At 40.2% G+C, this 144,179-nt stretch overlaps 2 protein-coding genes across 2 annotated transcripts; one reads left to right on the top strand and one right to left on the bottom strand.

Moving 5' to 3' along the window:
* Nucleotides 1–67,008: 67,008 nt before the first annotated feature.
* On the bottom strand, nucleotides 67,009–94,220 carry Qrsl1 (glutaminyl-tRNA amidotransferase subunit QRSL1). The gene is made up of 11 exons (XM_042682382.1): nucleotides 94,066–94,220; nucleotides 83,496–83,655; nucleotides 83,032–83,130; nucleotides 81,624–81,720; nucleotides 78,214–78,390; nucleotides 73,461–73,636; nucleotides 73,265–73,377; nucleotides 71,829–72,021; nucleotides 70,747–70,864; nucleotides 69,657–69,862; nucleotides 67,009–67,261 (listed from the first exon to the last, which is right to left on the bottom strand). Exons 1-11 carry the CDS (start codon nucleotides 94,087–94,089, stop codon nucleotides 67,050–67,052), a joined length of 1,575 nt encoding a protein of 524 aa, XP_042538316.1. The 5' UTR covers nucleotides 94,090–94,220; the 3' UTR covers nucleotides 67,009–67,049.
* A 122-nt stretch (nucleotides 94,221–94,342) lies between these two features.
* Nucleotides 94,343–141,499, top strand: Rtn4ip1 (reticulon 4 interacting protein 1). Its single transcript, XM_042682461.1, has 9 exons — nucleotides 94,343–94,970; nucleotides 102,586–102,737; nucleotides 104,173–104,241; nucleotides 105,576–105,700; nucleotides 116,707–116,755; nucleotides 120,787–120,923; nucleotides 126,509–126,692; nucleotides 129,505–129,597; nucleotides 141,366–141,499. The coding sequence occupies exons 1-9, from the start codon at nucleotides 94,697–94,699 to the stop codon at nucleotides 141,471–141,473; spliced, it is 1,191 nt and encodes a 396-aa protein (XP_042538395.1). The 5' UTR covers nucleotides 94,343–94,696; the 3' UTR covers nucleotides 141,474–141,499.
* Nucleotides 141,500–144,179: the final 2,680 nt, after the last annotated feature.

Below are 144,179 nucleotides of genomic sequence, written 5' to 3'. Positions count from 1 at the left end.
GAAACTTTGAGTCACATAATTTTGTGGCGGGGGGTGGGGGGAGGAGGTGTGGGGGCAAGGGTACTGTGCTAGGGATTCCGGCATGGGAGGAAAGGGCTCCACCCTTGGGCTATATCCCCAGCCTTGAATATTCTTATATTCCTTAAATTCATTTGAGAATATAGATCACTACATTGGCTCAAATTGATTGCTAATTTCAAATTCCCTTTCCCTGCTCATCCTGTAGGACTGGCCTATTTTCTTTCTTCTCTTCTATTACTATTAACATATTTGTGTGATGTAAATGCTTTGAAAGCTAGGCCATATGAACATGTAACAATTTCTTGGCTGCTCAACCTCCATCTCTACTTTCTGATGGTAGTTGATTCCTTTTAGGAAGTTCTTCTCTCAGATACACAGACTTCACATGGTCAGTCTATCTCAAACAAACAACAAACAAAAAGTTCCAACCAAACCAAAGAAGATATAATTGCTTTGCAGATATGTTTGGCAGTTTTTAATAAAGCTCAATACTAAGAGTACTATGCAGCATTATAAAGGGAGAGGTTACTCGTACATGCCATATGTTTGCATCTCAAAAGAATTATATTGAATTCAAGGAGCCAAGACTCTGAATGACTCCATTTATATGGAATTTAAGAATAGATAAAATTCATCCGTGGTCATGTAAGTCAGAAAAGTGGTTATTCTTGGAGGAATATAGACTCAAAGAGGTACAGGGTGGTCATGGGGTGTTGGAAATACATTTAATAGGTAGTTATAGGAGCAATCACAGGATGTGTGCTATACAAGTAAGACTTTTTAAAAATATTTTTATTTTTTATATTTTATTATATATTTTATTCTTTTTAATATTTTTGGTGGAAAATATAAAAAGAAAGGAACAAAATGGACATCAAAATTCCTTTAATTTAAATAAAGTTAATTCTGTACCCAGTCAAAATTAGATTTGTACTCCAATCATAGCAGAAGAGTTTAAAAACCTTTTTGAGCTTTTCCCTTCCATCCTTCATTTGCATTAAGGCATTGGGAAGCCACAGGATTTTCCCTCCCAGGAGTATTTTTATGTTCAAAGAAAGATCATTAGGAGAAAGTAATGATTAACATAAAGAAATGACTAGCTTAAAGGGTGGGCTTTTAAGTACCAGTAGAGGAGGTAGTTCAGGTCAAAGAAGGGTCAAAAGAAGCTTCCAGAGTATTTCACACTCAATGGGTAGAAATGAGTAATAAACTCTCCAGTGGGCATTTCTGTTCTTACACCAGTGTAGACAACCTTCGGTGTTCTGCTCCTGTGATGGAAAAAAAAAATCAACCTCTTTGTTTCCAACAGACAAGAGAAAGGATTCCTCTTCTGGTTTCAGTCCTCCCTTCCCCCACCCCCCCAAAAAAATGGTAGTGAGGGAATTCTCTGGGGCAGCTTTCCCTCCCTATTGCAAACCAAAGCAGAAATCAGGAAAAGGTCATGGTACCAAAGAGAGGGTGACAGTGGAAAAGCACATGGGAAGCACTCACGAGGGAACACACAGAAGATACACAAAGGCAAAGCAAGGAAAGCTAGGAGAAAGTAAAACTATCAGAAATGCAAGCGGAAGAGACTAGAAACTGGGACCACTGCACGCTTGGCACAAACAGCCTGTGAATCTCTCTGCCCCTTACTTTTGTCATCTATTGCGATAACAGTGCATCTAAGTCTGGGTCATTCATAAACAACAGAAATCTGTTTGGCTTATATTTTTGGAGACTGAGAACTCCAAGAACAAGGAGATGGCATATGGTTAGAGTCCTTGTGTGGCATCATCCCATGGTAGAAGGCAGAAGGGAAAGAATGCAGGAAGTGCAAACTCGCTTTTGTAATAAGCCTACTCTCAAGATAACTAACCTACTCTCATGATGACAACATGAAACTGCTCACAAGGGTAAAGCCCTCATGACCTAATCCTAGTTCCTATCACTGTTGAGAATTAAGTTTTCTATTGAGGAACACATTAACGATAACATCCTTCCTGAAGCAATTAGCCTGCTGGCTCTTTTTATACTCCCACCCCTCCACTCCTTCCTCTATGCTTACAACAATGTAGTAGGCTTCCCAGCCTCATCGGATCACATTATCCTCCAGCTTATCCTCCAGTTGTTCGATAGCTCAACATTATCTATTTTAAAGTCCAAGGCCCTTAGCTGGACGTGGTGATGCACACATATGTAATTCAGGACTTAGGAGGCTGAGGTAGGAGAATCAAGAATTCAAGAATAGTAAGTTCTAGGTTAGCCTGTCTACATAAAACAAAAACAAAACAACCCATTTAAACCCATTCATTTAAAAATGAAAAAAGGGCTGGGAAGGTGGTAGAGTGCTTACCTTGCATGCATGAGGCATAAGCAGAAAAAGCCAGAAGGGGTGCTGCGGATCAAGTGGTAGAGTGCTAGCCTTGAGCTGAAGAGCTGAGGGACAGCGCCCAGGCCCAGAGTTCAGACCCCACAACCGACAAAAAAAAAAAGAAAAAATGAAACAGAACTGGTCTCTGCTTACTCCCCCTGTCTCAGTTATTTTGCAAATAATGAGTATGTTTAGTAAATTTTAGTTTTAATCTCTTTCATTTTAAGAGCTCTAGATGGTTATTGGTGATATTTACACAACCCAAGTCCAAGAGGACTCTGGGAATAAAAGTACGGCAGGGCAACAGGTAGCCTAGCAGGAGCTGATTCTTTCAACCAGAACATCCGGCATCTTCCCTTGCTGAATGAGTCACCTGCCACCACCCTGGGACTCTCTTGAAGGATCTTGATTTTGACAGAGAACAATCTTTTCTCTAAATCCTGGATGCCCTTCAGAATCCATGTCAAATGCTACCTATATCTATCATGGACCATTTGGGCTCAGGAATAAGAGTTTTGGTGTTGTAGTTATTATTGTTTGGTAATTTGGAAGCCTCTTTGGTCTGTGGGGAATGAAGAAGAATATGATACTAGAAGCTACAAGAATCATGGCTAGTGCTCCAAGATCCAGTCTTCAGAAGCCCACACAAACTTAGGTAACAGTCCATCAGTAACCCAGAGGACCCAACCTCCTGCTGGAACATGGAAATGGACAAGTTTCTTTTTTTGCCATGGACAATGGCTGAAATTAAGTGGGAAAAAAATCCTATTCAGGTGGTTTTGAGTAACTAGTTCCTTTAGAGCAAGAAGTCACCTGGGGGTATGAAACTGTGGACTTAGGTGCCTAACGGAACACACAAGCAAGAATAAGGCAGGGTGTTGGGGCCCTGGCCTGGAATAGGGAAGTGAACCAGATTCCAGTCATGCAGGTTAAACCTACCAAAGAGGTCTCCTGGGAGGTAGAAATTCTGTGTGTCTCCAAGTGTGAAAGGAAGGCTCAGTGGATGCTGTATCCGTGAACAATCAACAAACTTGATTCTGCCTGGCCAGGTGTGAGATTGATGGTGCTAGTATCATCCAGGCAGAGCTCACACAGGAGGCGTGGTTAGACTGGAAGGTGAAGGGGGCTGTGGGCGGTAGTTACTCCAGTCTGCAGGGAGGGAGGGATTGTACTACTTCTAGAAATTCTTTCTTGCCTTCCTCCTTCTCTCACTGTATTTGTTGAGACATCTCCTTTGTCTGTAGTCTCCTACTGTAAATAAGTTCTGCAGCAGGTGGCACCAGGCTAGGCACATATAGCAAATAAAAATTAAGCTAGAGCCAATTGCACATAGCTGCTTAGCAGGACAAGGCCTTGGTGCATGCTGTGTTCCCTAACCCAGCTCTTTCCTGTGTTTCTCATACACCAATCGTGACTCTTCGTATTCCAGTGGGATGTTGCCCGGGGCCCCGTCAAGAAATGGAAGCCAGTACTTTATACCTCCTATCTACCTTCCTCTGCCATCTCAGAGCCCCAGCTCCTCAGCAAAAACCATCTCTTCCTTCGCCTTTCTTTGTGCCCCAACATCAGTGGAAAAACTTAATCTGGTTGCTATGGAGACCAGCCACTGACTTCAGAGAGCCTGTTTATTAAAGATGAAAGTAATGTATGCCTGGCTGATCTGAGCAGCTGTCAGAGAGAGAGAGAGAGTATCTGCTGTTAGTAGAGGAAGTCACTAATTTCAAGGCATGATCACTCATTTAAGAGAGTGAGAGACAGGCCCTTTTTCCTCTGCTGAGCTGAGCTGGGCAGTGTAGCTAAGGTCTGCCTGAGGTGAGCCTTTCTTGTTTAGGTTTTTCTTATTTTATGATTAGTACTTCTTCCTGCTTTTGTTTCCTTTTGAAATTATATAGCCTTTCAGTGGTGTGATAGATTAATTAGGCTTTGTAGGCAGACCAGGAAGCCAAAAGCCTCTTATGACGTCCTTTCCTTTGGAAAATATATCCTGGCATCTAAACCACCTACTTGCAAATGGGATTGTCTGTTTAGTCATTCCACAGTCTCCATCCACCAGGTGTGCGTGAAGAGAGGTGATGTGCAGCAACACAGAGAAAGAGCTTGCACAGGCAAGAGAGAAACTATCACCTTTTTTTTTTTTAAAGGCCATCTGTTAGGAGGGAGATGGCTGTGAATTGTGTGATCTTCAGAAAACTGGTCCATTCAATTTCTCTTTTTGTTCCTCTCATGGGTTCAATTGAAAGTCAGAGAGGAGAATTGAGTTCTGAGATTTGTTATTTCGACTCAGTAAGTATTTTCTCAAATCAGCTAAGGGACCTGGGTTCATCCCTGATGAGTTGTGAAGGCGATTGTGTTCCTCACCCAGCAGATCTTCAACAGGAACAAACCAGCCAGGGAGCTGGGTAGTTCAGGAAGAGGCTGCTGGCAGTTGGCGTTCAGGTACAGAAGTGAGGGTCCACTTCCAGCCATCTTGGCATAGTCTAGTCAAGTCTCCCTTTCTGGCTTACCTCAGTGTCTTCATGAAAATGAAGTAAGGTGTAAGATCATCCTTCTCAATTCAATCTATTCCTTTATTCTTGATAGAGATTGTCAGTGCAGATTACCATAGCCAGAAAGAGCTGCTGACCTTGAGCAGCTAAGGAAGGATGAACTCTGGGTCCAAGTCAGTGTTAAGTAAGTACAACTAGTGCTTCTGGCTCAGAAATGTCTCAGGCCAGAGCAGGGTGTATCTCCCCTCAGTCTTTCTCTGACAGAGGGCACATTAATGTCCAGGCATTCATGTGATGGTCTGGGCAAGAACCACTACCTTGCTTTTTCTGAATGGCCTACTATTTGAAAATGAAGGTGGAGAGTGAAGCTAAGGAATGAAAGAATGTGATACTTCCAGATCAGGCCTGAGGCTCCAAGGAGAAAACTCTGTGGCACAGTTCCTTAGAACGTCCCCTAGTTATCCCCTGTAGCATTTATTTCTCGCCTCCCCTGAGCCTACAGCAAGCAAAGTTGCTACCTCACATTTCAAGTCAGTGTAATTCCTCCTCTTTTTCTTAAGTTCCCCATCCTGCAGCCATTTTTCCCTAGATAAGATGTGGGCAGATCTCAGGTTTTCAAGTTTCAATGAAAAAAGAAAATTGAATCCTATTCATGCCACAGTAGCTTCTTCCCATATATATATATATATATATATATATATATATATATATATATATATATATGTATGTATGTATATATATATATAGTGATGAGTCAGAAATAAGAATCTCAGAGTTTTCTGCCCAGGCAGTCCTGAGATCTCAGTCTCCTGAGTAGCTAGAATGTTTCAGCACACAGTCTATAAGTGGACTGAATGGTCAAAGGAAAAGCTTTTCTTCTCTGGATTCTCCTTCTCCTTCAAACAGAATGATATTAAGGAATGGTGTTGGTCTAGGTTCTCTAGAAAAACAGGACCAAGAAGATATGTATAGTAGAGAATTATCCTATGTATGAAAGACATTAAGAATAGGCTCACACTCTATGGAGGCTGAGAAGTCCCATGAACTGTAGTGTTTAACTGTTTAAGTCTGAATCTGAAGACCCCCAAATCAGGGGGACTGATGTCCAAGGAGAGGAAATGGAGGCCGTGCCAGCTCAAATAGAGTGCAGATTCACCCTTTCTCCATCTTTTTGGGTCTTGGCCACACCAAGAAGAAACGTCTTACCATCTCATAGCACTCCTTACCTGAGTCAAACAGACACATAAAGGGAACCTGACACAGAAAGGGGACCATCACAAAACCTCATTTCAGTTTTGATAAAACATTGAAGAAAAACCCTAGTCTTCCTAGGTGGTACCATTGAGGCAAAGAAGGTCTAGGCAGCAGACCAGCCACTGTTTTGCAGCCTGTATAGAAGGAAACCCATATGGCTACTCTTAAAAGAGTCTCTGACAGAAAAAAGAAACTCAATATTGAATCCTGTAAGGAATATCTTTCTTTTTAGAATTCACAATCTAACACTGAAAAGCCCATTCCTGCGTCATCCTCACAGAAGTTTGAAGTAAGTCACTCTTCTGCCACTTCAACAAAATACACGAGGCAATCAGCTTGTAAAGAGAAACGCTTTGTTGTGGCTCACAGTTTGAGAGATTTCATGATTAAGCAGACCCATTGCTTCTAGGCCTTCCGTGGGAGTGCTGCAAGGCAATGATAGGAAATGTGTGGAAGAGCACACTGCTTACCTTGTGGCCAGGAATGAAAAGGAAGAAGGAAGAGAAGAGACTGAGTTTGGAGGCACAGTTATTGTTGAGGGCACAAGAGCAATGACCCAATAACTTAAGGATTCCCTGCAAGGTCCCATTTCCCAAAGTACCTCACAATGGCATCACTCTGGGGACAAGGCCTTGAATGCCTGGATCTTTGGAGGAACAGTCACATCAAAATGATAGCAAGGGTTCAGTAGATGGATAGGACCCAGGCCAGGCTTTTTTCTTTGTTCTTTTTGACAAATAAAGAACTGAATCGTAGCTCCTCTTTCCCAAAGACAGGTATCATTTTCTCCCATCTCAACAAGAATTTAAGCAACGTGATTTCATCTACTATATGTCATTAGTCAGCTCACCATACTCTCAAGTAGGACTATTCTTAAAGATATGTGTTTAAGCCTGGCACCAGTGGCTCAGGCCTATAATCCTAGCTACTCAGGAGGCTGAGATCTGATGATCGTGGTTCAAAGCCAGCCTGGGCAGAGACTCTTATCTTTAATTAACCAGCAAAAAGCCAGAAGTGGAAATGTGACTCAAGTGGTAGAGTACCAGCCTTGAGTAAAAAGCTAAGCCAAGTGCTCTGAGTTCAAGTTCCAGTATTGACATGATTGCGTGTGTGCACACACAATATACACACTCTATATCTGTGCGTCTATTTATATTTGTCTATATTTGTAGCTCTCTATAGATATCTATCTGTATTTATTTGGATATGTGTATATCTAGATAAAGATCTATAGGTATCTATATCTATCTAGATGTAGATATCTATAGATCAATAGATAGATAGATAGATAGATAGATAGATAGATAGATAGATAGATAGATAGATAGATAGATATTTGTGTTTAAAATGTGCCTCTCCAGTGGGGTATGGTTAAATGCTAGAGAGCTTGCCTTGGGGTGAATCTCTATTGCTACCAAAAAAATTAAAACTCTCTAAGAGGCACTAGACTAGCTATATTAAAAACTGTAAATTGTGGGTATCATCTTATCTAGTTGGGAAAACCTCAATATTTTATGTTTCATTCTTTCTTTGTTCTCCTTTAGGCTGACATGGATAGCCAGGCCTTTTGTTTGTTAGCTTCTAAGGGAACTTCAAAAATATTTTTGCTTTCATTATAACATAAGTCACATTCTTCCTGTACCCTCCCTGTATTTTCCAAAAGAGTTCTCGCAAGGGAAATTCGATACCTACTCCTCTCCAAATTTGCTCTGAAGCTTGCTCACTCATCAAAACACCAGAGCTATTTGATACTTCAAGATTATTTCCCCGTAGGTGATGTGGAAGGCAAGGGGAGCTGGCCACAGCTCAGGTGACTGGGTTCTGTTCCCATTTCTACCACTGACTCTGTAAATGTCCTTGGGCAAGTCACTGAGCTTCTCCATGCTTCAGTCTCTGGGGATGAAATCTGCCAACTGCACTGTGTGGATCTGAACCTCATAGCCCTCTGGGATAAAAATAGGTGGGGGTGGGGAGCAGATATCCACGTGGTCCCAAAGTGATGGGCAAAGGATAACCAGGGGACCTCAAAGACACCCTTGAGCTGCAAATTCTGTAATAAGATCATGGGACACCAGTGGCCTGTAGGATAAATTCCAGCACTTAAAGTTTCCTAGCGACAACAGGGAATTATATTAACCTTCTACTCCCGGAAATACTGCCTATCACTGCAGCAACTTCTCTGCATTTCCCCTGCCATATTATTAATGCTGCTTGGTCACTAACCTCCTAGACTAGAAGCTTCTTGAAGGAGAGGCTCAGGTCTGCCTTATGCAACATCAACTCAATATCAAGTACACAAAGAATAGAATTTGTGCCAAAAAAAAGGACAAGTGAATGAATGCTACCTAACCTCCATAGAGCAATCTAGTTTAGTGTCATCAGGGTCATCTATTCCTGGCCACAATGCACTGGGATCATGTTGTAACAAAAGCAGGTCATATCTCCCCAACAGCATCACATATACATATTTACCAGTATGAAGATCCAAAAGTATGCATTCATCTGGTTCTGTACCGTCAGCAAAGTTCAGACTCTTTAACTTTCAGGTACCTTGTCTGTATGACATAGGAAAGATCCTCTTCAGAGAGACGAAAGAATATTCTGAAGACCACATGATGATGAGCACTAATGAGAATTGTCTGGATGATGGCTGAACACAGGACACATTTAGAATCACACTTCTGGTGTCATTCTAAAAGGTGATAACTAAAGGGCTGGCTTATGTAAGAATCAGGTGGCCTTAGAGTTTCAGCCAGTCTACTTGACTTGAACACCATTAGATTCCATAATGGAAGCCTTCTTTTATTATGAACAAATACAAAGCCTTTGCTATCAATTGCTTGGCTCATTATCTGAGCTTCTGCTGCTATAAATTATAGATAAAGCTAGTTAAAGTAGTTAGGGCAACTATGTAAGTAAAACTTTCACAGTAGCTGGGTGCTAGTGATCATACCTACAGTCCTAGCTACTCAGGAGGCTGAGAGCTGAGGATCACAGTTCAAAGCCAGCCTGGGCAGAAAAGTCTGTGAGACTCTTATCTCCAATTAACCACCAGAAAAGTGGAAGTGGTGCTGTGGCTCAAAGTGGTACAGAGCTAGCCTTGAACTGAAAAGCTCAGGGACAGTGCTCAGGTCTTGAGGTCAAGCCTCGTGACATTAAAAAAAGAAAGAAAAGAAAAGAAAAGAAAGGAGGAAATGTAGTCATTATCCAACTTATGTGACTGTAACACCTCTGTATATCAATAATAAAAATAAAAAATAAAAATAAAATAATATAAATAAATAATAAAAATAAAAAATAAATTCAATAATTTTTTTAAAAACCATTGCATTTAATGTTACCTAAAATGTTAAGCTTGTCATGGTAATGGTAGTAATAGAACTTGCATATCGTCTATACAACTGTTAGTGTCTGCAGACTAGATTTCAGCATTAGGGAAAACAAAAGTCTGATATGTCTTTGGGAGTGTAAGAAGAGGCACAGAAATGGGGGGACAAAGGCGAACAAATGCAGCAATGGTACCATTGGACACTGTGTTGAAAATGAACTATCCAACGTGTGGGAGGGAAAAACTGAGCAAGAATAAGTTATAAACTTAATGTTTATAACTGTACTTTACTTAACGGTATGTTACTTACAGTTACTTAACATTAACGTTAACTTTACTTAACGTTTATAACTGTAACTCCTCTGTAAATCACCTTTATAATCCCAATAAAAATTTTTTTTAAAGAAAAACTCTGTTAAGGAGTGGCTCAAAGAATTAAACAAATAAAGATAATATAACTACAGTAAGGAAGGTAAAGAAAATGAGACATAAAGAAATAATAGCTGGGGGCGGGGGTAGGAGGATGGGGGTAGCGGGGAGATGGGAAGGGATGGGAAGGGGAAACAAAGGAGGAGGCAGCAATGCTTGCTAAGAAATGTACTCATTATCTTGGCCATGTAATTGTAAACCCTCTGTACAATATTTTCACAATAAAAAAAAAGAGAAATAATAGCTGGCTGGAGATGTAGCTCAGTGGCAGAGTACCTGCTTAGCGTGTACAAGGCCCTGGGTTTAAGTCTGAGCAGTGCACTGCCCCTGCCCCACAACCCCCCCCCCCAAATTTCAGCATCTTTCTTCCCTTGCATGTGAATTAGTGGCAGACAACCTTACCATGTCATAGCTCACTCTGGCTCTGAGTGTGAACAAGAACTTTGAGAGAAGTCTGGAATAATCCCCCTGGGACAATGACCCTGCTCACACAGCTCTTCTGGATCAGGAAAGCTGCACTGTGGAATGAAAGAAGCTCTTTGGGACAGCTCTCCATTTCCAGAATGATGTTACTTCTGCAGGCACTTAGCACGCGGGGGCTTGCCTAGGTTCCCAGAGTGCCTTTGTGATACCTTGCCACAAAGATGATTATGGCATGCTTTTTAAATATCCTGGGTTGTTTTCCCAGCATGCAGGTAGATCAGAAAGCAGCAGCCCTACTCCTACAGCCATGTTCTCATCTTCTGATTAGCAAGAATAGGTTTTACATTATCATTGACTGAAAGGAAATAAAAATGCTGAGCCTGGTGGCATATGTCTGTAATCCTAGCACTTAGTGAGGTAGGAAGATCTTGATTTCCAGACCCACCTAGTCTAACTAGTGAGAGTGTTATCTCAAATAGTTAAAAAAAAAAAGGGGGGGTAGAGAAAAATACTTGAGGAACACATGAACTATATATAAAATTCATATATTTTTATGTTTATAAAGTTTTATTGGAACATAGACATGCTTGTTCATTTACATTGCTTCTGACTATTTTTGCCTGAAGTATTTACTGTCTGGTCCTTTACAATGGCAGGTTTTGGCCCATCTGATCCAGGCTGACCCCTCCATGTCCTGGCTGTCATGTATTGCTTCTCCAGCTCACAGTATGGAGAAGGGTGGATGTAGTAACTTCTACCAGCAGGCCAGTAACCACCTGAGTTGGACCACTGCCTTTAAACATTCATGTAGTTCATTCTCCTCGAGTTTCTCTTTTCCCGTAGTCTGAAATTCTTCCCTATCACTTCTGCTTGCTTAAAGTTTCCGTATTTTGCAATTTTGAGGCTTGTTCTGATCCAACTGTAACCCTAACGCCTGTATTTTTTCTAAGTATCCTATCAAGTCTCTTTTCCTTTACTTTTTACTGCTGAAAATTTCAAGAACTTTCCAGCTTTTATGTGTATATGTGCCAGGTTATAAAATCAGTTGCTGACCAACCAATTGACTGGGTGGTATTGAAGCAATCTATGTTAGAGGTACAGTCACACAGAGCAAAGTGTGAAAACTAAAAGCTTCTCCCTTGCAAGGGATAGATAATGAGAATAACTTGTTTATTGTGGGGAAAGACTCATAAAATTATCCTGATGTCATGGTAACACTGAGTCAAATTCACTGTGCAACTTGGAAGCAGAGATGGTAGAAGACCCCTTGCCCTCCAGGAGTGGCCAGGAGGGAATTATCCTAGGATTACGCAAGCATTAGCAGCACCAAGCTGTGTATTATATCCAGAGTTTTATGGAAGCTAGTCGTGCTGGCGACAGTTTCTAGTCTACAGATCAAAGCAACTACAGCTAAGGAGGGTCTTCCAAATGCCTGAAATGCAGAGAAAACCATGAATTCCAATGAAGAACTAGAAGGCTAAGCAGGTACACAAGATAGAAGAGAGAGAGAGAGAGAGAGAGAGAGAGAGAGAGTGTAGGAGAACATTGATACAATTCTGGGAACACATTAATGATAATATCACAGAGTATCAGTAGATCAGTAGTGATGCAAATAAGACTACTACCCGCAACAAGGCACATGTTCCTGACCTGTATGTGGTGAGTTATCAGCACAGGCCAACAGTGGCCACAGCTAAGAGTCAAGAAGGTTGAGTAAGAACATGGGGAATCAAATCTTCAACTGACTACTAAGTGATTTTTTTGTTTATATGTTCTTCCTCCTGTGGTATATCCCTATTGTCACTGTATTTGATTTTGGTACCCTGCATCTTGTATAAATGTTTATCTAATTTGGGGAGGGAAAGGGAAATAACAAAATGCTGAAACAAGGATACAGGATGACCCATTGCAACAATGAGACTCACAAGACGCTATGTTGGAAATGAACTTGACAATTTTTGGAGGGGAGGGAATGGGGAAAGATGGGGGGAAAAGAATAGTAGAAGAAAAACAAAGGAGGGGGTAACAATTCTTGACAAGAAATGTACTCACTACTTTACTGATGTAACTGTAACCCCTCTGTACGGCATCTTTACAAGAAAATAAAATTTTTAAAAAATTCTTTAAAAAAAAATCTTCAACTGGGGCTGGGAAGGTGGCTCAGTGGTAGAGCGCTTGCCTTGCATGCATGAGGCCCTGGGTTCGATTCCTCAGCACCACATAAGCAGAGAAAAGAAAAAAGCCAGCAGTGGCGCTGTGGCTCAAGTGGTAGAGCGCTAGCCTTGAGCTGAAGAGCTGAGGGACAGCGCCCAGGCCCAGAGTTCAGGCCCCATGACCGGACCCAAAAAAAAAAAAAAAAAAATCTTCAACTGACCTTCCTTCCCGTAGTATTTATCTGGAACAAAAAGAGGAAAGAGATACACAAATCTAAAATATTCTCTTTCTATTAGATCTCTCTTTCTTCTACCAGCAATTAGATACATGGAGAAGGAGGTTGTAAGGAAACTCATAAGTGCTCCAGGTTACATCCTCTGCACAGAGGTTCACCTTGGAAAGCCAGCTAGCTAACAAGCCACAGCTACGGTACCCAGCTAAATTTCTTTTCTCTTTTTCTTTCTTTCTTTTTTTTGTCGGTCATTGGGCCTGAACTCTGGGCCTGGGCGCTGTCCCTCAGCTCTTCAGCTCAAGGCTAGTGCTTGACCACTGAGCCACAGTGCCACTTCCAGCTTTTTCTGCTATGTGGTGCTGAGGAATCGAACCCAGGGCCTCATGCATGCAAGCTAAGCACTGTACCACTGAGCCACCTGCCCAGCCCCTTCTTTTTTCAAATATAATTTTGAGACAATGTTGCAATGGTTTTTATTTCCACAGAATTGAACCTATCGATAAATGTTGCAATGGTTTTTATTTCCACAAAATTGAAGATTCAGGCCAATTTTGACCCCTTCATCACCTGTGTCAGCTTCTGGATTTGGCTCTCTGGGTCTTCACTCTGGAAGCCACTGCGCTCTCGGCCCTGCTGAGATGGCAGCACCCAGTTATTGGTGAGAGGCAGTTTCTGGTTCATCATTGTCCTCTGCCTGCCACTGGTATTGACTCAGCCGAAACTTGGCATGTGATGTGCTCGCAGTTCTTTGCTGGCAGCTACATTCATCTCCCACGTGGGCCTCCAGTCACCAGGCCCATGTATTCTCTTGATCTCAGGCTTCACTGCTTGTGGCTCTGACCTCTAGTGCTGCTGGGTTCTTGTTTGCACATGCGTGACTGCTTCTCTACCCTACCTGCCAGGGAGTGGGTCGTGTCTGAGACACTCACCTCCTTCCACCCCTGCTGTTGACTTGTCAGATGAAGGTTCTTTTATAGGCTTGCTGAGTCTCTGGCCCAATCCCAGGGTTCGTGAACCATGGCCTGAGTCCTCCTCGCTCAACGTGGGTGTGGTTGCTCCACCTGCTTGGACTCAAACAAAGCAGCCAGCACATTGGATGTTTGCAGTCCTCCTTTCAAAGACATTAATAATGTCTATGTCAATTTCTTCCTACAAATTTTCTCTGCTCAGATGTACAGTTCTCGATTACATGGCTTAAATAACAAAGATGTCAAAGACTCCCAAATTTAAAACAATGCAGTTTCAATCAAACATCTAACTATGGCCCAAGCATGGCAATTCACATGTGTAATCCCAGCATTTAAAAGGCAGAGATCATAAATTTGAGATTAGTCTGGGCTACATTACAAGATCCTGTCTTCAAAAGTAAAAAAAGAAAGTGCCTACCTATAATTTATTTTAGGAGAAATTTGATATGCTTATTCTAAAACGTGTAGAGAGAAATCAGTTCCACAGGTAGTTAAATCTTGAAATGGTAGAATTAAAGAGAGCAAACTTTCTCCCAGATCTTGAAACATCCTATTCCCTTGCCTTTAATGGGGCATTAGAGTAGAAGAGGGCAATAAGCCATCTCGTTTCTCAGTTGCTATAGTTAAAATTGTTTGTTTTTTGTGGCAGAGGTCTCACTATGTAGCCCAAGCTGGCCTCAAACTCTTAATTTCCTTGCTCAGCCTCTCAAGTGCTAGGATTACAGGTGAGTAGCACCTATAGATTGAGTCTTGAATGTCTCCCAAAGGCTACAGGCTTAAAGCAAAGGGCCAAATGAGCAGGGACTAAAATTCCTGAAATAAAATAAGCTTGCTTTTCCTTTCCTTTCCATTTCTTTTCTTTTTCTTTCAATTTATACCACATGAATTGACTTTAAGAAATGGAAGGCCGATTGGGATGTGTGAATGTGTGAATGTGATTGGTAAGTATGATATACAAAAAACAATTTCATATAGTCAATAAGAAAAGACAATATACCCTTCCCCCAAAATAAAGCAGTTTATAAGAACAGCATAAAAGTGACACAAAAGTAACTTCAAATTAGTAATGAAGGAAAGACATGTCAAAGTATATGCTGAAGTCATATAAAGCTGGAAGACTCTGACAGCATTTACTGAGGAAGTCAGAAAGCTGAGCAAAGCCAGTACTGATGAATGCCTCTTCTCAATTCAGTCAGTAATAAATTGGCTTAACTAATTAAATTAATTTGCTTGGATACCATATGGTCCAGCAGTTCTACTCTGGTAAAGGACTCAGCAATTCTCACATAAGTCCATTAAAGGGTGACATAGGACCAGAGATCAACCCAGGATTTGTGGAGCTTAGACAGAATATAATACAAGGAACTGATTGTTTTATTGTGATATACTAACAAATGAATATCTGGTCTTTGCTGCTAGTTTTTGGCACACGGCTCCTAAAACCCTTTACATCTCCTTAATGATAAGTTTGGTTTTGTGAGTGAATGAAATGGCAGGTGGCTGAGAGCCCTCAGGTAAGGCTCTGGGTGGGAGCTGACCACTGGAAAGATTAAGGCAGGGTTAGAGGTCCACCTGTCCCTCCTTCCTCCATGCTGTCCTAGCTTCCTAAGATAGACCGAAAGTTGAGCCAATGATTTAATCAATTATGACTACATAATGAAGCCTCTAAGACAGAGGGGGGGAGGAAGGGAGGGAGAGAGAGACAGAGAGAGAGAGAGAAATTTCCAATGAGCTTCTGGGTTGCAAAACAGGTAAAGGTACCTGAGAAGGTATACCCAGAGAAGGCCTGGAGGCTCCTTGCCTCCCATATACCTTGTCCTGGGTACCAATTCCCCTTGGTGTTCATCTATATCATTGGTAATTTCCTTTGGGATAAGTGAGTAATTCTATGCTTTTTTTTCCCCCTTCTTCTGTGATCCATTTTGGCAAATTCATTGACCTCAAAGAGTGGGTCATGGGAGCCCCAATTTATGTCCAGCTGATCAATCTGAACTTGAGGTTGACATCTGAAATGAGAGACAGTCTATAAGACTTGCACGTCTAACCTGTGGGCTCTGAGGCTATCCCAAAGGAGGCAGTGTCAGGACCAAATTAAATTAGAGCACACACAGCTGGTATTTGCTAGAAAATTTCTGGGTGTGTGAGGAACAATTACCACAGACTTGGTCAAAGAAGGGTTTTGTGTAGTGAGAGGAGGAGGAGGAGGAAAGAGTTGTTGCTGTTGGAACTGTGTCCTGAGAGACAGAATACAAATGACAAGGGTAAAATTAGGCACAGAACTTTGAATGGAACTTATGCAAGAGGCAGCCCTGAAGCTTACACTCTACTGGTCTCTTAGTGCTTTTGCCTGAGCCAAGCATTGAACCCCATGAGGGAAACTACAAGGCCTACATGGCTGTCACAGCTCTTTTAGCATTTGGGGAGATAACAGGTAATGTTATCTCAGTGCTGTCTTTATTGCTGAGATAATGCTATAAAACACTTGCTTAAACTCAAAATATATAAGTCCTGGGCTGGGAAGGTGGCTCAGTGGTAGAGCGCTTACCTTGCATGCCTGAGGCCCTGGGTTCGATTCCTCAGCACCACATCAGCAAAAAGAAAACACCCGGAAGTGGCGCTGTGACTCAACTGATAGAGCACTAGCCTTGAGCTGAAGAGCTGAGGGACAGCGCCCAGGTCCAGAGTTCAGACCCCACAACTGGACCCCCCAAAAAAATAAATAAAAAATAAGTCCTACCACAATACTGTGAAATATGTGAAATTTATGTAATCACCTCTCTCAATTTTAAAAAAAAGTGAGAGATGGGTGATACTCATCTGTTTTGTAGAATGGGAACTTCTTTGTACAACTGCTTAAAGATATAATTATAAAAATTGGGGAGTGAGCGATGGGAAGGGATGGGAAGGCGAAACAAAGGAGGAGGCTACAATGCTTGATAAGAAATGTACTCATTATCTTGCCCATGTAATTGTAACCCCCTATATGGTATTTTCACAATAAAAAAAGATTTATAACTCAAAAAATGTAAAAATTATATAATTTTTACTTTCTCTCTCTCTATATGACACACACACACACACACACACACATATATATATATATGTCCTAGTGCTTCAGGAAGATCTATTCAGGTCCTCAGATCACATTTTGAAGCCAGACTAGGCAGGACAGTCTATGAGACTTTATTTCCAATTGAGTGTACATGCATGCTCTCTCTCTCTTTCTCTCTCTCTCTCTCTCTCTCTCTCTCTCACACACACACACACACACACACACACACACACATACAGAGCAGAAGTGGAGCTATGGCTCAAGTGGTAGAGCACCAACCTTGAATGAAAAAGCTCAGGTACAGTGCCCAGGCCCTGAGTTCAACCCCCAGGACTAGTAAAAAAGTAAAATAAAATGAAATAAAGTAAAAGCTAGAGATGTGTGAAACACTTTCTTAGCATGTGCAATGCCCTGGAATCAATCACTAACACACAGAAAGAAAGAAAGAAAAAAGAAAGAAAGAAAAGAAAGAGAGAGAAAAGAAAAGCTGTGTTATGACGCAAGTAATCCCAGCTCTTTAGGAGGCTGCAGGATTGTGAAGCCAGCCTGAGTTACAGTACTAGACCTTCCTTCAAAAAAAAAAAAAAAAAAGGAGAGGGGGATGGGGGAGCAATCTCCAATAATGGGAATAACATGGCTCAAATGTCTCCTATCTCTCAGGCTGAAGACTGACTGCATGTAAAAACCTGCAGACAGACCATATAGATAAAGTCAGGAAGTCCCCCTGCCTCTGGCATGGCTGGGACTGGTTAGAGAGTATTTTGCAATACTTCCTGGTGTGTTTGTTTATTTTTAGACATGCCTGTCTGCTAGGGAGACTGCTTGAACTAAGAGGCTCCTTGAGATTTGCTAGTATGTGCTGAGGCTTGCCCTGCTCTGGGCGGAGGTTGAGGGTGTGCTCCTGGGGCAGTTACTAATTTTCCCTGGCCCAGCCAGTTTTCTGGGAGGAGAATGCCAAACTGTTCCTAGTGAGGTGGTAGAAGCCGGTAGCAGTGGACAGCCCCCAGGAGGAACACCTAGTCTCTCTTAAGTAGCACTCACCATAGCAACGGCACTGCAGGAGACCAGGAGATGCCACCTTACAGTATTGCGCTTTGGTATGGTGGTTCTTTGGATGGGAGACAAGGAAGAAATAACAGACTCCACAGAAAGCTCTCTCCCTCCTTCCCCACCATTTGCCTAAAAGCAGGCTTAGACTCTTAATCACCAGGCTCTTTGATCAGCCCAGAGGAAGAATGAGAGGAATCTATACAACAAACATGAAAACAACCCTTTCCTTCCATCCGGTTTCCCCATGTATTTACCTTCCCACAGCTTACTGCTTTGGGAAGCCCCAGACCCTTTCTTTCTCTTCCTTTCCAAACAAATTCATTGTCCTTTGTTAAAAATGCCATCTAGGCCTCAAGTTCAAACATTCCTTTTTGAATTATTTCTCCCTGAACTTCTCTTGTCTATATATGGGCTATACCTGTTAATAAAGTCTCTCTCTCTCTCTTCTCCCTCTCCCTCTGCTGCCCACCCCCACCTACTTCCTCTGGCTGTCTTTAGTTAGTCTAATTGGCAAAGCCCCAGGTGAGGAACCAAAGAGACAAAGGTAAAAGCTTTCTACTTACCCAGATATAAAAAAACAAAAGCTGGCAGCACAGGTATGTGAGAATGCCAGCTGTGACCCGTGTACCTGGTTCATTTGATGCCAAGAATAGATTTTTTTAAATTTTTTACTAAAAAACTTTTACTAGTTTTTACTTTTACTAGTCTTCTTCCATGCAACAAAATTATCATTGGTAATTCCAATAAAATGGAATAGATGATAATAGTGTACAAAAAAGAAATAGCAGGATTTTTGTTTGTCTGTTTGTTTTTGGCCAGTCCTGGGCTTGAACTCAGGGCCTGGGCACACTGTCTATAAGCTTCTTGGCTCTACCACTTGAGCCCCAGCACCACTTCCAGCTTTTTCTGTGTATGTGGTACAGAGGAATCAAACCCAGGGCTTCATGCATGCTAGGCAAGCACTCTACCACTGAACCACATTCCCAGCCCCGAAATAGCAGGTTTTATTGTTGTTTAGTTCTATTGTTTTGGTCTGAAATTCTTGACATCAAATGATCTTTCTCTCTAGCCTCCCAAGTGCTAGGATTCCAGAAGTGAACCAACACGCTTAGCTCAATAGTTTTGAGACAGGATAGACAAACGAAAAGATGTGAAAATTATATATATATATATGTGTGTGTGTGTGTATATATATGTATACATATATATATATATATATATATATATATATATATATATATATATATATATAAAACATATCAAAAGGGTCAGACTCAGAAGCAATGGAAAGGAAGATTGAGCATTCTTTGCACTATACCTCCTTTTAGATGCTAAGTTACCCAAAGAGAAGGAAATCTAAGAGGGGCTGTCTAAATCCGCCCTCTCCTTTAAATTGGTTAAAACCTGCCAAATCTCTATAAATGGGTAGAGACAGAAATGTGGAAAGCATATCTGTAAAGAAGTGCTAAAACTCAGCGATTGTCTGAATGTTTTAGAATAATATTGAAGAACCATCTTCAATATTTTAGAATAATAATCCATGTTTGGTTGGGGATTGACCATGTCTATCCCCAGCTCAAAAAGAATAATGGCAGCAGATTATTCCTGACATTTTGAGTCTTTCACTCCCCTTTCCTGCATAGGGAGTTATTCTCTTTCGTCTCCATTTCTTCCTGCTTTAACATGTTATACTGTAATAAGATCTTGCTTAGACAAATTTCTCCTTTTTCAAAAGTTACTCTGTAAAAAAAAAAACCTTTTAAATTTTTATTGTAATATTTATGTCAATTTTTTATTGTAATATTTATTTCTTGGTAGCATGATTGTATACATGAAGTTGGGTTTAAAAAACTGTCACCAGGGCTGGGAAGGTGGCTCAGTGGCAGAGTGCTTGCCTTGCATGCATGAGGCCCTGGGTTCGATTCCTCAGCACCACATAAGCAAAAAGAAAAAAAAAAGCTGGAAGTGGTGCTGTGGCTCAAGTGGTAGAGCGCTAGCCTTAAGCTGAAGAGCTGAGGGACATCGCCCAGGCCCGGAGTTCAGGCCCCATGACCGGACCCCCAAAAAAACAAAACAAAAAAAAAAAACTGCCACCATGCCAGGCGATGGTGGCTTACACCTGTAATCTAGCTATTCAGGAGGCTGAGATCTGAGGATTGTGGTTCAAAACCCAACCCAGGCAGAAAAGTCCCCATGAGACTCTAATCTCCAACTAACCATTCAAACAAACAAACAAAAACATCAAGAAACCAGAAGTGGCACTGTGATTCATGTGGTAGAGTACTAGTCTTGAGTACAAAGAGACTCGGGGACAGTGTTCCTGAGTTCAAGCCTTACAACTAATGAAGGAAAAGGAAGAAAGAAAGAAAGGAAGAAGAAAGAAAGAAAGAAAGAAAGAAAGAAAGAAAGAAAGAAGGAAGGAAGGAAGGAAGGAAGGAAGGAAGGGAAGGAAAGGAAAGAAGGAAGGGATGAAAGAGAAAGAGGAAAAATAGAAAAAGGAAGAAAGGAAAGAAAGAAAGAAAGAGAAAGAAAGAAAGAAGGAAAGGAGAAAGAGAGAAAGAAAGAGAGAGGGGGGAGGGATGGAGGGAGGGAAAAAACTGCCACCAGAGAATGGATGAAGGGTGAGGGGCTCCCTCAATTTTCCAGTTTCCACACAAAAGATACACGCATAAAGGGTCTCATAAGATGAGAGTTTAGTGAAGGTGTATTTTAGTTTAACAGGACTAAAGGAAATTGCCTCTGCCACATATTGCCACTATGTTATTCTTCCTCATGATTGTTCCAGAAGCAAGCAACTCTGTTTCAGCAGAAGCAAGAACTCTGAACTGGGACCTCTGAAACCAGGAAAGCAAATAAATCCTTTCTCCCTTAAATCACCAGGCATTTAACCATGGCAATGCAAAGCCTAACTAAACAACGAAGGACTAGGTAGTGAAAGCCATTGTTGACTTTGGTGAGGCACAAATGAGAATCTTACTGAACATGATGGTCTGGAATATCGTAGACATGTACCTAAGCTGCACTTTGAAGGGTGATTTGGAAGGAGCCAGGCAGGAGAGCTGAGCAGAAGGCAGCAAGCAGAGAGGGAATAGCATGTACAGAGGTACAGAGGCCCATGACAATAGGCAAGGGATTTGTCATGCATCACTGCGGAGTGGAGTGTGAGTAAGGCAGACACACATAGGACTTAGAATGCCTCAGTGACTATTTTGCTGAGGGCAGGAAGGAGCCATTGGAGGTAGAGATAGAAATACAAATCTGAAACAGACTAGCCGCGTTGGAGCAGACTAGAGGATCATTGAAAATAGGCAATGATGAAAATAGGCAAGGATCATTGAAAATAGGCATCCTTCCCCCTCCCCCACAACCCACCCCAGACTTCCTTCTCTGCCTTAATCTTTGAATTGTAGTTTATGCTGCAATCAACTTAGTAATACGTTTTCCCCAATATCTGGATAATGGATTTTGCTAGCAGGAAATTAACTACTTGGGCAAAACAACCTTCAATCTTGGTTTCTGCCCTGGAAGCTTCCAGGCCTATAGCATCTTCACAAGAGGTCCTGAATTCAGCTTGAAACTGAGTTCCTGCGGGGCTCAGAAACTGAGAGTGCGGAAGGAGCCAGCTCCTGCCCACTCCTCTTAAGAGAGGCTCGGGGTAACACTGTAGCTTAGTGCTCTGTGGCTTGCTCAGAGGGCAAAGGGTCCTGCGGGGGACAGATATGCTAAGGAAATTCAAACTGTGAGGAAAGGGAGGCACAGAGCTCCTTTGCCGCCAGTTCTGCAGTAATGGCATTATGCTTAGGCGATGGAAAAAATGTCTTTTCTAACCCAGAGGAAACTCAAACTTACTGAAGGGAGGAAACAACTTGGCATCACTTCAGCAAAATTCAAGTCGACTCTACATTCTACTGGAACAATCTAGAATGCCTGTGCTAGTTTTGTCTGTATTGCAGGTCACACTGTGACAGGCCAACCACTCTTGGCAATAAAACATGTAAGGAAACACTACTTTGCCTCCAAGTTCTATGCCCTAGGCTTGAAATTTACAAAAAAGAAGAAGAAAATCATGGTAAGATCTGAACATGTGTTCACACATCTGAACGTGTGTGTGTGTGTGTGTGTGTGTGTGTGTGTGTGTACGCGCGCTTGAACTCAGGGTCTGGGCACTATCCCTGGGTTTTTTGTGTTTAAGGCTAGTGCTATATCACTTGAGTCATAGCTCCACTTCTGACTTTTTGGTGTTTAATTGGAAACAAAAATCTTCCCTGGGTTTCGAACCATTATCCTCAAATCTCAGCCTCCTGAGTTGCTAGGATTATAAATGTGACCCACCAGCGCCTGGCTGATGGTTTTTTTTAATGTTAAAATTGTTGGTTTAGTTCATGCTTGCTGTTCTGTACTCACCAATCACAGCTGGGGACCTCACTATGTCTGTCTACTACTATCCTTCAGATTTGGTTAGACAAAGGCCCTTTGTTCATCAGGGATCTCCTGGATCTCTCTTCAGCCTTTTATCATGAGCCCATAAATGTACTCAAGTATTCTAGAGCAGGCCTTAATTTTTCTGGGACTCTGGAGGCCAAGCACTGAGATTGTTTCAGTTTTTCCATGCTGTTAACTTGTGTCTTTTGCAACATAAAGATGGTAAAACCAACATAGTGAATTTCAATTGACTTATTTATTTGGCGGTATTGGGGTTTGAACTCAAAGCCTCATACTTGCCAAGTAGGTGCTCTGCCACTTGAGCCATGCTCTCAACCCTTTTTTTGCATGTTTCCAGTCATAGTCACCCAATAGATGCTCTATGAATGCTGTCGACTTGACTTTGTGGACCTCAGGGAAGGGACAAGGAAAGGGGTGGTGGCTTTTGTGACATCCATCAACAAAGTCCACAGACATTCTAGTTTTTCTTAATTTGATCTGTAGGCTCAAGGGTGTGTATAGGTTTATAGTGGAACATAATCTTAGTGTTTAAGATGGGGGTTAAAAATAAGAAATATCACTTGGGCAAGGCAAGAAGGAAGAAGTCTTCAGATGCTGAAACCACCCTGCCATTTCATGCAGGTGACAACAGAGATTTGGTATCAAACAGAACTGCCTGCTTTCAAATGTAAAGCATCAGAAGCTAAGTACAAAACTAGGGGCTGGAAAGGAAGCTCTGTCCGTCCCAGTGCAAAATATGCACACCACCACTAGTGTCCACCACTTCCCATTTTGTCGTTATCATGGGCATATGACCACATATTACCTTCCTGACAGATGAGCAAGTAATATATCTCCTAAAGCTACACCCTTGACATATTTATTGGTCAGGGTTCTCTGTAAGAAAATCAATATGAGATCGCTCTGTCTCTCCCTGTTCCTGCCTATCTCTCTCCCTCTCTCAATCTCTCTATCATCTATCTCAGCCTATGCTCTCTGATGTGTGTAGAAAGAGAGAGAGGCAAAGTCATACAGATTTGTTGTGAAGAAGTAGATTTATTATGAAGAATTAGAATTATTATGAAGAATTAATTGTGTCATCAACAAGCTGGAGACCCAGGAAAACTTGTGGTAGAATTCACTCCAAGTCCAAAAGCCTGAGATCCAAGGTAGCCTATGGTGTGTTGTTAGGCCAAAGGCAGGGGCAGATGAGAGGATGGGTTTCACTTTCAGAAGACAGAAACATCACCACGGATCTTCTTGGCGCACTTCAGTTTTGGATATTGCCCCTGGGATTTCTACTACTAATATGAGAATGGTGGTCTTTAAATGACCATTGTCATAAAGTCCCTTTATTAAAAATATTAAATTCTAGAGCTGGCCTGAACTGTTAAAAATATTGTTATTATGAATACAATAAGAATGATGATGATGATGATGATGATGATGATGATAATGCTGGATGTTTTTGATTAAAAGAAAGCAAAAAGGGTGACAAGCAAATGTCATGTATAATCTGTTTTATTTTGTTTTTTAATTGTAGCTCAGTAAGCACTTGCCTAGCCTGCATAAGGCCTTAGGTTCAAATCCTAGCAACACACAGGTGTGCATTTATGCACACACATATACACAAACACACACACTCACACAAAAGAAAAGGAAAAAAACAGTAAAGAAGAATGCTATTTACATTTTGTAGTTTGGCTATCAGTTTGATATCTTGCCATCAACTGCAGTTCTGTATATGTATTTATCCAATCAATAAAAGTTAACAATGAATGGAAAAGGTAGGAGGAAATAAAAGGAGCAAATAAATCTCTCCTTCCTCCACCCTTTGTTCTGTCTCTGCTTCAAAGACTAAGAGGATGCCACCCCCAAGTATAGCGGAAGGCCATCTATTTTCTTGAGTCCAGGAATTCAAATGTTAATCTCACCTGGAGGGCACATTCTCTGAGATTAAATAACTAGCTGAGACCACTTAAAGGAGGAAAGATTTATTTTACTCGTGATGTCAGCTTTAGTCCATCATGGTGAGTGGGCAAGGTAGAGTAGAGAATAGCTCCCATTATGACTGTCAGGAAGGGGGGAAGAGAGAGAGAGAAGGAGAAAGAGAGGGAGAGAGATGGAGAGAGAGTAAGAGTGAGCATATATCTCAAATACCTATGCAAGCTGGCTTCTCCTTTTGTCCTTCTATTCTACTCCAGCTTATTATAGTGCTACCCACATGTAAGATGGGGCTTCTCCTTGATTTATCTTCTCTGGAAATAGCCTCACAGACATATCTGGAGGTATTCTCCTAGGTGCCTCTTCATTGACACTCAAGATTAACCATCCTGCCTTTGCAGACACATCTAGATAGCATTTATTTGTCATGTCCGTAATCTTATTTAATCTAAAACACCTAGCAATTATGCATTATTGTTACTGTTTGGACCTTTCCAAGAGTAGTCCTACAATCAAGGAAATTTTTAGAAGCTGCTTCTCTGTTCACACGCTTGCTGGTAACCCCCGGCTCCTTGTGGTTACAGGACTAAGAACTTCATTTGGTATTGATAAGTTCAGAGACCACCTTCAGTATCCAGAAGATACCCACAATGCCTTGTCACTTAGCCTACTCAACATGCCATTTGCTTCCTCACCATTAGCAAGGGGAAGAAAGAGTCTAGCATGATGACTTATGTGGGACTTAATCACATAATGGTGTACACATGATCTCACACATTTGCTACCTCTGTTCCATTCTGTCTGCATCCAGTAGGTCACAGAAGATTGAGAGCCAACTGTCTACCACTCAAGGTAGGCTATAGGTGTTTCTATTCACAGAAACAGGCAAGACACGATCACAGCCCAGTGTGTGTCTCTATCCTAAACCTCTTATGAATTTCAGACTTGTATATACCACAGGCTATGACACATCTTTTCTCAGACAGCTCAACTGACCTCTCTCTCTCTCTCTCATCAGTTGTGGGGCTTGAACTCAGGGCCTCAGCGCTGTCCTTGAGTTTTTCCATACAAGGCTAGCACTCTACCACTTTGAGCCACAGAGACATTTCCAATTTTCTGGTGGTTAATTGGAGCTAAGAGTCTCATGGACTTTTCTGCCTGGGCTGGCTTCCAACCATAATCCTCAGATCTCAGCCTCCTAAGAAGCTAGGATTATAGGCATGAGCCATGGGTACCCAGCTCAACATCTCTCTCTTTTTTCTTTTTTTGCCAGTCCTGGGGCTTGAACTCAGGGCCTGTCCCTGAGCTTCTTTTGCTCAAGAATAGCACTCTACCATTTGAGTCACAGTGCCACTTCTAGTTGTGTTTTTTTTTTTCTGTGTATGTGGTACTGAGGAATCGAACCCAGGACTTCATGCATGCTAGGCAAGCACTCTACCACTAAGCCACATTCCCAGTCTAACATCTCATTTTTAACATGTCCCAAGGTACATGTACATTGTTGCTCTTTTCCAAGAGGAAGTAGGTTCCATGAGGTTAAGGACTTCCATTCACTTTTATACAGTCTAGAATGATATTTCTCATGTAGAAGATGTTCTATAAGTAAATGTTAAAAGAATGATTTGCTATTTCCCCAATGTGACCTTAAAGGTCATCTGGTCTGGTCTCAATTCAGAGAGGGGTTCAGGCTGCTACACATTTAGTGAGCAGTAAGGCTGGGACAAGAACCTGGGTCTCTTTTCTCTGATCCATCAGTCTTCTCAGTCCACTGCTTTCTGTGTAGAGATGAAGGTTCTACATCATCAACTGATGGTTAAGTAAAATAATAAGAAATAATGGCTAAACCTAAAGGTTTAGCCAAGTGAAACTATGTGACTTTTAAAAATCTATTAGCTTATCATCCAAAGCAAATGTCAACAGTGAACAGAATGGATCAAAACATGAGTTATTATAACAGTAAAGTAGAGGATTATTGATCAAGTGAGTCACTGTCCCACCCAGGGAACAATGGCCTGACTTGTCTACAAAGGAAAATGATTGGTCAAAACTTACATTAGAGAAAAAAAATATTAGACACAGTAAGAGATTAATAACAATAACTAGTAGTGAGAGAATAATTCTTAAAAGAAAAAGGGAAGTCAGTCTGTTCCTTTAATGTACACATAAACAATGGGTCTTGCTCTGACAAACAGCCCCTTTCATTCTGTTCTTTACCTCAATTGTGGCTCCATAAACTATTTTTCAGACTCAATGTCTCACCTGAAAAGCTCAGGAAGGGATTCTGTTGCCTTCTAACGGCTTGGCTTCTTCTGCATAAAGGATTCTGTACAGAGCTATGCCCATCTCTTCCCTTGTCCAGTCCCTTGCATTCTTCTTTTGCAAACTCTGCTTTGTTGGTATAATTTCATTAAGCTAAAAACAACTTCCCAGATCTCTCAGCAGCTTCTTTCTCCTTGTTTTGATGTGCTTTCCTTTCTCTGCACTCTGTTCATTTTCTTTCTCTTCCTTTCTTTTTGTCAGTCATGGGGCTTGAACTCAGGACCTAGGCACTGTCCTTGAGCTTACCATGATCCCCAGATCTCAGCCTCCTGAATAACAAGGATTATAGGCATAAGCCATTGGCACCCAGCTCATTTATTTTCTGTAGTGCTCAGACACTGAGGTGGGATGAAAACTCAAAAAGAATAATATAATACTTAATTTGCCCATTTCTTAATACTTAATACTTAATTTACATATTTCTATAATTATCCTATAATACATCATGTGAGAGTTGTACAGTGGTTTAAGGAGTCAGTTTTTTTAATGCTTTATTTTCTTAATACTTAGCTTATGTGCAATTTGCTAGCTTGAAGTTATAAATACTGTGATGTACATATATGTAAATTTGCTCCAATACTCACTCTGAGTCAAGGATACTATTTGAAAGAATCTACTCAGAAAACTATCATCTAGAAATGGTTATATAAACATTGTTAGTATTATTATAAAGCCAGCAAGGTGTTGCACACCTGTAACCTCATCATTTAGGAGACTAAAGCAAGAGGATTGAAAGATTAAGGCCAGTTTGGGCTACATAATGAGATCCTGTGTCAAAAAGCAAAAATAAAACAAAAGGTAACAGTACATAATAGTATTCTGTTCTATACAATAGAATCTTCACAATTATTTAGTCTAGTGTCCTCTCTTGAAAGATGAAGGAATTAGCAAAAAGAAAATTGATAGTTATTTAAAGTTACATAGTTTGTCAGTGGCAAAGATTTATCAACAGCCCCAAATCTCATGAACATGAATTGCCACAATTACCTGTTTTACAAATAAATGCTATCATCAGATAGTGGTGGGCACTGTGATAAAGAGAATTTTGAATTGGTAGTATTAGGCATTTTTGGTTGTATATGAAACTTCTGCTTAGCCAATCAGATCACTTAAACTCTATCTTATAGAATGAAGTATTGTTTGATTCTACAAGTTAATAAGCTCTTTGCAATTGTAGTTTTTCTTCTGTTAAGAGTTATGTTGTGGGCTGGGAAGGTGGCTCAGTGGTAGAGTGCTTGCCTTGCATGCATGAGGCCCTGGGGTTCGATTCCTCAGCACCACATAAGCAGAAAAAAAAGCCGGAAGTGGCACTGTGGCTCAAGCGGTAGAGCGCTAGCCTTGAGCTGAAGAGCTGAAGGACAGCACCCAGGCCCAGAGTTCAGGCCCATGACCAGACCCCCCTACCCCCAAGAAAAAAGAGTTACATTGCAAATTTATCTTCTGCTAAGAGTTGCATTGAAAATGTGGACATGTTAGCAAATTTGGGTTTTAATGTTACTACTCTGGTGTTAGATCCCATTCTATCCTGTTAATTTGATCATTCCTGAAACAATGCTTATGCCCTCATGGTTGACACATCAGTCTGGCTGAGAGCATCTAGTGAAGTGAACACAATGTGTAAGTAGAGTGAGGCCTGTGGACCCTCCAGTCTGTTTTGTTCAGGCTATTCCTACTCTATTTGCTAGACTGTTTCACCATATACTTGTAGTATATAGTGTATAGTATAAAGGTTATAGGCTTGGACCTCAGATCCAATTTCTAAGCTCACATCATTATTTCCTAGATGAGGACAAGGTATTTTTATTTTATTTTATTTTATTTTTTTGTTGGATGTGGGGCCTGAACAAGGTATTTTTAATAATACCAAGTCAAAGCTTTCTCATTTTTAATAAGAGAGTGATAATACCATACATTTTGCAGGGCTGTTTTAATCATTAAATACAATGTGTAATGCCCTTGGGACAGTGATTGGTATGCAGTTGTCAAAGAAGGATGACCTTTTCCTGATACTACAAATTTGAAGAGAAAAAGGAGATGAAAGTCTGGAGGAAGAAAGTGCAAACGTTTCTTCTTCATCCTTGAATGAAGGAGGAGTGAGGAAGAGTAGGGATGTTTGGTAGGAATGAGTTGGGCCAGGAGAAGGATGCATGGAGAAGGGGAAAGGCAGGAGAAGGTGGAAGAGTAAACAAGCAGCTCCTCCAGAAAGAAAAAGAAGGAATGGCCATGAGCAGGGATGGGTGGTGGTTCTGAAGCAACTCATTGTGTTCCATGGACAAGCAGAAGAGTTGCCTCTGAGCTAGTTAGAAATGCACAACACCTACAGATCCTCAGAATTGTAATCTGCATTTTAACAAAATTCCTAAATGATTTCTGTACTCTTTAATAAAATCTGTTGACTTGACCATGTTTTTCTCTGCTAGATGTGGAGCAGATTCAAATCAACAGGAAAGCCTCCAGCTATTTGTTAACTTAAATTTATCAGGAGATCTTCTAACTCAATGGGTGGCATCTGGAATGTGTCACTTCCCTTGATATTTTTATCTAGGCAGAGGTAGTAGTCTTCCAAGTCAGACCGGCTCTGAAAGAATTCTTAGAATTTCTCTTTTAGTTCCAAAGTAATAGGTGTGGAAGAACCAGGAAGTGGAGTGGATGTCTTTCTCTATCCAGGAAACAGAAAGATTAGGGTTGTCCTTCCAGACATATCTGGTAAGTGAAGCAGACACCCTTCTACCTATCCCTTCAGCTCCTGATGCCCTACTTCACCTCTGAACAAGAAGGACTTTTGTGCCCTCCACTTAGGTCCTTCATTGTGAGTTCAGTAGAAAGAACAATGTAATAATGGCCTTGAGCAAGCTACTTTCTCTCCCTGTCCCAATTCCTTGACATAAAATGAAAGCTTTAAACCCTGCAGTGCAGTGCAGTGCCCAGGGTTTCCCAGTGCAGTGGGGTCTGTAACTGTGGCTTTTTGGTAATGATTTGTACTCTGCATTGCATTTCTGTAGCTAGTCAGGTGGAGCAAATGAGAGAAGTTGTTAGGTGTAAAATAAGAAAGCCAGGGAGCATAAGAGAACACTTGCCCTGGGAGATGGAGACAATTACTGCTCAGTCCTGCCTGTAGACAGTATGTAACAATTTCAGCCCATGGTAGCCAGACAATCTTTTTTTTTTCCCAAGAAAAGTTAAAATTTCAGACTTTTAGGCTACTTAAAATTTTTTAATGCTAATAGTGAATTTATTTTAAAAAAGCAAAACAAAACATACAAAACAAATTTGAGGGCTGATAGAGGTGGCCAGTGTGTGACTTTTGTCAAATGTCTCACAAATGATTGACATTTTCATCAAACAGGATGAAGATTTGTGAATTTACTGCCTGTCCCAGTGTAGCAGGCCCTGGTGATTCCTCCTTGGGTTTGAACTCAGGGCCTTGTATTTTCCTACTAGACAGGCTCCTTACCACTTGTAACACACACACACACACACACACACACACACACACACACCTTTTTGCTTTAGCTATTTTTGGATAGGGTTTCATTGTTTGTGGCTGCTGTTGGCTTAAACTTAGGGCCTCATGCTCATTTGGCTTTCTTGCTTATGTCTGGTACTCTACCACTTGAGCCTTATCTCCAGTCCGTCATTTTGCTGGTTAATTGGAGATGGAATCTCAGGGACTTTCCTGCCTGGGATGGCTTTGAACTTTGATCCTCCAGATCTAGCCTCCTGATTAGCTAGGATTATAGGTGTAAGCCACCAGCACCTAGGATTTGCTCTTCTTGATGAATATTTTGTTGTCAAAGCATTTTCATTGCAACCCAATCTAAAAACACAAAAACATTCAACTAGTCATGTACTATGGAATGAAGAAATCCCTTCATAATGAGTTGATTAATCATTGTCAGTCTCTTGTCGTGTCCTGATACATGAGTAATATATGTTCAGAGTATTGATTGCAGCTAAGCTAGAATTCCTTTCTGGCCATCACCTGAAGGACACAGTGACCACAGAGGTCCACCTCAAGTTACTGCCTTTTGCAAAGTGATAATGGAGTGCACAGCCAGATGTAATTCAAGCACATCTTCCTACAGGCAGTGGGTGGTTTTTGCTGCACCGCTGTAGCTGTATTGCTTTCAGCCTTAATGGGAATCTTTATTGAAAGAGAAACCTAATTCCATTTAGGTTAATAATATGCCCACTCAATCTTCCTCTCCAGAACCAGCCTGATCTTTATATTTTCTGAGGGGAGCTGGCAGTGATTCTTTCTTTGCAGGTGGATAGCTCACCAGATAAAACAGGATTCAGAAAGACTTGCTTTTTGCTCTAAGACATTCTGATTCCTTTTCTCATAGGGAAATTGCCATTCTTCTCTCTTATCTCTCATGCTATGGTGCTAAAAATGTGAAGGACCATGGAAGTTAGCACATTTGTCTCCTCAATGCATTAGCCTGAAGCTTGGGATGGGAAGAGCTTGTTTTCAGGATGGGAATCAGGACTATAGTTATTTGCTCCAACTTGACTCTTTCTATCAAGACTCCTCTGCCTGCTCAATGGCTGTGGAAATCATTTACAGGGGACAGAAGTGGGGTTCTAGGAATTTGACAACCAAGATGTGACCCATCTTTCTCAAGTTCTTCCCTGTTGTCAAACAGTCACTATTTCCAGAGGTGGTGTGATGCAAGCGGAGCCTTGGGCTTTGGGGGTGTGTTAGTCAGCTTAACATTGCTGGAATGAAATGTCTAAGATCATCAAGTTAAAGAAAGCAAAGTTTCTTTTGGTTCACAGTTTTCCAGGCCTTGATCAGTTGGCCCCATGTGATAAGCCCCATGTGGTAGGAATGTGTAGCACAAGAAACTGCTCATCTCCTTGTGTCCAGGAAGCAAAAAAAGAAGGAAGGGTCAGGGTCTCACTTTTCCCCTCAAGGTCCTGTCCCACATGACTTGACTTCCTTCTGCTGGGCCCCACGTCTTTAGGATCCTGCCTCCTCCTAATAATGACAGAGGAAGGATCAAGTGCTCAAAACACAGGCTGTTGTGGGAACAGTCTAGTTCTAAACTATAGTAGGTGAGTTCCAGGCAGTCAGAATGGTGAGGTTCTTTCTCCTACTTCCTACACAATAATGCCAAAAGGAACACATGGAAAGCAGTCAATCCTGAGAAGAATTGGGCTATTACAGATCTAAGTGTCCCTATGCTGAGTTTTCTTACCAAGGCCAAGAAAAAGCTGAGGTGATGACCGGGTTCTCTACCCTGAAGCTAGAGTGGCATAAAAAGTCTGGGAGATGAGAGGGAGGCGTTCTGCAGGTACTAAGCAGGGAACCAGAAGTTTCTTCAATTCAGCTTGTGAAATCTCAGCGTTCTTCACCTCCCACCATGTGTTCAGCTTTTACCACTTAAAGCACCATTCCCAGAAGCCTAAAGAGCCACTTAGAAGAATACCATGTACTTACAAAGAGCCTGCAGACAGAGAGGCTAATCAGGAAAAGCAAAACCCATCCCAGCCCGGTAGTGCTGAGTGCAGGAGGGGTGGGAGTGGGGGTGACAGTGTAAATGAAAATCTAGCCGTACTTCTTATGGAGATAAACAAGATTTCAAGTGGGGGGGGAGGGCGGAGAAAGTGCAGGTAAAGTGATTCTAAGGTTGGATTCCTTGTTGAGTCAAGGGAATCAGGAGATAGCTGAAGGTATCTTCTCAGAGGGGCCATGCAACTTACTGGTGACAATTGTTCAGGTTGAATATCCTTTATCAAAAATGCTTGGGACAATAAGACTTGACATTCCCCCCACCCCAAATTTTGGGACATTTGTTTGTATGGCGTGAAATGTCTTAGTGATGAGTCTATAAATGCAACGTTTACCGGGTGAGACACTATCTTAGAAATCACTAATGCCAAAATAGGAGTGTGGTTCTAGTTGGTAACGTACCTGCCTAGAAAGCACAATGATGGGGCTGGGAAGGTGGCTCAGAGGTAAAGCACTTGCCCTGCATGCATGAGGCCCTGGGTTCGATTCCTCAGCACCACATAAGCAAAAAGAAAAAAGCCAGAAGTGGCGCTGTGGCTCAAGTGGTAGAGTGCTAGCCTTGAGCTGAAGAGCTGAGGGACAGCGCCCAGGCCCAGAGTTCAGGCCCCACAACCGGACCCAAAAAAGAAAAGAAAAGAAAAGAAAACTCAATGGTCTGAGTTCAGTCCCCATACTAAAGGAGGAGGAGGAGGAGGAGGAGGAAAAAAAGGAAGGAAGAAGGAAGGAAAGGAGGAAAAGAAAATTGGAAATGAAGGAAATGAAAGCAAAACTACAAGAAAGGAGACAGGTATGGTAGTTTGTGCCTGTATTCTCTCAGCTACTCAGGAGGAGGCAGGAGAATTGCTAGAGCTCAGAGACCAGCTTGGGCAACACAGTAAGACAATGAGTAAACAAATAAATAAAAAATATTATCATTGAATATAGTGGAGTATTTAGAGGAAAAGTACTACTGAGAGATTATTGTGCAATGATTCCAAAGGTGCAAATAACATAGAAGTCAAATCTAAGGCAACAAAACAACAACAACAAAATCCCCCAGAAATTCAAGAGACACCCACTCCATGCCAAATACAATGATGGTGGGACACTCATGGAAATTAAAGATGGAGGAAATGATCAATATGATCAATATAATTGATTTAATGACTATGTATAGACATTCTGTGCCTCAAAAAGAGAGCATAGTTTGTTGTTATTGTTGTTGTTATGTCAATTAAACCCTAAAAAATATCAAACAAGAAATTCTGCACTTGGTGATAAAGAATATACCTTTTTTTGTTGTACCAGGGCTTTAACTCAGGGGTCTTATGCTTGCTCAGCTTGTGTGTTTGCTCAGTGTTTTGTTCACAGCTACTGTTCTACCAGTTGAGCCATGCCTCTAGCCTGACTTTTTTGGGCCAATCCTGGGGCTTGTATTCAGGCCTGAGCTTTTATACCCAAGCTTTCTGTCCAGGCTGACTTTGAACCTTGATCTTCTAGGTCTTAGCCTCCTAAAAGTCATGATTACAACCATGAGACTGTATTACTGTTCTCTTCTCCCAACCCCTCACCAAATGACAAAACGACTAGAAAAGCAGAGCTTGACAAATCAAAAAAGAACAGAAGAGACAGAGTTGGGTATGGAAGTCAGTGAAAGTTTGTGTTTAGCTTGCTTAAGTTAGAGAGAAGGAGAAAAAAAGAGAGAAAATAAGGAAGGAAGAGAAACCTGTGACTTGAGGCCAGCTTACACCATGTTTGAGACCCTATCTAAAGAAGAAAGAAAGGGGGGCTGGGAAGGTGGCTCAGTGGTAGAGCACTTGCCTTGCATGCATGAGGCCCTGGGTTCGATTCCCCAGTACCACATAAGCAAAAAGAAAAAAAAAAGCCGGAAGTGGCACTGTGGCTCAAGTGGTAGAGTGGTAGCCTTGAGCTGAAAAGCTGAGGGACAGTGCCCATGCCCAGAGTTCAGGCCCCACAACTGGACCCATAAAAAAAAAAAAAGAAGAAGAAAGAAAGGGAAAGGAAAGAAAAGGAGAGGACGGTGGGAAGGGAGGAGAGGAGGAAGGAAGGAATGAAAGAAGGGAAGGAAGAAAGGAAGGGAGGAAGGAGGAGAGGAAGGGAAGAATGTGAAGGGAAAGAAGGTAAGCATAGGTTTAGGAGAAAAAGGACAAAATAAAATTAAAAATTCTAAAAGATAACATTTTAACAATATACCCAAAGAATAGCATCCTAGATTATTCCAAGATGAGCTGATATATTTTTAAATCTTTTAATATACTCTATTATATCAATAAGGTAAATTTTGTTAAAAGAAAGTATTACTGAAAATAAACTTTATCAGAACTTGCTAATAAATTTTCTAAGTAAATAAACTTTCTAATAAAAATAAACTTCCTAAAAATTTTCCTAAGTAAATTAGAAACAGCAGAAAATTTATGAAACATCAAAAGTCTACCAAAGTAAACATTATTTCTGAATATCTGAAAGGAAAGCCTCATCCTAGCAGCACTAGTTTTAAAGTTTCAAATGAAACTCCAAGGTAATTTTATCTTGGGTGAACTTAGAGAAAGGCTGTTTAGGCCAATAAAAAGCATGAGCGGATCCAATCAAGGCTAACAGAATCAGATTTCCAGAGGTCTCCTCCCTCCTTTCACTGTGTCCAACCCATCCTTCCCCACCCGTAAGTCACCTGGCAGCCTTTCCTATGGAAAAATTATGTCACTTGCTTTCTTGCTGCCAGAGTAGTTACTAAATGCAGCCTTGGTTCCTGGAGCATCGTGTATTATCTGATTCACAGTAAACAGCAAGATAACATCTTCTGGGAAGAATAAATACTGAGTCTTTTCCAAAAATTTCAAACTGCTCTATCTTGGCTTTGAAAGTTTTTTTTTCTTTTTAAATTCCATAATAACAAACTTAAAATAGCTCTTGGAGATAGTGCAAACTTGGGAGGAAGTATCAAGGGGAAGGGAAGTCTTCTATACCAGTTTAGGAGCCCTGCTGGAGCTGTTTGCATTCAGACTTGGGTGACATGAGCCTGGGGAGACAGATGGTCTATGGAGAGCCTGGGGAGGAGCCTGGGGACATCTCAGGAAACTTCAACCAACAACAACAAACTGTTCTCCAAGCATGGCTCTACTGAGAGCAAAGGAAATGACCTAGTCAGACCTTCTCTAGTCTGGCTAGGGGACTTTTCTGAGCAAAAACTCTCTCTCTTTTTTTATAATTTTAAAACATATTAGTACTTTTAAAATTTTTATTTTGTGGTACAGATGCTGTACAGAGGGGTTACAGTTACATAAGTAAGGTAATGAGTACATTTCTTGTCGAACATTGTTACCTACTCCTTCATTTTTCTCCCACTATCTCCCCTTGCCAAACTCTCTTGAAGTAAGCCTTAAAGTTTACACACACCAGAATCCCTGGAGGGCTATTTCAACACCATTGCTGAGTTCGGAGCCAAAGTTGCTGATTCTGGAGACTTGTATTGAGATTAACCATTTTCATTTCTAACAAGTTTCCAGGAACTACTGCTACTGCTGCTCTGAGCTACACTTAAAGGACTACAGCCCTGTGGTCAGCAAAGGAAATCCTCCCATCCACATTGTTCTGCTTGGACAGTGACCTTAGGACCCTCTGAGGAAGAAAAGCTAGAAATGCTATTGAGTTGGATACTGGGGTCACCTTAGAGCTACAACTAAAATATCTGTGTGTGTGTCTGTGTGTGTGTGTTACTGGAGATTGCACTTAAGGTTCCATACTGATCAAATGTTCTAAATTAAAGATATGCCCCCTTAGCTTTCTTGTTTGTATTTTGTTTCTGAGAGAGGGTCCAGATACCTTTGCTTAGCTAGGTTGGCCTAGAACTCACAATCTTTCTGCCCTTACATTGCTAAGCATTCCTCTACCTACCTGATTTTGGACCCCTTAGTCTGGTATGCAGGCACCCACCTGTTTCACTAAATCTTCAGACACCTGACAAATGACTATCCATCAGCTGCTGTGACTCGAGTGTTGTTTGCTTCTGAACTCAGCCAGAGTCTATCCCCCAAAGTTAGATGTTAATGATGTTGGGGGAGGGACTTAATTCAAGGAAAATATTTACAGATGTGAGAGTGATTCATAGTAGAAAAGGTCGTTAAAGTAAAGCCTCCATGATTGTATCCTGCTTTATAAGAAGAAGAGAGCTCAGACACAGACCCCGTACACTCTGCCTTTTATCCTGTGATGGGCTGTGCCAACTTGATAGTTTGCTAGCAAGTTGCCATTGCCAGCAAGAAGACCATCACCAGATGTGGCCCTGAGACCTTTATACCCTGAAAACCATGAACCCCAATGTAAAGTAGCCTGACCCAGTATTTTGTTATGATAACAAAAAGCTGATTGACACACTACTATTTATTAAATGCTACCTTGTGCTGGGTACTTTATGCACATCAAACCTGCACTGTGGTCCTGCTATTTCCTCTATTCTAACCTTCCTAGATATATTTTTACCCATAGACTGTCCTTTTAATCTATGTAGGGGAAAATAGCTTTCCTTCTTAGGTTCATGCCTGAGTTCTTTATAAGAAGAGGGAATAACAATGACAAAGCATCAAAATTATTTAGTGTAAATTTTACATGACACCGGGAGCCGTTACCAGAAAATGAACATGTAAAGAAGGAGGCAAACCTTGGTATTTTTTTCATGCTGGGCTTGATGAGGAAGTAGATAGTTGTGGTGATAACATACAATTAGGCAACATGAGCATGATTCAAAGGACTAGACTGAAGATCACCAAGCAAAGCGTCCTTGTTTAGATTATTCTCAAAGTCTCCCTGTCCTCACAGATGAGGACATAACTTTCCTGTGGGTATGAAGAAGGCCTTCTAGAATGAGGAAAAGTCCAAAGTTTCTTCTAGGTTTTCAGACCTGCATGAGGTCTGAAGTGGTGTGTGGTGGTGGTAGTGGTGGTGGTAGTGTGTGTTCTGCGTGCTTCTGTTATTTGTTTGAATGTCAAGGTGTTGTGTGTGACATGTCTTGAATCTTATCACTCAGATATGCTTCTCCTACCCAACTATCGCATACTTTCCATTAAAAGACTTTATACAAAGACCCATTGATCAGAGAACCCTTCCTAGCACCCACCTAGGATCTCAGCACAATCAGTTCCCGGGCCTGCCTATGCCCCCTCCCCTGCGTTATTCTCTCTCCATTCAGTTGTTGCGAACATTCTACAGACTGTGCCTGTTTTATTTAACCATCTGGGAAGCACAAGGAAGAGGGGTATGTCATTGTTATGACCTACTCAGGTACAGCCAGAACTTTCTGGTAGAGTCAATACTTAACAGGCACAGTGAACAAAGGAAATCTTCAGAGAGCCAGGCCTCTTTTGTAGAGGCTTGCAGAATTTAGTGACATGGTAATTAGAGCTCTTGTGGCATTTCATTGGTTGGAATAGTTCAAATGTACAGTAAGAAAATAAAACGAAAACAGAAGATTTGTGGATTGGGATAAGCAGGGCACAGGCTGGGCAGAGAGGAAGCTTGGGCCCTGGCACTACTTACATTGGCCCTGGGGGTGTTTCTCCATCAGATCTGAGTCAGTGGGTGTCTCAATGGTTCTTACTGGGGGCAGAATCAAGGCACTCTAGTCAGCAAACCTGAAAATCCCTGTCCAGCCCTAGTGCAGGAAAGCAGGATTCCTTTTTCAAATGACAAAGGCTCAAAGAGTGTCTTTCAAGTAGCCCCAAACCCAGCCTATTTTGGAGGGAACTAGAACGAGGTTGCCACCTAGAAGTAGCAACTGGACAAGCAGCGGGTGGCATTGATCAGGTAGGGTCAAACAGAGGTGTCTGTGTAGGAGTCATTTGCAGTCAGCTACTAGACAGATCCTGAGGCAATAAGGAAGAACTTAGACCTATAATTTAGCTGCATAAACAGACCTAGTTTGGTTGGAGTGTTGTCTGACAGTGTCCTTGCCCAGTGGAAAAATTAAGCGTTTCCTCTTGGCACCTGTTTCTAACGGAAAGACTAGTGGTGACTATTTTGCAGCCATATAGAAATTAAGTTCCTTATTGAGCTCCAAGGAGAGACCGCAAGTTCAGGCCAGTAGGGCTTATCTCTTATTTGAACACGAGAAAAGGGGTGGAGGGTGAGGGGAGACTGCATGGTTGAGTTCATAGTGCTGTGTTCACACCGGCAGGTGTTCCCGCCACGCTTCACAGCCCAGCACCCACGTGAGGAAAAATGAAAAGAAATATAAAATGATGTTAAAAACAAATAAGCAAACCTTACCCACAACGAGTAACCAACCAGCCACTGCATTCAATACAGCTCAGTTCCACAAACAGCAGGGGCAGAGATCAACTTCCAACAGGAAATCCTCCCTAAAAAAAGAGCTGGAGAGAGAGTATGATGGTTGGGCCTTCCACATTGCAGGTCCTCATGCTGTCAAGTAGGTAATTTAGAAAACTTTGTTGCTATCTCCATCAGGAAATTGGTGAGAATCTACCATGTGCTGCTGAGTATAGGCTGTATTTTTGACACAGTCCTAAGAGGAGGGGGCCACAGGGAAGAGACAGCAGCTGAAAGCTGGGTTCAGGGACTGTTTAATAAAGAAAGGGCTTTAAGCCCTTGGGAACCTCTGAGTTGAATAAAGTTAATTCTGTCTGTTGCTGATGATCTTTTATAGGCTAATGTGCGTGGCAAATTTACAAGAGACTACAACAGAACAATGTTTCTCAAGTATTTGACCATAGAAAAACTCCACATTCATGTTCCCACTTGCAAACAATGTTGGGACCTGTTGGGAAGAAGGCTGGGTCTAAGTATACTGTTGATAAGCAGATTCCATTTGATTGGATTCAGTTTGATTAATAGGAAAAGGTTTAGTCACTAATAGATTAGTGGATGAGGTTTTCTTCCTTCCTTCAATTCATTCTTCCTTCCATTCATCCTTCCTTCCTTACTTTCTGTCCTTCCTTCGTTCCTTTGTTCCTTTCTTTCTTCTTTGTTTTCTTGTTCTGATCTTCCTGTTTCAGCCTCTGGTGTGCTGATTACAGGTGAGTATCATCACATCTAGCTGGATTAGTGAGTCCTAGAAATGGAATTTACATGTAAGTTCCTCTCCAGACAGAACTCAAGGATGACCTTTCCTGGGTACATCTTCTACCACAAAGCTTCTGACCAGACCTATTGTCAGGGTCTAGTATTTTATTTGTTTATGTGTTTGTGCATTTAAAGTACTGTTAGCAATCTACCAAGCTGATTTTTACTGGCCTGTAGAGGATTACAGTCTGCAGTTTGAAAACCACTAAATTCTATCTAAAATAAGTCCATTAAAATCTTCTTTCCTGGAAGAAGTCATGGCTTATTATTTTATTAGGTAAGAGAAGAGTAAAGGGGAGCTCTGGGCTATGTCTTTCTTTCAGGAAAGGTCAGTATGTATATAGTATTGTTCCTGCTTCCCACAGTACCCAGTCTGGACTAGACTTACAGTTTTGAAAGAGATCAGGGAGAACTGTAGTTAAAACTGTTGTCAACATATTACTTTCAAATTGTAAGTGTATTTCCACACTCTAATCTTATTCTTCTATAAATACCTCACCTCTGTGCCCAATATTAGATCTAATGGAACTTACACGCTTGCTCCTTGCCTTCTGGTATACCAAAGGCATGCCTAAAGATTTTTCTTAAACTAGTAATCAAATGTGCTATTTTACAAAGCACTGTGATCTTTTTCTAAACCTTCAATTCAAGAGGTCTAGAAATTTTTGTGTCAGTTTTCCTTTTTGCCCTTTCTTCTTTTCTTATTCACTTGTTTTCCTTTTGAGAAGTTTGGCTATGGATTTCCTTACTGCTGTTCCTTGCAGTAATATCTGACATATAAAATGTCTTATTCACAAAATTAAAGGGATTATGTGAAGGACAAGTAAAGGAGCTTGAGGAGCAGCCTCGAAGAATGGAAGCAGTAGGGGTGCTGGAAGAACTAAGAACTAAGAACTAAGAATGGCAAAGCATTCCATTGTAATTTCAAGACAAAAACAAGAGTGGGTTTTAGCGTCCTAAGTCAATTTGACTTTTCAAATGATTATTGCTCCTCCGGTATTTGTAAAAACATGACATGAAAGGAGACAAATGAATCAAGATTCAGAGGTTTCAGAAATCATTAAGCCCATGAAGTCCAATGGACTTTTTGCTTGGTGTTATAAAGCCTAACCTACCAATTGCGGTGTCTGCATGAGCTTGGGTCAGGAGGGTGCCTCTGAATATTGTCCCTAGCCTTGTCTCTGGGTGACCACAGGCAAGTCACTTCACCTTACCAGGCCTCAGTTTCTCCCTTTGACAATGGGAATCTTTCACAAATGTACTTAACGCATAAGGCTATTGTCAGGATTTAGCAAGCTAATGTGTGAAAGCACTTACTAAAAAGCCCATCATGTGAATACTCAATGTATTCTGTTAGGAAACTACGTGAAGAGAGTTGCTACAAGATTCAGATTGTGGCAGAGAGCTCCACAAAAGTCATGCAAATGTCACCAGCCTGGAAGGCTCCTTACTTCCCACCCTAAGCACCGCAGATTTCCCTCTGAAGCAATTTGCTCTTCCAGGGCACATTGGCAATGTTCAGAGACATTGTTGCCTATCATATGACAGATCCCTTTTGACTTATGATGGAATCATGTCCATGAAACCCATTATAAGTTGGAAATATTGTAAGTTTGAAATGCATTTAATACACTTAACCAATGGAAGATCCTGGTACACTGTAGAGTCTGAGCAACTGTGGTTGTTACTGCTGCGCAGCAACTTAGAAAAGCATCAATACTGTACATCACCAGCCCCAGGAAAAACCTGAAGTCAAAATCCAACATGCAGTTGCTACTGAGTGCATATCAATTTTGTACTATCATACAGACAAGAAGTCATAAAGATCATCCGAAATTAGAACTGTTTGTAGTGTGTCTAGGGGTAGAAAGGAGGGGAGTGTTAATGGCATCTAATGTACAGAGGCCAGGAATGCTGTTCAACACCCCGCACTGGGCAGGATATGCCCATCACCACACAACAAACTGTTATCTATCCTAAAATGTCAGTTGTGCTGAGGTTAAAAAAAAAAACCTGACCAAGTCACTTCAATGTCTTAGACATCAAGATAAAAAAGAAAGAAATGAAGAAGGAAAGAAAAACAAAAAAATTCTCAGCAAAAATCTTACAAGAATTCCCAAAGAGTCAAACTGTATAGAGGAAGAAATGGGAAATTCCGAAATACGGACTGTTCAGCCACATGCTCTTCTAGTCCGAGGGTTTAGTTTGGTAGGAAAAGAAAATTTTGATGCTAAGGTGGATCCTGAGATGAAAGCGCAGATGTACTGATTCTATGAGCTAGACTCATTTTAAAGGAAGTATAGATCAAGGTGGATCCTTCCTGGCGTGCTTGTTTTGCTTCAAACAAATATATTAAATTGTTTTGGTGGTTCTTCTAGACTTGTGCAATTCCAAAAACTTTCTGGATCCCTATTGACAAAGAAGAAAACTACCTTCAGGTCTTGATAACATCCTGTCTGCAATTTAAGATCAAAGCATAATAAGACACAACAGGAATCAGACTGGGAAATGGCACTGTCAGGGTTTAACCATTTTCCCCCAACCATCCCCTAAGAAGCAGTAATGTGGTTCTCAGTGAATGGATGATAGAGTCTTCTGTGTTTATGACAGAAATCTATATAGTTAGGAACCAGCTTTGGCTTTTATCTAGTGAAGAGAAGACAGGACAGCAATTGAACCTATAGAGTATAGAATGGCAGTCTAGTAGCTCTTCTCCTTACAGCCTCTTGGATATTCTTGGGCATTCTACCTGAACAGTGTAAGAGCCAGTTCTGTGGTTGATATAGGGAGGCTGGAGGAGGGTATAGCTAATGGAAAAGCCATGAAGAAAACCCTTGGAAAATGGTATATGACCTTCATGTCAAACCTAGAAGGTCGATGTGCAGCTCCCCTACCCTCTCATATGGCTACTGAATCCAAGGTCCCCAAAACAAGCATTCTGCTGCTTTTTTTATTCTTTTATTTTGAGACAAAACATTACTAAGTTGCCAGAGTTGAACTCGAACTTCATATTCTGCCTCAGCCTCCAGAGTAGCTAGCCTGACAGGCCTGTGTTTCCACACCTGTCTCAATGTACCACTTGAACTTCCATCCGTTAGGACTTACTTCAATTTAAGAAATCTTCTTGAAAAGTGAGAGCCAGTCAATTGGGCCTTTAATCCTAGCTACTTAGGAGGCTGAGATCCAAGAATTGAAATTTGAAGCCAGCCTGGACAAGAAAGTCCATGAGATTCTTATCTCTAATGAACTATTTAGAAAAAGCTGGAAGTGGTGCTGTGGCCCAAGTGGTAGAGCGCTAGCCTTGAGCACAAAGAAGCTCAGGGACAGTGCCTAGGCCCTGAGTTCAAGCCCCAGGACTGACAAGGACAACAGTGACAACAGAAAGAAAGGAAAGAAAGAAAGAAAGAAAAGCAATCCTCTTTCATTTTTTCTAAAATTTAAATTTCTGTTGGAGTTTAACCCATTATATTATTCCTCCAATGGCAATTTAAATTTGAAAACATTTCAAAAGAATACAACATTTCAAAAAGAATAAGCCTCTTGATTTGGGAGCAGTCAAGCATACTTACCTACTACTTTCTGATCAGGAGGCAGGTGTGAGCATATAATGTTATACTTCAGATCATCCACAGGAAGTGAGTACAGATTACCCAGCTGTCTCACTTGAATGTTGTGCTATAGTGAAACTCTTCAAAAAGCATATATGGGCACTTTTATGGCAGAAAAGGAGTTCAAGTGGTCCTCATAAAGTCAGGAGAAGTGGGTTCAGTAAAACATTTCAAAGCCAGAATGCTCTTCGGAGCACAGAAGGAAACATCTGCACACAAATAACTAATAATAAGCACTAACTATATTTTGACCACAATGTAATAATGCCCTCTCTCTTCAAAATACTTGGCCCTGGAGAGGCTCTTGTGGACCCCAGAAATCAGTATGAGCAAAAATAGCAGCAAAGGGGAATACCAGTGATTGATGGAGCCCTGGCCCTGGAACCCAAAGGGCAAGCCAGATTTCTACTGCCTATGTGACCTCTGACAGTCTCACCCTTAGAGTCCCATCAGTAAATGAAGATGAATGATGGCAGCTGCTGTGTATTTGCCACTGGGCTGTGAACATCAGAGGAAGACTCATAAACTGTTGACCAAATCAACAGTGTCTTATTGCTGTCATCAAAAGGTGATGAGAGTTAGAATCAAATTGTATTCTATTAAGGAAATATGTTTATAACCAGATTACTTCCTGAGAACTTTGTGTTTCCTGGCATGGTTTTTCATTTCTCTCCTAATATAAAATCTGTCAGGAAACCTGAAATAGAAAATTGCATAGCCAGTATGTATATATATTTTTTTGGGTGGGGTCCGGTCGGGGGGCCTGAACTCTGGGCCTGAGCGCTGTCCCTCAGCTCTTCAGCCCCCAGTACGTATATTTTTAAACATTAATTTTATGATCATCTCCTTTGGTCATCTCTTTGATCTTTTGGAGATCTTAGACAATTTGTTTTTATGACAAGGGACAGAAACTCATCTAAGTTAGTACAAATAAGAGAGAGCTGGTTACAAAAACACAAACAAAAAATTTAAAGCCAGCAAGTCTTCCTATATGCATCACAATTGAAGTAGACCACTCTACTGGCAAACCTCGCTGTAAGCCCATGAGCTACAACCTCAGCCAGATGGTGTGTCCAAATCCATAGGACCTTACTGCTCTCATTCTGTCATGCATGACTACAGTTTCTGTGTCTCAGTTTTTTCTCTTTCGTTCTTCCTTATTTGTCTTACCTGGAATGCAGATGTGATATTGTTTGATCCACGTTTGCTGACTTTGTAGCACTTAACACTCAGAGCATACTAAAAGAATAATTCAATAAAGCAATAAGGTGAAATATTCAATACGGTAATAATGTGAAAGTGCATTTGCTAATGTACTTCCTCAGCACCGCCTTTGGACAATTGTTCAATTCTTTTGTGCCACAATTTCTTCATCTGCAAAACAGGAATACCATCTACAGTGCCTGGTCCACAACTCTCAATATTTACCATTATCATTAAGCATGTCAGGGAGAAGTTAATTTATGAACCCACATAATCCAAATTCTTAATTAAATTCTAAAATAAGATGATCTGCCTTGATTGTCAGGCAAACTCCCAAAGAAGATGATTTGGCGTAGGTCTTGAAGGACATGATTGAAATGATTGAGAAATAGATTTTGGTTTTCAAATGCTATGTAACAAACCATATAAAACCTTAGTGGTTTAAACTATAACAATTCATTATTTACTCATAATTCTAAAAGTTGTGTGGGGTTTGGCATCTCTGGTATCTACTGGCTAGACCATCCAAGATAGCCTATTTCCATGATTGACATATGAGGCAGGGGCTGGCAGGAATATGTTTGTGTGGCCTCTGATTTGGGCTTCCTATCATAATGATTGTCTCAGGGTAGTCAGTCTTTTTTTTTTTTTTGTGAAAATACTGTACAGAGGGGTTACAATTACATGGGCAAGATAATGAGTACATTTTTATCCAGCATTGTAGCCTCCTCCTTTGTTTCCCCTTCCAATCCCATCCTCCCTCCACCCCCCCACCTAATCCTCCTCCCCCCCACTACCAAAGTTGTAAAGTTTGTTTTCGCATAATGACTTGTACGTCTCATTGTTGCAATGGGTCCACCTGTATCCCTATTGAAAAGATTTGTCTTTTCCCTTTCCCTCCACAAATTATAACAACATCAAATACAGTGAGAAGATCATACAAAGCAACAAAGAAATACTCTTATAAATGTGTTAGAAATAATCGCATGAAAGAAAAAAACATTTGAATACATATCTTAGGTTTCATTTCCCTAACATCAACTTATCTGACCTTTTCTGCTTGACTCAGACATATACTAGTTATTGCAAATAAGGGAAACCATGGGACCTATGTTTCTTTGGGCCTGGCTTACTTCACTTAATATAATTTTTTTCCAAGTCTTTCCATTTCCTAACAAATGGGGCAATGTCATTTTTTCTGATGGAGGCATAGAATTCCATTGTGTTTGTATACCACATTTTCTTGATTCATTCATCTACTGATGGGCATCTGGGTTGGTTCCATATCTTAGCTAGCTGCAATAAACATAGTCGTGCTGGTAGCTTTAGTGTGGTCTTGTTTGTGAACATTTGTGTAAATGCCCAAAAGTGGGATTGCTGGGTCATAGGGGAGCTCTATGTGGAGTCTTTTGAGGAACCTCCATACTACTTTCCAAAATGGTTGAACAAGTTTACACTCCCACCAACAATGCAGTAAGGTTCCCTTCTGTCCACATCCTCTGCAGCAACTGTTGTTATTAAAGTTCTTGATTATAGCCATTCTAACTGGGGTGAGGTGGTGTCTCAATGTTGTTTTGATTTGCATTTCTTTTCTGGCTAGAGATGTTGAGCATTTCTTCATATGTCTATTGACCAGCCTTCTTTCCTCTTCAGAGAAGTTTCTCTTTAAGTCTTTCGCCCACTTATTTATTGGGCAGTTGTTTCTTTGAAGATTTGTTGTAGGGGGATTTAATTTTTTGAGTTCCAGGTATATTTTAAGGGTAGTCAGTCTTACAACATGGATCTTTCAAATACGAAGATAGAAGTCCCAGAATGTGATTTCTGGTCAAAGCAATCAATCACAAGGCTGGTTGTAGGAGGAAGAGTGTGTTAGCTTTCCATCACTACATTTTAAAAAAGCTTGCAAAGGGAAAAGGTCAATTTTGACTCACAGTTTCTGAGATTGAGGTATAATCAATTGGACCCATTGGATTTAGGCTTATGGCAAGCAGCAGCACATTATGGTGGGAATACATGATGGCCCTAAGCTGCTCACTTCATGGCCAGGGAGCAAAGAGGAAGGCAAAAGAAGGGGCCATCATCTCACTATTCCCCACAAGAGCACAGTAGGTCTCACTTTATGAAGATTCCACCATCTCTTAATAGTACCACCCAGGCCTTTAACATGTGTGCACTTTGGAGACATTTAAGATCGAAGCTAGAGCACAGGTCTTCTCCCTACTCTGTTTCTTGTCTGCCACAAGAAGCCACAAGAAGAGTCGTCTCTGCAACATGCACCTGCTGCCATGGTATTCTGCTTCAGCAGGGGCTTGCAGTCAGTGGGGGAAAAGATCTCAGTTCACAGCTGGTAAATGATGCATGAATGTCACCCTGCCACGAATCACACCCTGCTTGGCAGTTCATATTTTGTTCCCCAAGTTTGTCCTGTAGGACTCTTCTCCCTGCACACACTGTATCCAGGGAAAACAAGAAATGAGTTTCTTAGAAACAGCTCTGTCAACAGCTACCCCCAATTTCCCAACTCTGCCAGGAGTAGTGAAACTGTAAACAGCTTGTATCTTAAAACTGGCACTTGAAAAATATAAAACCAATTAGGGAGCTGTGAAATGGCTCAGGAGACAATTATCAGAGAGCTACAAGGGAGAGCTACACGCGCGCACACGTATTGGACACAACCTTTAAGATGTAACCTTTTGGAAGACAGCATTAATTGTAAATAGTCAAGCTCTAAGTTTAATCTTTCAGTGCTTACCGAACTTTTAGATGACAACTTTTTGTGCTTTGTAAGATGCTGGACTGAGAGGTTTTATTAAGGGAGAATGTCTAGATGTTTTTCTCTGGGAGATGTTTTATGTGATATTCTTTTGTCTTGTATATTAATTTACCCAGGCAGCCATCATAAAATACCATGAACTGAATGGCTCAAACAACAGAATTCCTTTTTTTTTTTTTTGTAGTTCTTGAAACTAGAAGTTCAAGATCAAGGTGTCAGCAGGTCGGGCTCTTCTAAGACTTATCTCGTTGGCTTGCAAATCCCCCCCCTGCCCCCGTCCTCCTGCCTTTTCAATTGGCTGCTCCTTCCATGTGCACCTCCAGGATCTCTTCTTGTAAGGACACCAGACACTTAGGTTTACCTCTCCAAGGGCCCTTTGACATAGGAATTTCGAAGCTCCACAGTTCGCTGCATTATGAGCTGTTGCTTAGGGGAATTGAGAAATAGCTTTTCTTTTCTGTGTCACTCGTTCTGCCAGTTTCTAGGATTGTTGAAATCTCCTGTACACAGCCCAGGGGATTTTATCAAGGGAACTTCAGGAGGGCATGCAGGAATATGAGTGCTGTTCCACCTGTCCTTCAGTCCAGTCTCAGCTGCACCTCTGTATCTCTTGAGAAGATCATTCAGTTCTTCCCTTTTCTGTTTGTCTGAAAACAAAGGGAATAAGAAACTATTTTCTTTCTTTCCTTCCTTCTTTCCTCCCTCCTTCCTTCCCTCCTTCCCATCTTCCTCCTTCCTTCCTTCCTTCCTTCTTTCTTTCTTTCTTTCTTTCTTTCTTTCTTTCTTTCTTTCTTTCTTTCTTTCTTTCTTTCTTTCTTTCTTTCTTTCTTTTTCTTTCTCTTTCTTCCTTCCTTTCTTCCCTTCTTCCTTTTTCTCATTTCTTCTTTCTCTCTATTTCTCTCTGTCTCTCTCTGTCTTTCTCTGTCTCTGTCTGTCTGTCTTTCTGTTTCTCCCCTTCCCCCCGCCCTCCCTCCCCCCCCCAGGCCTGGGCCTTAAACTTGGAGCCTGAGCACTGTCCCTAAGCTCTTTTTTGCTTAAGACTAGCACTCTACCACTTGAGCACCACTTCTGGCTTTTTCTGTGATACATTGGAGCTAAGAGTCTCATGGACTTTCTTGCCCAGGCTAGCTTTGAACTGTAATCCTCAGATCTTAGTTTTCTGAGTAGCTAGGATTACAGGTGGGAGCTACTGGTGCCTGGCTTTTTTTCTTAATTATTAACATCCTTCTCTGAAGTCTTACCTGTTTACTAGTGTGGAAACACCATAGGAGGTAATATGATGATATTTTCATCTGCGTATAGGATAAGGAATTGGCTTGCAAGCTTTAGGTTCCCCTTTGTCTAGGGTTGCATAGCATTTCTAGTCTTTGGTGTTTTTTTTTTCTTTTTTCTTTTATGGCAGCATTAGTGTTTAAATTCAGGTTCTTTCTCTTGCTAGAAGAGCACTCTACCACTTGAGCCACACCTTAATGCCCATCTTTTCCTTTTAACTTATTTTTCAGGTCAAGTTTCCAAGAGCTTTTGCCCATTATTACCCTCAGACTTTGATTCTCCTACATCTGTTTTCCACACAGCTGGGATTATGCACATGCGCTACCACTTCTAGATAGAAGACTTAGGTTCAATGTGTTAGCGTATGTCTGCCATCTTAGCTATTCAGGAGGCAGGAAGATCTTGAGTTTGAGGATAGACACGATCAATTTAGTGAGATCTTATATGAGATGGATGTACTTAATAATAATAAAAGTTCCCTTTGTTAAAGGATGGGAACATTTTCAATTTGCTATCTTAGCCTCTAGCACTTAATAAGGTAGACATATTATCTTTATTCACTGATTTTTTCCATTATTGCCATAGACTAGAATTTAATGAGCTATGTCCCAGATGAAAGTTAGCAGAAAGTTGGCCCAGGTGTGGGAGGCATATTTTTGGTGTCACTGGCTTATGGGAGTTCCATGTTTCATTTTCATGTCGTAACTAGATTTTTGTCATCTCTCAGCAGAATGAAATTTCCTAAGCTTTGCACCAGTGGTTCATGCTTGTAATCCTAGCAACTCAGTAGGCTGAGATCTGAGGACTGAAGTTTGAGGCTAGCCCAGGCAGGAAAATCCATGAGAGTCTTATCTCAAAAAAGATGGTTGAAATTAAAAAAAAATAATTATCAGTCTTTATAGAAGATAATTAAGATTTTAGTGCAGGAAATTTGGCAACTCTCCCTGTCCTCTCCCATACATTATTGTTTAAACTCTTCATACCTGTCTCACTGTTTGTTCTAGTCAGTGGAGTTTGTGTAATTAGAGCTGGATTGCATAGGCCTCATATTTATTCTGCATCTTAACACAGGAGCCTAGTAAGCCACCAGTAAAGAAGATTTTTAAGTAGTTGAGTCTAAGAATATAGAGAAGAACCCTGTAGTCTGTATTCAGAGACTCCACTTCTTGCATAGGGAGAATCCTTTATTCTCTAGGTTTACATGTGACATGCAATGTGCTATGTGGTCTTTTGTTGGGAATTATTGATAACATCTTACTGTTGTCATATAGAGCTTTATATCCTGTCACCACCCAGTATTATATGCATTGCTCAAGATTTAACACTCACATAAACTCCTTGACACGTTAAGAATCCCACTTTTTGTTTAAATGGAATCAAAAGTCTCACTAGACTTTCAGAAGTCTAGTGAGAAATTGTTCCAGCTTGGGGAATGTAGCTCTGAGGTAGAGAATGTACTTAGCATGTGTGAAGCCTGGGGTCAATTTCTGGGACACACACACACACACAAAGAGGAAGAATAAGAAAAAAAGATATGTGGGAGAAAACTGCTTTCAAAACATGTGGTTTTATCATTGTTACTTTTCCAATGTACTTTGGGAAATTAGTACATTGCCTATGAAGAAAAAAAATCAAAAGAAAAGAATCAATCACTGTAGTAACAAGAATGACTACAAAGAGAGAGAGAGAGAAAGAAAGAAAGAAAGAAAGAAAGAAAGAAAGAAAGAAAGAAAGAAAGAAAGAAAGAAAGAAAGAAAGAAAGAAAGAAAGAAAGAAGAAGGAAGGAAGGAAGGAAGGAAAGGAAGAAGTAGAGCTCCAATTCTGGCTTTTCAAACTATCAGAAGAAATTTCCTGATAGATTGAAAACTGATTGAATCTTAGCCAACCAATATCCTTTATTTGAAATGCTGTTGTTTTTCTTTTCTTTATGAGAATGCATTTGAAATTGTATCACTGAGAAATTATGTGGTATGTTTTGGCCTTCACTTTTACGTCAAGAGCTACTTAAACTAATTTAAGTTTTATAGTCATTTTGTGTATATTAGAAATAATAACTGAAGCTTTCATTTCCTTTTAAGGCTGCCTAAATACTTTTCTCACCAAATAGTAGCAAATGGAATGATTTACATAATTAGAGCAATTATTTTATACTGAATATGCAAATTCATATGGTTTCACTTATTAAGGTCTTTGTCTTGCATTTTTGTGGAGATTTTCCATAGACAAGTATGCATTTGTAAATGTTAACACAGTATATAGGTAATTTTCAACCAGACAACTTTTATACAGGATATATTTCAAAATTCTGATTAAGAATTTAAAATCTTATTGGCTAAAAATAAAAACAAAGCTTGTCTTAAAATTAGAAAAGACACTGTAAGATGGGGAGAACAATGACAGGGGACATTGATCAAGACATGTAATATTTATAAACTGATACATTGAATTGAAATCTCTTTGTGTATGTGTGTGTGCATATATAAATAAACACATAGAGAGAGATACATACATGTATTTAAAACGAGGAAAGTTTAGAAAAATCACCTTTAGAATGCATTTACAAATTGCTTTTTACAGCTTAATTTTTAACCTGCATTTTGCATATTTGATTCCATAATATTTCATCCTGCTTACCTTGCATACCTCTGCATGTCATTCTTGTTACGATAGTAACAAGATTGATTCTTTTCTTTTGATTTTTTTTTTTTACTTCATAGGCAATGTACTAATTTCCCAAAGTACATTGGAAAAGTAACAATGATAAAACCACATGTTTTGAAAGCAGTTTCTCCCACATATCTTTTATTCTTATTCTTCCTCTTCTTCTGTGTGTGTGTGTGTATGTGTGTGTTTATCCCAGAAACTGACTCCAGGCTTCACACATGCTAAGTACATTCTCTACCTCAGAGCTACATTCCCCAAGCTGGAACAATTTCTCACTAGACTTCTGAAAGTCTAGTGAGACTTTTGATTCCATTTAAACAAAAAGTGGGATTCTTAACGTGTCAAGGAGTTTATGTGAGTGTTAAATCTTGAACAATGCGGGCTGGGAAGGTGGCTCAGTGGTAGAGCGCTTGCCTTGCATGCATAAGGCCCTGGGTTCGATTCCTCAGCACTACATAAGAAAAAAGCCGGAAGTGGTGCTATGGCTCAAGTGGTAGAGCGCTAGCTGGGGGACAGTGCCCAGGCTCAGAGTTCAGGACCCAAAAATAAAAAAATAAAAAAATAATAAATCTTAAATAATGCATATAATATTGGGTGGTGACAGGATATAAAGCTCTATTGACAACAGTAAGCTGTTATCAATAATTCCCAAGAAAAGACCACATAGCACATTGCATGTCAAGTGTGAACCTTGAGAATAAAGAATTCTCCCTATGCAAGAAGTGGAGTCTCTGAATACAGACTACAGGGTTCTTCTCTATATTCTTAGACTCAACTACTTAAAAATCTTCTTTACTCATGACTTACTGGGCTCCTGTGTTAAGATGCAGAATAAAAAAAAATTTTTTTAAGAGTCTCATGGACTTTCCTGCCTGGGCTGGCTTCAAACCGGGATCCTCAGATCTCAGCCTCTTGAGTAACTAGGATTACAGGTATGAGCCACCTGTGCCCTGCTAGCCATAGTTATTTCTATCTATAGCTCTTATTTCTTCATTTTCATTATATACTGCTTGTCTTCAGAACCACTGAATACAGTGTTTCAAAAGATACCAAGTCCACTTCTAGCTGGTTCCACATATATTTGGATTTATTCTTTGGTTGACACATTTTTCCACTTTCTAAACACTTGTCTATCAGAAGGGAACTAAAATACTCTCAACAAATATACATTCAAATGTTATCATGTGAGTTCTGGTTAGATGTGCCAATTATATGACATTGTTTATTATCACTCCCTTTAGAAACTTCCAATTTTAAGTGAAGCTTCCCTTCCAGAACTGGATTTCTAAATACCATACTCCCTTGGGAGGCAAGAGGACAGAGAAACTGGAAAATAAAGAAATGTTCAGTGGATAATAAGAACATGGAAAAAGACACCGGACTTGAGTGTGCATTTCCTAGACAAACAGTATAATTTGAGCATAAAAATAAAGAGAATGCCAAGTGCCAGTGGCTCACGCCTGTAATCTTAGCTACTCAGGGGACTGAGATCTGAGGATCACAGTTTGAAGCCAGCAAAGCAGGAAAGTCTGTGAGAGTCATCTTCAATTAAGCACCAAAATACCTAGAAGTAGAACTGTGGCTTAAGTAGTAGAGTTCTAGACTTGAGCAGAAAAGCTCAGAGACAACCCCTCATGCCCTGAGTTATACTTAACAACCCCTAGGACTGGCACACATATAGAAGAATGAGAATGTAATATTGTAAAGTCTTGATTAAAATAGGAATCCATAAGTCCATGTGTCATAAACAATTTAGGCAAAGGGGGAGTTCTTCCTTTTAGTAGGAAGGTCAGGTGAAAATTACAGAAGGAATCAGAGAAAAAGTAAATAACCATTTGGCAATCTCATCTATGGTAGCTTATTGTTCTGGTTTGAGTATGAAATGTTCCCACAGGGTCAGGTGTTGAGGTATGGTCCCTAGTTCTTGGTACTATTTTAGGGTATGTTGGAAACTTTAGGAGATGGGGGCTTAACTGGAGGTAGAAGGTCACTGAAGGTGTGGCTTTGAAAATTATAGTTGATCACTTTTCTGTCTCTCTGCTCCCTGGCTGCCTGGAGTGAGCTGCTCAGCCACACTATCCCCATCATAACACATGACACATCACACACTATAAACTAAAAATAAATAATTTCTCCTGTCAGGTATTTCCTTCACCCCCCCTCCCCCAGTCCTGGGTCTTGAACTCAGGGCATGGGCACTGTCCCTGAGCTTCTTTGTGCTCAAGGTTAGCTATTGCTCCACCACTTGTGCCACAGTGCCACTTTTGGTGTTTGCTGAGTAGTTTATTGGAGATAAGAGTGTCACAGACTTTCTTGCCTGGGCTGGCTTTGAACTGTGATCCTCAGATCTCAACCTCCTGAGTATGTAGGTAGCATGAGCCACCAGACCAGCTTGATATTTCTTTACAGTGATGTAAAAGTAGCACACCCATAGAGAAGTAGTCATCAATGGATGCTAAGGTCAGTAGAATTTGTTTTGGCTACTCATCTGTCTTTCTCATGAACCATCTCCATAATTCTCTGTAATTTCCAGCCCAAGTCTATTACTCATTACAATAATCACATCCATCTGGTTCCTCATGGTTAAATACTAAACCTGGCTTCTATTGTATTGAAGAGGGTGAGTGGGGTTTAAGTGGAAAGGAGATATCCTATGATCTTCGTTGCTATCATTAGCGCAGTTCCGTAAAGCCCTGGCCTATGGAGAGAAGTTACCACTAAATTCTTAGAGATTTTGGTGCCTGTCTCCCTGACATATTATTTACTACTACGGTGTCTACTCTGGACCCTTCTACAGGACATATTTATCTGTGACTTGCACAGAATATCCACTCCAGCATGCCTGCTTCTCTGAGCCTCTTCTTACACCTGCCAAGTCAATTTTGTCATTTCACCCTCATGTAGCGTGGACCATTGCTTTTCCCTGGATGCTTGCAGCCATACTAGAAGTGTGTTTGCACCATTTTCTGGGGGCCTTGCTGGAGTGTTGCATTCCATGACAACACTTCCAATAAACATTGAAAGTCATGGTTAGCTTGTCTTTATCCAACATTCTCAGAAATTTTGTCCCATGGATTATGTTCTGGCTTCTGCTTGTGTCTGCTAGACCTTGCAATGGTTCCTTTCTGGTCCAGCTGAGCTACCTTATGATGTAAACCTAGTAATTGGCCAGGAGAGAAGGTTGAAGACACACATTGCATTGTCCTCAAGAAGACAGTAGTAGCCCATACAAAGGGAAGCTGATGGGCCAGCTCGGTTCTGTAGGGACCTTAACTCAAATGCCCTCATCTATCAGTTTTCTTTTATTCTCTCCAGTTGGAGAGATTAACTTGTTTGAATCTATCTTCATAACAAATTCTGAGCCTGTCTCTAGCTTTCTCTGTACATTTGCTACAAGAGAGAAGACATTCCTTCAGTGAAACCAAGGAGGTCTTTTGGCTTTATACACTTCGCTTTGAAAAATCAAAGAATCACAGACTTTCCCAAAGTGCCAATTAAGCATGGCAATGGCCACCTGTATTGTCCTCTAAGTTATTCATGTTCCTGCATTGTTGAAACCACAGATAGCCTGGTGCAGTGAGTGCACTGCAGCCGCCAGCGCAAGTTGCAGCAGTGGCTGTTGCCTGTGCTCTCTGTGCGCAACAGTGTCTCATTGCCAACCAGATGGCCCAGGATGCAGCTCCAAATCCCATCCCATTTTTGGAACCAGATTCTTTTGAGTTAAGTTCCTCAGCAAGCACACTACTCAAAAGACAGAGACCAGAAGGCAGAGTCCTCCCAGGATCTGTGGGAGAGAAGAAAGGCAAAGAAGCAGGGTGGGGAGCAAAGGGAAAATAGGGCTGGACAGAAGCTTTTGGTGATTATGTGAGTTGCTGAAAAGCTGGGCCGGCCCAGCAGCCAGGAGCCTTTCTGTTCCTGGTGTTCAACATTGAAGAGCACCTGTTCCAGCTAGGACTACAAGCATGAAGCACCCGCACTAGGCTGGCACTATGTCTTGACAGTGACTGAGGCAACTCTGAAGCTGAAGTAATTCCCAAACAGGTAGGCAGTGGAGAACTACTGCCAGCAGACTTCGGCAGTTGTCGGACAACTTTTAAATTGCTTTCACATTTTCAATTCTCATAGTAGCTCATAGAGCAGGTGACATTATTTCCACATGATAGATGAAGAAACTGGGCCAGATTTTACAGGTGACATTTGTGTCTAAGTATTGGATAATAAATTTAATGAACAATTACCTTTCTGTAGTCTAGAACTCTAAAACAACTGCTGCTAAAAAGAAATGGTTTAAATACTGCATTGTGTCATGTGGCAGGTATCTTTTCTACACAAGGGCTTTGTAGGATCCTTTGACAGATAATAAGGCTGTTCTAGAATAATTTCCCCAGGGTTCAAGAACATCACATTAATACTCAGAAAAAACTCACTCTGCTGTTTGAAGACCTCCATCGTCTGAACTGTGAAATAGCAAATGGTGGGTGCCATTCTTTATGGCAATTGTGGTATGATTTGTGCTAGAAATAGTTGGGTGTAAGGTGAGACACTTTAAAGCAAGACAAGTGGAGGAGGGGCCATCAGCTTAGCAGAAGATTTAAACAAGAGAGTTGCCAATAGTGCCGTCTATAAATAACCCTTCGAATCTGTGAGGGATTGATCTTAGGACCCTCTGTGGATACCAAAATCATGCTCCCATAAAATTTAAATCATACCCAGATGCCAGTGGCTCATGCCTGTAATCCTAGCTACTCAGGAAGCTGAGATCATGGTTTGAAGCCAGCCTGGGCAGGAAAGCCTGTGTGACTCTTATTTCCAATAAACTACTAGCCAGAAATGGTGCTGTGGCTCAAGTAGTAGAGTGCTACCCTTGAGCAGAAAGAGGCTCAGGAACAGTGCCCATACCCAGGGTTCAAGTGCCAGGACTAGCAAAAAAAATCGAATCATTAGATTGCTTCTGCCAAATGTGGTGTAAATGCAAATCTTTATACTGCACTTGATAAGAACAAAGATCTGTACCATTTCCTTACATATGACAGTTTTGGTGAAAAAAATTTAAAATGTTTTATTATTAAGGTGTTGTACATTTCGTAAGTCAGGTCATGAGTACATTTTTTGGGGAGAGCAATGTCACCGTTTCTTTTCCTTTTCCCATCCAGTTCCTGCCCCCAATATTTTCGATTTGTGGTTGCTTGCATCTGTGGATGAAGAAGCCCTGAAAACAGAGGGTCAACTGTACTCTAAGTGGGGGAAGAAGTGTTGGAGAATATCTTAGTTCCACTCCAAGAAGCACTATAATTAGAATTTCCTGAACTCATTCATTCAGTATTTCATCCGCTCTTATTTTTACACTGTGGGATTACTATAGATAACTTTGACCTATCGCTTATGCTATCAAAAAATGCTCATTTTTGCTTACTTGCTTTTTTGTCAAATAATATAAAAACATGTCTGACCCAATACTAAGTGCAGTAATATCAGGTCTCCATTACTTGCCAAACACTTCTCAAGCAGAGTGTGAATTCTGACCTTCCAGACAAATTTATTGCACTAAAATCTGAATTTGCTACCAATAGACTCTTGGCAGCTCTTACATAAAAAAATCACAATATACCTGTAATCCTAGCTACTCAGAAGGCTGAGATCTAAGGACCACAGTTCAAAGCCTGCCCAGGAAGGAAAGTCTACTACACTCTTAATCTTCAATTAGCTACCCAAACCTGGAAGTGGAGCTGTGGCTCAAGTGGTATAGCACTAGCCTTGAGCAAAAGCTTAGGGACAATGCCCAGGCCCTGAGTTCAAACAACAGAACTGGTACAAGAACAAAAACAAAAATGAAAAGAAAAAAAATCACAATACTTAAGGCAAGTATGAAAATAAAGTAGGAGACATGTGACACATATACACACATATTTATGTATATATATGCATGCATGCATATATATGTTTAAAAAGAAACTTAACAGATTTAACATGGACAGGAACTGGATCAGTTGATATGTTTTGAAAGAACTTAGAGCCCTTCCTCATATCATTTACTGATATATATATTACGGACAAATATACACCAAAGGCAAAAGGTACAAATACAAAAATAGATAAACTGGACTTTATCAAAATAAAAGCTTTACTGATTTTAAGAAAATCATTAAGAAAGTGAACATCATAGTTTGAAACCAGGTAATTTATACTACTGCTGCCCAGCATAGGAAGGAGGAGAGAGAATGAAAGAATTGTGTGTATACCACTAGCTTGGGAAAAGATGAAACTCTGTATGGTCTGTACTAAATGTATATTGCATTCATATTATCACAAAGTTGAAAATAATTATATCAAACCATTTGTTTTTAAAAGTCCTTTAAACTCAACAATAAAGAGATAAGTCCAATTAAAAAGGAAAAACGTAAGCAACAAATAGATATTTCCTCAATAGACATTTCTATAAAGCATACATAAATGGCTAGCTAGTAAGCACATGAAAAGATACTGAGCATCATTAGTCATCAGAGAAGTGAAAATCAGACTACAATGGGATACCAGTTCATGTCTCCTGGGATGGGCACAATCATGAAGGCAGACAACAAAAAGGTCTGAAGGATGTTAAAAACAAAACAAAAAACCATGGAATTGCTAGGTGTTGTTAGTGGAAACGTATTGGTATAACCAGCTTGGAAAATAATTGGGCAGTTTCTCAGAAAAGTTAAATTTGTGTGGCTGAGGATGTAGCTCAGGGATAAAGTGTTTAGCATGCATAGATTTGATCCCCAGTACAGTAAAAATTATATATAGGCAGAGTTGCCATATGGCCCAGCAATCCCATGCCTAAGTACATATCCAAGCAAAATGAAAATATGTTCATAGAAACACTTATCCATGAATGTTTGGAACAGCAGTATTCTTTATAGCAAAAATGTGGGAACAACACCAAAGTCTATCCACTGATAAAAAACAAAATGTAATGTATCTACACAATGGGATATTACTCAGTCAGAAGAGGAAATGAAAAACTGATACATTTGCTACAGTGTGGATGGACTTTGAACACATGGTATGCAAAGAAGCCAGACACAGTAGCACACTATATGACTTCATTTGTATAAAATGTCAAAATAGGCAAATTTATAGAGGCAGGAAATAAATTAGCCGTTGCCTGGAGGTGCATGTGGAATGATTGTGAACAAGAATGGCAGTCCTTTGAAGGATAATGAAAAAGTGCTGGAATCTAGTTGAGATGGCTGAATAACTATGTGAAATTTGAGACCAGACTTATTTATTAATAAAATGCATATAACTGCATGCGTACTTGCATGCATATATATTGCTAAAACAAAATAAGGCCATTGTCCTGGGGTGGTTGTAACCCAGCCCTGTTAGATAACCACATAAAACCTTAATTTGGGAATGTGACTTAGTTGTGGAGTACTTGCCTAACATGCATGAGGCTCTGGGTTCAATCCCCCTTTACCACATAAATAAAATAAATTTTTAAAAAGGTAAAGAAAAAACAACAACAATAAAAACCCAAAACCTTAATTTGGGAACATTTCTAGTAACTGACTTGATTTTAAAAAAACAATCTTGCTAATATAGGCAGCCAGCCAATTAGTTGTATAAATTGGGATCTGCTATCAGGCTATACTGCTATAAGGCAGATACCTAGCTATAGGAAACTAGGTGATTTCTCAACTTGGCTTCTTTGTTCAGCCTCCACCAGGCCACCTCTTGTGATGTGTGGGCTTCTCTGAGTCTTGTCTTGTTCCAAATGCTGCCTGATTCATGAATTATTCTCAAAACAACTGTTTTTATTTTTTTTCTAAAATTGTAGTAGTGTATGCACTACATGAAGAGATACCAAGTGATTTTTACCTTTTAAAAAGTTTGAAAAGACGATTTCAAATTAAGCAGACCTCTTAAAACCTAAGTTATTTTAGATACAGAGACATATCCTTATGAACTATGAACTACTACTTTCTACCACTGACTTCTAAGGGTTGCAGCAGGCACAGACTTTTTTTTTTCTCTTTTCTTTTGTCAGTCCTGGGGCTTGAACTCTAGGCCTAGGCACTGTCCCTGAGCTCTTCAGCTACTTAAAGCCACAATGCAACTTCCAGTTTTCTGGTGGCTGATTGTAGATAAGAGTCTCACAAACTTTCCTGCCTGGACTGGCTTTGAACCATGCATGGTACTCAGATCTCAGCCTCCTGAATAGATAAGATTACAAGCATGAGCCACTGGCACCAGGCTGTTTTTCATCTTCTTTTACTCTGTTTATTCTTTCTTTTCCCTCTCAGAGTAAATATTACCTTTGCAATTAATAAAAAAAAATCCAATTTAACACAATGCAAAAGTCAAGATCTTACATTTTCTAATCATTTAGGTGACCTAAATGATTAGGTTATTTTCATGAAATTCTAGAATTAAAAAATTGTACTGGAACAATAATTAGAAGAGTAGTTTCTGTTGGGGGGGGAGGGGCAGATTGCTGGAGAAGGTAGGAGTAAGTGCTGGAATGCATAACAATGCCCTGTATGCTGATGGAGGTTTTGGATTGACAGGAGTGTATTTGCTGAAGCCCAGGGAATGAAGATACTACAATTTTTGTCTTTTATCGTGTGTAAATTACACATAAAAGAACCCACAAACAAATACTGGATTCAAGATAGTGATATGCATATTATATTAGATAGAGGAAATTTTATTTTAAAACATATTTTAAAACAAGGTGAATTAGACCTATAGCCACTTACTCTTTGATAAGAAAGCCAAAAATGCAGGATGGAAGAAAGCCTCTTCAACAAATGCTGCTGGCAGAATTGGCTACATGCTTGCAGAAAACTAAAGTTAGACCCTATATATCAACCTGCATCAGAATCAATTCCAATTGGATCAAAGACTGAAAATATTAGAGGAAGGGATAGAGGAAATGCTAGGGTGCTCCTTGGCACAGTTCAAAATTTTCTAAGTAAAGACTCAAAAAGACAAGCCAATGAAAGGTTGGATAAATTAGACTGCAAACTGAAGGGTTTCTGCATGGCAAAGGACATAGCTAGCAAGATAAATAGAAAGCCCACAGAGAAGATCTTTACTAACTTTGCATCAGACAAGGGTCTCATAAAATTAAACCTCCTCAAAACAAATCCTCAAAGAACAGCAACCCTATTAATAAGTGGGCTAAAGACTTAAAGAGAGACTTCTCCAAAGAAGAAATAAGAGTGGACAATAGATACATGAAGAAATGTTCAACATCACTGACCATAAAAGAAATGCAAATCAGAACAACCTTACAATTTCACCTCATCCCAGTTAGAATGGCTGTTCCCAAGAAAACTAACACTGACAGATACTGGTGGGGATGTAGCCAAAAGAGAATGCTACTACACTGTTGCTGGGAATGTAAGCTTGTTCAACCACTCTGGAAAGCAGTATAGAGGTTCCTCAAAAGATTAAACATGGAGCTTCTCTATTACCCAGCAATCCCACTCCTGGACACTTAACACAAATAACAATAAACCAGGCCACACTAAAGCCACCAGCACAATCAAGTTCATTGCAGAATTATTTACCAAAGGTAAGATATGGAATCAATCCAGCTGCCCCTCAGTGGACTAATGGATCAAGAAAATGTGATACACACACACACACACACACACACACACACACACACACACACACACACACACACACACACACACACCTTGGAATTCTAAGCTTGCATTAGAAATAATGACATTGCCTCATTTCTAAGGAAATGGAAAGACTTGGAAAAAATTATGTTAAGTGGAGTAAGTCAGATCCAAAGAAACATGGGCTGCATGGTTTCCCTCATTTGTAATAACTAGAATATGCCTAGGATATTCTTAGGAGAGGACCACAATAGCTCAATAGATATGTGTATATGACCATATAAAATAATGTTTACTGAGATGACTCCAAGAAATGGAAACAAGAGGGTTTTTTGTTTTTTTATTGTACTGTTTGCAGTTATTTCTTTATTCTTTCTTTATTCCCCTTTGGTTTATTCCTTGATGTTTTTTATTTCTGTATCCTTTGTCTTGTATATAAGTTTATCTGATTTGGAGAAGGGAAGGGGATTCACAGAAACTGTGGGTCAAAGGGTGAGCTAATGCAACCGTGTTAATAGATATTATGTTGGAAATGAACTTCACAACTTTGGGGTAAGGGAAATTAGGAGGGGGAAAAAGTGGGAGAAAATGAGGAAGGGAGTAGCACTGTTCAAAAAGAAACATTCTGATTACCTGACTTATGTAACTGTAACCCCTCTGTATACCTTTACAATAAAATTTAAATAAAAAATAAGATTGAATTTATGAGGAGAGGCAAAAGATGTACAGTAAAGCAGATATTGTAAGGTTTCAGTGTTAGAGTATTGGTCATGGATATTGGGTGTTAGCTGCCTCATATTTGGAATTTTTGAATAAAACATGAGGAAATGAGGAACCCAATATAAAGATTTTATTATCTCTGAAATTTTGAATCCCAAAACACCATCTTGTCTCTTTTTCCTGTTAGATATTTCCATTGGTAATAGAGTTCATCTTCAACTCCAACAAATTACTGCAGTTTTTCCTTTTTATTAATGGTAACTCCATTCATCTAGTTGCGAACATTTCTCAGGAAAAGAATAATTGTTCTCTCCCTTCCTTTTATTCTAGTCCAATTAAGTTCTAAATTCTTTCATTTTCACTGTATAGTAGCCCACTATTTGCATAGCACCACAATTCTACATAAAGCAGCATCCTAAGACAATAATGTGCATGTAATTAAAAAAATCATATTACAAGTTGTCTAGTGAATAGTTCTAACAGAATTCTGTATTAGAATATCCTGTTAAGTCTCCAAACTCTGAATGCCAGCCTTTCTTCCTCATTGTATGGTGATGACTTGAAAACAATTTTGATTGATTTAAATGGATACACCGTATCACAAAAAACAAAGAGAAGTCAGTACTCGGGTTGGCCTTTATAAATAGCCCTGCTAAGTGAACTATGACAAAATAGTCATTTTGGTAGATATTGTCACCAATTGATCATATTATTTGCTTATCTAAGGTCCATTTACAATTATTTTATTCCATGGAATGAAATTGCCACAGTTAAGATGAATTAACTTCTTTTCCCTGATAGTTGTACCAGTGGGCTGTTGGTAACATCTACTTAAAATGTTCATTTAAGTGATTACAACTAAGATTCAGGATTTTTGAGCCTTAATTATCTGTCTATGTGTTGGAATGGAACTAATTTTAATGGGAAGATTTTGTTTCTGTCAAAACCTTTTTCACAAGCCAGGAGCCAGGGGATCACACTTATAATCTTAGCTATTTAGGAGGATGAAATCTGAGGATCCTGAATTGAAGCCATCTGGGGCAGGGAAGTGTGAGATTCTTTTCTCCAGTTAATTATCAAAAAAGCTGCCAATGGAGCTGTGGCTCGAGTGGTAGAGCACGAGCCCTGAGTGAAAAAGCTAAGGGGCAATGCCCAGGCCCTGAGTTCAAACCCCAGTACTGGCACAAAAATAAAAAACAAACTTTTTCACAAAAATATGGTGGCCTTGGAGGTGTACGGGGAGGGACAGAAATTGTGCGACAAAGGGTGAACACATGCAGCAGTGGTACTCACTAGACACTATATGTAAAATTCACTATACAACTTGGAGATGGGAGGAAAGGGGTGACATTGTCCAGAAAGAAATGTATTCATTACTTGATTTATGTAGCAATAAAAGTTAAAAAAAAAAAAAAAAGAAAGATGGATGGCTGTTTCTGTAGAGACTTTTTTTTTTTTTTTCTAATTACTGAGTGCCTCTTTTGTTAGGTACTATACTGGATACTTTCAGTGTATCATTTAATTTTAATGTCTCATTATCCTTATTTTAGAGATAGGATACTGAAGTTCAAACAAGTTATACAGCTAATAAATGGCAGTAATAGGTTTCAAAGTGAGGTTGATTTGATTTTTAAATTTGGTGACTTTACTAGGCAATTCTCCATTCTATCATCCATTATATAGCCTTTGACACACGGAGGTAGATTCTTGACAAATAATTGTGTCTTTAATCTTATTTGTAGCTTTAACTTTCTTTGTCACTTCACTATTGCTTCAATGATTTTCTATTTACCTTTACACCTTTGTAATAATATATTTTTTCTTTCATGCATTTTTAGAGTTATTATAAAGGTGATGTACAGAGGGTTACAGTTACATAAGTAAGGTAATGAGTGCATTTCTTTTCGAGCAGCATTACCCTCTCCCGTGTGTTCTCCCACTAACCACCCCTGAAGTCCTTTCCCCCTCAAGTTGTTCATTTCCAACATAGTGTTTCGTGAGGATCTCTGTGGCATTGGGTCACCCTTTGTCCCACTGTTTCTGTGGATTCCCCTTCCCTTTCCCAAGTCAGATAAACTTATAGATAAAGGGTACTGGAATCAGAAACAGTGATCATGAGGAATAAACCAGAGGAGAAAAAAAAAAGGAAAGACAAAAGAAATAATCGCAAACAACACACACACATAGACACATAAAAGGAAAAAAAACGAAACAACCACAAAAAAACCTTGTTTCCATACTGTGGATATTATTTTGATAATAGTTGGTGGTTGGCTATTTAATTTTATGTGGTCATATGTACACAGCTATTGTGAACCTCTTCTAGGACTATCCTAGGCATATACTAATTATTACAAATGAGGGAAACATGGAGCCTGTTTCTTTGGGTCTGGCTTACTTAACATGATTTTTTCTAAGTCTTTCCATTTCCTGATAAATGAGGCAATGCCATTCTTTCTGATGGAAGTATATATATATATATGATATATATAATATATATATATATATCATATATATATATATACCACATACAGTCATATATATATGTGTGTATATATATATATACCATAGTGTCAGCCCTTCCCTCACTCTCTCCCACTTTTTCCTTCCCGTCTTCATCCACACGTTGTATAGGTCATTTCAACAGTGTCCAGTAAGTACCATTGCTGCATTTGTTCATCCTTTGTCCTTCCATTTTTGTGCCTCCCCTTACCCTCCCAAATACAGATAAACAAACAAGATAAAAAGAAAACAAAAATAGCAACAAAGAAAAAACACCTCGTTTCTATTTTCTGGCATTTATTGGTTATTCATTTTTGTCAGTTGTAGGGCTTGAACTCAGAACCTGGGTGCTATCCTTGAGATTTTTTGCTCAAGGCTAGTTTCCTATCATTTGAACCACAGCTCCACTTGTAGTTTTTAGTGTAATGTTTCTAATTAACTGCCTAAAATCCTTTTGGATTTATATTCCATTCAGGCATAAGGAAAAAGGAAATAGCCCTCCAATAGTTACTTTCACTTAATGTTGATTGAGTCTTCTCATCTTAGTTATTAAAAATTTAGGTTTCTGTTCTAGTGTATACACTGCTTATGTTATAAAAGAGCTGAGGATTTATGGTATTTTAAACTGCCTCTGCTGCTTGTAAACAGTGAATAAACTGTACCATAGGCTTCCATGACAGCATATATTTAGTCTTTGTGTAGATAATCATGTCTGAGGAAAGGGGCTAATGAATGAATGTTCATAATAAAAGCTAATGGAATAATCATTTGCCCCTTGCTTGGGTGGAGCAGGATCTGGCACACAGCTTGCTGAGGTCTACTGATTGCTATCCTGGACACATCTCACCACTGTCTTTGGTCTGCTCTTAAAATCCTGAAGGTGCTGGTTGCCATTAGGAAGTACAGGTTATCTCCTACTAGAAACTGCTTTTTGTCATTTTTGGAAGCTGTTCTGTACAAGCTGTCTTTTTTTAGATGGCCCAAGTTCATTGTCATAACACAGGACTTGATGTCAGAGAGCCATTCAGAGGGAACATTCTGCTTCTTTGGTTTCAAGTGAGTTTCTTGGTAACACCAAGTATGGGGGAACACAGAGCACTGGTTTGCCACTTGCTCCTTTGCAAGAGGAGCATGCCTGCCTGGGGATTGTTGTGTAGAATTGCATCATTTAAAAACAAAACAAAAACACTTTCATGCTTTTGCTGTTGATTCAGACCATTTCTCCTTTTTTGTATGGTGGTTTTGGTCTTGCTGGATCTTATCAAAACACTCATCTTATTCTTGTAGCCACTTCTTTTAAAAGTAGCTTCTGATAATCTTAGGAATCAATCACCGACAGCATCTGTGACTTCAGTTCTCAGTGATTTGGCAAGTGAAATGCCCTAGGTTTGGAGTAGAGATAGAGAGGAGAAACATTAAGTAGGCATTCTTTCATGATAGTTGGCTATTAATAGTGGGGAGCAGTACATGTTATGTCTGTTTCCAGTGTCAAGTAATTAGTGCATCTAGTTGGGACACGGGGACAGAAGTATACTTAGAAAAAAAATTCATTCAAATTGATACGTTAAAAAGGGTTCAACAAGAATTTTATTTTTGCCTGCTTTTAATATTCTGTGGTTGCTTGCACCTATAGATATTGAAGGAGACTGGATCTAAGCAAAAGGCATTAATAATAGAGGACATTCTCACGTCTACAAATGTGTTTTGAGTTGGTAAGTTCCAGAAAAGTCTTATTCTTAAATAGTTTCTGATTGTTCCCTGATCATGTGCACATTTGATTTGTTTTGGTTTTTATTTAACACTTTTGTTAGATTTAAATACGCACTGGTTTTTTATTTACTTTGTGTTCACAGCTGATTTGATTTCTATGCTGTTAAGATTGATTTCCTGCACCTTGTATGGTTTGGGTTTTAGCAGCCGTGTGTTAGTTGTATGCAGGGCAGTAGGGCTTTGTGGAGTCTCCCTGCAGCCCACTAGTGCTCCAATGAAGTCTCCAGATTCGGCCTTTTAAGTGGTGGCTTCTTTGTTCTCGTAACTGGATCTACCATACAACATTATGGAATCCCAATGTTGGTAGAAGGCCAAATGTAATCCAAGTTTCCTGTTAATGTATTGCTTCTCTCAGGGATTCAGGGTAGAAAGTTGCAATATTAGTGATCTTGGCGCACAAAGCTTGTTTGAGTATCTGGGAGTGGGCAGATCCCAGTGAAGAGGAAAAACTAGTAATGAAAGTAACAGGCAGCTTAAATTCCTTTGGTAAAACATTCCAGTGGAGTTCTGGCATATTATTGCTTTTTCATGTACTTTGTATTTACAGAAGATTTTCAAATCAAGGTGATTTGACTATGAAGTAATTTAGCTTCTTGTTGACACTTCTTAATATAGATGTGCAAAGTTAGAATGACTGATGAACATGAAGTGAATAGTGTCCTAGTAAAGACAAAAGGAATCAATGATAATGCCTAATTGGAGTGAGCAGGAGAGATGGCCAAATACTAACATTACCTTCTCTTTGGCTCCAGGGCACAAATAGAGAATGTTAGCTGAAAGAAGTCACCAAGTGGGAACCTCAAAGAAGAGAGCCTCTGGGAAAGGGAAGGTCTTGTTTGGGCCTTATCTCTTTGGCCATCAAATTTCTGGATTACCTGGGTTTTTTTTTTTCTTTTTCTTTTTTTGGTGCTAGTACTGGGGCTTGAACTCAGGGCCTTGTGCTCTCGCTTGGTTTATACACTCAAGGCTGGTGATCCATCAGTTGAAACACACTTCCACTTCCAGTTTTTTGCTGGTTAGCTGGAGATGATTGTTTTGGATTTATCTGCCTGGGCTGGCTTTAAACTGTGATCCTCAGATCTCAACCTTCTAGGACTACAGGGGTGAGCCACCGGTGCTTAGCAATCTGCAAGTTTTGTCAGTTGCATGTTACCTATACATTGTGAATCTAAGACAATATAATAATATAATCCAATATAATCTCAAATATATGAATGTTTCTAAGACGTCTTGGAGCGCATCTGTAATCGGTAAATAAGAGAATGAACACAGTTAACACTGTAATTTTAACTGTAAAAAAGAAAGGAAAACAAGTTAGAACATTTAGCTCTATTTTTAGAGAACTAATAGATGTCTGCTTCTTGGGCTCAGCCCCAGAGATTTTGCAGATTTTGGGTCCTAGCAGAGTACTGCCTCCTTTGCTCAGAGCTTCTCTCAAAAGACAGTACTGTGCTAGACCGTGAATTTTTAATATTCTCTGAGGCATCCTCTACCATATGGTAAGTGGCCTTCCTGAATTCCACAGGTTATCTCTGGAGGTACAATTATTGCTTTTGTTGGTGCTCTAGTTATAAATACATGTAGGTTTTGACATGTTTTTTTTTCCCCTAAGCTTACTATAAGTTCTGTTCTTTTAATAGACATGTTCTAAACTGTGTTCAGTTTGTTAATTACATGTATTTTATATCATAGAAGAAATTCTGTACTTTGCACTTAGAGATGTTTAATAGGCATGAAAGATTATTTTAATTAGCTGCATCACAAGAATTATAAAAAGTGACTCCAAGGAATGACTATGTTGACAATGATCCTAATTACAAGAATTAAGGAAGATCATGTAACTAGACTACAGAATCTCTAAAAGCAATTTTTATTTTCATGAACCATTTATCACTACTGCTATAGAGAAACAGAAGGTAACTTTTCATTATTGAGAACTGATGAATGATCTTCCATGAGTTCCAGCTGAATAACTGGAAACTGTACTTGTTTTTCAAACCATTTGGCAACTGTGAGAACCTGCTTGTCACAAAACGCAGGTCCAATAAACTGCAGTCCTACTGGCAGCCCTTGGTGTGAGAGGGCTACAGGGATGTTCACTGCTGGCAGCCCTGAGGAAAAGAAGGAAATCATTAGTTGGTAAATTCTCCAGCAAAAGATGCAAAGACCTCTTCCATTATCTAGTGCTAGGAAGTATAGGCAGAAAGACTGAAAAACTGTCCTGTTACATACATGTTTTTGTACCATGCTTTGTTCACTTAATAGACCTTGGAAATCATGCTGTCTCAGTTCACAGAGATCTTCTTTCCCTGGTTATAGCTGTACAATGCTCCATTATGTGGGTTTTTTTTTTTTTTTTTGCCATAATTTATCCACTAGTCTTCTATAATTGAGCATTGGGGGTTTTCAATATTTAGCTATTTTATTCAATATCTTGTATGTCATTTTTTGTTGATTTTTTTTGAAACTTTTCATAGATGAAGAGGGTTTCATCAAGGGTGAATGAATTTGTGATTAGTAATTCCCCTTCAAAGATATGCTTCTTTTCCTATATTCTTGCCAACAGAATGTGTGCTTTTGGGCCAATCCATTAGATAAGAAATTAACTCAGGATAGACTGAATCCCAGATTTTAACTACATTAGCTTCAATGTAGTTTTAATTCTACATGTGGGAGAGGGAAAGTACAAGATTCTAGATATCTTATTATGCCATAGAAGCAAGAAAATTTTCAAAAATTTAAATAGAAACAAGTCTAAAGGATATATACAACTTGAAAATTAGGATAATTTCAATATCAAAAATAATGACAATAATTTCTTATGAAGAATTAGAAAAAGAGAAGAAATCCACATGTGATTTTTATATGCCTATAATCTCAGTATTTGGGAGGCTAAGGCAGAAAGATCATGAGTTCCAGACCAGACTGTGCTACACAGTGAAATCCTTCCTAAATAAACAGCTCTTACTTACAGAAGTCTGATTCTAACAAATATAGAAGAGACGACACAATTAGAGCAGTCAGCATTTTGTAATTCTCTAGGTAATAAGTAATTCAGGAAGAATTATCAATGGATACTAAAACTGGGTTCAAGATATTGAGGAAATAATATAATCATGTCTCTATTGCTCTATAAATTGCTTATCAATGATCAAGAAAACTATACCTTTATAAGGGCAATGTGGCAGTTACCTCTGTGAGTGATCAACTTAGTTTCCAAAAATGGGACAAAATAATACCAACTACTGTGTGAGGTGAAAAGTATATAGTATTTCTGTCAAAAATGTTTAAATCAACCCAACTATGAGGGGACAATTAGACAAATCCAGAGGACATCCTCCAGAGGACATCATCCAGAGGACCAGTAGATTAAACATTGCAATGGTGGTACATGTCTATAATCCCAGCACCCAGGAGGCTGCAGTAGGAGGATCATGAGTTTCAGGCCATAGCAATTCAAGGCCTAAACTATGTAGTAAAACCCTATTTAAAAAAAAAAAAATCAAGTGTTGGAGATATAGCTTAGTGACAGAGCATTTGCCAAATGTGTGTAAAGTCCTGAGCTTGATTATAGCACCATGGATATGGGGAGGTATCACTGAAGAGAAAAAAAATAAATAAAGATGGGAGGCTTCTGATTGGAAAGTTAAATGGAACAAAACTAGGTGGCACAACATATTTCATATATCAGAGATAAGAACTACTGAACCAGAATACTATATCCAACAAAAATAACCTTTAAAAGTGAAAGGGAGAAGCTGAGTATGCAGTGCAGTGGCAGAGTATCTGCAAACACTCATGAGGCCCTAGGTTCAATCACAATAGAGCATCTAAACAAAAGAGAAGGGTACAGACTGATTTGTTTTTTCCTCTTGAGTGATTTACATTATGTTTGATGACTGAGACAAAAAATTATAACATGCTTGATATGGTTGTTTAAAAAAAAAAAACAAAAACACCTGAGACACTTCAGTGACTGCTATAAATTCTTAAAAGATATCATAAACAAATGTAATATGCTTAGGGGAAAGGCAATTTAAAAAAATTTTGGTACAATTGAGAAAACTGAAATATGGACTATGTTCATATTATTCTTGAATACAAGTTTTTAGATGCGATCATGTGGTTATGTGGGAGAACACCTTTTTCATGTATGAAGTGTCCTGTCTAAAACCTTTTAAATGATTATGCTAAAAACAAGGGATGCTGTGTGTGTGTGTGTGTGTGTGTGTGTGTAGAATGAAGAAAGAAAATGAAGCATACTGTTAACAATGATGAATTCAGATGAAAGGCCTATCAGTATTCATTATACTACTTTACATCTTTTCTGCACATCTCATTATTTTCAAATTAAAACTTTAAAAGTGTTAAGTGTATGAGTTCAATTGTATACATATGTGTATAGAAGAATAGGCTTTTGCTTCTAGTCACCTAGAACCTAGCTGAAGATAAGGATATCTATACAAAAATTTGAAGGAAATCAGAACATTTGTGAGGGATCCTCACCTGCCATATTTACAGCCTGAGTAAAAATATCATCCTGGGCACTTCGTGTTCTGTTGTCTTCTTTGATGAACTCCAAGTATGGCACTGCCTCACTCAAGGTAGTGGGGGTCAGCAGGACATCCACTCCAGAGTTAAAAACATTCACAAAATCGTTTGCAATGAGGCGTCTCACCTTCTGTGCTTTGATGAAGTAATTCTCATAGTTCCTGTGGGAAAAAAAACAGATGACACTTTAAGGACATCAAAAAGATGTTTACATTAATGTTTGTTAAAGAATCAATGGATACTCAGGGTAAAGGGATACATAAAGCAAAGGAAAATTAAGTTGGGTCATTGAATTTTTTTGAGACAATAACAAAACTCCCTGCTTAAAGGTCTAACAACAATAAGCCAAGGTGGCAATAACATTCAAATAATAGTTTTTGAATATAATCAAATATTATTTGGTTATATTCCACACTAAAAGACCTGTTTCCATATTGACTAGATGCTTATAGTGACTCAGGCGTAGGAAAAAATGAAATACCTTCAGGAAGTTTTCTATGCTAAGAATTCTTAAGCTGAAGATGCTACATTTGCTGAATACAATGGAGAAGAATCACTATAATAATAGGACAATTAGTAAGACTAAAATCCTTTAGGGCCTACTACTTAGATTGTACTTCTTATTTGCTTAGAACAACAATTAAAATTATTAAAAATAAAATTAAAATTATTTTTTTTGAATAAGTAGGAATCAAAAGTACCATATAAATAGGCCTTTCCTAGTCTAATCATAAGGATTTTACTTAATAAATATTTCAACCTGATAGATGTGCTACTGTTTTATATTTGAGATTTTTTTTTTGGGGGAGTCCGGTCGTGGGGCCCGAACTCTGGGCCTGGACGCTGTCCCTCAGCTCTTCAGCTCAAGGCTAGTGCTCTATGGCTTGAACCACAGTCCCACTTCTGGCGTTTTTCTTTTTGCTTATGTGGTGCTGAGGAATTGAACCCAGGGCCTCATGCATGCAAAGCAAGCGCTCTACCACTGAGCTACCTTCCCAGCCCATTGAGATTATTTTGGAGAAAATTCTTTAACAAACTATCTTACTCTTTTAATAAGAAAAAGTTTCCTGAAAGAATTCTTCCTCTCACCACATCATTGAATCCTTCTCTTCTGGTTGTGGCATACATGGCTTCAGTAGACACATTAGTATTACACCTGTGACCTGAACACAAAATAGTAAAATTTTGGTTGAAAATTAGGCCTATATTGAAATTTTGAGAAATTGTACTTAGTAGTTCCTCTTCTCTATCATCCTTGTGACTGACCATGGAAAGAAAAGAACAGAGTCAAAAAAAGAAACTTCATCCATTTACCCATCCATCTGTTCACCGCCCCCCCCCCCCCCCCCAACTATCCAACCTCCCATCCATCTATCCATCCAGGCATTTATTGAGTTGTACCTTGTGTCAGGTACTACATTAGATGGGCTGATCCTATAAAATCATTATCTCTTTTCAGATATTCACAGTCTAGAGAACTAAATTGAACAAAGACATGAGGAAAAGCTTATGTACATAAAATGATAAAATGACAAAAGTAAAATGTTAATTTACTTTTCTGTATCATTAACATTATCTTAGGTTTTGTGTGTGTGTGAGAGAGAAAGAGAGAAGAGAGAAAGAGAGAGAGATTGTGTACAAGTACAGGGATTTGAACCCAGGGTCTTGTACTCTAGGCTTTTCTTAGCTTTTCACTCATGGATGGTGCTCTACCACTTGAGCCATACCTCTACTTACAGCTTTTTACTGTGATTGGTGAAAAGTCTCTCAGATTTGTATGCCCTAGACTGGCTTTACTTCTGAGTAGCTGGGATTATATGCATGGGCCACTGATGCCCAGCTCAAGGAAACCTTCTGAATGTCTGAGGGAAAACTACTTTAAAAATACAATACCCACTGGGCATCGGTGGCTTACACTGATAACTGCTCAGGAGGCTGAGATCTGAGGATTGCGATTTGAAGCCAGTCTGGCAGGAAAGTCCATGAGAAAGCTGGAAGTGCAACTATGGCTCAAGTGGTAGAGCACTAGCCTTGAGCAAAAAAGTTCAAAGGCAGCGCCCAGGCCTTGAGTTCAAGCCCCAACATTGATGCCAAAACCAAAACCAAAACCAAACCCAGCCACCTTACCATATTCTAGACCATCAAATCTTGCCATATTTGATGCCACTTCTGCTGTGCACAGTACATGGTAGCAGACAATGGAGTAACAGGTGTGGGGCAGTGATACTTCGATTACTTTGGCTCCCTCAGACTCAAAGAGGTCAGCAGCTTTGGACCAGACAGATTGTACTTCACTTGATAATTCTGGAACAAGATATTCCTTATAGAAAAAAAGCCAACATACAGAAATTAAAACATCTATATAAGTTTATAAAAAAACTTGTATACTAAGACCAGTATACTTATAAAAACTGATATATTGCTGGCAGGTAGCTGGAAAGATTGAGCCAGGAGTGTTTATGCTATAACAAGCAAAGTTCTAGATATTGTCAGCTGGATATAATAAAGATTGGAGATCTGGTTGAGAATTCATATTTCTTAAGTATTTAAGTATCACATACTCTGCTACATGCCTTCAAAGGTTTGCTTATTCAATGATTCTGACAACCCCATTATAGAGATATTATCATTCCTCATTTTATGAATGAAAAGTACTGAGACTCAAAAAATTAAGTAACTTCCCTAATATTTATAGTAGGCCAGGACCCCTAACTGGGTCTGTTTCCTAAGCCTGTGGTCTCAGTCCTTAAAGGGCATAGGTGGTAACCTCAATGTAAGTCCTTTTTAAAAAGTAGCATTTCTCTATAGTAGTGGTCTTACCTGAGGGTAATTTTTGCTTCCTTTTTTCCAATCCAAGGGGGAATTTCTGGGATATTTTGGTTGTGGGGTTGTCATGGTGGTGAAGGGTGCTACTGGCCTCTAGGGGCAGAGGCCAGGGATGCATGTAAACTTTTTGCAAGCACAGCACAATCTTCCACAACAGAAAATTATCCTGCCCCAACACCAGCTGCACTAAGGTGGAGAAACCTTATTATTCTGCAGGGTAGTGTCATTTTGCAGACAAGGAAACTGGCCTGACAGAGATTAGCACATACTCAAGTTACATGGCTAGCAAAAGTAGCAGTCTGCCTAAGTCTATTCTGTTTGAGATGACAGTTTTTCTGTAAAAAAAAAAAAATGTAAGGAAAAGTGGCATTATGGCTCAAGTGGTACAGTACTAGACTTGAGCAAAAGAGCTCAGGGACAGTGCCCAGGCTACAAGTGTAAGCTCCACAATCCAAAATAAAAAGTTTTATATATAGGCTGGGCACAGGTGGCTCACACCTGTAATACTAGCTACTCAGGAGGCTGAGATTTTAGGACTGCAGTTCAAAGCGAGCCCAGGCAGAAAAGTCTGTGTGAGACTCTTATCTCCAATTCATCACTCAAAAACCAAAGTGGCACTGTAGCTCAAAGGTAGCCTTATACAAAAAGAGCTCAGAACAGCATCCAAGCCCTGAGTTCAAGCCCCATGACCAACTGAACAGAAAAAAAAAAAAAAGGAAATGTAAGGAAAAAGTTACCTTGGGAATTCCTATACATAATTTGCTCACATCTGTCAAACTGGAAGGCAGGAGTGGCTTAACAGGATCTTGTACTGTGGTAGAATCTTTGGGATCATGTCCAGCTAGTACATCTATAAGGAGAAATAGTTATGTGCAACAGTCTTACAATTTTAGGGCAAAAGTGTTTCAAATAATCAAACAATCAAATAGATACCCAACACAATTGCTGTATCATCCACACATCTGGTTAAGATTCCTGGCACATCCATTGAATTCACCAGGGGAATGAGACCATGACGAGAAACTAAGCCATAGCTTGGTTTGAAACCAACAAGCCCACAGTGGGCAGCAGGATTTCTGGTCGATCCTCCAGTATCTGATCCTAAAGCCCTGGAATTTAAATAGAACTCTCTTTAGAAGAAAGGTATATTTCAAATGTACTTGGAATCTACCTTTTAAAATTGTGTATCTTTTTTTTTTTTTGGGGGGGGGGGGTTCTGGTCATGGGGCCTGAACTCTGGGCCTGGGCGCTGTCCCTCAGCTCTTCAGCACAAGGCTAGCGCTCTACCACTTGAGCCACAGCGCCACTTCTGGCTTTTTTCTTTTTGCTTATGTGGTATTGAGGAATCAAACCCAGGGCCTCATGCATGCAAGGCAAGTGCTCTACCACTGAGCCACCTTCCCAGCCCTAAAATTGTGTATCTTAAAAATATACTTTCTCAGGGTGCCAATGATTCACTTCTGTAATCAGGAGGCTGAGATCTGAGGATTGCACAGGCAAGTTTATGAGATTCTTATCTTCAATCAACCAGCAAAAAGCCAGAAGTGGAGCTGTCGTTCAAGCGGTAGAGGTCCAGCCTTGAGCAAAAAGGCTCAGGGATAGTGCCTAGATCCTGAGTTCAATCCCTAGAATTAGCGTGCACACACACGTGCGCACACGCGCGCGCGCACACACACACACACACGTGTATTACCTCTGATTATAAGTATTAACATATACTAATTTTAGGGTAGAAAATTGGGAGCCACTGGCTCATACCTGTAATCTATTTGTGTACGAAGATGAGATGCTGAAGATAAGAGTTTGAAGCCAGCTCAGGCTGAGAGGTCCTTAAGACTACCTCCCAAATGAACAGTAAAAAGTTAGGCTGGCTGGGCACCAGTGGCTCATGCCTGCAATCCTAGCTACTCAAGATGCTGAGATCTGAGGATCACAATCCGAAGCTAGCCTGGGAAGGAAACACAAACACTTATCTCCAATTAACTAACTCCCAAAAAGCTGGAGGTAGAGCTATGTCTCCAATGGTAGAGTACTATCTTTTAAGCAAAAACCCCTCAAAGACAGTTCTCAGGCCCTGAGTCCGAGCCCTAATATTGGCACCAAAAAAAGCTAGGCTGAAGTCATGGCTCAAGTGGTAGAACTCCAGACTCTACCACTCGGAGTATGAGAATCCTAGTTAAATCCTGGTATAAAAAAAAAAAAAATGAAAAAGAAAAGAAAAAGACAAAAAGGAAGACACAAAGAAAAAAGAGGAAGAAAAAAAAAGGAAAAAAAGTAAATTTCTACTACCTAGAAGCAAAGTCTAATCTCCTATTGACAATATATACCTTATACCTTCCTTTGATGTTACTTTATAGTTAATGAAATTTTAAGTATGCTTTCACACTGATTGCTTTTCATTGATGTGCATGCTTGGAAAATTTTTCTCATTTGTTTGTATGCAAATTACCCAATTATAGTAACTGTTCGTCTACTTGCCTTCACACTTCTCCCAGAAATTCAGATACCTTTTGCTACTCCATTGAAATCATGTACCATAATTTACGTAAATATTTACAGTTGTTTCCCAACTAGAATAGTAACTAGATAACAAATAGCTCTGGAATGGATACCTTTAAACATAAAATGTTTGCCCGTATGTCTGATTACTTTAAGACTATATTCCAAGAAGCAATTTGCAATTACAAATTCTTATCATTATAAATTGTTGACATATATGACCAAACTACTTGTCAGGAAGATTATTCCAATTTGTATTCCAAACTTCACCAAATTCAGTTGTTTTAGTACTTTAGTATCATTATAAGTACTAGTAGTTTTACAAATTGGTAATAATCAAAAGTTTCATTGATGTGCATTTTTGAAAACTTTTTCACACTAATTTTATGTGCACTAACTATAAAGTGATTGTTGACACTTGTAGAGAGTGTGAATCCTGTTAGAACTGTAACAAGAAAAACAAAAACCCTATCTTGAGGACATTAGACTGACACAAGCCAGTGACAAGAAGATAAATACTATTCAATACTACATATATGAAATACTTAAAAGTATTCTCATTCACAGAGACAGCAGCAGTGTTATTACCCTGGGCTAGGATAGGAGGGAGATTAATAGGGAAAAAATTCTAGTTTTACAAGATGAAAAGAGTTCTAGAGATTAGCTGTACAGCAATGTACTTGACAGTACTGAATTATACACTTAAGAATGGTAAGGATGGTGAGTTTTATGTTTAAAATAGTGTCGAAGAACTTTAAAAAAATATAGGGGTATTGGTAGAAGAATAGTATATATCTACTGTAAAAATTAAAGTATAAGCTGGGTGCTAGTGGCTCATGCCTGTAATCCTAGCTATTCAGGAGGCTGAGTATCACCGTTCAAAGCCAGACTGGGCAAGAAAGTCCATGAAACTATTAACTCCAATAAACCACCAGAAAACCAGAAGTGGCACTGTAGCTCAAGTAGTAGAGCGTTAGCCTTGAGCTGAACTGCTGAGGGACAGTGCCCAGGCCTAGAGTTCAAGCCCACAACCAACAAAATAAATAAATAAATAAATAAAATAAAATTTGATATGGGGAAAAAAAACCACCCTGGTCCTGTGACCAGTTTTGATAGTTTCACCCAGACATTTCCATACAATGACTGATAACCATACTATGTTATTATTATTTTCAATAGAAATAGGGCTATATATATGCACTGCTCTGTAACTTGAGTTTCACCTTCACAGCATATATTGACAACTTTCCATCTCACTATACAACACACTATCTCATTCATTTTAGTGGCTGCAAAGTACTCCAAGAATCTTTCCATTAAAAAAAAACAAAACAAAAACATAAGTCCAGTTCGGTAGCTCATGCCTGTAAACCTAGTTTCTCAGGAGGCTGAGATCTGAGGATCATGGTTCAAAGCCAGCCCAAGCAGGAAAATCTTTGAGACTCTTATCTCCAATTAACCACTAGAAAACTACAAGTGAAGCTGTGGCTCAAGTTTGCCTTGAGCTGAAGAGCTGAGGGATGCACCTAGGCTCAGAGTTCAAGTCCCATGACCGACAAAAAAAAGAAAAAAAAACACACACACACACACACACAAAACAACAACAACAACAACATTAATATAAAAGGAATAAATCAAAAGGGTAAACCAAAAGCAGAAAACTTCATAGTTTGGGACACATCAATCTGGTTACTTTTAGTCTGTGTTTCTATTGTTTGTATATAGGGTGAGAAATATTCCTAACAGTAACATGGCACTTGTGCTCCTCAGAGAATGCAAATTATATTTCTTTTCTCACCAACTCTATTTAAACTACAAAATCAGACTGGTGCTTTCACAGTTTTAGAAGATACATTCTCTCATTAGCATTCACTGGTGGTTGTGTAAATGTAAAACCTACATTTCCATAGGAATTATGTGTCAAAATGCCATCTTCTCAAAGTACATTCAGAAAGATGAACACTAAATGGGATGATGAGGATAGAAAAAAGCATCTAACTCTGCAGTTCTAACTTGTCAGAACTCTCATTAATATTAATGCAATGCTATCAAATTCCACAGAGATAAAATGAAATGGTTTTACTTGTTCACAAGACTTCAGGAAAACTAAGAAGAAAATCAGAAGAAACTAAAGCTCCACACTGCTAAAAAATATAACTTATCAGTTGCAATGCTTGTGAAAGAGCTCAAGCTTTAATGGATAATTAAGGAGATAAAAAGTATATACAACATTAAAATTAGTTAAATTGGGACTGATAACTATAGTAACAGCCATATTTATTTACTCTTTTTTAGGTGCTTAAGAAATGCTTCAAAAATAGGACTCCACAAATGACTGCGGGATTCCTACCAAATATACATGATATGATATATTGAAAACCTCTGTTTACCTCTTGTGCAACCACTTGCAGATAATTTTTTAATAGTTGTTTAAAGATACACATTTTTAGGTGCACATTTAGGAAAGTGCTCTTTTAAATATCCTATTGATATGTACTAGGGCAATTTTTTTCTTTTAAAGTCAGATTAGATAGAGGATAAACCACTGCTAAGAGCTCAGGAACACTAAACTAAAGCTATGGAATAGTCCCTAATGTCTGTACAATTAATGAGTACTTGAATAAATAATATAAGAAACACAATGTAGAAGTCCATTTATGCTCAATGCTTTATTATATAAAGTCCATAAAATGTCTTAAAAGCAACCAGATAATTAAAGTTAAATGTATAAAGCTTAGATAGCGTGCTGTACAGTTCATTGTATTCATATACAATCTGATGTATTTTTAAGTACAGAGAGCTTACTAAAAAAGAAACAAAGTCAGGCACCAGTGCCTTATATCTGTAATCCTAGCTACTCAGGAGGCTGAGATCCGTGGTTCAAAGCCAACCTGGGCAGGAAAGTCTGTGAGATTCTCATCTCCAATTAACCACCAGAAAACTAGAAGTGGCGCTGTGGCTCAAGTGGTAGAGTGCTAGCCTTGAGCTGAAGAGCTGAGGGACAGTGCCCAGGCCCAGAGTTCAAGCTCCACGACCAACAAAAGAAAAAAAAAACAACAAAACCAAAATAAAAAAGAAATAAAAATACCAGCATTTCATGAACGACCCTATTGTTGGGTTCTGCATATGGTTTATGACTATTATTTGTATTTGGATGGAATAAATACAGACCAAAAAAGCATCTTACGCAAAGCATGTGAATGCTGCCACAGCAGCTGCGCTACCGCCGGAGCTTCCCCCAGTTATGAGCCAATTTGAATCCTTGTTCCCACCACAGGGTGTCTGTTGCCTTTTTTCTCTATATTGTCTTGAAAAACTCCAGGGGTTCTTAACTGGTCCAAATATACCATCAGTGCTCCCAGATCTGAGATGGAGAAGTGAAGAATATACCTTAGTAAAACTTCCAGTTTATGTCAAATTCTCAAATCCTGAGTAGAATATTTGCTCTGGTACTCTTCGATCTTTTAATAATCCACTGTAACTTGAGTTGGAAAAGGTAGGAAGCCTACTCAGCAGTACTAAACAAAAACAGGCAGTTAAGGAGATGAAAAAAACGTTTTGGGGGAACTAGAAAGTCGAAGAAATAATTAGCTAAGGAAATAATGTATCCTAATTTGATCATTCAATTCAACTAAAGATTATTTCTCTTGTAAATAAGTCTTTCAGTTGAAAAGAGTTCCAAATATTTAAGCAGTTAAGAAATCCTCTGAAAGAATCTGTCCTTCTAGTGGAAGTTTCAAGGAAGCATTGTAAATAGAAGGCTCACAGCTAGAAGGCTCACAGTTTATTTCTAAGTTTTGAAATTTTATTCAGATAAATTATTTTAAAAAATCAAAACAATGTGTAAACCACTTTGCACCTCATCTGAATGCACCTACCGTTAATATTTCACCCATCTGTTTTATTATTCTCATGCTCTGTATGTGCTTATATACATACAAATATACATGCTTCCCCCCAAATTTAAGCTATGCATATATATATATATAAAATGGCCCTTTACCTTCAAATACTTTAGCATATATTTGGTACTCATTTCCTAAGAACAAAGACATTCTGTAACACAACCAGTATAGTTATCAATCATAGTACAATTTCCATCAATACAATAACCTACTGTATATAATCCAGTTTTGTCAGCTTATTTGATAATATGCTTTATAGCATTTTATCCTCCTCCAGGATCAAGTCCACAATCAGATACTGCATTAGTTCATCAATTCTCTTTAGTTTCTTTTTGCTGTGGCTGATTTTTGTTTGTTTGTTTGTTTTTGTCAGTCATGGGCCTGAACTCTGGGCCTGGGTGCTTTCCCTCAGCTCTTCAGCTCATGGCTAGTGCTTTTACCAAAATTAAGCCTCAGCGCCACTTCTGGCTTTTTCTGCTTATGTGGGACTGAGGAATTGAATCCAGGGCTTCATGCATGCAAGGCGAGCATTCTACCACTGAGCCACCTTCCCAGCCCCTTGCTGTGGCTGTTTTTGTTTTTTTAAGCCCTTTGTCAGTAGATACCAGGCTATTCTGAGCTTGGGTTAATTATGGAAAAGCCACTATAGATGTTGTACCACCCCCAAGGTTTAGCCATTGCTTTTGTGTAAATGTAAGTCTTCAATTTCAAATTTATGCTTTCCAAAATTTTTCTCTGTTGGTTTCTTGCTTTTTTATGTTTTAGTAGTATATTTCAAAGATCAGATGTCCTTAATTTATAAAGAAAAATCCAATCTATCAATTCAGTAATTTGTACTTTATACATTCTATGACATTTTGCCTCTCATGGTCATACCCAAGTTTTCTTTTCTAAATTTTATAGTTTCTGGTTTTACTTTCCTTAGACTCTTTAATTTGTAGCATTTTCATATATTTTGTTTTCACAATGTTCAATTTTAATAGAATATGCCTTATTTTGGATTTGTTATGTGTTTCTCTGTTTTTAGATTTAAGATAAACATTTTCTTATATGGAATATTATCTAAGTAATTCTCAAAGAATCAAATTAAGTTCTTAAATTAAGTCCAAATAAGTCCATTTCACACTCACTGGCAGTCTATTTTAGTAAGATAAAGACAATATCCAAAGAAACCTATGTTCAAGTTTACTTCCATGGATTAGTTCTTTAACTGTATTTCTATTGAGTACCAAGCACTGTAAACTTGACAGTCAAGAGCTTTGTTTCTATGGAATATGGAACACAGACCAAGCAAACATTGTAAATGTGACAACTATTGAAAAGGGAAAATCTAAAGTGCTTTTGGTGAAAGACTGACTACTTTCTTCTAAAGAAAAGAACAGGGACAAGGAAAGAATATCTGTTTCCACACTTCTGTTCAGCACTGCATTAAAGGTATTAACTGGTACAGTAAGGTAAGAAAACAAAAAGAAGGAAAATGATCTCTATGTTATATACATAATACTAAATATTATATACTAAATATTATTCCAAAGAATCCACAAAAAACAAATAAGTGAGCTTTAATCACTAAGATCATGGGACATGCAGTTAATATACAAAAATCAATTATGTCTCTATGTACTAGCAATAAACAATTTGAAATTAAAGAAGATTCCATTTTCTATAGCATTAAAAAGTATAAAGCTAGGTGCTGATGGCTCACAACTGTAATCTTAGCTACTCAGGAGGCTAAGATCTGAGTACTACATTTCAAAGTCAGCCTGGGCAGACAAATCTGTGGGACTCTTATCTCCAATTAACTATCAAAAAGCTGGAAGTGGAAGAATATCTCAAGTGGCAGAACATCAGCCATGAAGTTGAGAGAGCTTGAGGCCCAGACTTTAAGCACACAGCACATGCACGTATATACAGCATAAAATTCTTGAGTATAAATTATATGTAAGGTTTATATGCAAAAACTCAAAAACATTGGGTGAGAGGGAAAAAAGTAAACAAAATCTCAGTGTTGAGACCCAAGGTGTTAATGAATTAGAAGATACATAAGAAGACACTAATTTCTCTTCTTAGAAGTCAGTCTGGAAGTTCCACACAAAATTCCATCAAATGTCTTTGTAGAAAGAAGTTGATTCTAAAACTTTTATGAAACACAAAGGACTTAAAACGTGTAAATAGAAGAACAAAATGAGAGGAATTTCTCTAATTTAGGGCCAGAGTCCAGAAAGTCTTTAAAAGAAAAAAGAAAAAAAAAAGCTAACCAGATGCTGGTGGTTCACACCTATAATCCTAACTACTCAGGAGTCTGAGATCTGAGGATCTGTGTTTAAAGCCTGGCCAGATAGGAAAGTCCTGGAGACTCTTATCTCCAATTAACCACCAGAAAACCAGAAGTGGTATTGTGGCTCAAGTGGTAAAGCACTTGCCTTGCATGCATGAGGCCCTGGATTCAATTCCTCAGCACCATATAAGCAAAAAGAAAAAAGCCAGAAGTAGCACTGTGGCTCAAGTGGTAGAGTGCTAACCTTGAGCTGAGGAGCTGAGGGACAGTGTGCCTAGGCCCAGAGTTCAGGCCCCACAACTGGACTAAGAAATCGGTATTAGAATCCTCAAGAATCTTCAAGGTGCTACACTTAGTGATACTAGAGGCACAGATAGGAGAAATACAACAGGAGAAGATTTCCATTTTACTTACCCCATAGCAAACTCATCTAAATTTGTTTTTCCCATTAGTACAGCTCCCTGATCCAGTAACTTCTGAACTACTGTAGCATTATAAGGTGGTATATAACCTGAAAAAAAGTTATTCTTATTGCTGAAAACAGTGAACATGCAAATGATATGCAGAAAATGCAACTTTAAACTTTTAATCAATTTGTGTTCATGCCTTAATCCTAATTTGAATAGTAGGTTGAACTTTCTTCTAAGAGTTAATTTTTTTTGTTGTTGGTTGTGGGACTTGAACTCTGGGTTTGGGCGCCATCCCTCAACTTTTCAGCTTGAGGAGAGTGCTCTACCACTTAAGCCACAGCGCCACTTCCCTAAGAGTTAATTTTTTCTCCTGATAATTTTCCAAAGACAGTCTGTACATCATTCATTGACTTTAGCCAGGTGCCAGTGGCTTATGCTTATAATCCTAGTTACTCAGGAGACTAACATCTGAGGATTAAGGTTTGATGCCAGCCCGGGAAGGAAAATCAGTGAGATCCTTTTCTGCAATTAACCACCAGAAAACCAGAAGTGGTGCTGTGGCTCAAAGTGGCAGAGTGCTAGCCTTGAGCAAAAAAGCTTAGGGACAGTGTCCAGGTGCTGAGTTCAAGCCCCATTACCAACTGACCAACCAACAAATAAATGGACAAATATTAACGGCAACTACTGCATGATAATAATATAATCAATTCATTTAATATTTATCACAAATCATTATATTGTTCACTATGCTTGAGTTTTCTTCTTGGACGATATCTGGTTAGAAATTTTATTCTCAATTAAAATTTCTTCTATCAATGAAAAAAGTTTTATCATATATTCCAGAACCACAAGCCGCAGTCTACCTATGGGAGGAGACTGGAGCATGTTCATCATAGACTATTAGTGTGGTACACACTCAACTTCTTTTTCATTTTATTTACTGTTGCTCAGAATCTAAATATCTTGATCAGAATGCTTGCTTTTGACCTTCTAGATGAGGAAGAATAAAATCAAGCATTATTATACTACACTAAAGAGATGGAGGAAGCAGGAACTAAAGAACTGTTGAGTCAAGAAATTCTCAAATCACCCTTAAGTGAGGAATAAGATAATAATTCATACTGAGTTCTTGTTTTACACAAACTTGAGTTAGAGGTCACTTTGTACTTTTGTGCTGATCAGTTGCTGAGTCTTCTTCTTAAACAGAATTTCTAAAACTTCTGAAACAGCACTTATTCATTAAGCTGATCTAACTCTAAAGCATATTCTGCATTCTGAAGGAATAGTAAAACAATCCTAAGTATTTTTCCCAAAATACAATTAGCCTTTAAGATTATCTTGGTGCTTTAGTATTTCATCTTTTACTAAAAAATACCTATTTTTATAAAAGTTTGAATGCTCCAATCAGTTACCTTTTAGCATATTTGATGCACATGTTGTCTTGATACCTGATGTGCTGAAATTGTCTTTTACTGAAATAGGAATTCCATCTAAATCCCCAAGTGACTGACCTGCATTAAAATCCAGAAGAGTGATATATGATAATCTGGTTCAAAATGTAAAAATGTATCTTTAAATATATATGCATAACTTTTAATATGTCTTTTAGTTGTTTTACTAATTATTATTTTTAGCAATGAGAAATTAAATTTATGCTTGAAATTATTACAGTTAGACATTATAAAGCATCACATATCCATTACCCTCATTTTTACTATACCTCGTGGCCAGTTCTTTAAATACAGGTATGTTTTACATTTAAAGTTTCACTTGCTAAAAAAAGACTACTGTATCCAATTAAACTCTTTCTCTGGAGATATAGCAGAGAAGTATAATTACAAGTAATTTACTTTTCTTATAATTAAAAGTAATTTACCTTCCTTATATCTTTTCTCTGATTCTTCAGCTTGCTTTAGGGCCACCTCTTCTGATACAGTAATGTAAGCATTTAAAAACTTGGTTTTCTTGATGAGGGACAGACATTTCTGACAGAGCTCTGTTGGTGTAATCTGGCCTTGTTTCAGTGCTACAGAAACCTATATCACATACAATTCAAAAATCGTTTATTATTATATGAAGTGGGCAATAGACAGAATGGCTAAACACAAAGTTTTGAAGTGAAGCTTTGATTCAAAATTCTGATAACCCAATATTTAAGATAACATACTGAATGAAGGGCAGGATGTTGATCAGCTAGACTAGCTGGCTAGTTTTCTAAATTAGGCTTTAGTAGCCTTTAGAAATAGTTTTTTTGTGTTTTCTTTTTTTTGATCGTGGGGTCTGAACTCTGGGCCTGGGTGCCGTCTCTCAGCTCTTCAGCTCAAGGCTAGCACTCTACCACTTGAACTACAGTGCCACTTCTGGCTTTTTCTGCTTATGTGGTGCTGAGGAATCGAGCCCAGGGCCTCATGCATGCAAGGCAAGCACTATACCACTGAGCCACCTTCCCAGTCCCTAGAAATAGTTTTTGTAAGTCATCCTGGTAAGGATCAGCTAGAACTCTGCTGAATAAAGGATGAGTTGGGGACGGCTTTGTATAAGGAGCAGCTTATTGCACAGCAAACAGTCCAGAATAAGAAAAGAGAAGTGAACTGAACAGGCACTACAGGACTTTATGATGCTGAATAAGATCATTATATCTAGCCAGGAACTGGTAGCTTATGCCCATGGTCCTAGCTACTCAGTAAACTGAGATCTGGAAGATCACAGTTTGAAGCCAGCCTAGGCAGAAACACCTCTGAGACTATCTCCAATTAACCAGCAAAATGTTGGGATGGAGGCATGGCTCCAATAGTAGACTGTCAGCTGTGAACAAGAAAGTAGAGCGAGAACTCAAGGCTATGAGTACAAGCCTAGGTGTCAGTAAAAAAGAAACAAATGAAAAAATATCTTAAATGAAAAAGAGTTTATACCTGTTGCGGAATGTGAGCAAGAGACATTATAATTGAGAGTAAAGCTTGTAAGATATAGGTTCAAGAGCAACTGAAAACTTTTCAGGAGGGCTGGGAAGGTGGCTCAGTAGTAGAGCGCTTGCCTTGCATGCATGAGGCCCTGGGTTCGATTCTTCAGCACCACATAAGCAAAAAGGAAAAAGCTGGAAGTGGTGCTGTGGCTCAAGTGGTAGAGCGCTAGCCTTGAGCTGAAGAGCTGAGGGACAGCACCCAGGCCCAGAGTCCAGGCCCCACAACCAGACCCCCCCAAACTTATCAGAAATTCTGTTTTTTGTGTTCTAGGAAGGCTGATGAGAAAAGTGTTAAAACTGCAGAAGAAATGACCAGAATTTGCAAAATAATAGAGAGGAAGGCCTGAAATGAAGTGATGATTATCTAGTATTTCCTGTAGGAGCTAATAATATGAACTGATGAATTAGAAAAGGAATACATAACAAGAAGACAAAGATGATACTAAAGCTTTGGCAACCATATGAAAAAAGAGTTAGAGCTGGGCACTGGTGATTCATGCCTGTAATCCTAAACTAGAGTCTGGGATCCGAGGGATCATGGTAGAAAGCCAGTCTGAGAAGATAAATTTATGAGACTCTCATCTCTACTTAACCAGCAAGAAGCTAGAAGTAGAGAAGTAGAGGTAAGACTTAGTGGTATAACACTAGCCTTGAATGAAAAACCAAGGGCCCAGCCCTGAGTTCAAGCCCTAGTACCAGCGCACACAGGCACACACCCACCTACTTACACACACACACACACACACACACACACACACACACACACACTCAGGAGTGGGATTATCTCATGAGACAAGTTAGGAGACAGAGGGAGACAGGGAGAGTAGGGAAAGTATTACTATTACTATTAGTAGTAATTGTTAGTAGTAGTAGTAGTATTTGCCAAGAGGTAGACATGTTGCATTACGTATCTTGTTAACTCATTTTACCCCAAAACAAACACATATTTTAGGTATCAAGTAATAGGATTTTACAACTGAACATATCATTAAGGACATGGCATTTTCAGGTTTAAGGTTAATGAGAAAAGCAGGGGAAGAGGCAATTGGGAGAATCCCTAATGCTCATGGATAAGAGGAGGACAAAGACTGGCAAAGGAAGGCTGCAGGAGCAATTCAGAGATGTGAGGACATAACTCAGTAACAGTGATATTTCTATTGACTTGCTTGCATGAAATACAAAGTCTTCAGAAGAAATGAGCTAGAAAGAAAAGATAGCTGTGTGCTCTAATGTTCTGAATGGAGAGTGTAAAGACAGAAGACAGTGGTCGGCTTAGTGGAGGAGTTATTACTAGCAAACACTCAACCCCAGACACAGAGAAGTAGCTATAAGCCTATCACATGGCAAAGCTGTAGTAACAAGGAAACTTATGTCTGCCACCTCTCTTCTTCCTCGGTCATGATTTGTTAACTGGTATGAAACTAAGAGTTAAGGTATATGTTAGATGCTCAAGAAAGAGATTGTATAGGAGCACTCGCATACAATGGTGCTGATTTTCATTAGGGTCACCTTTAGGAACTCTAGCATTGAGAAAATCAGTAGGGGAATTGGAAAACAGAAGTGAAACAAAGATGCTAATTAGAGTGAACCAAGCATAAGGATAAGAAATGTAAATTGGATAGCTCTCCTGGGACAAAACTGCAGGTGTCATATTTCAATAAAAAACAAAGTTAATTTTTTTAATTCTCATTTTAAAAATTCTCTCTTCTGGAACATGTCTACTGGAAATTGAGCTTTCCCTAGAGACCACTGCTCCCCATTTTGTTCCTATCTAGTAGAGCCCACAGTCCAGTAGGGCAGAGGGTGTGCAGGCAGGCATCCTGGGTCTTCTACACCTTTTTCTTCTCTCTTCTTTTAAAAAGCCCAGCCAATCTCAAGCACAATCTTTGGAATTATGGTGTTCCCCTCTTTTGCATGTTAATCCAGTCACACCCTTCCATTCACTTTCGTTTTTGTTCCTATGGTCTGTGTTCACTACAAACTTCAAGTCAATGTATAGTGACAACCAGTCTCTCAAGTCACACAAACTGTTCTCCCCCCCCCCCTCCCACCCCCCATCCCCCAGGGTGCTGTCCCTCAGCTCTTCAGCTCAAGACTAGCGCTCTACCACTTGGGCCACAGCACCACTTGCAGTTTTCTGGTGGTTAAATGGAGATAAGAGTCTCACGGACTTTTGTGCCAGGGCTGGCTTTGAACAGTGATCCTCAGATCTCAGCCACCTGAGCAGCTAGGATTACAGGTGTGAGGCACCCACGCCTGGCACAAACTGTTCTTTAACTACTTCTCAGTTACAAGCCTGCCTGGTTCTAGCCTAAAGTACATTAGCTAACCACTTCCTACAATCTCTTAAATATCTCTACATTATCTTAAATATTCTGTCACCCACATTTCCAGTCCCCTCAACTCATTACTTTCCTACTCACACAGACAGACAGGTGGGTGGGGGAGGGGTCTCAATCCCACAATCTCAGAAGACACCCAAAACTCCAGATGACACCAAGGCTAACACTTTGATTTTAGCCTTTGAGGCTCCAAGCAGAGGCCTACTCCACCCACAAGTGTCAATAAAAAGATTATGGTGTTTCTAAGCCACAAAGGTTTATTTATTTTTGATATATCTGCTTTAAAAGAAAGGAAAATGATGGAACTAATTTTAGAAAGTAGAGGAAGGTAGAATTGTAAATACAAATAATTTGGCAATTTTGTCCTTGTTAAAAAATTGGTATTAATAATAGCTAGTTCTTTTTTTTTTGGGGGGGGGGGAGGGGTCCGGTCGTGGGGCCTGAACTCTGGGCCTGGGTGCTGTCCCTCAGCTCTTCAGCTCAAGGCTAGCACTCTACCACTTGAGCCACAGCGCCACTTCTGGCTTTTTTCTTTTTGCTTACGTGATGCTGAGGAATCGAACCCAGGGCTTCATGCATGTAAGGCAAGCGCTCTACCACTGAGGCACCGTCCCAGCCCCCATAGCTAATTCTTATATACATTTTCTCAAGATGTTTTATATTTCTTTGAATGTTTACTTCCACACTGAGGAGCTGATGTGTTTTTTTTTTTTTTTCCAGTTATGGGGGGCTGAACTCTAGGCCTGGATGCTGTCCCTCAGCTCTTCAGCTCACGGCTAGCGCTCTACCACTTAAGCCTCAGCTCCACTTCTGGCTTTTTCTGCTTATGTGGTACTGAGGAATTGAACCCAGGACTTCATGCATGCAAGGCAAGCACTCTACCACTGAGTCACCTTCCCAGCCTGAGCTGATGCTATTAACTGCATTTTACTGATAATGTATTTAGCTCCTGTTTGAGGTCATATAGCTAAAAAAGAGCTGGTATTCAAGCAAGGCCTGATTATGTTTCCAAACATTCATGATTGGAATCACTAATCAAGAACACATCTGTGTGCAAGGCACTATACTATCTATTTAACAAGCAGTACTTTTGTGTGTGTGTGTATGTGCCAGACCTGGGGCTTGGACTCTGGGCACTGTCCCTAAGCTTTTTTGTTCAAGCTCTACCACTTGAACCAAGGCTTTTTACCAAAAGCCATAAAAGATAATTAAGAGATGAGAGTCTCATGGCTTTGAACCTTGATCTATAAATCGCAGCCTCCTGAGTATCTAGGATTACAAAAAGCAGAACATTTTTAAAAATTAATTTTGCAGGTAATGTCTGAGGTTTACTTAGACAAAGAACTGTCTCTCAAAAAGAATTGTCTTGAAAAAGGTATTGATGAGCCTTTCAAGCTGAGTGTGCCCTTCAAGCTGATGGGTGCTTATTCGCTCTTTAATACACACCATCATGTTTTGTGTTCATTGTTTCAAGACTGCACATTCCTAAAACTAGTATTCAACAGCCTGCCCTCACTTTCCAGTACATCATCTCAGAAGCACAAAGATGTGACTGCTTTGGCACACTTCACTTGGATCTAAACATCATTACATCTTGGTTTTTCTCTTGTCCCTCTGGCCATTTGAAGGTTTATTTTGCTGGATTTATTTCCTATTGTTGACCACTAAAGGTTGGAAAAATTTAGGCCTTTTACTTTTACACTCATCCTCCCAAGGTGATCTCATCTGGCCATGTGGCTCTAACTATCTTCTGTACTCTCATCAATTTATATTCTCACCTATGGCCATTTCCTGAGCTCTAAGCTCATTTCCACCTGCTTATTTAACATCTTCACTTAGATATCTAGGAGGCATGTCAATATTAACATCTCTAAAACAGAGCTCTTAACCTCTACCTTCCAAACATGTTCCTTTATAATTTTCATATCTCTCCAATCTTGATAAATGTAACCATTCCCCAGGACAAAAACTTAAATGTCCTTGATTCTTGTCTGTCCTTCAACCTCAACAGCCAATCAGCAAGCCTTCACTTAAAAAACAATCCCCCAAATAATGGAGGGGGTAACAATGCTCAATAGGAAGTGTACTCATTACCTTACTCATGTAACTGTAACCCTCTGTATAGTATCTTTACAATTAAAAAAAAAAAAACAAAAAATAATCCCCAGATTAAGGGCATAGCTCAAGTGGTAGGTAGTGTACCTGTCTAGCAAGTGTCAGGCCCTGAGTTCAAACTTCAGTACCATTTCTGCCTTCCATCTCCCACAAAAAGTTCCCCTTTGCATTTCTTCTACCATCTCTAATTTGCCATCATTTAAAAAAAAATTAATGCAACAGCCTTCTAACAGTTCTTCCTTCTTTCCAGTTTCTTTCCTATAAATCACAGTCCTTGTGATCAAGAGCCAATTAAAAAAGCTCTTAAGGGGCTGGGAAGGTGGCTCAGTGGTAGAGCACTTGCCTTTGCATGGCTGAGGCCCTGGGTTCAATTCCTCAGCACCACATAAGCAAAAAGAAAAAAGCTGGAAGTGGCGCTGTGGCTCAAGTGGTAGAGTGCTAGCCTTGAGCTGAAGAGCTGAGGGACAGCACCCAGGCCCAGAGTTCAGGCCCCACGACCGAACCCAAAAAAAACAAAAAAGAAAAAGCTTTTAAATGTTAAATAAGGGCTGGGAAGGTGGCTCAGTGGTAGAGTGCTTGCCTTGCATGCTGGAAGCCCTGAGTTCAATTCCTCAGCACCACATAAGCAGAAAAAACCAGAAGTGGAGCTGTGGCTCAAGTGGTAGAGCACTAGTCTTGAGCTGAAGAGCTGAGGCCCTGAGTTCAGTCCCTATGACCAGCAAAAAAAAAAAAGTTAAATCAGAACATGTCCACAAATTCAAAATTTTTCAAGGTTTCTCCGTACACTTTAAGTAAAATCTGCATTCTGTACTGTGGTCAGCTTCAAAAGCTATGATTTGGCTCTTGCTGTCCCTCTCTTCCCCAAACCTCATTTACTTCTCTCTAGGTATTCTGGCCTTCAGACATTCCTTTAATATGTGAAGCTTACTCTTCTTAGTCTTTGTATATATTATTGTTCATTATACCTGGGCGTAATTCTCCCATATCTTCCCTTCATATCCTTACACATCTCAAGTACCATCTACTCAATTAGAGAAATGTTCCTGATTAGATAGGCAACTTTCTATAAACCATCTAGCTTCCACAACTAGAACTATTTTTCTCCAGAATATTTATATTACTTGAAATTGTATCCTTCATTTAAAAAATATCAGTTCTGGGCTGGGAAGTTGGCTCAGAGGTAGAGCGCTTGCCTTGCATGCCTGAGGCCCTGGGTTCGATTCCTCAGCACCACATAAGCAAGAAAAAAAAAAGCCAGAAGTGGCACTGTGGCTCAAGTGGTAGAGCGCTAGCCTTGAGCTGAAGAGCTGAGGGACAGCGCTCAGGCCCAGAGTTCAGGCCCCACGACCGGACCCCCCCCCCCCAAAAAAAAAATCAGTTCTTGCTTTCCTACAAAAAAAATAGTATGTTGCACAAGGATAAGAAATCTGTCTTCAATGCTAATCCCTAGTGTTTGGAACACAGAGGTGCTCAATGAATGTTAGCTGAATAAGTAAACAGTATTTCACTTCAGAACAAATAAATTATTTTTAGTTTAGATCTTCAAGAAGACTATTATTAAAAGTTATAATTAATGTCTAACTCCAAGAAACACTGAGAAAGGTAAGCAAAAAGTTAAAAGTGAAATAGTTCCAACTTTCTAAATGTACCTGAGTAAATTTTACATGTAGAGTTTTACTTCCTATTTATCACCCTACCTCCTTTCAGTGATTCTTCCCAGTGCTCTTCTGTTGTCCTAGACTTCCATTTATAGTCCCTAAGTAGCTTCAGATATCCAGTTTCCAGCTCCCCTCTCTTACTCCCTTCTTTCTTCAATTATTGTTTCAACTTACATTGGTTGATGCCTGTAATCCAAGCTACTCAGGAGGTTGAGATCTGAGGATCATGGTCAGAAGCCAGCCAGGGCAAGAAAGTCCTTGAGACTCTTTTATCTCTAGTAATCCATCAAAAGCCAGAAGTAGAGCTGTGGCTCAAGTATTGTCTCTTCAGCAAAAAAAGCTCTGGGACAGTGGCGAGGCCCTGAGTTCAAGCCCTAGAACTAGTATGTGAATGTGTATACACGCACACACAAGAATTTTTTTTTGTAGGTCATGATGGGGCTTGAACTCTGAGCTTGGGCACTGTCCCTGAGCTCTTCAGCTCAAGGTGAGTGTTCTACCACTTGAGCTACAGAGCCACTTCTGATTTTCTGGAGGTTAATTAAAGATAAGAGTTTCACAGACTTTCCTGCCTGGGCTGGCTCTGAACTGCGATCCTCAGATCTCAGCCTCCTAAGTAGCTAGGATTACAGGCATGAGCCACTGGTGCCCAACTATACACAAGAAATTTGATTAAGGTGCAATAATTTCCAATGAGAAAAATCGTTCAATCATCCTAGGCATTGGTACACATTTAAGAGAGAACATATACTGAATTAATCTCTAATAGGTAGAATGGGAGGCATCAGAACAATGACCTAGAAAAACAGAGTGGACAGAAGCAACTTTTGGGGGTAAGGAAGTGAAAGTAAGGCAACCCCTTGGTCTTCCTTTGGGTCAACAACTCCACATGGTTTTTCCTCCTCGGTAGCTAGGATTACAGGCATGAACCACCACCAACTCCTAAACTAAAACACCAGATTTTTATAGGTTGTATTTCAAATAGGTTTTGGGATTTTTTTTTCCTTAGTAAGTTTATTACCCAGAACTAGGTTTGAAACTCAGGGCCTCACACGTTCTATACACACACACACACACACACACACATTATTGTAAAGATACTGTACAGAGGGATTACAGTTACATGAGTAAGGTAATGAGTACATTTCCTATCAAGCATTGTTACCCCCTCTTTTGTTTTTCCCCTACTATCCCTTCCCTTCCCACCTCCTCCCTCTGCCCCCCCCCCCCCCAGTTGTAAAGTTCATTTTCAACATAGTGTCTCGTACATCTCACTGTTACAATGGGTCAACCTGTATCCTTGTTTCAGCATTTTGCTATTTTCCCTTCCCCTCCCCAAATTAGAAAAAATGCATATACAAGATGCAGGGCACCGGAATCAAGTACAGTGAAAACAGGGGTTATACCATGGAGGAAGAACACACAAAAGAATAAAAAAAATCTCACAGTACATTTAAAACAACAGCGACAAAGATAAAACCTCTTGTATCCCTATCTTGGGGTTCATTTCGCTTAGCATCATCTTATATGCTCATATGTACTCCTGACCTTCTGCTTGTCTGGTAAGATTATCCTAGACGTATACTAGTTATTGCAAATAAGGGAAACCATAGGGCCTATGTTTCTTTGGGTCTAGTTTACCTCACTTAATATAATTTTTTCCAAACTTTTCCATTTCCTAACAAATGGAGCGGTGTCATTCTTTCTGATGTAGACATAGAATTTCATTATATATATACCACATTTTCTTGATTCACTTATCTACTGAGAGGCATCTGGGTTGGTTCCATATCTTAGCTATGTGAATAATGCTGCAATAAGCATAGTTGTGCTGGTAGCTTCAGTATGGCCTTGTTTGTGATCATTTGGGTAAATGCCTAAAAGTGGGGCTGCTGGGTCACAGGGGAGCTCTATGTGTAGTCCTCCATACTGCTTTCCAAAGTGGTTGAACAAGTTTACACTCCCAGGGACACCTTCTAAGCAGGGAGTCTTATCAATTGAGACACTCTGGAATTTTACAAAACAAATTTGATTCTTCAAAAATAATACTCTAGCTGGGCGCTGCTGGCTCACGCCTGGAATCCTAGCTACTTGGAAGGCTGAGATCTGAGAATTGTGGTTCAAAGCCAAGTGGGGGAGGAAAGTCCATGAGACTCTTATCTCCAATTAACCAGCAGAAAATCAGAAGTGGTACTGTGGCTCAAGTGGTAGAGCACTTGCCTGGAGCTGAAGAGCTCAGCGGTTAGCTCCGAGGCAGAGTTCAAGTCCCACCACTGCAAAAAAAAAAGAAAAAAAAGAGGACTCTTTGCCAAACTAGGGTAGTAAAGCAGTATTTTATAGCAAAAAAAAAAAAAAAAAAAAAAAAAAAAAATTTAATATTTAAAACCTGTATATTTAAAGGTCATTTTATCATTTATAACTTTTAAAAACACTATCAGCTGAAAGAAGAGAGCCTTCCTAAGTGGAGATACAGAGAAGATGGAAGGCAGGATATGTCCTTCAACAAAGAAATCACCTGGGAACCAGGTTAAAACAGTCTGGGACTTACCCTACAGATCTGTTTATGTCTACAGTGAAAAGAGACTTGTAGCTTACAAAAAGCCCCAGGTGATTCTAATTTCAGTGCCTGCAGACTTTAAAATCTGGGCCAGAAAGCAAGGTGAACCCAATTAAAGCCGTAACAGCAGAAATAAAGTGAGAAAAAAAAAACCCACTGTAGTCACATTTACAAGATAGGAGAGCCTGGTGATTTATTAGATATCCTAGCTGGACAATTGAAGAGTAAAAGAGATAACAGTTATGCTATTTAAAGGATTTTTTTTTTTTTAAGAATCCAGGAAGATGAAGGGTGTTTGTTTTCATACCGTTACAAGGATGACTTGAATCTTGGTTAGAGTGTGAGTGTGAGACATTTGGAATGTCCAGAAGGCCCTGGAGAATGTGGCCAGGTAATGGAGGCAGTGGTTGGGAATCAGGTTATCTTGGTGGCACCTGAAGCCTAAGAATGACTTTCTTGTTGGTCAAGACCCTAATACAAGACTCCCCCCGGCCCCCGCAACCATCAACTATTGGTTTTAATGTTGTATGGTACCGGTTCGCCATGCCCATGAGTGAGAACCGTACCACCTGGCACAGGAGAGAGACTGGACCAGCTGATCAAGCCCGATCTCGGCCCAAGGCTACACAAACGACCTGCGCTTCCCCCCACAGCTCCGCGGTGCAGATCTCCTCCCTGAGGAATGGGGGCTACAGTCTCAGGACTGAGGTGCGAGTCCCCAACCGAATCCGGCCAATGGGCCCAACAGGCGTTCTCAGGCCCCGGGACGGCTCCCTTTTTCCAGGGGATCCCACCAGGCTAATTTCACTCACCTCTCGGAGAGTCTGGCCCAGCATAGTCCCCGTGTTCAGCCGGTCCACACTTAGGCCAGGTGACCGGAGGGAAAAAAGAGGTCAGGAGCAGTCGCCGGTATTACATGGGCGCAGCCATCTTGGATCGTCACGGAGCCTCCAACACGGAGGCTTCGGATTGGTCAATTCACAGCTCGAGGAAATGATCCCAGCACACGATTGGTTCGCGCTCTGGAGCTTTCGCCGGCGGCTCTGGAGAGGAGACAGGCAAGGAGACGGCGGCCGGGGGTCGCGGCGGGAGTTGGAAGCCTCTGCTTCCGCTTTGCTTCGGGGTGGCCCGCACTGGTCCCGCCGTGGGGCCACGGACCAGACCCGGAGCAGGACGTTTCTTTCTTTCTTTTTAGGGGAGGGGGGATGTCAGGGAGGGAGGAGAACGGACGGAATCCTGGTGGAACGTGAATCGGCGCGTTTCTCATGCCAAGTGCGGAATAGTAATTGCACGTTCTTTCTTTAGTTGTCCCATCTGGTTACTTCATGTTTGAGTGAATGCTCAGTGTTGAACACGGTCTAGGGTGTTTGGAAGAAGGCCCTACTTTAGGGGTGAACATTTGAGTGCATTTTATTGGAGAACCCAGTGCCACCACTGTTTACCATGGAAGTTTTGAAGACTTGCCTCCTTAGAAGAAATGCTGGTGTCGCGGCCTGTTTCTGGAGAAGCAAAGCTGTACCCAAGTCTTTGATTAGGAAGATTAGTACTACCTCTCCAAGGAACAGTGTCATGCCCGCTTGGGTGATAGATAAATACGGGAAGAATGAAGTCCTTCGATTCACAGAGAATATGATGCTACCTGTCATCAACTATCCAAATGAAGTTATTATCAAGGTCCATGCTGCCAGTGTAAATCCTATAGATGTTAATATGAGAAGTAAGTTTTCCGAGATGGTTTTGGTTACCTTGTTTTTAAAGTAAGAATTTTGCTAGGCATGCCGTTATTTTGTTCTTTTTTCTTTTTCTTTTTTTTTTTTTTTTTGGTCGGTCGTGGGGCTTGTACTTTGGGCCTAGGCGCTGGCCCTGTGCTCTTCAGCTTAAGGCTAGTGCACTACCACTTGAGCCACAGTGCCACTTCCGGTTCTGAGTGGTTTATTGGAGATAAGTCTCCTGGTGTTTTCTGTCTCAGCTGGCTTTTAACTACGATCCTCAAATCTCAGCCTCCTGAGTGGATTACTGGCCTGAGCCATCAACGCCCAGCTGTTTGTTTTGTTTTGTTTTGTTTTGAGACTGAGCCTCCCTTTGTAGCCCAATCTGGCTTCCTGCTCAAATCATCCTGCTTTAGTGCTGGGATTACAGATGGTATTACCACATTTGGCTAGGCATATGTGTGTGTGTGTGTGTACATATATATGTGCACATATATATTACTTTATTTGACTACACTTTTACTGCAAATATATATATATGTCACTTTTTATTTGACTACACTTTTACTGACAGGAAGGAATCATTTAGAATTTTTATACCACTAAATATTTCTGAAAAATTTGAAATCTGAATGGCCTGAATATACTTTAATCTTTTACAAAATGTAAATTTGATTATTTGCCCATGTTTCTTCAAAAAGTAAATTGGGAATGGGAGAAGTCTACTTTTCATGGCAATCTTAGATCCATCACAGGTTTGAGAGGTTTTGTTGTTTCTGCATCAGTTCTGAATTTGCATTTTTGTTTTTTGTTGGTCCTGGGGCTTGAACTCTTCAGCTCAACACAAGTGCTCTACGGCTTGAGCCACAGCGCCACTTCTGGTTTTCTAGTGGTTTATTGGAGATAAGAGTCTAACAGACTTTCCTGCCTGGGCTGGCTTTGAACCCTGATCCTCAGATTGAATTTGCATTTTTATAGTACCTATTTTCTTTGCTCTGCTTTTGCTTACTGGAGGACTGAGCCTGAATTCAGTGCCTGCCTACCAGTTGATCTAGTAGAGCTCACACAATTTCTTTTATTGATCCAATGAGCAAAGCAACAACACTTCTTACTTCTAAATAGGATATGAGCACATTTTCTTCTAGTTCATCTTTTTTTTTTCAAGCGGGTAAAATATACCTTTCTATTTCCCATAGAAGTGTATGACTTATTTCAGCATTCAGGAGGCTGAAATCTGAGGATCACAGTTTGAAGCCAGCCTGGGCAGAAAAGTGTCCACGAGACCCTTATCTCCAATTAACCACTCAAAAACAGGAAGTGGTGCTGTGGCTCAAGTGGTAGAGCACTAGCCTTGGGCACAAAATGCCTCAGGGACATCACCCAGGCCCTGAGGTCAAGCCCCACAACAGACACCCCCCCCCAAAATACAAAACAAAACACACACAAAAACAACAAACAAAACAACTTTTCCTCTTCTGTTCCTTTCTAGGTTGCAAAAATATATGATGGGTAGGCACTGACAAAAGCTTGAAGAGCTCTATATTCCTTAAATATATACAAGGATTATTATTATAGTGCAGAAAAAAAAGATTGATTTGTATTGGTGAAATACTTTAACTTTGGGGGAAAAATGACAAAAATGCTGTTAGTCTTGCTGATGGGAACTCATCTATGTCTCCTGAAGAAATTGAAAAACCTCTTTTGGGGTGATTAAGGTCAGTGTTAATCACAGGGTAGTTAGCCTCTGTGTTATAAGCTGCTGTCTGTAGTTTCATTTAAGCATGGGTCACTGTTTTTAAGGGCTATTTGTACCTCAATAACAATTCTCATATATGATGAGAATTCATCTATGTATGATGGATTTGTTTTTCCATGTATGTATCCAATTATATAATCAAAAGATTAATGATAGAAGGAAACAGTTCATGGGCTTTATAGAGATGTGTTTGACTTCAACATTTCCCCCCACCTGAAGTGATGTAATACAGTGACAATCATTTTCTTTTCTCTTCTTTCCTTCTCTTTTCTTCCTCCATCCCTCTCTCCCTCCTTTCTTTCTTTCCTTCCTTCTTTCCTTCCTTTTCTCCCTCTTTCCTTCCTTCCTTCCTTCTTTTTCCTATCTTCTTCCTATCTTTTGGCTTCAAGACCTCTTTGCACTTAAAAATGACTAGAATTTAGGTGAGCTATAGTTATATTATTAGAAAGCAAAACTAAAATGTTAAACTATTTCTTTGTTTTATCATAACTGATTAAAATTAAATCAGGAGAAAAAATATAAAATGACTGTGCGAAAAATGCATAATGATTGAGAGACGAGAACATATGTGATGTACTGAAACAAGTAATTGATAGAGCCTGAGTTTTACTATCAAAGAGGTTATAATGAAGCGAGGTACGGTGGCTTATCCCTGTAAATCCCAGGTACTCAGGAGGCTGAGATTGGAAGGATCACAGTTATAGGCTAATTCAGGTTAAAAAAAAAATTGCAGGATCTCATCTCAACAGAAAAACTGGGTGTGATGGCAAGTGCCTGTCATCCCAGCCACGTCAGAAGGTATAAATTAGGAAGATCATGGGCTAGACTGGCTGGGGCTGAAATACCATACCTTATCTCAACAGTAACTGTAGCAAAAAAATGGACAGTCTTGGCTTAAGCAGTAGAGCATCTGCCTAGCAAGCACAAAGCCAGTTCAAATGTCAGTAGCATTAAAAAAAAAAAGTTATAGTGAAAAAAACTATTTTGTAAAATGAGAAAATTTAATGAAAGGGTAGCCTTTTTATTTACAGCTTTACATATCTCTTTGCTGTCTACTTATGTTCATAAGTACTTCTGTATTCAATCTGTTGCACAAAGATAGATTTTTGAGAAGGAAAGGACTTGGACTCCTTGAAAAGACTAGGGCATAACAAACTCGAAGTTCTGGTTTAGGGAAATGCACATTCACTGCCATGAAGTTGGATATAATTTGTTAGGAGGTATAGCTCGGTTGTATAGGACTTGCCTACCTTGCAGAAGATGGTGGGCTACATCCTTAGCATTTAAAAAAAGCAACATCCCTTCCCCACCCCCTCAAAAGTTGTTACATGGCTATAATACCAGCATCTGGGAGGTAGAGGCCAGAGAATTTAAAATTTCAGGCCACTTGGGCTACATGGTGATCCTCATCTTAAAATACAAAAATTAAATATTGATTACATGACAGTGTTGTGGATATTTTGAGTGAAATAATCCCAAAATAAATTCAGTATTAAAGTATGTATTGTAGCTTGTGATATTTCTATTGGATAGCACTGGACTAGACAATCTGAGAATAATTATATTGCACATTTATGTATTTTGGGGAAGAGGTTTAGAGGAAGACTTTGGAGTCTTAAAATGTTTGTGGTTAGAAGGCTCTATTAAAAGTGAATTGAGGGCTGGGAAGGTGGCTCAGGAGTTGAGCTCTTCCCTTGCATGCATGAGGCCGTGGGTTCGATTCCTCAGCACCACATAAGCAGAAAAAAAAAGCTGGAAGTGGCGCTGTGGCTCAAGTGGTAGAGTGCTATCCTTGAGCTGAAGAGTTGAGGGACAGCACCCAGGTCCAAAGTTCAGGTCCCACGACTGGACCCCCCCCCCCAAAAAAAAAAAAAAAAAAGTAAATTGAAAGCTGGGCAACCATGGCTCATGCCTGTAATCCTAACTACTGAGATTTGAGGATCAGTGTTCAAAGCCAGCCTGAGCAGGATAGTCCATGAGACTTATCTCCAATTAACCACCAGAAAACCAAAGTGGCACTGTGGCTTAAGTGGTAGAGTTCTTGCCTTGTGCTGAAGAGTTCAGGGACAGCACCCAGGCCCAGAGTTCAAGGCCCACAACACACACACACACACACACACACACACACACACAGAGTGAATTGAGGTCATATGCAAGTGCACACACACACACACACACACACACACACACACACACAGAGTGAATTGAGGCCATAACACACACACACACACACACACACACAGAGTGAATTGAGGTCATATGCAAGTGCACACACACACACACAGAGTGAATTGAGGCCATAACACACACACACACACACACACACACACAGAGTGAATTGAGGTCATATGCAAGTGCGCACACACACACACACACACACACACACACACACACACACACACACACACACACACACACACACACACACACACACACACACACACACACACACACACAGTGAATTGAGGCCATATACAAGTGTGGCTTACTCCTGTAATCAATCCTAGCTGCTCAGGAGGCTGAGATCTGAGGATCGTGGTTTGAAACCAGCCTGGGCAGGAAAGTTTGAATCTTATCTCTAATAAACAAGAATGAAAATTGAAATACTCATTTTTGTCTTATGAAGTCTATTTTTTCTTTTGTGTTGTTGAGGATTGAACCCAGGGCCTGGAGCATGCCAAGCAAACTACCATGAAGCTGCATTTCGAACTGTAGTTTTGTTTTGAAGTTATCATTGCTATTTTTTATTCTGTATTCTTTTTACAATGGGCTTGAAGGCACTTTTGTTTTACGGGATGCATTTACACGATGTGTGTTGTGTTAATGTTTTTATCTCAGTAGAAGAGCTGCATTTGGACTTCCTTGGTTGTTATTCAGCATACATTTTACTTTTATTGAGTATTCTTGAGATAGTTTGGTGTTTTGTGACTTGTCTGGGAGTACTATTTGCAAGTTATCCTACTGTCCATGGATTCTTTTCAAGAAAGTGTTATTGTTTTTGCAGATGGTAGCTTGGGGAAATAAAATAATTAGTAGAAGATTGTAAAAACTCTCAGAAGCAATTACTTCTCTTGACAAGAAAGCACAGAGTGTGTGTACTTTATTTTGAAAGGTGATGGCTGGCTGTTTTCTAAAGATTGCTACTGTTGGATTAAAATAATAACTGTTAGAAAGGACTAGAAAAATGAGGAAATTAAAAAATACAGCATAACATCAACAAAACTTAGTTTCTTTAGTGGAAATAAAGTCTTTGAAGCTGCTGACAGATTTATTGATTTTTATTTTTCCAAATCAACCCAACTCTGAACAAGTGAAACCTCTGTCAATGAGAAGAAACTCTTAGGAGCCCTATTCATTCTCACCAAGCAGCAACTACTGGCTAGCTGCCTTCTGGATATGGGGTCAGTTTGGATATTACCAGTGTGTCATGGCTACACTTGATGCATTAGTATATTACGGTTACAAAGAATAGTTAATAAACATCCTAGCTCTCCTGGCTTGAACCCTAAAAAGAACTGAAACCTTTTTGCAGCTCTGAAACAAGCTGAACTTTGGTATGGCTTAATGCCCACTGCTGTTGCTCAAACCACATAACATAGTTTCAGTGAGTAATTGCTTCTCTTAACAATGAAAGGAATGTGAGACAGGAAAAGTGAATTTGTAATCTTTATGAATCTCACATGTAAAGTTTCTCCCCTCTCCCCCACACCACAACTCCCACCCTCCACTCCCTCTGATAGATACAGTCTGAACTCTCCAGATGGTAGTTGTGTCATGCTGGCATAATGATTTCTCAGCTTAGATTTTTCTGAGACTGTCTCAGCTTTCAAACACTTTCTCCAATGTGCCTTGATTTTTCATTAGAAAAACAACTCTTGCAAGCGAATCCACCTGTCAGCAGCTCTCTGTATTTACTTTGCCTTTTGCCGCTGGACTGTCATTGCTGCCATCCATCTAGGGCCAGCCTTCTGCTTGTGTTCTTGATCTCAACCCCTCTCTCCTACCCTGGGCTATCATTTTACCAATTCTCTTCTGCCTTTTTAAATTTCTTCTTTTCTTCTGGATTATTCACATCACACACAAATTTGCTATCATTTCTCCCTCTGGGAGGAGGGAAAATCACTGAAAAACTCTTCCTCTATCCTGTCCCCCTTCCTGCCCTGTCCTGCTCTGTCCTGCCCAGCTACTGCTTTATTTTTGTTTCCCTTTTAACAGATCTGTTTGAGAGAGTTGAATCTTCACACAGTCTTCCCATTTTCTCTCAAGCACCTCATCAGAACAGGTATTCCTATCTAAGTCTATATGTTGTTGGACTGCTTTTTTTTTTTTTAAGCCCCTTAGCTGCTGTTGACCTGATTTGCAAACCTAATGAGTTTGGCATCTTTCAAGGACCTTCTTGACCATTTGACTTTTGGGATATTTCTGTCCTCACTGGGCATGCCCTCTTGGCCCCTTGGCTGGATGCTTTTTGTTCTTGATGTGTAGTGTGACACTGCCCCCAGGGTGAATAAGGGGCAAGGGGAGACTTAAAGGGTAGGAAAGTCATCAGACATATGTTGCTGGGCAAAGAGAAGCATATGACTCTGGAGAGCCTACCATAGAAAGAAGACACTCAGAAACAAGTTGAGCAGAAGAAAAATACTTCTAAGTCTTTGAAAAGTCATCTTATATATTGAAGTTACATAATAAACTACTTTGTATTATTGCTGATAGAGTAGCCAGTTTTTAGAACCAAAAAAAATTTTCAGCTTTTTGAAACTGACATTTATGTAGGATATGTAGAGTAAAGCAGCTGATCTGATTTATGGCATCAGAACCGACACAGCCCAGTGGCTCTTTTCCAGTCAGGAATCTCAGTGCTGAATCTAAAGTCATTTTTCTGGAAAGACTTTTAGGAGATGAGAACTTACAAATCAGTGCCAGTACTTTATAGTCATGCCTTGTTTATTCATTAACTTTTAATATTAATATTAATATTTTAACATTTGTGTTCTTTACCAGACTTGGCACCACATATTTTGTTATTTAAAATGTTCATGAACGAGCAGGGTTTGGTGGCTCATGCCTGTAATTCTAACTACTCAGGCAGCTGAGATTTGGGGATGGCAGTTTGGAGTCAACTGGAGCAGTTCCAATTAACAAAAAAACTGGAAGTAGTGCTGTGGCTCAAGTGGTAGAGTGCTAGCCTTGAGCAAAACAAAAAGTTCAGTGTTGGCACCCAGGGTCTGAATTCAAGTCCCAGGATTGCATATGTGTGTGCACATACACAGAGAAAAGTTCATAAATGAGCCAGGCCTGGTGGTACAGCCAATAATCACAAACACAGAGATGGGGACTAGAGGATCTCGAGTTCAAGGACAGCCTGGGCTAGATGACAAAAAAAGTCCACAAATTAATAAATTAGTAAAGAACCATCTTTAGAGACAAAGTATATGTACATATATATGCATATACATATGTGTGTGTATACACACACAATACTAGAAGGTCTTAGTATTTATTTATTTATGGTGCTGGAAATTGAACCCAGGACCTCAGGCATGCTAGGAAAACAATTTATTACTGAGCTTCTTGACCAGATCAACATCACTCAAAGTTCTGGACAATTTCACAATCTATTTCAAAGAGATTTTAAGCAATGGTGGCTTCAGTTTATAAGTGATTGTGATTATCCAAGTAATTTTCTTTAAATAAAATGTCCCATTGTTTTTATGTTTTCCTGTGTGGTGTCAAAAAGTTATAAAATGTTAATCCATTTATAATCTACATCTTAAGATGCTAACATTGTTCTTGGCCTGTGTCCTGTAGTTGTTTAAAAATCATATTGCTCTTGGTTTCAGAATAAATGGCTAAATTGTGGTTTGTAGGTGGCTATGGAGCAACAGCTTTGAATATGAAGCGTGATCCTTTACACATAGGAACCAGAGGAGAGGAATTTCCTCTGACTCTGGGTCGGGATGTCTCTGGTGTGGTGATGGAGTGTGGACTGGACGTGAAGTACTTCAAGCCTGGAGATGAGGTGTGTTAAACCTTTTTTTTTTTTTGTTGGTAATGGGGCTTAAACTCTGGGCCTGAGCACTGTCCCTCAGGTCTTCAGCTCATGCCTACCGCTCTACCACTTGAGCCACAGCGCCACTTCTGGTTTTCTGGTGGTTTATTGGAGATAAGAGTTTCACAGCTTTTCCTGCCCAGGCTGGCTTTGAACCGTGATCCTCAGATCTCAGCCTCCTGAGTAGCTAGGATTACCGGCATGAGCCACTAGCGCCGCTGTGTTAAACCTTTTATTCCTTATTTCTTATTTTTTATTCCTTCATTCTAAATGTGCCTTCTGCCTCTTTGGGAAGTATGTCTACACCACTGGCCACTTTTCTTCTTTTCTGTAAATGTATTGAGCCTTGGTCAGTATTTTTGACTTTGCTGTTATGCTTTTCAAATAATTAAAAATAGCTTGACTACTATTAGAAAACTTGATCTGTCTAAATGGAATGCTTATGAATCACAGGACTGGGTGAGTCTTGAAACCAACAAGTGTGGATGTGATATGTGTGTGTGTGTGTGTGTGTGTGTGTGTGTGTGTGTGTGCGTATGTGTGTGTGTGTGTGTGTGTGTGTGCGTGTAATGGCACAGGATTGTGGTCTTTAAGTCAACTCTTATATAAAACACAAAAAAACCCTCCAAAAAACTGAAAAAGTGAAAAATGACTAGAGACATAGCTCAAGTGGTAGAGCATCTGTCTTTGCAAGTTCAAGGCCCTGAGTTCAAGCCCAAGTACCACCAACAAAGCAAAACAAAACAAAACAACTAAGACTTTAAAATTGGAGCTACTTTGTTTTTGTTGGAAGGGCCTTTAAGTGACAATTTCTACCTGTAGATTAGATAATCTTAAAATAGCTGTTTGTTATAGTTTCCTGTCACTTGTCACTTTGAACATTTGTGACAAGAGATTGTAATGAGTTCATGAGAACAGTATTTTGGTTGCTTCACATCAGTAACTAATCCCTGTGAGATGGATGGTACTTGGCCCAGTACACAGATGTCGGTCTCTTGGGGAGATTAAGCGTTGGAACTCGAACTCTCTTTTTGGTTGGAGAGAGCTGTGGCGTTTCCCTACTGCCCCGTCGCCATCTTGGTCCCCCCTCCCCAGTACACAGATGAAGGAGCCATGCTATAAAAAGTTCCAGAGCTAAGCAGTGCTTGAGCCAGGATTCAAATCAAAGACCAGGATCTTACTGGAACTCTTGAGTAGTTAGTGCCACAGTCAGTTAGTAGTTAGTGGCCTCTGCTTTCAGTGGAGTTTTACCTGATCAATGCAAACTCCTAATTTGTTATTATAGTGTTATTATATGCTAATTCTTTTTGTATATCGTTCACAGAGAATAGGAGCACCTTCATCCTTACTTTTGGTCATAACATTTCCATGCCTCTGACGAAGGTTGTATGTCTGTGTGTTTCAGGTCTGGGCTGCAGTTCCTCCTTGGAAACAAGGCACCCTCTCAGAATTTGTTGTAGTCAGTGGGAATGAGGTAACTCACCATCTTTGCTGAAATGCCATTAGAAAATCTAAAAACAAACTGACATATCTTTGAAATGATTGCTTGTTTTCAGGTCAGGTTTATGTTTTATGGTAAGTTTTAAGGGAGCCAAAACAAATGAATTTTTGAAAGACTAAGGATTTGGTATGACTCACTAGCACTGCCTACCAGAGCAGTTATCTTTGCCTAATGAAGAGGGGATATGATATGAGGTCTAGAATACCGTTGTGTTACTTAACTCTGCGTCATATAAACAGTGAAACCAAATGTGCCCAAGAGAGTATGGATTAGTCACATTTAGGCATGGAAGTGTCAAGTTGTTTTGAATCACTTTAAACACAGGAGCCTAAGGCTAGCATGGTGTTGCAGGGCTATAATTAACAAACTATTCAGGAAGCAAAGGCAGGAGGATGAAGAGTTGAGAAGAAGCTCAGGCAAAATTAAGCCATATCGCAACAAAATCTTTGGGAGCGTAGTTCATATGTAGAAGGTGCCCTGGCTCAAGTGTAGAGGATCCCTCTGTACTGCAAAAACAAAAGCAGAAACAAAGAAAAAACTGCTCTCAAATATATCTGACTGGGGACACTCAAGTGGTAGAGCATCTATGTTTGACTAGAAAGGGTTAGCATTGAGGAAACTGGTTGCAGAAGGGATCTTGAAAGAGGTCAAAGGGTGTTACTGAGATTGGAGAAGGCCTAGAAAGTTTACTTTCCAGAAAATGGGAGTGAAGGAAACAATTGATTGCAAAAACAAATTGGAATGTGTTTATGAGGGTTGAAAGTTTAACTAGATTTTTGTCTGAAAATAGTCTGGTCTAATGGGATTATTACATATAATCTTTTTATAAACAGTACAGTAACTAATAATATAGTCTACAAACAGTACAGCATCTCTGTGAGGCAGGTGAAGAACTATTTGGAGATTTTTTTTGTCAGTTGTGGGGCTTGAACTCAGAGTCTGGGCATTGCTTCTGAGTTTTTTCACTCAATGCTATCACTCCTAACACTTGGAACCACAGTGCCACTTCTGGTTTTCTGGTGGTTAATTGGAGATAAGAGTCTCACAGACTTTTCTGCCCAGTCTGGCTTTAAACTGTGATCTTCAGCTGTCAGCCTTCTGAGTAGCTATGATTATAGGTGTGAGCCACTGGCACCCAGCTTTGGAGAATATTCTTTAGAAATAATCTTGAAATACATTGTGCAACAAACACTGAACTTTGGAAGTCTGTTATATTTATATCTGAGGATAATTGGACTCCTACGAAGTGCTTAATTGTGTTAATAGATTTGCAAGCCCCTCATTTTGTTTGTCCTCTTCAAATCTAGGTTTCTTTCAAGCCCAAATCCCTCACCCATACTCAAGCTGCCTCTCTGCCATACGTGGCCCTCACAGCCTGGTCTGCCATAAACAAGGTCGGTGGCCTGAATGACAAGAATTGCATAGGAAAACGGTACGTATATCAATGGTGGCAGCTGAACTTGTCTTCTTTTCTTTTGTTCTTTATGGAAGATCTTTAGAAGCACTGAAGTTAGAATTATTTACCTGACCAGAGTTATGCTAATATTTGAAACAATTGCACTTTCGCCTGCACTTGAGTTAGCCCAATCAAATAGGGATTCTAAAAGAGTAGATGGACTCTAGGTATCTGACCTGTCTGTAACAATGCAAAAGTTTATATGTGAATCTTGAGGAAGAAGTTTCCTAAAAAAGTTAAGAGTCACTCTGCACTTTCTAAAGAATGATGTTGGCATGAATTTTTTTTTTAACTGACCACGAATTGCTCTCATGTTTATATATTTTTCTGAAAATGAGATATAGAAGACCTATAGAACACTATTGTATATTCTTGGGTTCCTTTAGGCTTGATCCTTGATATTCTTTCAGTCAGTTCTGGTGCTCCATGACTTGAATATGCTTCTGAGTTAGCAACAACACACTATCCAGAAGTATCTCTGGCGTCCAGTCCTCCCCAACTGGCAGCTTTATTTTCTGTGTTTTCACACAGGTTTCAACATCTGTGTTCAGCCATGGTCTCAAAGGCTGAGTACGCTAAGGTAATATGTTTTGAGAGAGAAAGAGCACATGCACATTTGTGTAACTTTTATTACAGTATATTATATTGTTATATCTTGTTATTGTTAATGCTTTACTTGCCTAATTTGTAAATTCAACTTTTATCTGAGGTATGCATGTTTAAGAAAAATATACAATGAGTCTAGGCACTATCTTCAGTTTAGGCATTTGTTGGGGTTTTGGAATGTACTCCTGTGCTAAGAGGAACTGTTGTACTTGAATTTGAGTTTAGATTCTGCCACTTTCTTGCTGGTTGACTTAGTTGATTTTTCTTTGAGTTTGTGTTTGAAGATTAAATGAGAACATATATAACACTGGTGGCACAGGTGTGGTACATGGGATGCTCTCAATAAATTTTAGCTCCTATTATTGGCCAGATTGTAATGCACTTTGTTTTTTAGAAACTCAGCATAGAGAAAATTGAAACTTTGGGGGTTTAAGGAGAAAACTAGGTACTAAAAATCACTTAATGATTATAATGAAGGAGAGAGCTATAAGCAAAATTATATTGAGTTAAAATAATAGTCCTTTTTGTTTGTTTGTTTTTTGGGTACTGGTCCTGGAGCTTGAACTTAGGGCCTGGGTGTTGTCCCTGAGCTTTTTTGCTTAAGGGTAGTAATCTACCACTTGAGCCATAGCTCTGCTTTTGCCTTTTTGTTTTCTAATCAGAGGTGAAAGTCTCATGGGCTTTTCTTGCCATTTTATCTGTGATTGTAAGATCTCAGACTCCTGAGTAGCTTGGATTACAGATAGGAGTCACCTGGGCATGCCATAGTCCTTTTTTATTGCTAAAGATTATGCAGATAAAGTGTGTTATGAGGGGCTGGGAAGGTGGTTCAGTGGTAGAGTGCTTGCCTTGCATGCAGAAGGCCCTGGGTTCCATTCCTCAGCATCACATTAGCAGAAAAAGCTGGAAGTGGCACTGTGGCTCAAGTGGTAGAGTGCTAGCCTTGAGCTGAAGAGCTGAGGGACAGTGCCCAGGCCTAGAGTTCAGGCCCCACAACTGACCAAAAAAAAGTGTTATGAAAATATAGAAATATTGCACTTTATACATAATCGTAGAGCAATAAAACACTGTCTTTATTGCAGATTCAAGCATTATTTCTGAAAGCATTGTGAAGACTATTCATCTAATAAGGCACTGCCATTTACCTTAGAATTCAAGGCAAATATTTATTCTAAAGGTCACTTCTGTTTAATTTTGAAGCTTTTGTGGCTTATCATTTTTGATGTTGCCATTTTGGTTAAACACTTTGTTTACATTAAGTTTATGGACCATGTGTTTTTCTAATGGGCTGCTGTCATTAACCACCTTGAAAAAAAATCTGAGTTCATATTTTTAGACTTTTATTAGTATTGTAGGCCCTGCAGGGACATGGCTATTTTATTGCTTTGGGATTTTCCCCCTTTAAAAACATGTACCAGCATGATTGTGTGCACAACTATGGTTAGAGCACTGCCATTCTTTTTTGCTTGGGCTTTCTGAGTAAACTTTAGAATACTTTAGAAAACAACTTAGAGACAAAGAACTAGCTATTTTTCCACTGGACTCCCAGTGTGTGCTCTCAGTTTATTGTTGGCTTCGTAGCTGCTTCTTTGGTATGCTGCTATTGTCTGTGTAAGCCATAATGGGAAATTGGAATCCTGGATCCTACTCTCCACTCAACCATTAAGTAGCCATATGCTATTTATGGTCTCTGAAATTTCCTCCCAATTACCAATTGTAGGACACTGTAGACTGTGAGGGGAACTTTGAGAAATGGACAATTCTATACCCGTAATGCTCTTACATATTATATTGGTGGGAGAGGAAGAGAATCTCTTCACTGATTTAGCCATGTTATCCATACTAGAATGAGATCCATTGTAGTCTGTCAGTAATTCACGTCATAGACTATATCCTCATGTGCATAGTGGCCTGGAGGATACATATGTTGTGAGCAACAATAAAAGAGCCTGGTGTCTTGGCCTGCTCTAAGTAGAGATTATAAATGGGTAACTTAAATGGTGACACAGAATTATATCTCACAGTCATGGATGTTGAAAGTCCAAGACCCAGACACCAGTATGTTTGGTGTATGGCTAGCTTTGTTTCACAGACAATGACTTCTTACTTGTCTCACATGCTGAAAGGTGCTGTTCTCTGGAGTCTCTTGTAATGGGACTGGTGCCATTCATGCCCTAAATGGGGCATACCCACATACACTAAACACCTCCTGTACCTTAAAGGGAGGGTCAGCTTTCAACATCTGAATTAGAATGTGAGACACAAACACTATAGACATTTAAACCATAGTTCTAGGTACTTTGTGTTCCTAGAAATGTCAGTTTACTGAAATCACTAACCATGAGTTCCTTGGGTTATAATAGTAGCCTACCTCTCTACTTATTTGTGAGAATCCGAAGATATGTGTGACTAAAGTTACCTGTTACCTGAGAACCTTAACATACTAAAAGAAAAAAAAATTGTGTGTTGAAGATGTAATCTAGGTCCTCACACTCCAGGGCACTCTGCCACTTAAGCTATTGCCCCAGCCCTCTAAAAATCATTTTAACAAACAAATTACATAATGCGATTTTAATACTCTATGTCAAAAGTGAATTTATTTTTCAATGTGATTATTCATTGTGATTTTTGCTTTTTCTCTAAGTGATTACTTTTTTTTTTTTTTGGTCGGTCGTGGGGCTTGAACTCTGGGCCTGGGCGCTATCCCTCAGCTCTTCAGCTCAAGGCGAGCGCTCTACCACTTGAGCTACAGCGCCACTTCCGGTTTTCTGGTGGTTTATTGGAGATAGGAATCTCACGGTCTCTCCTGCCCGGGCTGGCTTTGAACCGTGATCCTCAGATCTCAGCCTCCTGAGTAGCTAGGATTACAGGCGTGAGCCACCAGCGCCCGGCTAAGTGATTACTTTTTAAAAAACTTTTTTTTAACTACAGGGCCTGGGCACTGCTGTCTTACTACAGGGTACTTTTACTCAAGGCTAACATTCTACTACTTGAGCCACAGTTCCACTGATGGCTTTATATGGTTAATTAGAGATTAGAGTTTCATGGACTTTTCCTATCTGGCCTGGCTTTGAGCCTCAATCCTCAAATCTCAGCCACCGCCAGCCTGTTGTCTTTTGTTGTTTTGCTGTTTTGTTTTGTTTTGTTGGCTATTGACATTTAAAGCATGCTCTGGTTTGCATAAAGAAGTTAAGTATCCTTGTTATCAAGGACTGTCTGCTTTTTCTAACCAGTTAATACAGAAAAAAAAAATTACAAAAACTAAAGTAACAAAAATACTCATCAACATATTGATTTTACATGATGATTTTTTATATGTAACAGTGTTTTTGAAATTAAGACCAAACTTTCTAAGGGTTTGAGGAAGTTACCTTATGCTTCTGGCTACCCAATTCTATTTCTGTAACTACTTAAGCATTAGTGTACAAAGGAGATAACAACCTCGATATGTAAGACTGTCAGTTTGTTTACACTTTGGTATTACTAGAAACATCAAGTAAAATTATTCCTTTGATAGCAACTTGTCCATGCTTTCTTCATGATTTATTTGTAAGAGCACACAGATAATTTAGAGGATTCAAGATGAATAGGAACCTATTTGAAAAACAAAAACCAAAAACTAAATTTTTAAAATCTTGTACAATCTGAAGATCTTGGATACATTTGAAATTTTCATCCTCTGCCTGAAGTTCATCTCTTGCTAGGAAATTTATACTTTTTTTTTGGTCTTGGGGCCTGGGCACTGTCCCTCACTCAGCAATTCAGCTCAAGGCTAGCACTCTACCACGTGAGCTCCACTTCTGGCTTTTTCTGCTTATGTGGTGCTGAGGAATCGAACTCAGGGTCTCATGCATGCAAGGCAAGCACTCTACCACTGAGCCACCTTTCCAGCCCTGGAAATTTATGCTTCTCTGTTTGCCATAAGTATTAGAAAGTGTTAGAAATTGAATCATTCCTCCTCTACAAATAATAATAGAGAGGTGAAGAGGGATACCATAGTGACCTGATGAGTTAGGAGACACGATGCATGGTGCAAAATAGCATGGCGCAAAATAGCATGATGCAAAATAGTGACTGAGCTGGTCAGAGCCTAAATAGGGTCATGGTCAGAGGGCAGGGTCACAGGGAGCTCAAGAGAGGAGCCTTGGAAGTTCATGGCACAGGACTGGCAGGAACTGCCCCTACCTTTAGAATTCAGACACTCCCATCACCAGAGTGTGGGGCTTCACCTTCATCCACCAAGAAGACAAGATGGTGCCAGTTAGACCCAATTCCCTACCATCCACCCCAGTGCCAAGATGGCACCAGTTAGAACCAGTATCTTTATTTCATCTTGAGTCTGCCAAGAAAATTCAAGCAAGGGGAGGACACTGTAAAGGTGATAAGAAAGTTTATTAGAAAAGTTTATATGGCAGAGAAAGGAGAGTCAGACATGCCACAGGATGATAGCACTTCGGCCCATGTCAGCCATCTTGCCTTGTCTTGAGGGTTACAGAGATTGGCCTTGGATTGAATAGGAAGAATTAGGAGTCCTTGAAGATGGTGTTCTGATTGGTGGGTCTTTCTGCAGTTTCCTATAAGGTCCTGGCACCAAAGACTTAATTTAAGTCCTGTCCTTACTTCCTTATTCTTTTTAGTCCTTCTTTGTTCTTTTGTAGCCTCTTGCCTCCTTTTCATTTGCAGGCAGGTTTTGGTTTATCGGTTTATCCTGCCACCTGCAAGCTGTATAGGCCTCAATTCCCTAACTGCTTGCTTTTCTACTAACTGCTATTCCTACTATCTGGATTCTTCCCCTGTATTCCTAATGTCAGTTAATTATTATTTACTTTAAGCCAAAACTTGATAGTTGTTTCTAAATCCTTCTCTGTCCTCTTCCACTGCATAATTCTCCATTGTTCATGCCATGTACAATTTAGAATTGCTGTCAACTTTGGAATAGTGTCTTCCCAAATTTCTTTTGTATATGAGCTGTAAGTTTTCTTTTGTATGTAATTGCAAGGCATTTCAAATTTATAGTGAATAGGACTAAAATACAATTGGATTTTAATTAACATGTCTTATTAAGTAGTTTGTTGTTAATGTCTTCCCTATTGGGATGTATTAGAAGTTTTTGCATGTCTTAATTGGAAGAAGTTTCTTGCAGACAAGTTTCTGGCTCTGTACATCTCCAACCTTGTTAAATTTAACCTTGTTTGTCCTTCACTACTCATGGAATCCAGTACTGGGTGCAGTGGCACTCAGTCTTACCTTTAAAAAAATGTCATGTTTTGATGAGTTGACTTAGTGTGCAGTTGGGATATTCTTAGAAGGAAGTCTTAAACCAGAACAGCTGGTAATAACTGAATTTTTCAAAATGACTGTGAACCACATCTGTGTTTCCCACTTAACCTAATATATATAGTAGTCTCCCTTTATCTCTGGAGAGATACATTCCAAGACCTCAAATGGATGCCTAGTAGTATGGAACCCTATGTATATTGTCTTTTCCTGTACATACGTACCTATAATGCACTTTAAGTTAAAAAAAAATAGGCACAGTAAAAGATTAACAATGGTAACTGATAATAAAATAGAATAACTACAACAACAACGTATAAAAAACGTTATTTAAAATTTGTAAATTATTTTCTATGGTTTTACATTTAATATGTGTGGACTACAACTTACTGTAGCTAACTGAAACCACAGAAAATGAGCTCATGGGTAGGAAGAGATCCCTTTTCTAAATTTAACTTTTTAGCTAAATCTAGTATCACCTAGCAATAGGGGAAGTATGATAGAGGAGTGGAAAAAGACTGCAATCTTAAACTGCTCATGATTGGCATGACTTAACGTTGCAAATTTGACAAAAACATGTGTCCATACCAGTATACTGCTGGAGTTCCTTCTAGAGCTCTGTATGTGTAAGGGAAGGGCCTTAAACTTCGGCTTCATTGGCTCCATGGAAATATACTTCTCTGGCCATGCTACTTCTTTTTTTCATCCACTGTTATTATTCACCTTATAACTATTTCTTCCCTCCACCTTATTTTTTGAAACTCAGGGCCTTGTATATGTGAGGCAAACATATTAGCATTGGGCCACACTTCTAGTCCTCCTCTGTCTGTTTTTGTGTGTGCAAGATTGAAGGAACTATTGATTTGGGACAATTCTCACTGCCTGTCCCATTTGAGATACAGTCTAGTAGCCCTGGTTGAAATTCTGAATACATCTCAAATAATAGAACCATTGTTATCCCATGTATGAAGGTTCTTGGTCTATTATGGGTTAGCTAAACCTTTATAAACAGCCACTCTGGGCACCTTGCCAAGATGTATAAATAGCTTTGTTTTCATGGGAAAAATGTGTTTAAAATCCAAATGTCTAATTCACACGTGAACTCCCCCGTAAATTAGGAAATGTCAGCATAAATTACAGAGGCTTAGAAAAAGAGAACACAAATCAAGGCAACTTGATCGCATTCGATTGATTTGTTTTATAGCTCTATTATTCTTCTTATTCAAATTAAGTTTCTTATTCACTATAGGGAGTAAACTTAGCATATTGTGCCAAAATACTAATCTTTCACCCTTCTTTTCTATCAGATTTAAAAATAGTACATGAAGCTGAAAAGTGAGACATATTTTCAGCTTCTCTCTCTGTCTCTGTCTCTGTTTGCCCCCCTCCCCCACCTCAGCACCAACACCCCCTCCCCCATCTCCTAGTAATGGAGTAATGGGGTTTAAACACAGGTTTCACACTCTGTTTACTTGTGTTTTTTTTCCACTACCATGGTACTGTACCACTTGAGTCATACCGCTGGTTCAGCTTTGTTTTTGCTGGTTAATTAAAGATGAAGTTTCAAGGATTTTTCTGCCTGGGCTGGCTTTGAAATTTGATCTTCAGATCTTAGCTTCCTAAGTAGCAAGGATTACTGGTGTGAGCCACTGGCACTGGTGCCTGGCTTCATCTTTTTTTTTTTTTTTTTTTAATGTACTGGTCCTGGGGCTTGAACTAAGGGCCTGGGTGCTAACCCTGCTCAAGGCTAGTGCTCTACCATTTGAGCCATACCTCTACTTCTGGCTTTTTTTTAGTAGGTAATTGGAGATAAGAGTCTTCTGGACTTTTCTTGCCCTGACTGGCTTCAAACCTCAATCCTCAAATCAGCCTCCTGAGTAGCTAAGATTACAAGCACGAGCCACCAGTGTCTGGTTCATCTTAATTTCTCAAAGAAGACTGAGCCATATTAAAAAATCATCTTTGTCTCTAAGCCATTGAGATTTAACAGATGACACTAATTTTGTGATTTGGTCTCTTTCCCCTCCACAAGTATGTAGTCTAGAGGGAATCGTGGAGGCTATGTACTTCTGTGGTAGAAAGGTGGAGAAGCGAACTGTAAGTTGTTTGAAAGCACCAATTGTTTTTCATTATTCCCAGAGTACAACTCTGTGATCACCATTTCACGGGTGTATCTAAGACCTAGAGATTCCATTAGAAACTAGAAACTTCCCAAGTTTCTAGTTACCCAGCCCTAGTATTCAAAGACTTCTGGGGCCAAAGCCAGAATACAGAAATTTGAAAGATGATTCCCTCCCTCTGGTTCTCCTGCTGTCTTGTAATTTGTTTCGCTTTTTTTTTTTTTTTTAATTTGTAAGGCAGTAGATAACCTGCTTCATAAAATTGAAATACTGAAAACTGATCAGAGATGTTAGGTACACAATGCTAAATAAAAATGGTCTTAGTCATGGAGAAGAAGAGATCGTTTAGGGAGAAGTCAGGTATGGGACAGAAATGATAGAGCAGGTTAGGATTTTCAAATTTTCCCCATATTTTCTGTACCTGCCACTAGTGCAATCCCCCTTCACCTGAGGGAGCTCTCTGTATGCACTAGGAACTCATAAAGGCATTTCATTAGAGCTGAGGGACAGCACCCAGGCCCAGAGTTCAGGCCCCACGACCGGAACCCCCCTCCCCCCCAAAAAAAGGCATTTCATTAAAAGTCATGGCAATTCTTCGTGGCTTCTTTCAATGTAGTTTCATGGTACATTTTCCTATAATAACCAACTATATTTTATATCTATCTATAAAACCAACATTTCCTATATAATCAACAATACAGCACGCCTTTCTTTACTGAACCAAGTAGGTGTCTACTTCAATGAGATTTGCGTGTATAGTGTAACTATTATAGCAAGCTAGGTGAAACGTATTCCCTTTTTCCTTAGCATCCAAAGTGCTTTGAAGAGTACAAGCATACTTTAGCCACAGGTCTTTAGACTTTAGAGGACCATTTAGCCTAATGCTCTGGCTTAAATATTTATTTTGTCTGCTTTATTTGGAAAGGAAAAAAAAGTATGGGCCCTGGTTGACCCTACACAAAACATAACGAAGTTTACGGGATGGGGAATGGTGTGTCCTCCGGGCTTCTTAACAAGCTAACTGCAGAGCCTTGAGTCTCCCTCTTTGCCTCTTTTGTACTTTAGGGGCGCCACCAGGTGGCAACATGAGGAACTGAAGCTGATGTTGCAGAACCTCTTCCTCCTGTCCAAGCCTTGCTTGAAATGTAATGCTGCTTTTTTGCTTGAGGAAATGAGGCTGCTTTGAGTAGTGGAGAAGAGATGAACAGACAATAATGAGGTCAGAAGTATATTTGACAGTTGGACCCATAAGTGACCAATATTTTCTTTTTTTTGGTCATTGGTTGTGGGGCCTGAACTCTTCAGCTCAAGGCTAGCACTCTACCACTTGAGCCACAGCACCAATTCCGGCTTTTTCTGCTTATGTGATGCTGAGGAATCGAACCCAGGGCTCATGCATGCAAGGCAAGCACTCTACCATTGAGCCACCTTCCCAGCCCCCCATAAGTGATCAATACTTTCAATATCTTTTTTTTTTTTTTTTTTTGGTTGGTCCTGGGGCTTGAACTCTGGGCCTGAGCGCTGTCCCTCAGCTCTTCATCTCAAGACTAGCGCTCTACCACTTGAGCTACAACACCACTTCCAGTTTTCTGGTGTTTTTTTGGAGGTAAGAGTTTCATGGACTTTCCTGCCCAGGCTGGCTTTGAACCATGATCCTCAGATCTCAGTCTCCTGAGTAGCTAGGATTACAGGCGTGAGCTACCTGCGCCCAGCTTCGATATCTTTTTAATCTGGCCCTTTCAGAAGAAATTGATAAATTAATTTCAAGATATTTTTGTTTTTACTAGAAAAAACTTCAGTGTATTGTTTGTAGTAGCTAGAGAATCCCCTCACTTAAGGTGGTAAAAACTGTAGACCTAATGATAGGATGTCATGCAGTTGTTTTTAAAATCAAGAAATGTTCAGGCGTCTGCTACGTCCAGGACAGTGTGGTTAGAATAGGCATTAATGGGAGGTCTCTAAATACTTGCAGAATCACTTGGAATGCAGAATGTATGTGTGAATTCATAGCCAAGCAAATGCCAAATGTGTTATGTAGTTATCAGATTCTGGATTATGTCAGAATATATGGAGGAAAACTGAGACTTGGTCCTTCAAGGAAAGAGAGATCTTACCAGATACTGAAGGCATTTTAGATCTCTATGTGTAGAAGTTATAGGGAAGGGTAAAGAGATCAGAGTCTCTAAGGAGGAGAGTTATGTTCAGAAAATAGAAGAAAAATAGAGTTGACATGATTAGATTAACATTTTTATTAGCTTATATTGGTTACATAAGGGGGATTTTATTATGACATTTATTTTATTATCTGTGCATATAATGTATCCTGATCAGACTTACCCCTCTATCCCTCTCCTTTAACTCCCTCTCCACTTTACCTTCCTTCCTCCCTCTGCCCACCTTTAGGATAAGCAGTCAGTTCATTGGGTCTCTAAGAGCAGCAAGCTGCAGTGAGCAGCCCTGTGAAGATCCTGGAGCCCATGGTGCATTTGCTGATAGGGCACATTTAATTAAGTGCTTTAACAGGAAATCACAGCAAGGATAAGATTATTTCCATTTGATAAGCTTTGCACAACAGGTCTGAGCACAGGATGTTTATCCCACTTGGACAGGAATGTAGTCAGAGGATCTTTCTTAGAAAACAACTAAGTCTTGTACATTTAAAAGGCCCTGAATTTCCCCCTCACAGAAGGGGCTGTGGTAACTCTACCTAGAGAAATTGTAAAGCAGGTGTTACAAAGTACCCTACCAGCTACCCCCAAATCCCAGCTTATGCTTAGTAGTTTTGTTGATATTTAGTATTTTTCATAAAGAGTTCGTAAAATGTCTGATGTTATGTAGTTACAGCTCCTTCTGAACCTAAAGCAGAAGTCTTTGTGTGATATAATCTTGGGAAGCTGAGTAAGTCTGTTTGCTTGGAAACTGTCACTGAGTCAGTTGTAATTTTCAAACATTTATCCATTGGTTTCTTTTGTATTGCAGTGTTTTAATCTTGGGTGCTTCGGGTGGAGTTGGTACTTTCGCAATACAGGTAAAACAAATTTTTAATATTGTAAGCAGGAAGATTTTTTAAAATTTGAATTTGTAAATGAACATGTTATAAAGTATATTTCCTTAAAAACTAAAAGCAGGTCTAGCAAATGAATTGTAATTTCAGCTTGCTCTTCTGAAATGAACATATTCTAATATAGAAAGACGCATCACTCTTTCTAGTAGTTTAGTATGTAAGTTGAGAATATTGAGGAGAATTCTTTGAAGGGAAGATCATAGGCAGAAAGTTGAGGTGTGGCTCAAGTTGTAGATTACCAGTCTTGGGTGAAAAAGCCAAGTAATAGTGCAAAGTCCAAAAATACAATTTTTGTAAAAGAATATATACAAATGGCCCATGAGTTCATTATTCTTACTCAGCTTATAAAGAGCGAGGGTTTATTATAGATCGTGGTTCAGAGGTTTCAGTCTATGATTGCCTGAGCAATCATGGTAAGGATGTACTATGGTGAGGCAGCATATTATGGCAGCAGCATCTGACAGAACTTTTCATCTCATTGCCAGGACATGAGGAGGGAAGGGGAGAGAGAAAGGGGTAACTAGGATTCTGTGATCCTCTTTAAGGGTAAGCCCCAATAACCTGGAACTTTCTACTGGGCCTCAACTATTGAAGTTTCTACCACCTCCCAATAATGCCAAACTGAGAACTAACCGTTTAACACATGAACCTTTGGGGGATATTCGAGGTCTCTCATACATTGCTGGGGGAATATAAAATAGTGTAGCTGCCATGAAGATAGTTTATTGTTTCCTCAAAATGGTGAACATTCAGAAAGATTGCATACTAATGTTCATACCTGCATTATTCATCAGAGTGAAAAACAGAACTAGCTATAGTAGTTGGATAAACAAAATGTGATATATATATGTATATATATATATATATATATAATGGAAAAATATTCAGTCATAAAGGAGAATGAAATTATGGCATTTGATACAAGCTAAATAAATCTTTAAAAAAATTATGCTAAGTAGCTAGGAGTGATGGGTCAATACAGTAATCTTAGCTCCTTAGTGGTAAAGATGAGATCATGGTTCTAGACCAGTTGGGCTTCATGAGACTCTGCCTCAGGCAACAGCTAGGTAAAGTGGTATACACCTATCAGTGTGGCTTGGGAGAGGATCACAGCCCAGGCTGGCTAGGTCATAAAATGAAACTACCTTGAAAGTAACCCATTTGAAAAAGGGTAGGAGGTGTAGCTAAAGTGGCACAATGCCTCCTTAGTAGATGTGAAGTCCTTGGTTTGGTACTGTGAAAATAAATAAAACTATTTTTTTAAGCACAAAAAAATATGCTAAGTAAAAAAAAATCTAGAAATAAAAGGTCACATATTATTTTATTTATCTCATATTCCAGAATAGATAAATCTACAAATACAGAAAACAGATTAATAGTTATCTGAGGAATTACTGCTTAATGGCCAAGAAATTTGTTTCAGGGGTGATAATATTCTGAAATTAGATTGAGGTATGGATGATAAAAATTCTGGTAAAGGAAAACCAAAACAAGGTATAATAGTTAATCTTGTTTGTCAGACTTGACTGGATTAAGAAATTCCTAAGGGATTGCTAAAGCATACCTCTGGGTGTGTTCAGAAGGGTGCTTCCTGAATCAGATCATGAGGGCTCCCATCTCAGAAGAGAATTAGTCCCTAAGGAGGTGGTGGACACGGGGGTGGGGAGGTGGGGAGGTGGGGGGAGAGGGTGTCTTTGAAGGCTGTTTCATGCCCTGCCCCTTCCTGTATCCCCTTCCTCTATTTTCTGGCTGCTATGATGTGAACAGCTCTCTTTCTCCATGCCCTCCTCACTATGTTGGAAATAATTCCCTTATAGTAGTTTCTGTTAGCTATTTAGATCAGAGATTAGCAGAAGTAACTAATATACAAGGGAATACTACAAAGAAACTTCTCTACTTTCCTGAAATTAAATGTTTTGAAATATATATTGATTAGTACCATCTCTTCTCTGAGAACTTAATTTCAAAATGACCAATACTAAGGAAAATTACTAGTAAAAATATCAAGGAAAAGTTAAGTAAAAACTTTGGCCTTTAAAGAAAAAGAAGCTGGGCGCTGGTGGCTCACGCCTGTAATTCTAGCTACTCAGGAAGCTGAGATCTGAGGATCACGGTTCAAAGCCAGCCTGGGCAGGAAAGTCTGTGAGACTCTTATCTCCAATAAACCACCAGAAAATCAGAAGTGGTGCTGTGGCTCAAGTGGTAAAGCGCTAGCCTTGAGCTGAACTGCTGAGGACAGTGCCCAGGCTCAGAGTTCAAGCCCCATGACTGACAAAAAGAAAAAGAAAAGAGAAAAAGAAAAAAAATCATTTGGATATCTAGAAGAGTACATGCATATAAAAAAAAAAAAAGTAAAGTTAGATTTTTATCAAACTTTGTGACAGCAACACTTTAATGCCAGGGGTTAAAAATGAAGTGACACCAGTCACTGATGGTTCACGCCTATAAGATCTGAGGACCACAGTTTGAAGCCAGCCTGGGCAGGAAAGTCGGTAAGACTGTTGTCCCCAATTAACCACCAGAAAACCAGAAGTGGTGCTCAAAGTGGTAAATTGGTAGCCTTGAAAGAAAGAGCTCAGGGACAGTGCCAGGCCCTGAGTTCCAACCCCATAACTAACAAAAACTAACAAAAACAAGTGATACCAAACACACACCAAGACTATTAGGTGAGACAAAACTGGCCTTTAAGAGTAAAGAATACATAAGAACTGTTATCAACCTGCTGTGTTAATAACACGGGTTATTAATAATGTTACCTAATATAGATGTAAGGAATGCTCTTCTGATCCCTCTCTGAGAATCTGCTACTGAATTGAGCTTCTCCAACTGAAATAGCTAAAAACTCATGGTGAATGTTAAATGTGGAATTACAAAACTAAATAGAGTCTTAGAAGTTTAGAGTGTAGTATTTAAGTTCAATGAATAGAACTTTTTTTTTTTTTTAAATTTTGGTTGGTCCTAGGGCTTGTACTCAGGGCCTCAGCTCTGTCCCTGAGCTCCTTTTGCTCAAGGCTACAACTCTACTACTTGAGTCATTCATCCAGCCACCTCCTCCAGCCTTTTCCTGAGTAGTTTATTGGAGATAGAGCCTCATGGACTTACCTGCCCTAGTTGGCTTCACTGTGATTCTCAGATCTCAGCTTCCTGAGTAACTAGGATTACAGGTGTGAATCACCAGTGCCTGGTAAGCTGAATACTTTTAATACTGTCTGGAAGACTAAATTAACACTTTTCAGAGATAGAAATGAAGATGTGCATTTTTTGGCCACTTAAAATGGTCATATTCTGTGGATATGTGCTTTTTTTTTTTCTTTTTTTTTTCTGTCATTTGCCCTTGTCATTGAAGATGATAAATTTGATACTATCAACTCCTGTCTTTCCTGATACTAGGTACTGATCCCTTCTTGAAATGGAATGATTAAAACTTCCTGCTGTGGGCTGGAGGCATGGCTTAAGTGGTAGAGTCCTTGCCTAACAAACACTGAATTCAAACTCCAGTATCATCAAAAACAATACAAAACAAAACTTTATGCCATAGAGGCAACTGGTTCTCTGGTGGAAACAAACAAACACTTTTTCTTTCTAAACAAAAGTTAAGTCACTTTTACTAGTTTCTGAACAAAGTCTTCCTTTTTTTTTTTTTTTTTTTTTAATTTTTCTTTTGGGTCCGGTCGTGGGGCCTGAACTCTGGGCCTGGGCGCTGTCCCTCAGCTCTTCAGCTCAAGGCTAGCGCTCTACCATTTGAGCCACAGCGCCACTTCCAGCTTTTTTCTTTTTGCTTATGTGGTGTTGAGCAATCGAACCCAGGGCCTCATGCATGCAAAGCAAGTGCTCTACCACTGAGCCATCTTCCCAGCCCCTGAACAAAGTCTTCCTATAGTTCTCAGTAAGACAAAGTACTTAAAGTTTTATATTAAAGTACTTAAGGTTTCAAAATTAATCTATGGCACTACCTTAAAAAATAATCTGTTTTATTCCTTTCCTTTTTTTGCCAGATAATGAAGGCTTGGGGTGCTCATGTGACAGCAGTTTGCTCTCAAGACGCCAGTGAGCTTGTAAAAAAACTTGGGGCAGATGATGTCGTTGATTACAAGTCTGGAAGTGTGGAAGAGCAGTTGAAATCCTTAAGACCGTATGTATTGGAATAATGCTCCTGTTGGGCACATTGTCTTGTGCCTTTACTATTAGCTCTGTAGAGGCTGAGATGGGGAAGATGGTAGTTCAAGGCCAATCTGGGTAAAAAAATTATCGAAAACCTCATCTCAACCAAGGAAAAAGCTTGTACCTGTGATTTCAGCTCCTATGGAAATGGAAATGAAATGATTGTAGTCCAGGTAGACCCAGAAATAATAAATGTGAGACCCTACCCAAAAAAGAACTAAAGCAGCAACAAGGGCTGGTGCCCTGGCTCAAGAGGCAGAGTGCTAGTCTAGTAAGTGCTTGTCTAGTGAGTTCAAGCCCCAGTACTACTACCAAAGAAGAAAATACAAGAGCCAGCGATGCTCCCATTTGAAGTACACTCAAGGATCGTTGTAATGCAGGTCTCAGGTAGTTTGGTGGCCTTTCAATTGCTTTGGGAGGAGATCTTTGAAAAGGGAAGAAGTGACGTTGTCCAAAAAGAAATATACTCTTTACCTGATTTATGTTACTGTAACTCCTCTGTCCATCACCTTTATAATAAAAATAAAAAAGAGAATCTGAAAAATGTACCTTATCATTAAAGGTTAAGATAGTACTATAACATACTTTGGTATGTACCAAAGAAGCTACTTTTATCTGATCTTTTGCTAATTTCTTTTTGCTTCTGGTTCTGGGCCTTGAACTCAGGATCTAGGTGCTGTCTTTTAGTATTTTTGCTGTACCACTTGAGCCATAACTCTACTTCTGCTGGCTGTTTGGTAGTTAATTGGAAAAACTAGAGTTTCTTGCCTAGGCTGACTTTGAATTGTGATCTTTGCATATAAGCCCCAAGTAGCTAGGATTACAGGCTAAACTTCTTTTGCTCATTTTTAAGATGTTTGTTCACATTTATTGCTGTTTGTAAAGGTCTCAAGGTAAATCGGAAGTGTGCTGCCTTCTCTGGTGTGTGTCACACAGGAGGAGTAGAGTAGTTCATGAAACCATGTGATTAGCACCAAACACTGTTTCAGTGTTTAGGAGCTATAAGAACCTAAGAAAGCAATGTAAGGGTAAATGCTAGAAAGTGAGCACCACCCTGGTTGTTCTTAGTGGTCTGAATGCTCACTAGGCTCTGATTTGGCTTGAGGTACTAGATAGGGACAGACTCAGGAATTTTCTCAACCCCCTCAATCTTCAGACCATGATTTGTTTACTTTATTTATTTATTTATTTTTGAGTTCGGTCATGGGGCCTGAACTCTGGGCCTGGGCACTGTCCCTCAGCTTTTCAGCTCAAGGCTAGCGCTCTACCACTTGAGCCACAGTGCCACTTCCGGCTTTTTTCTTTTTGCTTATGTGGTGCTGAGGGATCGAACCCAGGGCCTATGCATGCAAGGCAAGCCTCTGCCACTGAGCCACCTTCCCAGCCCCCATGATTTGTTTACTAATCTGATTTTTATTAGCATGACAGAACCAAAGCCAAAAGTGGGTTTGAGAAGTATTTGGAAGACTGGTTTGCTGCTATGATTACAAAGATCTTCCCTTTTAAAAAATTTTTGTTTTAATTAATTTTTTTCTTTTTTTTCTTTTTCTTTTTTTGGGTCCAGTCGTGGGGCCTGAACTCTGGGCCTGGGCGCTGTCCCTCAGCTCTTCAGCTCAAGGCTAGCGCTCTACCACTTGAGCCACAGCGCCACTTCTGGCTTTTTTCTTATGTGGTGCTGAGGAATCGAACCCAGGGCCTCAGGCATGCAAGGCAAGTGCTCTACCACTGAGCCACCTTCCCAGCCCTAATTAATTTTTTTCTTAGTTTTCAAAAACCACTTATTCTTGCCCATGTTGAGAATAGTATTTCAATCAATTAAAAGAAGGTGGATACCTATGATCCACCTATAACACTCTTGAGCGTCTATCTACCCAGAACATTACAGTTCAGGATACAGTAAAGATACTTGCACATCCATGTTCATTGCTGCACTATTCACAATAGTCAAGTTATAGAAACAGCCCAGATACCCTACAGTAGATGAGTGGATCCAAAGAATGTGCCACCTATATGCAATAGAATTTTTCACAGCCATTACAAAGAATATGTCATTTGCTGGGAAATGAGTGGACCTAGAACAAATCACGTTATGTGAAATAAGCCAAGCTCAGAGAGACAAACAGTGTATATATTCTCACATACGTGGAAGCTTAGATCTAAAATACAACTGGACTGTATAATTATAGAAAATAGTCTAGGCATTCACATACAAACAGACTAAAGGATGATACTGCTAGGGGACAAACCCAAAGGTATAACTTCTCTGAACATCTAAAATACTATTTATCAAAATGAATTCCAGGAAATGAAAACATATTCTGTTTTGGGTGTTTGTTTTTGCTTTTGGAAGGTTTTGTTTTTCTGTCTTTTTAGGGGAGGGTAAATTGTGGGGATTGGGGAGAAATGGAAGGAGGAAGGGTAAACAAACAAATTTGAACTATGCAACTTGCAGACAGGGATGGGGGAAAACGGGGGGGGGGGGGGGGGGAGGAAGCAAAGGAAAAGAGTGACATTGTCCAAAAGGAATTGTACTCTCACCTGACTTATGAAATGATAACTTCTCTGTATAACACCTTAATAATTACAATTAGAGTACATTTTTAAAAAGGGTGCCAGGAGCACCTCCTCTCTGGCAATGCCTAGACCACCCACCGACTCCAACAGGAGCAGGGCATGTGTCAGAACAGCCAGCTGAGTCATCATTCCTTTCACTATTTAGCATCGACTCTTGCCAATCCCAGCCTAAATCTTGGAAACAACAGCGAACATGACATATTCCTGCTGTGATGGAGCTTGCATGCTAGTTGGGAAGTTTTAGTTTTCAGTATTCTGAGGAAAGTTGATGCATGAAAGGAGGAAAAGAAATGATTGGAAAAGAGGTTCTCATGGTTGGAGTGATTTAGAAATGCTTCTTCCACCTGGGTGCTGGTGGCTCATGCCTGTAATCCTAGCTACTGAGATTTGAGGATTGCAGTTCAAAGCCAGCCTGGGCAGAAAAGTCCATGAGACTCTTATCTCCAATAAAACAACAGAAAACTGGAAGTGGTGCTGTGGCAGAAGTGGTAGAGCACTAGCCTTGAGCTGAAGAGCTGAGGGACAGTGCCCAGGCCCAGGCCCAGAATTCAAGTGCCAAGACCAACAATAAATAAATGAATAAATAAATAAATAAAATGCTGCTTCTAGCTACATGCTGGTGGCTCATGTCTGTAATCCTAGCTATTCAGGATGAAGTCTGGTGATCATGGTTCAAAACCGGTCTATAAGACTCTATCTCCAATCAACCAGTATAAAGCTGGAAGTGGGGCTGTGGTTCAAGGGGTAGAGTGCCAGCCTAAAGTGGAGGCTTCTTTGAGGAAGCAGCATTTGGCAGTCTGCATTAGACAAGCTCTTTAAATAGGGTTTTTGTTTTGTTTTGTTTTGCATGTTTCCTACTGTATCTTCCTATCTGGTATTGTAGGGAAGTGGTAAATAGTAAGTATTCAATAATATTTGATTCATTATGGAGGTGATCCAGAGATAATGGCATGTCCATATGATTGAGGGCTCACAGCTACTCTCCTGTGTGAATGAATGTCCAGACCTTCTAAGCCTGGCCTTTGGGAAGTGAGGACATGACGAGTCTCTAGGATTTGGCTTGTGGATAGCAGAAGTTGAGTTTAATCGCATGTCTTTTGCTGCTAGGAAGAGCAGCATTACCCTGAAGCCAACCCCTGAATATACCTTCAGCTTCATGTAGGTGTGGAATATGCTTCCAGAGGAAGGGCAGCCTGACAGATGGAAGTCTGAAGGACACTCAATCTAACCTGTAGCCCTGTGCTATATTTCCATACCAGGTATCTCTGGCAGGTGGTCTTGTCACTTGCCCTGGTCTACAAATGGAGACCATTACTTCTATTTCTCTTCTGTTCCCCTCCCCTCCTCTTTCCTCCTTCCTTATTTTTTGACAACTTCAGTTAAAATTGACTTTTGGAACTTTAATCAGGAATTTGAGCTCTGAATCTACCTGCAGTATAGTTGTGCCTTCCAAGTAGCAACTCGTTAGCTATTTAAATCCTGAGAGTTTTATAGCAAGAAGTGGTTTTGAGATCCTTCAGTCCTCTGTAGTTGAGAAAAGAAATGTCAGATGGTTTATGAAGGTTTTGTGTGTTCATGCTACATTAATCATTAGTGTGATATTGGTCTACAACAACATGATCCCCAGACTTCCTTTACGTATTCTAATATTTGTTTATTCAAAAATTGAAAATGAAGTGGAAACTTTTTTTTTGTGGTCAGCCAAGGGGCTTCAACTCAGGCCTAGGTGCTATCCCTGAGCAATTTTGCTCAAGGCTAGCATTCTACCACTTTGATCCACAGTTCCACTTCCAGTTTTCTTTTCTTTCCAGTGGTTAACTGGAGATAAGTGTCTTGTAGATTTTCCTGCCTGAGCTATTTTTGAACCATAATCCTCAGATCTCAGCCTTCTGAGTAGCTAGGATTATAGGTGTGAGCCACCAACACCCACAAGTAGAAACTTTTTAGTGAGAATAATCATCATATAAGGTCATTCTCCTGTGTTGCATAACCTTTCATTTTTATCTTTCTTTAGTTTAATTTAAAAAAATCTCTTAAAGGCTCAAGGTTAATGAAGATAGCAAAAGCCTGTTTTAGAAGCTTTGATGTTTGACTTTATCCAGATGGATTTGGAAAGGAAAAGGCCTTACCCAGTCAATGGATTAGCTTAATTTATTCTCTCTCAATAGGTATTTGTTTTCAAAAGTATTTAAGATCTTTAGGTTGTTGTTTTAAGTAGAATACAGTGATTATAGCTGTTTTAGGTTAGCTTTAAGGATTTGAATATCTGTCAGTTCCTCTGGATTCCATTAGGATGAATCTTTTGGCATGTTAGAACAGAATTGAAGACAGAGAGAAGGGTATTGATTTCTCTTCTTATATTATCTTGATTCGGTACATGAAATTAAAACAGAACACTCCAGAAGGTAACAAGGATGTGTCTACAAACATTTCTGGCTGAGGAGGGAATACAAGCAAATCAATCTGATGAGCAAAAACATATCCTTTCAAGTATTCATTTGCACCAAGGAATACTTTGGATGTATTAAGTGGATAACTTTTAGTTCCTCTACGGATTATTTTGGATGCTCTGAGAGCCTCTTCTGTGCATCTGAGCTTTACCTCTTTACCACCGAGCTTAAGTTGTTCCCAAAGTTTTAGAAAATATGATTTTTACCAGAAGAAAAAGTCACTTTTGGAAGTGGAGCTGTTGCTCAACGGGTAGAGCATTAGCCTTGATAAATAAAGCCCAAGGACAGCACCCAGGACCAGCACAAAGAAAAAAAGGGAAGGGAAAAAGTCACTTTCAGTTTAGCTTGGAAAGAAGTTATTGATGCAGTGGGAGCCAATAAGCAGCCACCCCCTGTGCTACGTGGCATAGTGCGTCACAATTTATAAATTGTCACTGCAGTACAATCTGTAGACAGTGGTAAAGGGAATAAAGGAATATCCAAGCCTAGTGAAGCTAACAAAGGTGTTCTGATTTTGACTTTCTCTCTCCAGGTTTGATTTTATCCTTGATAATGTTGGTGGATCCACCGAAAAATGGGCTCTAAATTTTCTCAAGAAATGGTCAGGAGCCACCTATGTGACTTTGGTGACTCCTTTCCTCCTGAACATGGACCGACTGGGCATAGCAGATGGCATGTTGCAGACAGGAGTCACCATGGGTACCAAGGCATTAAAGGTGGGAAGGACAGTCTTCGTTGGTGAGATAGAGAGCAAGCAAGTAACTGCTGTGCTCAAAATTACTTTTCCAGTTTACTTTCTCTTCTCTTGGAACACTGTACCTGCTAGCATGGACACTAGAGTCAGGGCCTGGATTCAGATTCTGACCGCTACTCAGTAGCTGTGTGGCCCAATACAAATTACTTAACATGTCTGCACCCAATGGCTTTACCTATAAAATGAGGCTAATAATCTATGTATCTTACTGCATTTTTGTAAGCATCAAATGAAATAATCCATCTGAAGAACTTGGCACAATGTGAGGTACATTAAAAGCTCTTGTTAGGCCTGAGAAGGTGGCCCAGTGGTAGAGTGCTTGCCTCCCATGCATGAGGCCCTGGGATTGATTCCTCAGTGCCACATAAACAGAAAAAGCCAGAAGTGGCTCTAGTGGTAGAGCATTAACTTTGAGTGCAAAAGCTGAGGGACAGCACCCAGGCCCAGAGGCCAAGTCCCACCACCTACCAAAAAAAACTTGCTAAAATATTAGTCATTATTATTTTCCATCTATCCCCTTGGACTCTCTTCCTGCTTATACTTGGTGGCCTCTATTTCACTAATCTTAACACAGATAGTACCTTGAATTTAAAGGTAGAAACTGTATTAGGACAGCATACAGTTGCTGTTTTTATGACAGAATGGCGATATAACAAGTAGTCCTAGACTGGCGCTTATTGCCTTCTGCAATCTTATCAGCATGTTATTGAATTGTAGAAGGAAAATCAACTATTACTGTAGTGAGGCTGCAAAGGCTAAGCCTACTACCATTCTCCTGCTGGGTTTATATCACTGTCCTGACAAGGCATATGTCCTGTGAATAACTGTAGTTATTAATGGCATTCTAGGATTTTCCTGGACTTGACTAGTTAGCTTGATTCTGTTCACAGTCCACTGTTGCCAGAGCTTTGAAAAGCTAAAAACTGAATGTACTGAGTGAGTGGTGGACCTTGGAGACTAGCACATACCCATTTCAGCTACAAGACTGATAGCAGAACTTGGGAATCTGCTCTTGACTTAATGCCCTAGTTTGTATTCACCACAGTGGGAACGGAGCCTTATAATTTTGGTTATGAATGGTTAGTAATTGTAGATCCCTGAATTAGTATTGAAGTATAGAATATATAATAGAAAAAGAATATAAAAAAGAAATAGAATATAAAATAGAAAAAGTTGTTTTTTTAATTAGACTCAGGAAAAAGAAAAGGCAAGATAAAAGGTTGAGTCATTGGGACAATTCAGCCAATTCTTACCATCTTACCTTGTCAGATGATAGGCATGATCATCATTTTTGGCTGCTTCTTTTCTTCTACCTTCCTCCTCCTCCCTCTCCTTTTTTTTCTTTCCCCTCTCTTTCCTCCCTCCCTTGGAATGACAATATTTATATGAAATGTATATGAATAGTAGAGATGAACAAACTAAGCTTTGTATCCGGGCAGTGGAGAAAGGGATCTTAGCTGTCTTTTGTTGCCTCCTCCTTGAGAAGCCTAATCTTTTCTGTGCTTTAAAATACAAGTTTAAGGGCTGGGAAGGTGGCTCAGTGGTAGAGCACTTGCCTTGCATGCATGAGGCCCTGGGTTCGATTCCTCAGCCACATAAGTAAAAAGAAAAAAACCAGAAGTGGCTCTGTGGCTCAAGTGGTAGAGCACTAGCCTTGAGCTGAAGAGCTGAGGGACAGCACCCAGGCTCAGAGTGCAGGCCTCACGACCGGACCCCCCTCTAAGAAAATAAAATAAAATACAAGTTTAAGCTTTCTATAAGATTCTAAGTTTGTGAGCCAATGAGACCTCTTACAAGTTAACCTTCAGAGCTGTCTCCAAGAGTAAATACTCTACTCTTGGTTCTCCTCTCCCCTCCAGTCTGTGCTCACATCATAGTTGTGGGTAGATGCAGAAATAGCAGTAGTATAGTACTAGCCAATCTTGTACTACCTCTTGGATAGTTCCTTTTGATGAACTGTGGTTGGCTAGTTATTCAGATATATGGAAACATTAGCCCAGCTGAGAGGCTGAGGCAGGAGTACTGTGCATTTGAGACCAACTTGGACTACATAGCAAGACCCTGTCTCAGAAAAAAATCGGAGGGTGGAAGAACACCTGAACTTGCTCTTTCAATAACTGACATAAAGAACATCAGTTGTAAGGGGGCACAGCAGTAGAGTTGAGCATTCCTAGTGTTAAGAATTTTGCTCATCCTTATCGGGAGAGATCTTTGTCTCATAATAGATGGGTTGGTATTTGTCATATTGCAGGGGAAACCAGGAAAATATACAGTAGTTTTATACTTTTGCCTTTACAGCTGCTTTATTTCTATCAGAGCCAGAAAAACCTGAGTTTTCTTGTCTGCAGTACTATTTTGTTGGCTTATTTCTCCTGAGACAATTTGAAAATTGATTTTCTGATCTCTCTGGGCCTTTTTCAAACCTTGTAGGAGGAATTTGGCTGTCTCAGCCCCTGATTTATCCTAGGGAGGCAGTTCAGTGTGTGACTATCCAGACTGTCTTTCAGGGAGGGATTTCCTGAGCTCACTACTCATCAGCTTAGAGAGGATGCCTGAGCTGACATGCACATGTCCTGTTCATTTGTTTATTTCTTAACCGTTAGGGAGCGTCACTTCTCTGTCAGTCACTGTGCTAAGATGCTGGGCATAGCACTCATGTGTTGGCATGAAATGGGAAACCTGTTTATCTATCCAAAAAAGGCCTTGCCCTGAATTTGTATATAGCCAGATTTTATCCTTTTCTATATTTGACATGTTTTCTTTCTTCTTTTTAGCATTTCTGGCAAGGAGTCCATTATCGCTGGGCCTTTTTCATGGCCAGTGGTCTATATCTAGATGAAATTTCAGAATTGGTGGATGCTGGAAAGGTAGGTACTTCTGGAAACCTTTTATTTAGGAACTCGTGTGTGTGTGTGTGTGTGTGTGTGTGTGTGTGTGTGTGTGTGTGTGTGTGTGTGTGTGCGTGTGCCTGTGTGTGCCTGTGTGTGCCTGTGTGTGCCTGTGTGTGTGTGTGTGTGTGTGTGTGTGCGTGTGCCTGTGTGTGCCTGTGTGTGCCTGTGTGTGCCTGTGTATGCCCGTGTATGCCTGTGTATGTGTGTGTGTGATGGGGCCTGAACTCTGGGTCTGGGCGCTGTCCCTCAGCTCTTCAGCTCAAGGCTAGCGCTCTACCACTTGAGCCACAGCACCACTTCTGGCTTTTTCTGCTTATGTGGTGCTGAGGAATTGAATCCAGGGCCTCATGCATGGGAGGCAAGCAGTCTACCACTGAGCTACCTTGCCAGCCCTTAGGAACTCTTTTTAAAGTGTTATTATAAAGGTGCTACAGAGGAGTTACAGTTGCATAAGTCAGGTAAAGAGTGTATTTCTTTTTGGACAGTGTCACCCCTTCCCTCACTCTCAGTTTTTCCTTCCTGTCCCCACCTAAAGTTGTATAGTTCATTCTTAACACAGTGTCCAATGAGTACCATTGCTGCATTTTTTTCAACTTTTGTCCCTCTATTTCTCTGCCTCTCCTTATACTCTCAAAGACATATAAATGAGCAAACAGAAAAAAAAAGAAAACAAAGACAGTAAAAAACATTTAGAAACTTTTGTAATACTGAAGCACCTCTTGTAGACCTGTCTACCATGCCCTACCCATGCAAACTCTATAGAGAAGGCTTGGCCAGGTTATATACTGCCTTCCCTGGCCAAGTTATATACTGCCTTCCCTGGCCAAATTGAAGTGTCATATTCTTGTTTCTGTTGCCAATAGAACCATAGGCACAGACTGGAAAAGAACTTAAACTATCTAGTTTACTCCCGTTGGTTTGTAGGAAAAGAGCTAAGCCCTGGAAGATTCCCCCCAATCCCTCCTGTCCCCTCCACAAATGCTCTGAGTTAGATGGTAGCAGAGGGATCTACATTGGGCTGCAAAGGTGAGAGAACAGTAAATTTCAGTACAGCTGCTTCTGGAGCTTGCTCAGTCTAAGGTAAGGCTGCCCCAGGGGTAAGGTAACTTCCAGATGAGAGGGAAACAAATACTAAATCCCACTGTAGCTAGATTATGAGGTCACCAAGGTCTCTGGATTCCCAGAGTAGTGTTATAAAGTCTAAGACAAATAAATGATGCATCTGAGAAGGTCAAAGGCCACGGTAATGAATGGGTAGAGATAACTGATTAATATGCTCTGACTCTGGGCATCTGTCCTGTGGGAAGTTTTTGTGGAAAGAGACTACTGTTTAGAAAGTCTAGTCATTCCTTTTGTTTTCAGAATAGCTTTCATTGATCCTGAAGTTGGAAAGGCTCCTCAGCTGCCACTTGCTTATTTGAGTTCTTACAGGGTTGTAACTGCCCTGACATTCCATCATGATATTCCTGACATATCCAGAACTTATAGTCTGGTGCTGATGTGTGTGATTCTAGTGTAATTCCCATTGAGAGATTTATGTAATTATAGGATAAAAAACTTGTGTACCTTAAAGGCTTGTATGAGACCATAGATACGATGATTCTCATAGATGTATGACAAATTGGTTCAAAGAGGAAAAAAGGGATTGGAGACATGGCTCAGGTGGTAGAGTACCAGCCAGTGAATGAAAGCATCAGACATTGTGTTTGAATCTCATTCTTTTGAAAGAAAGCTTTAATTTTTTATTTTTATTATAAGGGTTACAGTTACATGTCAAATTAAGTAATGAGTACATTTCTTTTGGACATTGTCACTCCTTCCCTCACTGCCCCCCAAAGGAAAAAAAGTGGGAAAAAGGAAGGGATTATGCTTGGAGAAGGAGGACCAGAACTCATATCCCCCGACAGTCCAATGCTGTGCTTTTCCTGCTCTACAGTACAGTTGCCTTCTTAGTGCTTAGGGCTCATTTGGGACTTTAGCATACGTTTTCTTGTCATTTTGCAGTGAGCAGGAAAGATCTGTGTCTATACATTTGGATAGCGCCCCTAGAGGTGGGCTTCCATTTGCTAAGTACCCCCTGCTAGACTCATGCTTCTTGTTGGACTACTTCATCTTTCCATTTTGATTGTAGAAAAGAGTATTTTTAGGAACTCTAGTGTCTGTTTTTTGTGCATTTCAGTTTCTTTATTTTATATAGCAAAAGAACTACATATAGAATATAGCTAGTTACTGCTTCCTTAGTTTTTGGTTCTAAGTCTGTGACCTTTTTCTTGGACTTTTAGCTCTTATCATATCTTGGGTAGAGAAGGGGTTCAGCACCATTGTAACTGTGTAAATGCCTCTTTGTGGCCTTCTCCCACATCCCACAGGGATGCTTGTTTTCTTGCTGGGAAGAATGAAACAAACTCATCAAGTAAGTGCTTCATCAGCTGGAATTCTACTGTTAAAGAGGTCGCTGACCTCCAGAATGACAGCATGTCCTCATATCTGCATCAGGATGTCCACATACTTGTTGTTGCTCTTTTTATTCAAAATATTATGACTCTCTCTCTACCTAGAACTTAATGTTTACCCAACAGAAATAAAAGGTGACTTGTATGTATGTATGTACCAACTTAACTTGGCAGATAACTAGTAGAATGGCTCAAAAAGCACATGAAAGATCAAATGATGACCTTGACATGTCCTTAGAGGAAGATGAGTAAGAGCTGTTCCCTTTCCATTGATTGTCCTCTCTCCTATCCAGGGCATTGGGCTTGGGATTCATTTTGACACCGAAGGGCCCTGGGCCTGTGTAAGTGGATAGTTGACACTGGATGTCCCGGTGAGGTCAGCCCTCTTGCCAGATCCCTGCTTCCATGAGAATGTGAGTGGTTAATGCCTATATACACAGACACAGCAGACCTTACATTATGGCGAAGTCAATAGAGATTTGCTTGACTGGATGAGGACATTGAAGTTTGTCAAGCTTTGGCCAAGTGTCTAATCAATTTGCAGTTGATTGAGGAGCTACAGAGGGTTTTTTATAGTGTAAAGCCATGAAGCAACAGAGCCATCTGCTTCATGATTTTAGATAAATATATTCACAAGCATCAAACCCCCAAAAGTAGGGAAAGTTATTTTAATTAAGCTTTCCTTGACTCCTGTCCCTCAGTTACTGAGACTCTACTTGCCACATACAACTAATATTACCCTTTTTGGTTACCCCAAAGCCATTTTGTCTTATCCAAATGGGAAAATTTTTCTTTTCTGTTCCAAACACTAGCATCTTGCTTTTTAATTTATTTATTTTTGGGTCCGGTCATGGGGCCTGAACTCTGGGCCTGGGCACTGTCCCTCAGCTCTTCAGCTCAGGCTAGTGCTCTACCACTTGAGCCAAAGCGCCACTTCTGGTTTTTTTCTTTTTTGCTTATGTGGTGCTGAGGAATCGAACCCAGGGCCTCATGCATGCAAGGCAAGTGCTCTACCGCTGAGCCACCTTCCCAGCCCGCATCTTGCTGTTTTAGCAGTGGGCCTTGAACTTTATTTCACACTAGTATGAAAAATTTTCTATGCTGGCCACCAGTGGCTCATGCTTATAATAGCTACTCAGGAGACTAAGATCTGAGGATTGTGTTCAAAGCTAGTCCAGGCAGGAAAGTCATGAGACTTTAGTAACCACCAGAAAGTCAAGAGTGTAACTGTGGCTCAAGTGGTAGAGTGCTAGCCATGAGCAAAATACTCAGGGACAGCACCTAGGCCCTGAGTTCATGCCCCAGGACAAGCAAACTAAAATTTTTCTTTTAGTCTTTATTTTGTAAACAGCTGTATAGTATTCCTTAGTCTTTTATTTTGTAAACAACTTCATAGTGTTCCTTTGTATATGTGTATTTTCATCATTGTAGTATTTCAGTGAATAGCTCAGTATTTGTGTTGAGCACATAATTGTGAGTATGTCCATATCTCTTTATGGAAATGGAATTGTGTGAGTCAGAAGAGACCCACAATTTGTAATCTTGATAAATATTGGAATAGCCAGCTTTTGAAAATTTAGTGTCTAGAATTTGTTTTGTGGCCTCCCCTCAGGCCCTTTCTCTTCATTATTTCTGGACATGGGAAGGTCTGACACTCCTCTTTGTCACTCGTCCTAATTTTGTTATCCTGATGCGCTGCAGTAAGAATGATGAAGCCTGAGAGTTACTGTCTACAATACTGAGCACTGTCATCCAGTCCATTGCAGCTTCGTCCTCTGCTGCCTTTGCCTTCTCACAAAGCAGCCCTCAGTAGATACTTTGGAATTGATGGTCCTGTTCCTTTAAATGGAACCACCTTTCTCAGGCCCAGGAGCGATGAGGGGCTTGTGAGACCTCACAATCCATTCCCCCCAGAGATAGTGTCTAGGTGTTGTCTTGCATGGCTGTAGTGGGAGGGCTTGTTGTACACAGTAGGATGTCATGTTTATGTTAGCTGTTAATAGTTTGAGTCTGAATTTTAAGTAGTATTTTCTTTGTATCTTAGCAAACTACACAGTCAGCCAAATTAAGATGAGGCTTTTTTTTAATATTCTCTGGGTTAAGAATGGTTTTTATAATTTTTAATGTTTTGTTGTTGTTGTTTTTCAAAAAAAAAAGCTTACAAAGCCAGGCGCTGGTGGCTCATGCTTGTAATCCTAGCTACTCAGGAGGCTGAGATCTGAGGATCAAAGTTTGAAGCCAGCTTGGGCAGAAAAGTTCCCCTGAGATACTTCAATTACCACTCAAAATCCAGAAGTGGTGCTGTGACTCAAGTGGTAGAACACTAGCCTTGAGCACAAAGAGGCTCAAGGACAACACCCAGGCCCTGAGTTCAAACCTACAACCGACAACAACAACAAATAATCAAACATTATAGAGAGTTTGAAACCTTGGTATTTTGTCCGATCTTTTTGTATTTGTTCATTGCTTTTGAGGACTAAGGAGGTGGTAAGGCATATTGATCATCATATCATAGTCATAAAAATGACTGTTTCAAGAAAAACTATTTTTACACGTCTGATTATATGTGAATGTATATATTTCCTATTGCTGTAACAGATTATGGAAAACATGATGGCTTAAGACAACATTTATTCTTTTATTACATATTAATTTGGTACTAGGGCTTGATCTCAGGGCCTGGCACTGGCAAGGCAAGCCACCACTTGAGCCATGCCTCTAGCCCCACATTTATTATTATTCTGAAGACCAGAAGTCCAAAATGGCTGTATTCTTCCTGGAGGAATATAGAGGGCAATCTGTTTTGTTGCCTTTTCCAGCTTCTAGAGACTGCCTGTATTTCTATCTGAGCCTGTGTCATTCTGACCACCAGAAATTCGGCCATCATGTCTCCTTCTGTGACTTTCACCTTTCTGCCTCCCTCTTGGAAGGACCCCATAATTCCATTGGGACCATTTAGATAATCCAATTGATCTCTCCCATCCCAGGATCTTTGCCCTCATCACATCTTTAAAGTCCCATTCCCATGTAAGGTAACATATTAACAGATTTGTAAAGATTTTTTTTTTTTATTTTAACTACCATGGTGCATACAATATCTCAAGGGATAGGAAAGGATCTTGAAATATTTGTTGCCCCAAGAAAGGAAAATAGATGGCTAAGGATCAAAAATAAAGGTGAAAATTTTTCTTGCTCCATTTTTTCCCTCCCCATGTATTTAAGGAATCTCACTACATTGACCAGGCTGATCTTGAACTCTAGAACTCACATAACCCTACTTGCTCAGGCTCTGAGTAGATGAGACTACAGGCATGTATTGCCATACCTGGCTCCTTTCTATCTTTTCCAGGTGCTTTTGTACACTTAGATTTTTTCAGACAATTTTTAAAGCCCTTTGATGTTACATATTTAATGGTCACAGGTATCCAGAATCCTAGTTGATCAACTAAGCTTCTTGGTTAAACAGTGATGTAGACTTCTCAAACTTTTAGTAAGCATTGGAAGCGTTCCTGGAGTTTGATTCAGAACTTGTACTGAGAACCCCTTAGTATTCTGCTTCATGTTGTTGCATATGGAGAGATGTGCTGACCGCACTGAGTTAACCTGAGCAGCACTGTCCACTAGAACTTTCTGCAGTGATAGAAATGTTGTGTCTGCATTGTCCAGTATGGCAGCAACTAGCCACATGTGACTGCTGAGTGGCTAGCTCAACTGGAAGGCTGAATTTTTAGTTACTGTACTTCATTCAGTTTAATTGGCCCCATGTTCCTAGAAAATGTGAGTTCTAAGGTAGGTGATTTTCCAGACACTCCAATATGACTAAGCCCTAAGTTAGTAGTAGACTGTTTTCCAAACTTGAATTTGCATATTGCAGCTGTATTCTGCTCCATAGAAAGATTGTAATGATTAGATTGAACCTTGAGGATTATTACAAAGTTAGCTTGCCATGTATGGAAAGTTTCTTTCTTTCTTTTTTTTTTTTTTTTGAGATTGATTGGAATATATTGTAAGTACACGGAGATGTGACAATGAAAGCCCTTTATGTACAACTAATGTACACTAATACATATATTATGCGTATATACATGCACATGTATATTACACACTTACATATATATTGTATATCATATATATAGACACATACACACATTTACTAGCTCATAGACCAAGTGAAGAAACAGACACCAACAATGCAGGTTTGAAGCTCCAGGTACCCTTTTGGGAACTCTGAACATGAATCTCACACTACCTCACTTAGGAATCAAGTTCCCCCTCTAAGAATGTGATTGGTTCAAGTCAGTCACATGCAGTCAGAGGCATGGCTCTTGATTTAAGCCTTAATGAAATAGCATGCAGTGGTAACCAACTGAGGGGGCTATCCAAAAGCCATTTGTAGGGTTGCTTGTCAGAAGACACGGCCAGAGCCCTGGGCAGAAGCAGCAATATGCCACGGCAGATGTCCCGCAGAAGGATGGTGCCCAAGGATGCTCCCTTCCTCTGTGATCAAGGAGGCTCTGGGTTTGGGCTCCCTTTCCCTTGCACCTCCTTTGGACTTGGACATGTCTGAAGAGCGAATGGAGAACAATGCTTGGGCATCATTACTTCCTCTGTCTTGATTATTTTTGCCTTGAAGCCAAGAAACTCCTGGGTCTTTCTTACCAAAAACAGGATGAGCCTATGGCTTAACTATAGAGGGACGCCCAGCACTCCATCTCACCAGAGAAGACAGGGGTGAGGTGGATGCCAGAGCTCTGGCTTCTTCTCCTATATGGCAAGTTTCTTATGAATCTCATCGCCCTGATGCTTCAGAAGTGTTTCTAGTTGTTTTGATTTTTGTTTTCTGATTCTTACTATATAGCCTAGGCTGGCTTACAACTCATGATCCTCCTATTTACTCCTGAGTGCAGAGCGGTTAACTGGCATGATTTTTCTGAAGTTTCGCTGATACTCCTGAAATTGTTTCCATGGGGAAATGTATGAGGGTTTCTCTGTCACACAGCTAGGATAAGTACCGATGGGTAAGTTCTGGATGCTTTCCAACATGGGTGCTCCCTTGGAGAGCACCCTTGTCCATACTTACCTCCTGTCCTATCACCTGTCTTCAAGCTTCGACTTTTCTGAAGGCAGGAAGTATTTAAGAAACAAAACTTACCTCTCAATCTTTTTTTGCTTTTCATCTCAGGGCACTTAAATTCATCCTCTTCCCTTTTACACTGACCAAATCTGGAACTACTGAGCCCATCATAGGTCAAGGCTTACCTGTCTAAGAATAATGTCCCTGGGATTGTGGTCCTGGTGGCTGTCCACAGGTGTGTGGATTTGAACTCAGACCAGAAGCCCTGGGTGTCTGTCCTCATATACTGCACTAAGATGCTGTAGCTTCTGTGCCTAGTGAAGGTTGGGGCCAAGAAGCTCGTAAAGAATTGGACAGATTGATACCCAAACACACCCACAGCCATTAAATCATGGATCCTGAGTCTAAGATTGGCTCTGTTCCTGACAGCTCTGACCTGCACGTTCCACCTAATCACGTCCTAATCTGTCAAAACAGACCTGCTCAGCTATGTGGATTCCTCTTAGCACAGTTATTTTGTACTTGTGGGAAAACGCGAATTACAGAAACGTCTCTGCTTACTCCTGTGCCTGCCATGTCTTCTCACTTCCAGAAAACACATTTTTGCAGCGTTGGAAGTTTTTCTTAACCCTGTCCCTCAAGGGCAGAGAAGGCTTCTGCCTCAGAGTGACCAGAAAGTGAAACTATTGTGGGACCACATTGAAGCAGGTTAAGGTTCTTCCTGTCCCTGTGTTATAGAAGTGATGTTAGGCAACAGGTACCAAATCTTGGGGCCTGACTCAGTGCAGCCTTTGTTAAGAAAAGGAAGGCATACCTGGGAGACCCCACACTTGGAAGCCAATTCTGAAGGAGGGGCTGTAGTGGGCACCCCCTGATCAGCTGTGAGCCTTGGTGTCTAGGTAGCGGGATGGGTGGCTTTGCGCCTGCCTGCTTTATAACAGGCTCGCTGTGCTGATACACTACAGCAATGTCATCACATAAACGCTCCCACTTCACTGGGAATAACCTTTCTTTCCCCTCTCTGGATTTTAACTCTGATCCCTTTGTCCTTCACAAACAAGCACTCTAGGTCTGATGGGAGGCCGTGCCTAGACACTGGCTCATTATCCAGTTAATCTCCATTTGCTGTCACATATTCAGCCAACAGTGGCATTTGCCTGCCTGTAATTTGAAAGCCTTTTTTTTTTTTTTTTTTTTTTTCATTGTCACTTACAGGAATGGCTGAATGACTCATTATGCCATGGTCAGCCCTCTTGGGTTCTCTGCTACAATGGGCCTGCCCAGCCAGATTAAAGTGTGCAGCCACTGCAAGCGGCCAGGTCATCAGGTCAGCATCTGTGGCTGTGGACAGAGCTCTGAAATAAATGAGGCTCCCTGGCTTAGACTATTCACTCCTAGAGCCTGATTCGTGGACCTAGAGCCTGATTCGTGGACCTGATCGAGATTAGTACCTTGCGCTTAGACGGCAGACACTAAGTGGATCATTGTGGAATGGATGAGTGTGTACCACCATTAAGTTTAGGACTGAGAATAACTAGCAGAAGGACACAGTGATTCCCACTGTAAGTGCTGGTGCACATCTCTTGGGGAGTTTAATCAAAATACACTTTTCCCCACCTCTAGGGAGCTTGATATAGTTGTTCTAACAGGGACCCTTGATAATGCATTCTAAGCATCCAGGTGATTTGGTATCAGCTAAACAGCATCCAGAAAGCAGCATCTTTGGGACTCTAAGGAGAGTGATGGGTTTAGAAGGTTTTCCTTAATGTGGGACATACAGAAACCTGAATGTCTTCCTTTAAAAAAAAATGCAAAGGAGTTTCATCTAACAAACCATCTCATATCAGTTTATAATGGCTACAGTGTTGAGGACGGTTCTGAGGAATGCCCAGCATTCTGGAATTAATCAATTAAGATGTCCTTCATGGGTAGACAGGAGTGCTGGCACACATGCCAAACATCTGTCAGTTTGCACAGAGAAAGCAGGCCAGGATCTAAGTTGTGATGTTATCCTGGGCTACCTTCTACTTCTTTAATGGGTAAAGGTGGAAAGCAGCAAGTGATAATGGAAGACTCGGCATGTGATGGTAAGAGCAGTGGCCTTTGGTTGAATCCTGACTTACTATTTCGCAGTGCCTTACTTACTTCTGTCCCTCAAATTCTTATAAAATGGGAGTAATGGCTATACCTACCTAGACCTACCCTAGAAGGTAGTTATGGGTTTTAATGGAGTTCTTGAACAGTATTTGGCACATAGTGAGGAAAGTTTGTGCCGGATGGTTTTGATATGGACTTATTGTGCGTTGTGGTTACAAAAAACTAAGCATTTTGGAGAAGGGACCATTGGATTTGGTGATGTTCTTCTGGTGGCTGGGTTATGAAAGCTATACCAGTAAGCTGCCTCGCCTGCGTCTGAATGTCGCAAGGACATGTCTTCCTCTTGTAAGAGAAAAAGAAGCATCAAATGTGTGCTTGACTTGTGCCTTCAAACAGTTGGTCTCTCACAGTGGAGATGTGGGCAAGTGAGCCTGCCAGGTTTCCACTGGACATGGCTGATTTCAAAACTGAAGTTTTGAAAAGGAAGAGTTCACTTGGACCTATGCATGGAGAAGAGAGGTATTACGTGAGGCCTACTTTCTGAAGAAAGTAGGCTGAAGTTCCCCCACCACCCCCAGCAGTACCCTAGACTTGCTGAACTAGCTGGAATGGCTTTCCTATCAATTCTAAGCACTGCACTGCTATTTATCTCAGCCTTCCAGCACAGCTGTAGCTTGAGCCATGGTCTCCAAATGCTGGTCCCAGATCATAGAAGACTCCTACTCCCTACTAACCTACTGGTTTTCACTGAAGTGACATTCATTGAGCTCATACTTACATGACTAGCATTATGCTGGGTGATGAAGATGCAAATGAGATGGTCTAGGAGACATGATAGGGGAAGAGTGACAGAGGAAATGAGCTTGGAATGTATTATAAATGTGTGAAAATATAACAATGAAATCTCCCTCAGTATAACTAGTATAAACTAGTAATAACATTTTTAAAAATAAATGAGGCCAGGTGCTAGTAGCTCATAACCTGTAATCTAGCTGCTCAGGAAGCTGAGATCTGACGATCATGTTTCAAAGCCAGCCCAGGCTAGAAAATCCATGAGATCCTAGTCTCCAGTTACCCAGCAAAAAGCTGTAAGTAGAGGTATGGCTCAAGTGGTAGAGCACCAACCACCCTTGAGTAAAAAAGCCAAGTGAGGGGCTGAGGCCTTGAGTTTGTCCCACTACTGGCAAAAAAAAAAGAAAAAAGAAAAGAAAGGGGGGGGGGGGGGAAAAGGAGCTGGGGGGTAGGGGGAGTGAGAGGGCCTGCCTGTACCATAGGTTATGCTCTGGTTGAATAGATATGCCAAACATTTAACCAATTAAGCAATATGTGTGGGGCTGGGAAGGTGGCTCAGTGGTAGAGCGCTTGCCTTACATGCAGGAGGCCCTGGGTTCCATTCCTCAGCACCACATAAGCAGAAAAAGCTGGAAGTGGCTCTATGGCTCAAGTGGTAGAGCGCTAGCCTTGAGCTGAAGAGCTGAGGGACAGCGCCCAGGCCCAGAGTTCAGGCCCCATGACTGGCAAAAAAAAAAGAAAAAAGAAATGTGTGTGTATACACATACACACACACACACACACACAATTTCCTTTGTTAGGGGCCTACAAAGATACATGCAATGAGTGTGTAGAGTATTTCCCATCCACGGCAGAATGGCAGAGACATGCTGGCTCTGAAAAGGCCCTGTGGTTCCTACAGTTGTTCAAAAGAAGAATACAGTGCAGGTGGGGGACTTGGAAAAGTAATGTTAGCCTGGGATTGGAAAGCTGGTAGGAATTTTCAGAGAAGCAGCATTTCAGAAATGTAGCAAGCACAGCATCATGAGAGCGGAGGCCAGGGTGGTAGTGGTCTGTGGAGTGCCTGGCTTCATTGTTGCTGCAGAGTTCTGAGTAGGAGTGACAGGACAGTAGTGAGCATGTTGGAGCCGGTGGAGTCGGGAAGAAGAGGTGTGATGAACAACAGCAGAGACAGTCCTTCCTAGGCACGAGCTCCTGCCCAGGCACGCCAGAGAAACCTAGGAGAGACTGGCTTTAAGGAATTCCATGAGGAAACCCAACTATAGACACCATCTACCTTGGAAGATGAAGGTTTTCTTACTTAACCAGTTTCTTCTTGTGTTTTACAGATTCAGCCAGTTATTGAACAAACCTTCCCTTTTTCCAAAGTTCCAGAAGCCTTCCTGAAGGTGGAAAGGGGACATGCACGGGGAAAGACTGTAATTAATGTCATTTAAATAAATACAGTATACAGTTTTGTGAATGTTTCTCTTTGGTGAGTTCATGTGATCCAAATGTATTTCTAGCCATCTCCCTCAGATATTTTCATTTCAAGTCCATGGTATGTGTAAAAATAGCCACACCCTGTGGCTGGGAAGGTGGCTCAGTGGTAGAGTGCTTGCCTTGCATGCATGAGGCCCTGGGTTCGATTCCTCAGTACCACATAAGCAGAAAAAGCTGGAAGTGGTGCTGTGGCTCAAGTGGTAGAGCGCTAGCCTTGAGCTGAAGAACTGAGGGACAGTGCCCAGGCCCAGAGTTCAGGCCCCACAGCCAAAAAAAAGCCATACCTTTTAACCAATAATTTGTCAGTAATTGCTATACAAGTATCAGAACTTGGACTTGTCTGTTGTCAGTGACAATTACACATTGTTTTCGTTAAGCTAAGTTTCTTTTTTGTACAGCTTTGAAGATTGCAATGGCACCTTCTAGCAACTCAAACATTATTAACCCTTGAGGTCCCAAAGCTGTCAGTGTGGATGGATGTTAGCATGATGAACTTTAAGATCTAGTTTCTTCATGATTTCATCAGCGAGTATTTTTCTGACTGGCTGCTACAGATTGGATTTGAAATGTCTCCTGAAGGTCCATGTGTGTAAGGCTTTGTCTCTTACCGCTGGTGATATTGGGAGGTGATGGACCCTTTAAGAGAGACTTAGTGGGAGGAATTTAGATCAAACAGCATGTCCTTGGGGGAGATAGCGAAACCCTGACTCCTTCCTTCCTCTCTCTGTGTCCTGGCCACCATCAAGTAAGTTTTCCTTCACCACTCACCCCCACCACAACATGCTGATGGCACTATTTGGGGAGGTTGTGGAAACTGGGAGGTAGAACCTCGCTGGAGGCAGTAGGTCACTTAGGTGTGTCTTAATATCTTGGTCTGGGTCCCTTCCTGCTTCCCTCTCTTCGCTTCCTGTCTGCAGTGAGGTGATGTTTTTTTTGTATATGCTTCTATGAGGCCACGCAACCATGGATTTAACGCTTTGAAACTGACCTAAAGTAAATCTTACCTCTTTAAGTGGTTCTGTCAGATACTTGGTCACAGCAATACAAGCAACTAATACAGGGCTCTGCTGGAATGGAGGCAGCCCATGTTAGTCTGGCAAAGAACGTGGGTAGTATATTTGTCCATGATGCATCTTTGTGTGAGGCTGAGTTTAAAGGTGAGGAGGAAATTTTGAGACAACACAGCCTAAAGGCAGCAGGATGACTATTTACCAACTACTCTTAGCCAATTTTACAGTAAGAACCAGGAAAAGAGCAGAAAAAAATTAGAATATTTTGCAGCTTAGACAAAAGTGGAGCATGCTGCAAGGAGTGGGGCAGTTGCTAAACAGATTAGCACTATGGGGAAAAAAAACAAAAACCCCAAAGTACTTTGCATTGAGACAATAGAAAAGATGCCTGGATGGGCTGGGAAGGTGGCTCAGTGATAGAGTGCTTACCTTGCATGCATGAGGCCCTGGGTTTTGATTCCTTAGCACCACATAAGCATAAAAAGCCGGAAGTGGTGCTTTGGCTCAAGTGGTAGAGTGCTCGGCTTGAGCTGAAGAGCTGAGGGACTGTGCCCATGCCTAAAGTTCAAGCCTCATGACTGACCAAAAAAGGGGGTGGGGGGAAGGAGCATCTTGCAGGCCAGTGTTTAGTAAAGTGCCTGGAGGTAGCCTCTGAGGGGGTGATGCATGACCTTGAAAGTAAAGTCAAAGTTGCAAGGGAGACCCCAGGAAGCACATCGAGAACCTGTCAAGGGAAGCTGAAGGTAGCCAAGCAGAGCTAGGCCAAGAGAGTGGTCATACAAGCTGCAACCAGTAAGGCCATAGCAATGGGGCTGCCCAGGCCTGGTGGAGCTCCTATCAGGTCCCATGTATCTCAGGTGCCAGATATAAAGCTAGAGGGTCTAGTGTGTGCCTTGATCGGATGCTTCCTTTTTATGCCCACATTCTTCCCTTTTGGAATGGGCATGTTGACACCCTGAGCCACTCTATCTTAGAAGTACGTAACTTCTTTTATTTGTACAGAGCTCACAGCTGAGTTTGCCTTGAGTCTTAGAGGAGACTTCAGACTTGGATTGTCAAGCAGTGCTGACTCTGGAGAGGGCCTGAATGCATTGAACTTTGTAAAATGGACATGAGCCATTGGAGGCTTAGGGATCAGGCCTATGCGTGTAAAGCCCATAGCCTATGGCACTATTGAGGGGTGGTAGGACCTTGGGAAAGCTAGGTCATGGGAGTATGCCTTTGGAGGCGATCCTGTAACCCTGGTCCCTTCCTGATCCGCACAAGCTGACAGTCTTCTACTACTCATTCCCACCATGATGTGCTGCCTCACCATGTGTGCCAGAAAGCCAAAGAACCGAAGAGCCATGGGCTGAAACTCCCAAACTAACGGGTTAGCTAAAGGTTTCCTTTTGCTTATTTCCCCATCTTCTCATCCTCATCATCACCTTCACAATTCTGAGTTCCATAGGCTCGTGGATAAACATCTAGCCTGTCATTCATGTTAACGTTATAATACTGGAAGGTGATGCCTTGTACTTTGCATTCGGGCTGGGCCTCCTTTAGTAATAGATGGTTTTCCATGCCACTGCCTTCATTTTAACAGAGTCTGCGATCAACCATTATCTGACCTCACAAGCCTACATTTATGTTTCTCACCAATAAACCTAC

The sequence above is a fragment of the Dipodomys spectabilis genome, unplaced genomic scaffold, assembly GCF_019054845.1.
Source record: "Dipodomys spectabilis isolate Male_0828 unplaced genomic scaffold, ASM1905484v1 ptg000001l, whole genome shotgun sequence".
Classification (NCBI taxonomy): domain Eukaryota; kingdom Metazoa; phylum Chordata; class Mammalia; order Rodentia; family Heteromyidae; genus Dipodomys; species Dipodomys spectabilis.
The sequence above is the reverse complement of the archived record's forward strand: the minus strand, read 5'-3'. Positions and strand labels throughout refer to the sequence as shown.

What these genes read in the sequence shown, in the direction of transcription:
- Qrsl1 (XM_042682382.1), bottom strand. Translation starts at nt 94,089, where the DNA reads ATGCTGGGCCAGACTCTCCGAGAG. An exon ending in TTAGATGAGTTTGCTATGGG is followed by an intron (nt 78,391 to 81,623) that starts GTAAGTAAAATG and finishes TCTCCATCTCAG; the next exon opens with ATCTGGGAGCACTGATGGTA. An exon ending in ATTTGATGGTCTAGAATATG is followed by an intron (nt 70,865 to 71,828) that starts GTAAGGTGGCTG and finishes TTTTGTGTTCAG; the next exon opens with GTCACAGGTGTAATACTAAT.
- Rtn4ip1 (XM_042682461.1), top strand. Translation starts at nt 94,697, where the DNA reads ATGGAAGTTTTGAAGACTTGCCTCCTTAGAAGAAATGCTGGTGTCGCG. An exon ending in TGGGTACCAAGGCATTAAAG is followed by an intron (nt 126,693 to 129,504) that starts GTGGGAAGGACA and finishes TCTTCTTTTTAG; the next exon opens with CATTTCTGGCAAGGAGTCCA. An exon ending in AATTGGTGGATGCTGGAAAG is followed by an intron (nt 129,598 to 141,365) that starts GTAGGTACTTCT and finishes TGTGTTTTACAG; the next exon opens with ATTCAGCCAGTTATTGAACA.